General features: G+C 44.6%; 3 protein-coding genes across 4 annotated transcripts; 1 reads left to right on the top strand and 2 right to left on the bottom strand.

The window, feature by feature from the left end:
- Positions 1 to 23,959: 23,959 nt before the first annotated feature.
- On the bottom strand, positions 23,960 to 35,332 carry LOC129714324 (peroxiredoxin-1-like). The gene is made up of 6 exons (XM_055663862.1): positions 35,175 to 35,332; positions 32,542 to 32,659; positions 29,119 to 29,272; positions 26,918 to 27,040; positions 25,894 to 26,024; positions 23,960 to 24,198 (listed from the first exon to the last, which is right to left on the bottom strand). The coding sequence occupies exons 2-6, from the start codon at positions 32,645 to 32,647 to the stop codon at positions 24,113 to 24,115; spliced, it is 600 nt and encodes a 199-aa protein (XP_055519837.1). The 5' UTR covers positions 32,648 to 32,659; positions 35,175 to 35,332; the 3' UTR covers positions 23,960 to 24,112.
- A 14,397-nt stretch (positions 35,333 to 49,729) lies between these two features.
- rnaseh2a (ribonuclease H2, subunit A) lies at positions 49,730 to 79,412 on the top strand. Of its 2 annotated transcripts, XR_008726335.1 has the most exons (10): positions 49,730 to 50,286; positions 55,278 to 55,349; positions 56,418 to 56,544; positions 58,531 to 58,618; positions 61,986 to 62,123; positions 64,953 to 65,040; positions 69,059 to 69,128; positions 69,216 to 69,269; positions 77,310 to 78,907; positions 79,047 to 79,412. XR_008726335.1 is itself a non-coding variant. In XM_055663869.1 (9 exons), the coding sequence occupies exons 1-9, from the start codon at positions 50,160 to 50,162 to the stop codon at positions 77,452 to 77,454; spliced, it is 909 nt and encodes a 302-aa protein (XP_055519844.1). In that variant the 5' UTR covers positions 49,730 to 50,159; the 3' UTR covers positions 77,455 to 79,412. The 2 variants fall into 2 exon arrangements, 1 of the variants encoding a protein (XP_055519844.1); XM_055663869.1 differs by having other exon boundaries at positions 77,310 to 79,412.
- A 2,680-nt stretch (positions 79,413 to 82,092) lies between these two features.
- On the bottom strand, positions 82,093 to 119,467 carry LOC129714330 (riboflavin-binding protein-like). The gene is made up of 6 exons (XM_055663871.1): positions 119,246 to 119,467; positions 110,797 to 110,948; positions 99,537 to 99,624; positions 96,547 to 96,675; positions 94,321 to 94,432; positions 82,093 to 86,451 (listed from the first exon to the last, which is right to left on the bottom strand). The coding sequence occupies exons 2-6, from the start codon at positions 110,927 to 110,929 to the stop codon at positions 86,182 to 86,184; spliced, it is 732 nt and encodes a 243-aa protein (XP_055519846.1). The 5' UTR covers positions 110,930 to 110,948; positions 119,246 to 119,467; the 3' UTR covers positions 82,093 to 86,181.
- Between the last annotated feature and the right edge of the window lie 24,712 nt (positions 119,468 to 144,179).

The following is a 144,179-nucleotide window of genomic DNA, read 5'->3' as shown; positions in this document are numbered from 1 at the left end:
TCAGTTACGGGTTGCTAATCTGCTGTGGTACAAGGGAGCCTGCCCACTGCAGTACCTCTCAGAAGACACAAAGCCTAAACACTTCAGCTGTGAGAAAGCCGATGAAAGGACTCAACAGCACAAAAAGGCTTCATGTGACAGGAAGCTTCAGCAGACAGAGAGAGTGAATGTCTCAGCTGACTATAACAGAAAAAAAACAGTGCAAATGTGTAAAGCATAACAAAAAAGTGAAAGTGAGGGAAGATTATCTGAGAAGGTCTCCGATATGGTAAATGTTAGGTATGATTATTGGAAATAGACAATGGACAATAGACAACAGGTGCAGTAGTAGGCCATTCGGCCCTTTGAGCCAGCACCACCATTCAATATGATCATGGTTGATCATGGAATGTTACAGAGAGTGGTGAATCTCTGGAACTCTCTGCCACAGAGGGTAGTTGAGGCCACAGTTCATTGGCTATATTTAAGAGGGAGTTAGATGTGGCCCTTGTGGCTAAGGGGATCAGGGGGTATGGAGAGAAGGCAGGTACGAGATACTGAGTTGGATGATCAGCCATGATCATATTGAATGGCGGTGCTGGCTCGAAGGGCCGAATGGCCTACTCCTGCACCTAATTTCTATGTTTCTATGTTTCTATGTTAGGAAATATTACATGGATAGGACAGGTTTGGAGGGATATGAGCCAAACACAGGCAGGTGGGATTAATGTAGCTGGGACATGTTGGCTGGCAAGTTGGGCTGAAGGGCCTGTTTCCAAGCTGTATCACTCTATGACTCTACGAACGTATGGATGCATTGAAAGTCCTAACTCAAAACATTTGTCCATTTCCCTCCGCGGACGCTGTCTAATCTTCTGAGTTCCTCCAGCAGTTTTTTTCCCACTCTTGTGCGCCTCAAAGATTAAATGGCAAAAGGACTGTGGATATAGGGTCAGGGTTCAGTAATAGAAGAACCTATAAACAAAAGCCTGTCCTGGGAAGGTGCATATGGATACAACCAAATTGTGTTCAACATATATATTAACAGAACAGTACAAGAACACGGCCTTCGATCCACAATGTCTGCTTAACATGATGCCAAGATAAACTTATCTGTCTGCACATGATGCATACCCCTCCCTTCCCTGCATGTGTCTATCTAAAAACCTCTTAAACACCACTATCATATCTGCCTCCACCACCGCTCCAGGTCCCCACCACCCTCTGTTAAAAACCTTGCCCCACACACATCAAGTATATTCTGCTGAAACCTATAAGCATAAATTCCTAATAATGTTGAGGTACTGCCTGCCAATACTGACAACGGTAATAGATACAGCATAGCAATTCTTGCCAAGCTAAACATTCTTGACCTTCACAATGAAAAGATTCGTTTTTTCACTGTGCCGCCACTTAACACAATGTAAAACAACACACACAAAACTAAAATAAATACACGTCAATCTTTTCCTTCAGATGATCTGTTTAACATTGACATGTTACATTTCGGTTTAATGTAACAGGGAACAATCTGAAGAAGGGTTTCGACCCGAAACGTTGCCTATTTCCTTCACTCCATAGATGCTGCCTTACCCGCTGAGTTTCTCCAGCACTTTTGTCTACCAGGGAACTGCAGATGCTGGTTATTATCAAAGACATAAAATGCTGGAGTAACCCAGTGGTCCAGACAGCATCTCTGGAGAGAAGGAATGGGTGGAGACCCTTCTTCACACTGATGATCCAGACCGTAAGTTATTAGAACAATTCAATGAAAGGTATGCAAAAAGCACTCAGCGGGTCAGGCAGCATATCTAGAGAAAATGGACTCTACCCTTCTTCGAATTTTATTTTAATTGACATTCATTCATACGTATCTGAATTTTCAATGTGCAGATGCTGGTTTGAACTGAAGATAGGCACAACATGCTGGAGTAACTCAGCAGTTCAGACAGCATCTCTAGAGAGAAGGAATGGGTGACGTTTCGGGGTCAAGACCCTTCTTCAGACTCAATAACAATTGAATTTTCAATTATTTATTTCGGATTTTTTTTTACACATATTTCCTTACAAATGGAAATTAATGCTGACATGTGCTTCTGGTCTGATGTGGTAAAGTGTGATGACCGTGTGAAGGCTGGTTGACATTCGTTTCCTGCCCTACCTTGAGATTGTGTAAAAGCTGTAGACTTGTTTGGTAGTTACAGGGTGTGCCAATGCTTACGTCAAGCGGGTGACCGGGGCTTTCCGCGTCGTCTTGCGGAAACCAAGTCCATATATGGGCATGTCGGAATGATTGTGACGTCGGAGCGGCTGGTTTTCCGGGAACCCCCGCCTACGTGTTGATCCAGAGCAGCTGGAATTTCCAAACTGGCGTTCAAAGCGCGTAGAGAAGGAATTAAAAAAAACTCCAATTTGCAAATAGATCTATTTTTATAAAGCGACGCTTTCAAGAAAAGACGAAATTAGGCCCTAAAATAACATTTTGTTTAAAGGTCTGACTGCAAAAACATCCATCTTCCCAGCAGGACCTGGTGAACGTTTCACAGGCCAACACAGATAAATGGTTACCGCTCCCTTTGCCCTATGACTAACTCGTCACAGTTCTAACAGCTTGATGAACCTAGGGTTGCAATGCAAATCCACGTTTAAAATATTGAATAGGGTATTAAACTTCGTGGACACAGCCACGTTCAGGATAGGACAACTGTCATCTTACAGGAATAAGGAATAAGGAACAAAAATAATGCAAGACTTCATTGTCCTTGTGAAATAGGAGACAGATACAGTGAAAAGCTTTTGTTGCATGCTATCCAGTCAGCAGAACGACTATATATGATTACAATCGAACCATTACAATGTATAGATTCATGATAGGGCAATAATATTTAGTTTTTTTCAATTTCAAAATAGACTTTATTCAGGAAATAAATCTGAAGGGTGTGTTTTATACTTGTATACCTTTTGCCTTGGCAGTGAAATAGACACAGGAAGTACATAGAATTACACAGCTTGACATCAGTGAAATTTTGGATGAAGCTTCAATGTGTATTTCCAGTTTTGACTGTATTTGATTTGACTATTTCAGTGTTGTTGCAGCTTTAAGAGACATGACATAATTTCTGTTATGATGATGTCAGAGGTCATGAGATGAGATGAGCTAATTTGGATCATTTTATTGCGTGTTTGTACACATGTATAATAAGTCCAAAATTTTCTTCTGTAAAGGCAATGCCTTTACCAGTTACCAGTTCTGTGAATTGAAATGGAGTTTGTACTTTATGTAGTTCTTCATGACTATGACACTGATCAGTGTGTATATATCCTGTATCCATGCTTAGACATAGGATCTGAGGAAGGGTTTCGGCCCAAAACGTTGCCTATTTCCTTCGCTCCATAGATGCTGCCGCACCCACTGAGTTTCTCCAGCATTTTTGTCTACCGTAGACACAGTGGGGCAGCTGGTAGAGCTAACCTCAGGAATTGTCTCTGTGGAGTTTGCACGTTCTCCCTGTGACCGTGTGGGTTTCCTCCGGGTGCTCTGGTTTCCTCTCACAACCCAAAGGCTTATGGGTTAATTGACCTCTGTAAAATTGGCCATAGTGTGTTCGGGATGGATGAGAAAGTGGGGTAACATAGAAATAGTGTGCAGGGGTGATCTATGTTTGGTGTGGGCCAAAGGGCCCGTTTCCATTGAAGATAGACACAAAATGCTTGAGTAACTCAGCGGTTCAGGCAGCATCTCTAGAGAAAAGGAATAGGTGATATTTCAGACATCACCTTCTTCAGACATCACCTATTCCTTTTCTCCAGTGATGCTGCCTGACCCGCTGAGTTACTCCAGCATTTTGTGTCTATCTTCAGTGTAAACAACCTGCAGTTTCTTCCTACATGGGCCTGTTTCCATGCTGTATATCTAAAACAAACGCTAACACTTTATACGCCCCATGTCTATTGTCAGACACCAATCTTTTCAATAAAGGGAAAGGTGTTTCCAAAGCTCTCTGCCTTTAGGCAGTTTCCATGAGGAGTAGCTGGTATGTCGGCATATCCCTACAACTCTCACAAACATCTACAGGTGCACTGTAGAAAGCATTTTATCAGGATACATCACAGCTTGGCTTGGGAACAGCTCTATCCAAGACCGCAAGAAATTGCAGCGAATTGTAGACGCAGCCCCAGACCATCACACAAACCAATCTATTGACTCCATTTATACCTCACGCAGCCTCGGCAAGGCCAGCAGCAAGGCTGCTGAGTATTTCCAGCATTTTGTGTCTGGCATTCTTGTAAAGTCTGAAGAAGGGTCTAGACACGAAACATCACCTATTTTTTTTTCTCCAGAAATGCTGTCTGACCCGCTGAGTTACTCCAGCTTTTGTGTGAGCATTCCTATAAAGCATCTTTATGGGCGAAAGAAAATGGGCACCGCAAATTGCCCCTTAAGTGTGGATGAGTTTTTTTTGGAATCATATGGTGCAATACAATTGTAAAAAATAACTGTTTCAGGACTGGACGAGGGTTGGTCAAGACTATAAATAAGGATCTCCTTTTCTTCTCACTATTTTCTCTCTCAACTTTCTTCATTTACTCGTTTTCTTTCTTCACACACTATATATTTCACATCTTTCTATCCTTTACTATCTAACTTCTTTTTCTTATTCTCATCTTTTTTCAATGTAACAAAAAAAAAATGAAGTTGTACATAAAATGTATTATGAAAATATATATTAGGCACTTTGGTGCCATATGACTGTGCTTACTTCTAATAAAATAAAATAAATTTAAAAAAAAAATAAAATTAAATTAAAAAAAAGTGTGGATGAGTGGTAGAAACTGGGGGAGTGATGGGATAGTGAAGGAGAGTTGGTTTAAAGCAATGTTGATGGTCAGCACAGACTAGATGGGCTGAAGGGCCTATTACAATGCTGTATACATCTGTGGCTCTATACAAAGACTGGCTTGAGCCGTGACTAAAATCTGAGGAAAGATATAGGCAAGTTTATTGCCAAAATGTTTCAACAGCAGGGTTCTGTAGAGGACCTGAAAAAAGGTCCTGACCCGAAACGTCACCTACTCATGTTCTCCAAGGATGCTGCCTCCAGCCTTTTGTGTCATTTCTTGGTAAACCAGCATCTGCATTTCCTCGTTTCTACAAATGTTGTTGGGCTTAGTGTTTATACAATGCTATTTTCACACTGAAGAGAACTGGCGAGGTTTACCGAAAACAGATTGCATCTCTGATATGCAACATCTATCCTTGCAGTAATAATGACCCAAATCCAGAAACTAACCCAAGTTCTGGTAAATTTAGAAGCTGGTTATGCAGCTGTGAATCTCAAATACAACTCCAGTCCATTAGTTGGGTAAAACACCACCCGACTCCACCATCAACCATCCCCAAACAAAATGTTTAATTTATTATGTGTAGGAAAGAACTGCAGGTGCTGGTTTAAATCGAAGGTAGACACAAAAAGCTGGAGTAACTCAGCGGGACAGGCAGCATCTTTGGAGAGAAGGAATGGGCGACGTTTTGGGCCAGGACCCTTCTTCAGACAGATTTTTAATGTATTTATGCTTAAAAGATGTATTTAAATAAAGATATTGGACAACTGTACCAAAAAATGTAGCGTAACTCATAAATCCATGAAATATAACAACTCATAAAAACATTCATTTCTCTTACCAGTCCTCCTACAGTTTTTAGATGATTCTGACCACAAATATCACCATAATTTCTGACTGCATCTCTTAAATAGAGTTTAATAAAGGGCCTGTCCCACTTTCACAACTTAATTCAAAATCTCTGCCGGGTTTAAAGGACCTAAAAAAAAAACCCAAGATTGTGGTAATCTACGAACTCCTACAACCTTCCACGACCATGTTCACCAACTCCTACAAGTATGTCCACGAATTTCCACAACTAATTTGATGCCCTCCTTAAGCCCCTGTCCCACTGTACGGGGTAATTCACGAGTTCTCCCGAGTTTTCCCCTGACTCGAACGCGGAGAATGTCCGTAGCGGGCCCGTAAGATGTTTCGTAGCGGCTCGTAATGCTAACGGTAGGTACTCGGGAAATCCGGTAAACTCGTGACGTTTTTTCATCCTTGTAAAAAATCTCCACGGGTAAAAAAATACTTGTGATGAAAAAAAATTGTTACTTTTTACTCGTAGTTGACCATTATGAGCAGCCACGAGATGTCCACGAACTCCCACGGCCTGCTAGGGACATGATCCGAGTTTGAATCAAGGGGAACTAGGGAGAACTCATGAATTACCTTGTACAGTGGGACGGGGGCTTTACGAGTAAAAAGTTGCAATTTCTTTCATCCCGACCATTTTGTTACTTGTGGACATTTTATATCGGGCTGGAAAAAACGTCCCGACTTACCTGATGCCCCGAGTACCTATAGCCGGCATAACGAGCCGCTACGATATATCTACGAACTTCTACGGACTCGTTACGAACATTCTGCGAGTTTGAACCAAGGGGAAAACTCGGGAGAATTCGTGAATTACCTTGTGAAAGCGGGACAGGCCCTTTACAAAGCTGAGCGCATGCAGACCTCCTTTGTATATTCTTCACAGATCCACAAGGAAATGGCAGCTTTTCAAACGATTCTGGCTTCTGAATGTATTCATTTATTTTGATCAAGATAGATCGACAATGCCTACTTCGGCCCTTGATGGTTAGCACTTCATATTTTGAAGCAGACTTATAAAGCATTAACAAGGTGGTAAATCTTAACTGGTTCAATGGATTGCGTAGATAGACACCAGAAGGTGGAGTAACTCAGCGGGACAGGCAGCATCTCTGGAAAGGCAGAATGGGTGATATTTCACGTCGAGACCCTTCTTCAGACTATCTTTGGTTTAAACCAGCATCTGCAGTTCCTTCCTACACAGTTACAAAGTCCAAAGCCCTCAACGAGGTAGAGGTGAATCGGACAGTACCCTAGCTTATGGAGGGATCGTTCAGAAGTCTGATAAGTGGGGAAGAAGCTGGTCCTGAGTCTGGTGATGCACACTTTCAAAAGAGTTAAGGTGATTGAAATTCTTGCAGGCATTGGTGACGGTCCCGTCTCTGTCAGAATACTGTGGGGTTGATATTGCTCCAGACTAAACCCTTCATCAGACTTGGACTGATTGATATTAGTCACGCTCTTGTGATATATGGAAATTAATAATAATAATAATAATATATTTTATTGTCATAGCACATCAGTGCAACGAGATTTGGTATGCAGCTTCCAACCGATGTCACAAAAAGAAACTGTGCGACGTGACCATCTGAGGGAGACAGTCCAGGTGGGATGGGGGGCACTCAGCAGGGCCGGTTCAGAGCCGCTATATCGGCTATTAATAGTCCATATAAAATGTATAAAAAGAATAATTGGTAATATAAAAAATGGCGATATAAAATATAAAATGTACACAAATTTAAAAAATGGTAGGGATGAAAGAAATTGCAACTTTTTACTCGTAATAGCGCCAATTATATATTGGTCCTTAATTCCATCTATGGTTGATGATTTGGCTTGTTATTCTGAGTCCGTGATGCTGTTCCAAGCAGCATTTTAATTGTATAGGAAGGAACTGCAGATGCTGGTTTACCTGTACCTCACCCTAGTTGTGCATTTGATAATAAACTCAATTTGACTTGACTTCGAGTCATAGAGTGATACAGCGTGGAAACAGGCCCTTCGGCCCAACTTGCCCACACCGGCCAACATGTCCCGGCTACACTAGTCACACCTGCCCGCGTTTGGTCCATATCACTCCAAACCTGTCCTATCCATGTACCTGTCTGACTGTTTCTTAAACGTTGGGATAGTCCCAGCCTCAACTACCTCCTCTGGCAGCTTGTTCCATACACCCACCGCCCATTGTATGAAAAAGTTACCCCTCAAATTCCTATTAAATCTTTTCCCCTTCACCATGAACCTATGTCCTCTGGTCCTCGATTCGCCTACTCTGGGCAAGAGACCCGATCTATTCCTCTCATGATTCTATACACCTCAATAAGATCACCTTTACAAGTCTATATAAGATGACTTGGGTAGAGGGGATTAAAAAAATCCTGATTAGTCATTTCATTGCATTTGAATAAAAGATCGAGAGAAAGTTAGCAACAAGCAACAAAAGCTTTCACGCTAATCCAAGACTTGCATGCCAGACACCAGATCGTTTTGAATGATAGATATATCTTACTGAAGATGTGCTACCTTACAGTAAAGTATCATCGGGTATCAGGGATGATCTACCAATCTGTAAAGGGGTGTTGAACTTGTGGAATAAACTGTTGCGAAAATGTTGATGTCTGATAGTTTCGGCTTCCTTTCCTGGTAATTTTGTTTGTAAGCTAAACACTGACAATGTACTTTATCTGCAAAAAAATGTGTGGTTATAAAAATCCCGGCTCTTTTACCTAGTGAGAGATTTATTTCTGTGTGCTGGTTGTGTGTTGGTTCATTAAATGCTGCTTGCTTGCTTTGCAAATTCATTAGCACTATCTTTGTCAGCAGGGATTTTAAAGCAACCGAATTCTGCATCCAGGAATTAACCTTAATGAGTGTACATAAAGTTCACGTTATTGGAGTAGAATTAGGCCATTCGGCCCATCGGGTCTACTCCGCCATTCAATCATGGCTGATCTCTGCCTCCTAATCCCATTTTCCTGATAATCCCCATAACCCTTGACACCCGAACATCTCTGCCTTAAAAATATCCACTGACTTGGCCTCCACAGCCCTCTGTGGCAATGAGTTCCATAGATTAACTACCCTCTGACTGAAGAAGTTCCTCCTCACTTCCTTTCTAAAAGAGCGCCCTGTAATTCTGAGGCTGTGACCTCTGGTCTTTGATTCTCCCACCAGTGGAAACATCTTTTCCACATCCACACTATGCCTTTCATTATTCTATGTTTCAATGAGGTCTGCCCTCATCCTACCTAAGAATAAGGGGAAGGCCATTTTGGACTGAGATGAGGAAAAACGTTTTCAGCCAGAGAGTTGTGAATCTGTGGAATTCTCTGCCACAGAAGGCAGTGGAGGCCAATTCACTGGATGTATTCAAGAGAGAGTTAGGTGTATCTCTTAGGGCTAATGGTTATGTTTCTATATTTCTACCTGAAAATGCAAGGAACTACAGATGCTGGAATCATGAATGAACACAAAGTGCTGGAGTAACCAAGATAGGGGGTGTTGTGGATAATGAAGAGGATTTCCAAAGTCTACAGAGTGATTTAGGCCATTTGGAAAAATGGGCTGAAAGATGGCAGATGGAGTTTAATGCTGATAAATGTGAGGTGCTACACCTTGGCAGGACAAATCAAAATAGGACGTACATGGTAAATGGTAGGGAATTGAAGAATACAGTTGAACAGAGGGATCTGGGTATAACCGTGCATAGTTCCTTGAAGGTGGAATCTCATATAGATAGGGTGGTAAAGAAAGCTTTTGGTATGCTAGCCTTTATAAATCAGAGCATTGAGTATAGAAGCTGGGATGTAATGTTAAAATTGTACAAGGCATTGGTGAGACCAAATCTGGAGTATGGTGTACAATTTTGGTCGCCCAATTATAGAAGGATGTCAACAAAATAGAGAGAGTGCAGAGGAGATTTATTAGAATGTTGCCTGGGTTTCAAAAACTAAGTTACAGAGATGGGTTGAATAAGTTAGGTCTTTATTCTCTGGAGCGCAGAAGGTTAAGGGGGGACTTGATAGAGGTCTTTAAAATGATGAGAGGGATGGACAGAGTTGATGTGGACAAGCTTTTCCCTTTGAGAATAGGGAAGATTCAAACAAGAGGACATGACTTCAGAATTAAGGGACAGAAGTTTAGGGGTAATATGAGGGGGAACTTCTTTACGCAGAGAGTGGTAGCAGTGTGGAATGAGCTCCCAGTGGAAGTGGTGGAGGCAGGTTCATTGGTATCATTTAAAAATAAATTGGATAGGCATATGGATGAGAAGGGAATGGAGGCTTATGGTATGAGTGCAGGCAGGTGGGACTAAGGGGAAAAAAATTTGTTCGGCACGGACTTGTAGGGCCGAGATGGCCTGTTTCCGTGCTGTAATTGTTATATGGTTATATGGTTAACTCAGCGGGTCAGGCAGCATCACTGGAGAACATGGATTGGCGACATTTAGAGTGATGTTCATGTCATACTTAGGAAGGATACTACATGGGTCGCTAACTGTGATTAGCAATAGTAGAAATTATTTCCAGACCTGCTGAGTTCGTCCAGCACTGTGTGTTTTGCTCAAGATTACAGTATTTGCTATTCCTTGTGTCTGTAATACGTTATTTGAAAAGAGTTGAAAAAAATTGGCTAATCACATTTAGATGCAGTATCCAAGACCACTATGATTAACGGAAGAATTAAAACATCACCCATTCTTTGTCTTCAGTGATGCTGCCTGGCCCACTAAGTTCCTCCAACGTCTGAAGAAGGGTTTCGGCCCGAAACGTTGCCTATCTCTTTCACTCCATAGATGCTGTTGCACCCGCTGAGTTCCTCCAGCATTTTTGTGTACCTTCGATTTTCCAGCATCTGCAGTTCCTTCTTAAACAAGTTACTCCAGCATTTTGTTTCGGTCTATGATTTACCAATATATTGATTGATTGATTGAAAGATACAACATGGAAACAGGCCCTTCGGCCCATCAAGTCCATGCCGACTGTCATTCACCCATTCACATTAGTTCTATGTTATCCCACTCACACATCCACTCCCTACACATTAGGGGCAATTACTCCACAAGCCCGCATGTCTTTGGGTTGTGGGAGGAAACCGGAGCACCCGGGAGGAAACCCACACGTCACAGGGAGAACGTGCAAACTACACGCAGACAGCGCCCGAGGTCAGGATCGAACCTGGGTCTCTGGCGCTGTGAGGCAGCAACTCTACCAGCTGCACCACTGTGCCATCCTAATGAATCAATGCCATTGTAGTGTAATCGATAATGATTTGAGGAGTCATAGAGTGTGATACAGTGTGGAAACAGGCCCTGCAGTCCAACTTGCCCACACCGGCAAACATGTCCCAGCTACACTAGTCCCACCTACATTAGTCCCACCAGCCAGCATTTAGTCCATAGCCCTCCAATGAATCAATGCCATTGTAGTGTAATCGATAATGATTTGAGGAGTCATAGAGTGTGATACAGTGTGGAAACAGGCCCTTCAGCCCAACTTGCCCACATCAGCCAACATGTCCCAGCTACACTAGTCCCACCTACATTAGTCCCACCAGCCAGCATTTAGTCCATAGCCCTCCAATGAATCAATGCCATTGTAGTGTAATCGATAATGATTTGAGGAGTCATAGAGTGTGATACAGTGTGGAAACAGGCCCTTCAGCCCAACTTGCCCACACTGGCCAACTAGTCCCACCTACATTAGTCCCACCAGCCAGCATTTAGTCCCTAGCCCTCCAGATGGCGGGCTGTCCTATCCATGTAATTTAGAGAGGATTTTTAAATGATGGGAGAATTGATTAATTAATTAATTAATTAAATGATAAATGAATGATGGGAGAATTAAATAAATTAAATAAATAAATAAAATATAGTCTGAAGAAGGGTCTCGACCGGAAACGTCATCTATTAGTCCTAATCTCCAGAGATGTTGTGTACATTTGGAGAATATGAAGATTTGGTGCTGTAGTGAGGTTGTAGCACCGAGCCTCTCTCCCACACCCCCGCCAGCCCACCATCCGAAGGCTTGGTGCGTTATTGCAAGGAAGGAGCATAGGTCACATTGATCACAGGTACTTGCGCGGCATGATGACAGGCAGCCTGTGTGTACATCCCCCTCCCCTCCAGCAGCCTTTCCACCCACTGCGCCTTTAACCCAGGTTGGCGTTTGCAGTGACGTCCGAGCCCGCTGCCAGCGCGTCTGAAGTGAAGGTTGCAGTGTTCTTCCTTGCGTGCGTCAAAGTGACTGTGGGGGAGGTGTTTCACTGATTTAATCGATTCCATCTCACCTCCCCTCCCCTCCCCTCCCCTCCCCCGACAGAAGGACTTGTGACATCAACGCAAACACACAGTCGATTAACATCACTTTCTTAATCAGTCCAATACATTCACCATCGTGCAATATTAATACCCATCCCTGTGTCTAACTAACTCCCTTTGACCATGTTAACCAGTCTCTCTGCAAAGTCTCTGCCGCATCTAATTCACCCCCCTCCCCCCCGTCAATGTTAAACCCCTTTCAGATTTTCCTCAAGGTGATAACATTATATTAATGATAACATTCCTTGGATATCACAACCAAATCCTATTAAGCCCTCTAGGATTATTTAATAACCTATTGAATTCAGGAACAGCTTTTACCCTACAGCCATTGGGCTATTAAACACTACAGCCTTCAATAAGCCCTGAACTACAAAGACTTGGGGGGGCAATGGTTTTGTGTTTCTGCACTATTATTGTTTGTTTATTTATGTGTGTGTATTGGATGTTGTGTGTGTGTATGTGTTATGTGTGTGTATGTGTTATGTTGTGTGTATATGTTGTGTGTGTGTGTGTATGTGTTATGTGTGTGTATGTGTTATGTTGTGTGTATATGTTGTGTGTGTGTGTATGTGTTGTGTGTGCGTATGTGTTGTGTGTGTGTATGTGCTGTGTGTGTGTATGTGTTGTGTGTGTGTATGTGTTATGTGTGTATATGTTGTGTGTGTGTGTGTATGTGTGTGTGTGTGTGTATGTGTTGTGTGTGTGTATGTGTTATGTGTGTGTATGTGTTATGTTGTGTGTATGTGTGTGTGTGTGTATGTGTTGTGTGTGTGTATGTGTTGTGTGTGTGTATGTGTTATGTGTGTGTGTGTGTTGTGTGTGTGTGTGTGTGTGTGTGTGTGTGTGTTGTGTGTGTGTGTGTGTGTGTGTGTGTATGTGTTGTGTGTGTGTGTATGTGTGTTGTGTGTGTGTGTATGTGCTGTGTGTATATATAAGATAGACACTAAATGCTGGAGTAACTCAGCGGGACAGGCAGCATCTCTGGAGAGAAGGAATGGGCGACATTTCTGGTCGAGACCCTTCTTCAGACTCTAAGTATATATGTATAAATACATCCTTGTTTTCCCCCATCACCTTCCACCTATATCCCTCTTGCTGGCTTTACATTCTACACATCTTCTCTCCTTATCTGCCACCCTTCCATCTCCTGTCCACCTCTATCCTCTCACTTACTCCACAAATCTGCCAATCCATTTTCCCTCCCCATACCTGTACCCACCTATCACTTGCTGGGTCTTGCCCCCCCCCCCCCCCCCCCCCCCCCCCCCCCCCCCCCCCCCTTTTTTTTCAGCTTCCCCCACCTTACAATGCTTCTAAGTATTTGTTTTGCAATATTTATAGAAGGCTTCTACAGGTGCACATTAAATCACAATCTTGATTTTCTTAATTGGGGATAGTAATCATTAGTTATTGATTTACATGGGTCTTGCAATTACACACCCGTCTTGTAGACAATGACTCCTTCATTGTGGACCTGCATTCCTGCCCTTATCATATCTTGCTTATCCTGTGAATGACCCTATATTGTAATTGCCACACATAACTACCAGTGTTCAAATTAAGACGTGGGCAGAAGAAACTGGGCACAGTGGCACAGCGATAGAGCTGCTGCCTTAAGGGCCTGTCCCAAGTGGCTGCATTTGCACGTCACGCAGATGGCAAGCGAAGATTTTGTACATCACAAAACCCTGCGACACCGCGCGCGGCCATGCGTCACTGCCTATGTCATCATGCACCATGCGCGCGTAATGCACACCGTGTCACGACACGTAAATGATGTCGCGTAAATTACGTGCAAATGACAGCCAAGTGGGACAGGCCCTTTACATTGCTTGAGACCTGGGCTCGTTCCAGACGACTGGTGCTGTCCGTATTGAGTTTGTACGTTCTCCTTGTGACCACACGGGTTTTCTCCGGGTGCTCCGGTTTCATCCCACACTCCAAAGACATACGTGTTTGTAGGTTAATTGGCTTGGGTAAAATTGTAAATTGTCCCCAGTGTGTAGGATAGTGCTGGTATATGGGGTGATCGCTGGTCGATGTGGACCCGGTGGGCTGAAGTCCCTGCTTCCATTCTGTCTCTCTAAAGTAAAGTCTAAACTGCACATGTCGGAATCTGGAGCACAAACATAAAATGCTGGAGGAACTCAGCGGGACAGGGAGCATCGGTGGAGGGAATGGAAGGACATTCTGACGAAGGGTCCCGATTCAAAACGTCATCTGTTGATTTTTCCACAGATGTTGTCTGACCCCTTGTGGTCCTCCAGCACTTTTGCAGTCCAGGGACTTTGCAGCCCATTCTAATTACTGCACAAATCATTTTCTAGTGATGTTTTCATTATCTTCTCTAAGTTAACTTAATTTCCCATCATCCTTTTCCAATAAGGCATTTAGATCGATCATATGACAAACTTGCACCATTTTGTCATTTAGTTTAGTTCAGAGATACAGCGCGGTGGAAACAGGCCCTTCGGCCCACCGAGTCCGTTCCAACCAGCGACCCCCACACACTTACACGATCCTACACACACTAGGGACAATTTACACATCCACCAAGCCAATTAACCTACAGACCTGTACATCTTTGGAGTGTTGGGGGAAACTGGAGATCCCAGGGAAATCCCACACGGTCTCTGGCGCTGTAAAGCAGCAACTCTACCGCTGCGCCACCGTGTCGCCCATTATGATTTCTGGAGATTTCTTCTTCAAATGCCTGCTTCCTAATGTTAAAAAAAATGCATGGCAGGAATGTTGCAGAATTACAGTTCCATCATAAATCATATTTTAATGCACCCTTGATGCAGCAATTATATGGCTGTAACTTAATATATAGCACCCTCGTCTGTGAGCAAAAGATTTGCAGATTCACAATTCCCCCTCTACCCACCTAGAATTAGAACACACATCTCTGCTAATCGCTGCAGTATCAGTGATTAAGGATTGCTGCATCATCATTAGTGAACTTTGTTACTGAGATAGTGATCGTGGACTAATGATCCCAGGGCACGATCAGATCCTGCTATGGCCGTCGTAGAGTCATAGAGTGATACAGTGTGGAAACAGGCCCTACAGCCCAACTTGCCCACACTGGCCAACATGCCCCACCTACACTAGTCCCACCTGCCTGCATTTGGCCCATATCCCTTTAAACCTGTCCTATCCATGTTCCTGTTTCTTAAACGTTGTGATTGTACCTGCCTCAAATATTTCCTCCAGCATCATTCCATACACTTACCGCCCCTTGGTGTGAAAAAGTTACCCCACATCTTCCTATTAAATCTTCCCCCCCCCCCCCCCTTCACCTTAGACCTATATTCGCTGGTTCTCAATTCCTCAACTCTGGGCAAGAGACTCTTGTATAGGGTCTTGGTGAGACCACACCTGGAGTATTGCGTGCAGTTTTGGTCTCCAAATCTGAGGAAGGACATTATTGCCATAGAGGGAGTGCAGAGACGGTTCACCAGACTGATTCCTGGGATGTCAGGACTGTCTTATGAAGAAAGACTGGATAGACTTGGTTTATACTCTCTAGAGTTTAGGAGATTGAGAGGGGATCTTATAGAAACTTACAAAATTCTTAAGGGGTTGGACAGGCTAGATGCAGGAAGATTGTTCCCGATGTTGGGGAAGTCCAGGACAAGGGGTCACAGCTTAAGGATAAGGGGGAAATCCTTTAAAACCGAGATGAGGAGAACTTTTTTCACGCAGAGAGTGGTGAATCTCTGGAACTCTCTGCCACAGAGGGTAGTTGAGGCCAGTTCATTGGCTATATTTAAGAGGGAGTTAGATGTGGCCCTTGTGGCTAAGGGGATCAGGGGGTATGGAGAGAAGGCAGGTACGGGATACTGAGTTGGATGATCAGCCATGATCATATTAAATGGCGGTGCAGGCTCGAAGGGCCGAATGGCCTACTCCTGCACCTAATTTCTATGTTTCTATGTTTTCTATGAGCATCTGTCCGATCAATATGTATACCTCTATAACAGGGGTTCCCAACCTTTACCATCCCGTTTACCCCCTGGCTACTTTAATAGCACATAACAATATTATTCCACTTATTTATGACCAACTAATGATGAACAGATACCGGTATACCAGAACAAAACACAGTCAGTCAATGAGAACAAATATGTACACATCCAGAATCGACACATGTACCCTTTTGGTAGGTGTGATTTACCCCCTGGTGTTAACCCTTGCTCTATATTTTACCCTTTATTTTAGTTTAAAGCTGCAGCATGGAAACAGTGCCTTCCACCCAACGAGTCCACAACAACCATCGATCACCTGTTGATATCAGTTCTAGGTTATCCCACTCTCATTTCCACTCCTTACACAATTTACAGAAGTCAATTAACCTACAAACCTGCCAGGTTGAGTGTGCAAACTCCGCACAGACAGCACCCGAAGTCAGGATCGAACCTGTGTCTTTGGCGCTTTGAGGCAGCAACTCTACCAGCTGTGTTAACATCCTGCCCTTTAACTTTGGTTGAACAAAAACCATGAATCTGAAATTAACAATAAGGTTAAAATACTTCCTTGTTGGAAAAATCCTAACTGGTCATTAATATCCTTCTGATAGCTGCATAATGGATTATTGGAGTTTTGCTGTGATTCCACTACAACATGTTTCCCCGCCCATTCCCACACTGGGCTTTCTGTCCTGGGCCTCCTCCATTGTCAGAGTGAGGCCCAATGCAAATTGGAGGAACAGCTCCTCATATTTCACTTGGCCAGCTTACACCCTAGTGGTATGAACATTGACTTCTCTAACTTCAAGTAACCCTGCTTACCCACTCTCTCCATCGCAGTTCCCCGACCAGTCTGACTGTCTCCGAGTACATTTTATCTCTGTTTGCTTTGCTGTGACCTTCTCCCAGCTAACTATGATCTATCCTACATTTTCCTTGATCCCCACCCATCCCCTTTGTCCTGTTTTCACACCTTACACTTCCTTATCTATGTATCTCCCTTTCCCCTGACGAAGAAGTCTCTGAAGAAGAGTCTCGACCCAAAATGTTGCCCATTCCTTCTCTCCAGAGATGCTGACTGGCCCGCTGAGTTACTCCAGCATTTTGTGTCTATCTTCGGTTTAAACCAGCATCTGCAATTCCTTCCAACACAACATATTTAACGTTGCTTCACTGCCCTCTGGTGGGAAGGGGGAATAGTTTTGTGGACTAATAACTTCTGAGCAATTGCACCACCTGCTGATCAAAGTATAGAATGATAAGCAACACACAAAGTGCTGGAAGAATCAGCTGGTCAGGCAGCATCTGTGGAGAGAATGGATAGACGACGTTTCAGGCAGAGACCCTGCATCGGATTTTGATATTCACATTTTATTATAACCCGATATCTAGAATGGTGAAAATTGGCCTCTTATAGATCCCTTCGATGGTGGGGAGGTCAGTACCTGTGATGGATGGAGCAGTGGTCAACTAGTGGTTCCGGTGGGCGGCGCGACTCTGGTCAGCAGCGGCCTCTGCAGTCTGTCCGCGTTTTATTATTTTTCTGTCTGTGTTTTTATGTAGTTTTTGTTATTTTTTTTTGTTGGGGTGTGTGTGTGGGGGGGTGGGAGGGGGGGGGAAAACTTTTAAATCTCTCCCTGCACGGGAGACCCGACCTTTTCTCGTCGGGTTTCCGTTGTCGTTGGGGCCGCAACGAGGAGCGGCCTACAACAGGAAGAGACCGGGGACTCTGGTGCTACGACTCACCGTCGCCGTCGCGGGGCTGGCCGAGTCCGGAGCGGGTGGAGCGGTGGAGGAGCGCTGCTGCTGCTGCTGCTGCTGCTGCTGCTACCGGAGAGTCGGAGGCTCCAACGGCAGGTCTGTGGACGGCGGCACCAGGAGCCCGCGGGTTCCTGGAGGGAGACCGCTTTTCAGGGCTCTCGCAACAGCGACTTCCCCCGCCCGAGTTGCGGGGTCGAAGAGCTCCTGGAGCGGGGCCTACATCACTGCCCCGCGCGGCTTGGAATGGCCGCGGGACTCTGCGAGCGCACGCCGGGGGCTCTAACACCAAGACCCAGTGTGCGACCTTGCACCACCCGGCGTGGCTTTAATGGCCGCGGGACAATCGCCATCGCCAGCCGGGGGCTTTGACTTTGACTCTGACATGGGGGGGGAGGGGAGAGTGCAGTGGAGAGATAAGTTTATTTGGCCTTCCATCACAGCGATGTGATGGATGTTTATGTAAAATATGTTGTGTCTTGGGTCTATGTGTTTGTAATGTATGGTTGCAGAAACGGCATTTCGTTTGGACCTCAAGGGGTCCAAAGGACAATTAAATGTATCTTGTATCTTGTATTTTAATGAAATATGAAAGAGGCACATTGTGGGATATCGTCTAAACAGATCATTGACCATTGTACCTTGCACCAACCACCTTCCGTGAGGATAATTTTCAGTCACTAATTGATGGCGAGCTAATGAGAGGTTAAGTATATCGTTGGCCCAGTTAATCAATTTTAATTGGCATAGATTCCAGGAAATATGACAGCTTATCTCAGCATTTGTAAAGGGAAAAGTGGATTAAGGTTGTCTCATGAGCCCTCTGCCATTACCAACAAGGCAGCTTCTTGTGTAAGAAATTCAGTTGCTCAATTTCCTGTAAATGATGATCCAAAGATGGAGCAATCTAGATTGTGAATAATAAATTGAAGGAAGGAACTACAATGCTGCTTTACACTGAAGATAGTCACAAAAAGTTGGAGTAACTCAGCGAGGCAGGCACCGTCTCCGGAGAGAAGGAATGGGTGATGTTTTGGGACAAAGGGTCTCGACCCAAAACGTTACCCATTCCTTCTCTCCGGAGATTCTCCTAGTGTGTGTAGGATAGAGTTAATATGCGGGGATCATTGACTGGCACCGACTCGGTGGGCTATCTCTAAACAAATAAAAAATAAAATAAACTGTATTATCATAGATGGCGTGTGAAAAAATATTAGATATTTCCCTCACCCTGGCCACAAACTCTTTGAATCACTTCCCTCTGGAAGGCGACTCCGGACTGTCAAAGCTGCCACAGCCAGACATAAAAACAGTTTTTATCCACGAGTAGTTGCTCTACTCAACAGCCAAAAATCTGTAGCCTCCCTTTGCTCTGGTATTTTGTTGGTTCACATGCTTGATCAATGGTGTTTTATCATTAATGTTTTATTATTATTAATGTTTAGTGTTTTCTGAGTCATTAGTAACTGTCACTGTATGTCATGTTGTTACTTGTGGGCGGAGCACCAAGGCAAATTCCTTGTATGTGAATATTTGGCCAATAAACTTACTTACTTACTTGCGTATTTTCTAAGCAGATCTCTGAAGATTCCATGCACTGCAGATGCTGGAATCTTGAGCAAAATATCAAGTGCTGGAGGAACTCAGTGGATCAGGCAGCATCAGTAGAATGAATGGACCGATGACCGATGACATTGCTTGATCTAAAGAAGGATCTCAACCCAAAACAATGTTTGTCCTTGCCCTCCACAGATGCTGACTGACCCGTTGAGTTCCGTCAGTACTCGGTTTTGTTAAAATGCAAATCTCCATCAGACCTCTCAACTCTTGGCTGGCCTTGTAATGTGCAGAGAATTATTTGAAGGTTCATTGTGTTTGAATTGGTTGTCAGCCAGCAATATTCCTGCAATCACCTAAAAAAATATTTAGTACGGAGTTTACAAACCTGTTTTGCTTCTGCTGCTGCCAGCAAGAATTTTATTGCTCTGTTTCAAGACATATAACAATAAAACACTTCTCTCTCTCTCTTCACTCTTGAAATATATTTCCCTTCATAATGCACAGCAGTGAACCCCGAGGCATAATTTCTAGTTCAGTTTCAGTTTGGTTTATTGTCACGTGTACCGAGGCTCAGATAAAAGATTTTGTTGCATGCTAACCAGTCAGCGGAAAGACAAAACATGGTTACAATCGAGCCATTTGCAGTGTATAGATCATGATAAGGGAATAACGTTTAGTGCAAGGTAAAGCCAGCAAAGTCCGATCAAGGATAGTCCGAGGGTCACCAATGAGGTAGATGGTAGTTCAGCACTGCTCTCTGGTTGTGGGAGGATGATTCAGTTGCCTCATAACAGCTGGGAAGAAACTGTCCCTGAATCTGGAGGTGTGTGCGTTTTCACACTTCTGTACCTTTTGCCTGATGGGAGAGGGGAGAAGAGGGAGTGGTCGGGGTTTGGCTCCCTCTTGATTATGCTGCTGGCCTTGCCGAGGCAGCGTGAGGTGTAGATGGAGTCAATGGAAGGGAGGTTGGTTGGTGTGATGGTCAGGGCTGTGTCCACAATTTACAGCAATTTCTTGCGGCCTTGGCTAGAGCCGTTCCCGAACCAAGCTGCGATACATGTGTGACTATGTGATATCATTATCATTATACTATTAGGTTGACACAAAAGGTCAATGTGGCCTCTCAGGGGAGAAATACATCAGCCTCATTCCCCCCCTCTCTTTATTTCCTATAATCTAGAGATACATCATGGAAGAGGCCCTTCTGGCCACCGAGCCTATGCTAACCATCAATTCACACTAGTTCTATGTTATTCCACTTTACATACTTGGGGCACTTTACAGAGGCCAGTGACATCAATCCTAGCATCTGTCGATAGCCCTTGAAGTCCATCAGGCCCAGTAGGTGTTCATTCCTTCAGTTGCTGTTTCCGTAACATATTTGTTTTACGAGACAGGATTGTTAGCCCTGTGTTCAACCTCCAACCTAGAGGACCAGTGGATCGCTCTTCATCTTGCCTCTACCCTTTGACCTGTCCAGCATGGGAGACCCCAACAGGAGACAAATCTCCCGCTGGCATAGCTCTAGGGGTCACTGAGACACACAAGCTCCCCGACCACGACAAGGTTGCAATCCAACGGGGAGGGAGATACTGACTACCAATGTAAAGAGGAGTGACATTCACTATGATCTTGGTGTTTGTGCACGCATCATAAGTTAGAAGGCATGTCAAGAAGTAATTCAGGTAACGAACATATATGCACTTCATACAATGAGGTTGGATCTCACCAACAGGGAGTTCTTGTTAGCACTGTGCAATGTTCCAGATGTTGGCAAGTTGGAATATTGCACCCAGATTTGCTCCCTTTATCCAAGAGGTTTCAAGGACAAGGCCAGCTTATTGTCATGTGTAATAGTTAAGGTACAGCAATATTCAGATGACCATATTTGGGGAGAACGTACAAACTCCGTACAGACAGCACCCGTAGTCGGGATCGAACCCAGGTCTCTGGTGCCGCAAAGCTGCAATTCTACCACTGCGCCATGTTCACAATTCAGGAGTAAGATGGGTCGTGTATAAAATAATGTTTGACCTTGTGGATCAACTTTACTATACTGGAGTTTCAAAACTTGAAAACATAACCTACTCCACCCAAAATCCCACAAGCATGGGGAACCATGATGAAATATCCTTCGCCACAGCAAAGTGTTGCAGCAATCTGCCACGAATAGCAAGACCAATGCTGCTGCTGAAATTCAACAACTGCCTTGAATTACTGTGCTCAGACTCGACTTGCATTTCTCAGGCAACTTTCATTTGAAACAAGCAACTACATTGTGTAGGAAGGGACTACAGATGCTGGTTTACACCAAAGATAGATACAAAATTCTGGAATACCTCTGCGGGACAGGCAGCATCACTGGAGAGAAGGAATGGATGACGTTTCAATAGACAATAGGTGCACGAGTAGGCCATTCGGCCCTTTGAGCCAGCACCACCATTCAATGTGGTCGTGGCTGATCACAGAAATCGTGCCTGAGTTCGGGACAAGACCCAGTCTGAAGAAAGGTTTCAACCCAAAGCAACACGGGCCAAAACGTTGCCTATTTCCTTTCCACCATAGATGCTGCTGCACCCGCTGAGTTGCTCCTGCACTTTTGCCTACCTTCGATTTTCCAGCATCTGCAGTTCCTTCTTAAGCACTCTTTCTCAATGCTCTTTACTGCGTGGACTCCAGATTTGGACAGAGCAATGGGAGATGATCAATATCGGGTCTGAAGAAGGGTCTCGACCCAAAACATCATCTATTCCTTTACTCTGTTGATGCTGCCTGACCTGCTGAGTTACTCTAGCATTTTGTGTCCATCTTCAGTAATATCAAGATTTTCTTCAGCTAATGCCTCAGACCAAGCACATTTGCATGGAGAATATTATCTTTAGCTCTAGTAAGCCCTTATTGATGAAGAGGGAAAGTAGGTTTGACCCAAAGGGAGCAGAGGGGAAGCTGCACCCAGTTAACCATGAGGAATTAAAATTGGGAGACCACAGAACAAAACAGCAAAAAAAAAAAAAGCTTTGTCACGTTGGAGGAAGAATTACTGCTCTTCCCCAATTAACTTAGATATTAGCAGTGGGAGAGTCTAGGACTAGAAGGCACTGCCACAGAATAAAGGACACACCTTTTGAAAGACGAGGAGGAATTTTAGAGGGTGGTGAATCTGTGGAATTCATTGCCACCGATGGCTGTGGAGGCCACGACATTCTGCATTTTTAAAGCAGGGATGGACAGATTCTTGATGAGAACAGGTCCCGGGGGTTATGGGGAGAGGGCAGGAGAATGGGGTTGAGAGGGAAGTATAGATCAGCCAGGATTAAATGGCAGAAAAGGCTTGATGAGTCGAAGGCCTGTTTCTGCTCCTATGACTTGAATTTATGAGCTTACCGAAACTAGGAACATCAATTCAGGAAGATAGTTATTGCAAAAAAAAGTTGCGTGCAATGTTGATAAACCTTGACAAATGGTTGCAGCATGGGACAATGTTTCACAAGTGAACCATCAACATTCATTATGGGGAACTGGTGTACATTTGTACAACTCTCAAACTTAATGTTACAGTGTAAGAGTGCCTATAAAACCCATCATCTGGTCACTACCAAGTGCTTAGGAAGGAACTGAACTTACATCAAAGTTAAGACACAAAAAGTTGGAGAAACTCAGCAGGACAGGCAGCATCTCTGGATCGAAGGAACGGGCGACATTTCGGGTAGAGACCCTTCTTCGTCCCCAAGCTCGGACTGGACGATTGTTTTGCTAAACACCTCTGCTCAGTCAGTCTAAACCTACCTGATCTCCTTGTTGCTAAACACTTTAACTCGCCCTCCCATTTCCACACTGACCGTTCTGCTCCTAACTTCAAGTAACCATGGCTGTCCCCCTCTTCATCCCCACCCTCTCTAGTTTTCCCAACCAGTCTGGCTGGCCCCATTATTACATTTTATCTCTGCATGCTTCATTGTCACCTTCTCCTAGCTAACAACGTTCTAATCTACATTTTATTTGATCTCATTTGACATCCCTTTGATGTCTCATTTTCACACCTAACACTTCCTTATCTTTGTCTCCCTCTCCCCTGGCCGTCTGAAGAGGGATCTCGGCCTGAAACATCACCGATTTCTTCCATTCAAAGATGCTGCCTGTCCCGCTGAGTTACTACCAAGTGCTGTTGGAAACTCTGCCCTTTCAGGATCAGTCTCAGGAAAAAAAACAGAACGATAGTCAGCCAATCTTGTACACAGCTTGATTGCAATCATGTACTAGTTGTTTTGGTGACAGGATAGCATACAAAAGAGGTTTTCACTGTACCTCTGTACACATGACAAACACACACACACATCTCTGGAGCGTGGGAGGAAACCGAAGCACTCTGAGAAAACCCACATACATGACGGGGAGAATGTACAAACTCCATACAGATGCCACCTGTAATCAGGGTCTCTGGCACTGTAAGGCAGCAACTCTATCACTGTGCCACTCTATATTCTCATAAATCTCTTCTGCACATTTTGTGATCATACTTCATGGCAATGCAAGATAGTGCAAGTTAATGGGATTGCCCTTCAATGGAGACAAAATTAATCTCACAAGGCAATTCCACCCTCTGGGCAGTGAATTCCAGTCCATGCCAATAACTCATGTCTTGAAAGTAACACCGCACGCAGACATATCATCTCTTTCAATTGCGTTTTATTCTGGTGCAGTACAAAACATTTACAAGTGTTCCTGGACAAACACCAAATTGATCCTGGGAGATATTTTTTCCTTTTTCACATTAACAAAAATACAACATTCAGTGCTCAGATCTGGTCCCAAGTGACGAAGACTAGTTCTGTTTCTCAAAGAATTTCTTGCTGTCGTGCACATCAGGCTTGATGGTGTCACTGCCGGGTTTCCAGCCTGCCGGGCAAACTGGGAGAGAATGTGGACGTTAGTTTAATAACACTAGAATATATGCACACAATGAACTGCTCAGGTGAAGGGCAAGATTCAAGACAGTGGCAGTCCCCAATTAACCAAAGGTTGAGATTTCATCACCTTAACATCTCCGACCTGTGTCTAACCACCCACACACAAAAAAAACCTCACCTGTATCCACCCATCACTTGCCAGCCTTTGTCCATCCCCCTTCCAGATTTCTCCCTCTTCCTCTCCCACCAACTGGGTGAAGAATCCCGACCCAAATTATCACCCATCCATGTTCTCCAGAGATGCTGCCTGATCTGCTGAGCTTCTCCAGCACTTTGCATCACTCCTCCCACCACCCACTCTCCACAATAGCACATTGTCTTAAGGGGTTGGACAGGCTAGATGCAGGAAGATTGTTTCCGATGTTGGGGAAGTCCAGGACAAGGGGTCACAGCTTAAGGATAAGGGGGAAATCCTTTAAAACCGAGATGAGGAGAACTTTTTTCACACAGAGAGTGGTGAATCTCTGGAACTCTCTGCCACAGCGGGTAGTTGAGGCCAGTTCATTGACTATATTTAAGAGGGAGTTAGATGTGGCCCTTATGGCCAAGGGGATCAGAGGGTATGGAGAAAAGGCAGGTACGGGATACTGAGTTGGATGATCAGCCATGATCATATTAAATGGCGGTGCAGGCTCGAAGGGCCGAATGGCCTACTCCTGCACCTAATTTCTATGTTTCTATGTCCTTTGGTTACAAGGTCTTGAGGAATAAGAGGCCATTCAGCCCTTCAAGTCTACTCCGCCATTCAATCATGGCTGATCTATCTCTCCCTCCTAACCCCATTCTCCTGCCTTCTCCCCATAACATCTGACATCAGCACGTTGGTGGTCATCTAGATCCAAGGAACTGTCGAGTCTTGGGGATCGCTATCTTGGAATAATATGTATTTATATGAACTTGGAGGCACAAGAGCAATCTAATCAAAGTGCCCAAATAGGCTGAAGTGGGGTCAAGGTACAATGCTGGCTGAGAAACGAGCTTGTGAACAGCATGTACTAGAGAGGAAGGGTTGGCACTGAAGCGTACTTACAAGTCAGACCAAATCTGAAGCAAATATTAGCAAATAAGGGCAGTTCCCAGGTTACATAGGCCACTGTTCTTGATAACTACAAGCAGATATTTCTGCAATTCAGATGAGAATTATCTGTGGTACCCATACTATTGTTCTACAATTCTTTGATTAAACAATCCCCCTAATTTTTAGTTTAGATATACAGTGCAGCCCAGAGTCTGCACCGACCAGCGATTCCCACACATTAACACCATCCTACACACACACTAGGGACAATTTACATTTACACCAAGCCAATTAACCTACAAACCTGTACATCTTTGGAGTGTGGGAGGAAACTGAAGATCTCGGAGGAAATTCCTTGGTTATGAGGAGAATGTACAAACTCGGTATAGATAGCACCCGTAGTCAGGATCGAACCTGGGTCTCTGGTGCTGGGAGGCTGCAACTCTACTGCTATGCCACTGGCAACTAATATTACCCATAAGTTAATGGAATATAAACTGCATCCGGCCATGAAAACCACAACATTTTACCAGCTTGATAAATGCATGGGCAAATTTTTGCAATGTCTGGTTGCCACAGGTCAGGACATTAATTAATCGCACCACTGCCTCTCGTTACCTTCTCCGTGTTTGTCCGTGAATTGGAAGGCTTGCACCAGCCTTATGGTCTCGTCCACAGATCGACCCACTGGAAGGTCATTGATGGTGATCTGCCGCAGGATTCCTTTCTCATCAATAATGAAGAGACCTCTTCAATGCAAAAGAATCAAGAGTTAATAGTCCACTGGATTCAGGGGATCAAAATACATTGTGGAATGAAAACAAGTCGACACATCTGGCTGAAGAAGGATCTCGACCCAAAACATCACCCATTCCTCCTCTCCAGAGATGCTGCCTGGCACGCTGAGTTACTCCAGATTTTTGTGTCTATCTTTGGTGTAACCCAGCATTTCTTGATAGACTTAAAATGCTGGAGTAACTCAGTGGGACAGGCAGCAACTGTGGATAGAAGGAATGGGCGATGTTTCGGGTCGAGACCCCTCTTCAATTTAAAACAGCATCTGCATTTCTTCCTTACACATCTGCAGTTCCTTCCTCCACATAATGCAAGTGGATGCTTGGCTGGTACAGGCTGTTCCCTCCCACATGCCAAACACAAAGGCTGACTGAATTTACCAGGTTGTATGCAATGCATGGATAGAGCGGATGTGGAGAGGATGTTTCCACTGGTGGGAGAGTGTAGCACCAGAGGTCATAGCATCAGAATTAAAGGGTGTTCTTTTACGAAGGAGATGAGGATGAATTTCTTTCATCAGAGGGTGGTGAATCCGTGGAATTCTTTGCCACAGAAGGCTATGGAGGCCAAGTCAATAGATATTTTTTTAACTTCAGAGATAGATAGATTCTTGATTAATACAGGTGTTGGTGTTATGGGGAGAAGGCAGGAGAATGGGGTTAAGAGGGAGAGATAGATCAGCTATGATTGAATGGCAGAGTAGACTTGATGGGCTGAATGGCCTAATTCTGCTCCTATCGCATATGAATGCAAAGCTTTTCACTGTACGTTGGTAAATGTGGCAATAAAGTATCACAGAAGCATTGGGAAGGACCGGGACCCGACCCAAGATTCGCTTTACACTGACCTGTATGAAATGCCTTCATCTTCTTTTAGAATGCCATAGTCTTTGGAGATGGAATGTGTCAGGTCGGCCACCAGTGGAATCTTCATGTGGCCAATGCCACCCTGTTTTCGAGGTGTGTTGATCCTGAAAACACATGGAGACAAGAACTTTGAAAAAGCACGAATATCCAGGCTAGAGATGTGCAAAAGCCACGAGGACTTGCCCAGAATAGGGGAATCAAGAAACAGAAGACATGGGTTTATGGCGAGGGTGGGGTTGGGAGATTTATAAGGAACAAGTTTACACAAAGGGTGGTGGTAGGTATGTTACAAAACCTACCTGAATCGTGGCTGAAGGCAGCCCGAGGTAGGGACTATCTGGCGCTGTTTTTAGAGGGGGCGGGTTTAGACAGGTACATTTTTACTACAGGCTGTAGGCTAATCGAAAATGTTCAGCCTAGTAAATCGAAACGGACAATTGGTGGTCAGTGTGGGCAAGTCCCCGTCGCAAAGGTAATATTAGTTTTAAGGCCGACTGCATTTTTTTAGTAGTTTAAAAACCCCTCTCTAAACTTCGCAACCTCTCGCAGACCCCAGGGTTTTATAAAGCTCACATTAAGGTATATACCTTATTTTTACATTAAATGGGGCTTGTATATTACAGACATAAGGGCCACTATAGCCTGAGTAGTTCAGCACAGTGGGGGCTCATTATATCCCGCAGTATTTCCTGATGGGCACAGGGCACAAATCCAGCGCAATGTGAACTTTAGTTTTAGATCTAGTAATTGAAGTTTGAAATTAGCTGCAATTGGGTAACTAACTAATTATATGCTTTAATTTCAGGTCATCCAAGTAAGATTATTTTATATTTGTTTAGAACGGTTCAATCTATGATAACTGAAAATTTCATTCAGTTCTCTTAATTTTTAAGAAGGTTATGGGCTTTTGACTGTCCACGATCACAGCTTTTTGTTATGTCCATAGAAAATCAATAGGGAACAAGATGCTAATTTCCGAGTATGAAAATGGCCATAACTTTTTTATTACTTGAGATATGAAAGTGAATTAGGTGTCAAATTAAACTTATTGTTATGCTTTATCTGATGGGATAAATTGCAGACTTGATTTTTTACATCTCAAAATTTTGTAACATTGCTAGTGGTGGGTGTATCGAAACGCGCTGCCAGAGAAGGCAGTCGAGGTAGGGACTATCGCAATGTTTAAGAAACATTTAGACAGGTACATGGAGAGGACAGGTTTAGGCTAAACGTAGGCAGGCAGGACTAATGTAGAAGGGACATGTTGACCAGTGTGGGCAAGTCGGGCCGAAGGGCCCTTTTACACGCTGAAAGACCGACTGCATTTTTTTTGCCCAGCAAGCTTCCTAGAATGAAAAGACTATTTGCTCACATTAAGAATAATTTTCATTTTGCATGGTATATGTTACAGGTTACAGACATGAAGGGCCACAACCTGAAGAAGGAGCAGCCTGCACCTATTTTCTATGTTTCTATGTTATACAGATCATAGCATGGAAACAGGCCCTTTGACCCACCGAGTCTGTGCCGACCAACAATCCCACACACTAGCACCATCCTACACATCAGTGACAATTTGCAGTTTTTAAACTGGAGCCAAATTAACCTACACACCCACACATGTCTTTGCAGGGTGGGACAAAACCAGAGAAACCCCATGGTCACAGGGAGGACGTACAAACTCCGCACAGACAGCACCCCTAGTCAAGATCAAACCTGGGTCCCTGGCACTGCAAGGCAGCAACTTTACCACTGCACCACCTTGCCCCCCCTCCCTTCCCTTTCAGGTCGTGACCCTTCTTCAGCATGTTGCATAGGGTCCACTCTGACCTTTGAGTCCCCATTCTTGCACGATCCTATCCCAACTCGGTTTATCGCCTCCATATTCCCATCAATTGCCGGAAAACTGCTGATTTTGCATCTCAATGCAACTGGGGACAAATTAAGGATCCATTAATCTACCAACCAGGGCAGAAACAGTCACAGGAAGAATGTGCAAACTCCACTGACAGCAGAGGTCAGCGCGGTGTCTCTAATCTGAACAAATAAACAAGTAGTGAATTGGTTTACCGATTTCCAGCCTTTCACCCAAACCATTGCGTTCAGTGTTTAACGAGTCAAAAGGCTAGCCCCAAGTTCAAGCTTATACTCGAACACAGCATCAAAGCAGACCAAGACTCACCAGGCTAAGTGACTGAAGTGAGAGTCTGTTGAGGCACCAATAACTTCGCAGTTAATCTTGCGGAACTCATCCGCCCGGTCACTAAATGCAATGATCTCCGTCGGGCAGACGAAGGTGAAATCCAGTGGATAGAAGAAAATCACAACATACTTTCCTGGATTGCAGAAGAGAGAAAGAGAGAGTTAACATTACACACCATTTCTCAATCTGGCTTTGGTTATTGATTAGTGTGCAGGCAAATCCGCAAGTTAAGGGCAATGCTGGAGAAACTCAGCGGGTGAGGCAGCATCTATGGAGCGGAGGAATAGGCAACGTTTCGGGTCGAGACCCTTCTTCAGACTATCCCAACCTCTGGTGACTTCAGAATGGAGTTCGCACAAACCACCACCCACATCTGCACAAGTAACCGAATCTGGGGGTGTGGGGAGGGGGAGGGTACCAGGGACACAAGGAACTGCAGATGCTGGAGCTTAGTTTAGAGATAGTGTGGAAATAAGCCCTTCGGCCCACCAAGTCCATGATCACCCAATACACTAGTTCTATCCTAGCCATTAGGGACAATTTACAGAAGCCAATTAACCTACAAACCTGCACATCTTTGGAATGCGGGAGAAAACCGAAGCACTCAGAGAAAACCCATGAGGCCACGTGGGTGGGGGGGCGTACAAACTCCGCACGGATAGTACCCATAGTCAGAATCGAACCTGGTTCTCTTGCAGTGTAAGGCAGCAACTCTACTGCTGTGCCATTGTGCTATCCATTCTTGAGTGGGGGAAAGGAATGGGTGCAACTCAGCAGACGAGATTCGCATGGTTGTCTCTAATGGGTTGTCACTGAAGTCCAAGAAAAAACATGTCATTGGACTTAAGATACACTGATACTTTCTATGGAAAAACCAAAGATCTCCACTGTACCTAGTGAGGACAATAAATAGCATCATCGTCACAACCAGGCAGAATTGGAGGATAGATAGTCAATGCTTCAGGTCAAGACCCTTTTTCTGAAATGCATCGCCCTCACTCCAAGGAAAGTGGTCCCAGCTTACAGTCTCCTTGTAACTCGAGCCCTCTGGTCTCAGTAACATACTGTGAATCTTTTCCATGCCTCCTCTAATCACATCTGACTAGGACAGTGTGCAATATTCCAGACAACGTCATTGTCTGTCCATTCCCCACTATGATGTTGGCGACCTGCCGAGCACCTCCAGCACTTTGTGAAGAGTAGAGGGGAGCATGCAGAGAATGAATGAAGGTAGTGCAACTGTGTGCATGGCAGGCAGGCTGGGTGTGCCAGCAAGCCTTCTTTGAATGGCACGCGTGTCTACAAATAGGCCGACATCCTGCCACAGCTTCCTTTAAAATGAAGGCTTCACTTCTCTTAAAGATACAAGCAAAACTAGTCATAGTTGACTCACTGTCCTGCACGTTTCTCAATAGGCTGCTTAAACAAAGTCAGCATGACTGTGCAGGGCAAAGCAAGGCACATGCATCGATTTGAGTTTTTGAAGAGGATTGACAAAGCAGTAGATGATATCTCCCTAGAGGCTTTTAACACAGTCTCGCCACGGAGGCACAAAAGTGCTTGGTTTTGGTGGACAGAGTATGGTAGTGGAGGTTTGTTTTTTCAGATCAGCAGCCTGTGGCCAGAGGGATCAGCATTGGGGCCACTGTTATTCCTACGTCATGTGGATGAGAATTTCGATGGGATGAAGAGCAAGTGTGCAGTTGACCAAAGTGGCGGTGTGATAGAGGCAGTGAAGAAGGTTGTCCAAGGATTCAAGTCAACAGGGAAATTGGGTCAAGAAAGGCAAAGGAAAAAAACATTGTCAAGTGTGAGTGATGAGTTTTGTAAACTTAATATCAGGGTGGGGCATTTGCGAATAGCCCAGACAAGTGTTGCAGAATAAAGCTGTATGGTCTTGTGCATTGAGGGGATCCCTGAAAATGTGAACAAGGCAATGAAGGCGTGGAGATGCTTGCCACCAAAGGGACAAGGCATGGAGTACAAGAGATGGGACATCGCTGTAATGCTGTGCAAGACATTGGTATGGTCGCACCTGGAATATTGTGTAGAGTTCTAGCCACAAGACATGGAAAAGTTTCACAGGGATATTGATGAGAGTGGAGAGCTGTAGTTACAAGGAGACAATATAGACTGGGACCATTTTCCCTGGAGCAGAGGATGGTCAACAGTGGTGGACTGGCCAGGGTGTCAGCTTGCCCCATGGTAAGTGGGCCCCTGATGAAGTGATAGCATTGTAGTTGTGGGCGAGCCCCCTTTGTCTCCTGGCAACCAATATATTTAGACCCAGTTCGCCACTGATGGTCAAGGTTGAACTTATAGAAAGTGTAATTATACTCCTTCGGATTTATGCAAAATGGATCGCCGATCTGTTTTGCAGGGTCAGGGGCCAAAATAGGGGACATGGTTAAGGTCATAAGGGATAGGAGTAGAATTAGGCCATTCGGCCCAACAAGTTTACTCTGCTATTCAATCATGGCTGATCTATCTCTCCCTCCTGACCCCATTCTCCTGCCTTCTCCCCATAATCCCGGACACCCATACTAATCAAGAATCTGTAATGGTGAAAGTAGAAAGATTTGAAGGGGATGCAAGGAGCAGGTCTTCCCCCCTCCCTCCCATCAGATAGTGGAGGGTATATGGACCACACAGCAAATGGTAGAGTGGGTACAATTACAATGCATAGAGATATTTGGACAGGTACATGGATAGATATGAATGGTTTGGAGGGATATAGGTCAAACATGGGCAAATGGGACTAGCTCAGGGCGTTAGCTACATTGGGCAGCACAGATGAATTGGGCTAAGTGCCCCACGTCCATGCTACAAAACCTGTACCTGTTCCACCAGAACACATTGCATCCCTTTGGGAGGGGGGAGGGGGGAGAACAGCACAGTACAGGACCAGGCACCATGGCCAGCAATGCCCATTATAAACAAGATGCTATGGTAATCTAATCTCCGATTGCACGCAATTCAAATCCCTCTATTCCTTGTATTTCCATGCACCTATCCCAAAGCCTCTTAAATGCCACTACCACATCTGTCTCCAGCACCTTTGGTACTGGGTTACAGTCATTACTTCACCCTCCAAAAAGAAACACCCCACATATCTTCATTAAATGTTGCCCCTCTCACCTTAAAGTCATGCCCTCTAGTTTTTGAGATATCCATACTGAGGGGGGGGGGGGGGGGAGGGGAAAAGGTTCTGACTGTTTACCGCATCTATTCCTCCATTTACGACACCCACACCACACCTCCCCACAGCCTCCAGTTTTCCAGATAGCATCAGGCAGCTTATTGAATTAAAGTTCTGTTAATAGCTATGGCTGGATTAAAGTCTGTGCTCACAGCACAGCAGACTAGCAAGCTGCAAGGGGGAAGATTATTTAACTACCTTACCTTTGTAGCTGGACAGAGTGAAGTCCACAAATTCTCCATTTGGCATCACCGCCTTGGCTGTGAAGTCAGGTGCAGGGTGGCCAATTTTTGCATTTCCAGATGCCATCTTGAAGAGTTGCTGTGCAAGGAGAGGGAGGGTCAACATTAAAACCATCCTGTTGAACTGCACCCACAAGGGACTGCAGATGCTGGTTTAACCAGTGAAGGTCACAAAGTACTGCAGTAACACAGCGGGTTAGGCAGCATCTCCGGGGAGGTGACGTTTCAGGGTGAAAGCCTTCTTCACACATCTGAAGAAATGCCTCGTCCCGATACATTGCTTATCCACATTCTCCAGAGATGCAGCCTGACCCGCTGAGATACTCCAGCATTTGTATCCTTTTGTTGAATTACACAACATCCCTAGATATTAATACCAATTTCAGATCATTGACTAATGTTGATGCTACTGGCATAGATGTTTACTTTAAAACAAGTTGCTCTTTTGTGAGCAAGGACCACTGATCTACTTTGTAAAAGGGCTAACCTTAGAGGCCTTAAGACACAACTTTCTTCTGGACCGATTTAATAGTGTTCATTTGCCAAAGATAACACACAAAAAGCTGTAGTAACTCAGCGAGATGGGCAGCATCTCTGGAGAGAAGGAATGGGTGACGTTTCGAGTCGAGACCCTTCTTCAGTCACCTGTTCCTTCTCGCCAGAGATGCTGCCCGTCCTGCCGAGTTACTCCAGGCTTTTTGTGTCTACCTTCAGTTTAAACCAACATCGGCAGTTCCTTCCTACACATTCTTGCACTGTTGTATTGCAGTTGGATCAACTATAGAATTTGGGTTCGAACTCTGGGTTTGAGATCAATGCAGTCAAAATACTAGTAGATGCATGAAACTGCAGACACTGCATTATTTTTCTCCACTGCTGCATTTTGGCCCATCAAATACTGGTTTTGCAAGTGTGCACACCCAAACATAACTGGTGCATTTGCCCATGGGACATGCAGAATGCTACCAGCATCACTTGCAATGATCACAACAAACAGATATGCAGCAACACAAATGTGTTTAGCATATGTAGTCTTTAAATGACAATCAGGGTTTGCAGAGACACTCCCTGCCCGTCAGTTGTAACTGCTGAAGAATCAGTCCAGCATGCACACTAAGAGGTTAATGGCTATTTACAGTCTTAAAGGCATTGGATTGATTGGTTTTGCATTGTTGATTTACATATTTATAGAGCCGGGAACACTAGATTGTGACCCGTTACCATACTTGGCTTGGAGATTCGGAAAATCAGTTACCAGGTTTAATTTAATGTAGCAAAAAAATGCTGGAGAAACTCAGCAGGTGAGGCAGCATCTATGGAGCGAAGGAATAGGTGACGTTTCAGTTCGAGACCCTTCTTCAGACCAGGTTTAATTTAATGATCTCCATTTTATATGTAGGAAGGAACTTTAGATGCTGGTTTACACCAAAGATAGACACAGAATGCTGGAATCATTCAGCAAGACAGGCAGCATTTCTGGAGAGAAGGGCGACGTTTTGAGTTCAGACATCGACCCAAAACGTCACCTATTCCTTCTCTCCAGAGATGCTGCCTGTCCCGCTGAGTTACTCGAGCACTGTGTCCTTGTATACAGCATTAGCCAATATCCGCAGTTCTGTGTCTGAAGAAGGGTCTCGACCAGAAACGTTACCTATTCCTTCTCTCCAGAGATGGTGTCTGACTTGTCGAGTTACTCCAACGTTTTGTGTCTATCTTGTGTTTCTATATGCCTAGAACTCCGATTAGTGTTAATGTTACGAGAATGCAGCTCCACTGTAACAGTTTGTCAACAATAGCACAAAAAAAGTTATTTCCTTTCTCCACTCAACCAATTTGAAACGAGTCCAAAACTATTAGGAGCTACAAATTAACTGGGGGAGACCCAAATTTCTTACATGCATTAACTGAACTCGTATTTCGACAGCACAGCACACATTGAATAAGTGTTAAAACTTCGTAGAACAAATCTCAACATAATACACGCGATGGGAGGAACCGAAGATAGCCACAAAAAGCTGGAGTAACTCAGCGAGTCAGGCAGCATCTCTGTATTAATGGAATGCATGATGTTTCGGCTCGACATGATACACTGTAGCTCATGGGGTTATAAACCAAGGGGAAAACGCGTGCCCAAAACTGCTTTCATCTCATTTTTAAGGTATACAATGGTGATACAATTTAGCAACATGTAGTTAAATGTTGCAAGATGAATGGGGAGTTGAGACCTCACCGAGCCAGGACGGTTTCATTTGATTAAGTTACATAGAACGATTAGTTGTTGCAAAAATCTGTGGCCGGGAGAGCAGTGGGTGAATTCTCGAAGTCGAGTGGTTTATGGTGTAAGCAGACGCTCCACATTTGACCGGATTACCAGCAAACAAATCTGCACCACACGTGATACCCTTTGTCCCGGCCCCACTTGAACGAGAATGCAATGCAGCAAAACAGCCAGGGGGTTCAAGAACATTTAAAAACATGCATTACATACTTTGCAGATGTTAAATGAAACACATAGCTATGCAAATTGACTTTTTTTTTTAACTGTATGCAAAAAAACCCAACCCAAACCGGCTGGGCAGATCGAGGACACAAACCTTGCGGTGTAGGTCTTGCAGGGAGGCGAACACACGACAAATCCTCCCTCTGCAACGCTCCAGCAGCCAATGCCCGCTGCCTCGCCGTCTCCTCCTTCTTATAGTCAGAGCAAAGATCGCGAGAGACGCCTGGGTCCACAATGACTCTGCAGAAAACAAACTCCCTGCTCTTAAAGGTGCAGGTGGAGTGTCGATCTCAGCATGACTGTCAGCGCTCACACTCCCCACGTCCCAAAACCACACTAACCTTGGCTAGTTTCGGGGAGGAGAGAACGCAAAGGGTGTGGGTGGTGGAGGAAAAGTTGGGAATGAGCCAGGGAGAGATGGGTGGAGAGGAGGAGGAGAGTATGTGTAGGAAATAACTGCAGATGCTGGTTGAAATCGAAGGTAGACACAAAATGCTGGAGTAACTCAGCGGGACAGGCAGCATCGCTAGAGAGAAGTCTGAAGAGGTGTCTCGACCCGAAATGTCACCCATTCCTTCTCTCCAGGAAAGGAGGGCGGTTGGTGAAGAGTAGAACAAGTAGAAACATAGAAAATAGGTGCAGGATTAGGCCATTTGGCCCTTCGAGCCTGCACCGCCATTCAATATGATCATGGCTGATCATCCAACTCAGTATCCCATCCCTGCCTTCTCTCCATACTCCCTGATACATTTAGCCACAAGGGCACATCTAACTCCCTCTTAAATATAGCCAATGAACTGGCCTCAACTACCTTCTGTGGCAGAGAATTCCACAGATTCACCACTCTCTGTGTGAAAAATGTTTTTCTCATCTCGGTCCTAAAAGATTTCCCCCTTAGCCTTAAACTGTGACCCCTTGGGGAAACAAGGAACTGCAGATGCTGGACTCGAAACGTCACGTATCTATATTCTCTAGAGATGCTGCCTGACTCGCTGAGTTACTCCAGCACCTTGTGTCCTCCATTGTGTCCTCTCCTAACTACCCGCTGCATCTTGTACGTTGGCCTTTAGGTTTGATCCTGACTACAGGTGCTGTCTCTGCAGAGTTTGCACATTTTCTCCGTGACTTTGTGGGTTTTATCCGAGTGTTCCAGTTTCTTCCCACACTCCAAAGACGTTCAGGTTTGTAGGTTCATTAGATTCGGTAAAAGTTGTAAATTTCCCCCTGTGTATAGGATGGTGCTTGTGTAAGGAGTGATTGCTGTTTGATGCGGACTCGGTGGGCCAAAAAGCATGCTGTATCTCTAAAGTTTAAAACCTAAAGGCACTATTATACGTGCTTGTTTGTTTTAACAGCATTTTTTATCTGTGGTATTTTCAGTGAAGATATTAACTAACATGCTGGGTGTGTCCAGTATATCTGTTTTCTCATTTTCATCAGTAAATAGCTTCCCAGCCTCATGGTTTGCATATAATCAAACATGACAACAAATTGTTTATAACAAAGAGAAAAATCAAAGGCTTTTTTAAATGTTATTTCAACACCAAGATAACTATGAGCTTAAATTAGTTCAACGGTGCTGAACTAACACATATTCATCAGAGTGTTGGTGCAGGAAATACACTTAGTTCTGATGGGTAAGAGATATTGTATATTCTGTCTGCAGTGGCAGGTGTGGTTAGCATGTGTTATGTAAAGATATGTCCACATATGGTGGAGAGTTGCATTTTTTCCATCGTGATCATTTTGCAAGCTAACATGCCCTAAGATTCATACAACACAATGAAACCAAGTCTTGTTTAAGCAAAGATAGACACAAAATGCTGGAGTAACTCGGCGGATCAGACAGCATCTCTGGAGAAAATGGATAGGCGATGTTTCGGGCCGGGAACCTTCCCCACATTCCACCAAGTCTGCGCCGACTGGCAGTCACCCTGCACACTAACACTATCCTACACACTAGGCACATAGAAACATAGAAAATAGGTGCAGTAGGCATTCGGCCCTTCGAGCCTGCACCGCCATTCAATATGATCATGGCTGATCATCCAACTCAGTATCCTGTACCTGCCTTCTCTCCATACCCCCTGATCCCTTTAGCCACAAGGCCACATCTAACTCCCTCTTAAATATAGCCAATGAACTGGCCTCAACTACCTTCTGTGGCAGAGAATTCCAGAGATTCACCACTCTCTGTGTGAAAAAATGTTTTCTCATCTCGGTCCTAAAAGATTTCCCCCCCTTATCCTTAATTTACAATTTTACCAAAGCCAATTAAACTATGAACCTGCGCATCTTTGGAGTGGGAGAGGAAACCGGAGCACCCGGAGAAAACCCCCTGACCCGTTAAGTTCCTGAAACAGTTTTGTATTTTTGCACAAGATTCCAGCATTTGCAATCTCTTGTGCCTCTAATTTCCTACAGTTCTTCTACATGGTGTTCTATGTTGCAGAGAAATTGTGTGAAGTTGTTATTCCAGTTGAACCAAACTTTCAGTATCTCACAATGAAGAATATTAGTGCATTCTTTGTTTGTTGTGATAAGCAGCTGCCATGTGTTATGAACCATTACAAGATAATCCCCTTGGGTGTGTTTGTGATGTTAGTTCTTTCGTATCGCACAAGGAATGCTTCTTTGGAAAGCGCTTGAAAGGTGCAAAAGTGTTCCGGGAAAAGGTATTAAAAAAGGATTTAGACATTGGGATGTTGGTACATGATGGTACAAAGTGTTGCTGTCATTCACCTTGGCTTGCAGCCCATGACACTGTGGATATATATATATATATGACAGCAACAGAGGTAGCAATATGAATACATTTGCCCTGCCTCTTGTACATTGAATGGCGGTGGGTGATATTACTTTAGCCTCCTGTTTTATCCCTGTTAAAGCCAAATCAAATATTAGACTAAATATGTGTGTGTGTGTGTGTGTATATAAATATATATATATGTATGTATATTTGTGTGTGTGTATATATATATATGTGTGTGTGTATATATATATATATGTGTGTGTGTGTGTGTATATATATATATGTGTGTGTGTGTGTATGTGTGTGTGTGTGTGTGTATATATATATTTATTTGTGTATATATATATATATATATTTGGATATATATATATATATGGATATATATATATATTTGGATATATATATACACACACACACAGATATATATACACACACACACACAAATATACACATATTTATATATACACACACACACACACACACACACACACACATATTTGGTCTAATATTTGATTTGACAAGAGGCAGGGCAAATGTATTCATACTGCTACCTCTGTTGCTGTCCAGTGAGTAATAATACCAGCCTATTATGGTTTAGATTAACCTTGAGTTTGAAGTTTATTGTCTTCCATCACAGTGAGGAATATGGGGAATCTGCTGCCGTGGATGTAAATGTTAGCTTTTATGTAGTTGTGTGTCTTGTTGTTATTTCCTGTTACAACTGTATGGTAAATCGAATTTCACCGTAACTTAGTTAGTGCACATGAATAAACATGGATTGTTTTCTCTGGAACGTCAAAGGTTGAGGGAAGACGATAGAAAAGTATAAAATTAGGAGAGCATAGATTGGGTAGACAGTCAAAATCTTATTCCCAGGGTGGAAATGTTGAAGACCAGAGGGCGTAGCCATGAGATGAAGGGGGAGAGTTTAACGGAGATGTACGGGGCAAGTTCTTTACAGAGAGAGTGGTGGGGCCTAGAACGCGCTGACGTGGGTGGTGGTTGAGGCAGATACTATAGTGACATTTCAAAGGTTTCAGGAAGGCACAGGGAACTGCAAGGAATAGATGATATGGACTATATGATAGTCTTTTATGATACTGCCTGTAAGGGAAATTCATTTCGTTGTCTCTAACTGAGACAATGACAATAAATTTAATACAATACAATACAATACTATGTCTGGGCAGAGGAGGTCAGATCAGCTTGGCATCATGTTCGGCACAGACATTGTGACGGACTGGCCTATTCCTCTGCTTACAGTTCTGTGTCCTTTTTGATGGGGTAGGTTTATTTAAAAAATGATTAGCAATAATCAAATAAGCTCCGTTTAACATAAGAAGAGGCATCACCTGAATAGTCCTTGAAATAAACTGTTTAATTATGCGCCCGATGTTTTAATTAATTCAGGTTCATAATATACATGACATTAAAATTCAATATTTTTTGTGAAGATTCAAAAGATTTTCAGTCTGTTTAGTTCCATTTTGTTTTGTTGCCTGGCAACCAAAAGAGGATGAGAACACTCAACAGCGGCTTGCATTTCCATAGCCAGTTTAATATCATAGAAACATAGAAATTAGATGCAGGAGTAGGCCATTCGGCCCTTCGAGCCTGCACCGCCATTCAATATGATCATGGCTGATCATCCAACTCAGTATCCCGTACCTGCCTTCTCTCCATACCCCCTGATCCCCTTAGCCACAAGGGCCACATCTAACTCCCTCGGTTTTAAAGGGTTTTAAAGGATTTCCCCATTATCCTTAAGCTGTGACCCCTATCAATGAACATGGCAGAATGTTTCACAAAGGTAGAATAACAAAATATGAATTCCAAGCTAATTAACACAAAAGAGTAAAATGGTGCATTTTATGGAGTTGGAAAATGAACCAGGGCAGAAATCTGGACTATACAGAGAAGATCACTAGACTATCTAGACTATACAATAGATCTGTGGATGGCACAGTCAACCTAGGCCTGTACTTCATCCTCCAACACCTAGACCGCAAGGGGACCTATGCAAGGATTTTGTTTGTGGATTTTAACTCTGCATTCAACACAATTGTGCCAGAGCTACTACACTCCAAACTCTCCAAGTTGTCTGTGCCTGAACCCCTCTGTCAGTGGATCACCAACTTCCTGACAGACAGGATGGAAGCAACATGTAAGGCTGGGAAAGCACATCTCAGGCCCGCTGACCCTCAGCATAGGAGCATCGCAAGGCTGCATACTCTCCCCTCTCCTTTACTCTTTCTACACCAACGCCTGCACCACCACAGACAACACTGTAAAGCTTCTCAGGTTTGCGGATGACACAGCCCTGATTGGACTGATCCAGGATGGGGAGGAATCAGCTTACAGCCAGGAAGTGGCACAGCTGGTGTCCTGATGCCATCGCACTGAATTACTCCAGCACTTTGTGTCTATCTTCGGTATAAACTAGCATCTGCAGTTCCTTTCTGCACATGCTACCTGATCTGCTGCCAGTACCCCAGTAAAACAGTACATGGTTCATTTTTGGTAGAACGTTAGAGAGGAAACTAAAAGGAACGAGTGGTGAATCTGTGGAATTCTCTGCCGCAGAAGGTAGTTGAGGCCACAGTTCATTGGCTGTATTTAAGAGGGAGTTAGATGTGGCCCTTGTGGCTAAAGGGATCAGGGGGTATGGAGAGAAGGCAGGAACAGGATACTAAGTTGGATGATCAGCCATGATCATATTGAATGGCGGTGCAGGCTCGAAGGGCCGAATGGCCTACTCCTGCACCTATTTTCTATGTTTCTATGTTTCTATAAAATGTAGAAGTCACTATGAGTTAATAGTTAATAATGTTGGATGGAAGTGGGTTTGGTAAATGTCCACAAGGTGTGGCTCTTGAAATGATCAGAAGTCAATGGTAATTGTGGTTCATGGTTCCAAAGTCGACTCTTGAAATGATCAGAAAATCAAACATGGTATCATTCATGGTATATATTTCATTCATTTGGTTCCCAAAGTTACCCTTACTCATCAGAGAAACATAGAAATTAGGTGCAGGAAAGGCCATTCGTAGCCTGCACCGAATAATATTTCATGTTATATAAATGTACATTGAACATGCAAGTTCCTTCCATCATCATCATTACTTTTTGTATATATTTCATTCATTTGTTCTATATCATTGTTCATATCTCTCGTTACCCTTACTCATGACTCTCAGTCTGAAGAAGGGTCTTCTTGAGCTGAAACATCACCTATTCCTTCTCTCCAGAGATGCTGCCTGTCCGACTGAATTACTCCAGGTGTTTGTGTCGATCTTCGGTAGAAAAAACAAGTTGGCCCAACTTGTTCATGCCAGCATATATACATTTCAACTAATTTCCATCCTTTTTCCATTCATTCCTATCAACACGATCCTACAACTTACTGTGTTTCTAGATGTGTCAATTGAAAAAAAAAATAAAGGCCACATCTACTCTGGGTAAGGCTAAAAGATCCCATTCAATCTGATGAACGATCTCAACCCAAAACATCATCTGCCTTTTCCTTCCACAGATCCTGCCTGACCAGCTGAGTTCTTCCAGCGTTTTTGTGTTTTGTTAAAGATCCCATGGCACTACAATCTATATTTATCTGTATTAATCTGTATTTAACAGATTAATATGAACCACTGTTGTATAACGTTAGTACCTCCAACAATGTAAAGCACTTTGGCCAACGAGAGTTGTTTTTTAAATGTGCTATAGAAATATAAGTGACTTGGCTTAACTTGACAATGAAGAATAGGGTGAGTTGTCTGTTTTTTTGGTTTCCATCATCTTCTCTCCGCTGATCTTTGGTTTTAGGTTGGGTTGTTGTTGGGAAGGTGAGAGCTGGTTAATTTATCATGCTGGTGATGATTTTTTGGAGGAGGTAGCACGGGATTACATGGTAACCCGTGACGGAGGGAACTCCACCCGACCTGACCTGATACCCTACTTTACAGGTTGTCAATTGACACTTGCAAGTGCTTGCATGAAAACAAGCATCCTCCTGTCTCAAAATGGGAGGAAAGGAGGCTTAGCGTGAAAATGCCGACACATTCGAAAGGTTAGACCAATGGTCCGAATGTCAATGAGAAGGATAGAATAGGTCAGGTTTAGGGGGGATATGGACCAAACGCAGGCAGTTGGGACCAGTGCAGCTGGGACATGTTGGCCGGTATGGGCAAGTTGGGCCGAAGGGCCTATTTCCACACTGTACCACTCCATGACTCTGAGGAAGTTTTCCAACCAAGATTCTCTTGAGTTTTAAAGACATGAAAGCAGATTTGAAAATACAAGTTGGGAAAATAGACTGGGCTTTACAGCACATTGAAAACCACTTGGTATAGGTAACACAGACAGCTGAGTCTGACAGTCACAGATTGCAAATGCCATTATTTGCAGGCACAAGAGTGGCAGCTTAAATCTGTACTCTTGAGAAATTGGCTTCACAACCAGCTGAGATCAAGTGGTTGATGCCCAGCAAAGTTTGAATTCAAATGTCAAGTTGTCTTCGAAGATTGACACAAAAAGCTGGAGTAACTCAGTGGGACTGGCAGCATCTCTGGAGAGAAGGAATGGGTGATGTTTCGGGTTGAAGACCCTTCTTCAGACTGGTCAAGCTCATTATTTGGAACATTGAGATTTCTTGGCGGGTTTAGACTTTAGAGTATAGTTTAGAGATACAGCGGGGAAACAGGCCCATTCGGCCCACCGACCAGCGACCCCCGCACACTAAACTATCCTACACACACTTGTCAAGTCAAGTCAAGTTTATACGAGATGTGCAGTGAAATGAAAAGTGGCAATGCTCGCGGACTTTGTGCAAACAACCAAACAACCAAACAAACTACAAACACTAGGGACATTTTACAATTTTACCGAAGCCAATTAACATACACACCTGTGCATCTTTGGAGTGTGGGAGGAACTTGGACACCCGATAAAACCCCACGTTTTCACTGGGAGTTAGACAGAATCAACAATCAGTCTTTACTTGAGAACGTCAGATGCGATCAATTTAAGACACAGAAAGATCAAAGATTGAAAGTGCAAAAAGCTTCTTGTTGCAAAGAGACTTGTTGGCAAGTTTGCAATCTGACAGAGAGACATATGGTGTTGTTTTGGCGACAACAACATGTTTAAAGAAACTGACACAAAGTGCTGGAGTAACTGAGTGAGATAAAACGAGAAACAAGCGAGATAAAGTAAGAAAAACAAGAAGAAATAAGAAACTGAGCTGAAAAGGTGTGGGGGAAGGAGGAAGTGAGAGAGAGAGAGAGAGAAAGAGAGAGAGAGTATCATTGAACAAGCAGGAAACATGTAACAGATAATATGTTCACCATAGTCACCCTTAATGAGGCCTTTGGTTTATGACCAGAAAATGGTAATGTACATTGAACAATAATTATTGGAAAGGAGATGAAGGAGAATTCTCTGCCCCTTCGTTTAGATTAGATTAGATTAGATTAGATTAGACTTTATTCATCACATACAATTCTTTTATTTCTTCTATCAATTCAATTCAATTCAATTTAAAAACTTTATTGGTATGATAAAAAAACATTGTTATATTGCCAAAATATAAAACATGACATACATATTTGAAATGCATAAGTATAAATACAAGTATACCGTGCATGGATAGATATGTCCCTGTACATAAGCTTGCAATAGGCCTATAGCCCTTTATTGATTGCTACACGTTCTTGCAGCTGCAAGCAGTACAACACAATAGCAAGTTTAGCAATTCAATATTAATTTCTTAGTGTTAGTTAATGTTGATTAGTGTGTGCGTACATATGTGCATGTTGGTCATTCACCATCTCTCAGGTTATGGCATGCTGTTACGTATTGTGCACCTAGATGTGCCGTATTTCCTTCGCCAAGGAATTATCATTATCTCTGAGATATTAGAGGATAGCTGATAGTGTAATAAACAGGGATACTGATATACAAAGGGATATATTGTGCAAAGCACAATATTATTCATGCCTTCTATATTCTGTTGTGCTGAAGCAAAGCAAGAATTTCATTGTACTATCTGGGACACATGACAATAAATTCCCTTCAATCTTGAATCTTGAAGCAGAATCTCTTTGAAACACAGGGAGCTTTTCTCCTGAAGTAACAAGAGATTATTTCTGGAACATACAACGTGTCAACGACATACGCTCCAGCAGTTGGTCATGTGCTTGAATTCGTAAAGTAATACCAGCCAGTATTACATATGTTACAATTTACTAATTGGGGTTGGGTTAACGAAAAGCCTCTAAAATCATCACTTCTTTCACTGAGAGCATGTTGCGTATATGGAACGAGCTCCCAGAGGTGGTAGTTGAGGCAGGTACTATAACAGCATTTAGGGGCTGTGTGGCGGTAGAGTCGCTGCCTTACAGAGCTTGCAGCGCCGGAGACCCGGGTTCGATCCCGACTACGGGTGCTGTCTGTACGGAGTTTGTACGTTCTCCCCGTGACCGCGTGGGTTTTCTCCGAGATCTTAGGTTTCCTCCCACACTCCAACAACTTGCAGGTTTGGAGGTTAATTGGCTTGGTGTAGGTGGGAATTGTCCCAAGTGTGTGTAGGATAGTGCTGGAGTAACTCAGGGGGTCAGGCAGCATCTCTGGAGAACATGGTTTCAGCCCGAAACGCTGCCTATTGAGTCTGAAGAAGGGTTTTGGCCCAAAACGTTGCCTATCGCCTTCGATCCATTGATCCTGCTGCACCCGCTGAGTTTCTCCAGCTCTTTTGTGTACCTATGGAAAGGTGATGATTCAGTTCTGAACACATTTGAAGAATCAGTCTGAAGAAGGATCCCAACCCGAAATGCCACTATCTATCTCTGTTCCCCAGAGATGCTGCCTGATCTACTGCCAGTCTTTGATAAACCAGCATCTGCATTTCCTTGTTCAATTTCCCCAACAGATGGTTTCAATTTATTTTAGTGTTGAGCCTCTCCTTGTACTTTGTGTCCTTTTTAACAATATTTGAGCTGAATTTGGAAAGGATGCAGGCCGCATGTTAGATATACAGAGATAGAAGATGGGACATCATCTACAGAGTTTGTAGGGGTAACGTTTGGATTGGAAACATAAAATATATGATGGCCATTAATCAATGTCAGTTTTTGATGATCACAGTTAAAGAATAACCATTGGATCAAATTGCTGCTCTTCGATGAATATTGTCACAAGGCTTATCTCTGGAAGAAACAGACGTGTTTTTTCCATGGCAACCTGCGAGGCGACTGATTTCATTGTCAAGATAAAAGGAAACCAAATGCTGAACATCTGAAAGAGAAGCGGAAGAACAGAGCAAGCAATTAGCATTTGAAAGGGAAAGCTGGGCCAATATATCAGGGAGAATAATTCAAAAGGAAAAGGAGCTCATTGGAAAGGTGATTACTTGCAGGGACCTTACAGAACCACAGAATGGTTACAACATTTTAAAAATGCCATTCGGCCCCTTGAGTCCATACTAGCTCTATGGCAAGATCGATCAAATCAGCTTATATTCTCTGCCCCGAGGTGTTATATTTTAAAGATACATTGTAGAAACAGGCCCTTGAGTCCATGCTGACCAGCGATCACCCTGTACACTAACACTATCCTACACGCTAGGTACAATTTACAATTTTACCAAAGTCAATGAACCTATAGACCTGTGCGACTTTGGAGTGTGGGAGGAGCCTGGAGCACCTGGAGAAAACCCACGCAGGTCATGGGGAGAACGAGCCAATTAACCTACAAACCTGTACGTCTTTGGAGTGTGGGAGGAAATCGAAGATCTTGGAGAAAACCCACACAACTTCTGTCGTGTGTCTTTTAGACCTGCAGCTCCGTTGAGGCGAGCCAGGCCAATGTGTTATCATCCAGGTTAATCAGACCTCGTTCACCATTCAGTGGCCGGTGTTTGGGGTGACTGGGTCACGGGGAGATCGTACAAACTCCGTACAGACAGCACCCATAGTCAGGATCAAACCCCGGTCTCTGAAGCTGTGAGGCCCTATTGTTGAAAATCTGGGATTTAAAGGAAAATAACAGATCCTGGCAATGATGCATGCAAAACTACTGGCTTGTCATTAAAATCCCATTTCATTCACTAATATCCAGGAGATTATGAAATGACTGCACTGTCCTTAGTTGGTCTGTTAATATGTGATCAAATCCATAACCATCTGTTTGTTCTTGGGCTCGGCCCAGCAAGGCCTACTGCCAATTAATAACTCCCCTTCCATTCCCACACTGCTGTTTCTGTCCTGGGCCTCCACCATTGCATGAGTGAGGCCACATGCAAACTGGGGGAACAGCACCTCATATTCCACTTGCATAGCTTACAACAATGAGTTATGAACAATGAGTTCTCCAATTTTAGGTAACCTCTAACAACCACTCCCCTCCTCTTTCTCCCCCAAACCCCCTCCCTTTCTCCATCCCTCCCCTAACCTGTACCCCACCGGGACTCCCACCCATTTCTCTGCTCCCCTATCCCCAATCTTCCCTCCTCCAGCTTCACAATTGGTAACTCTTCAAACCTGCCTCACACCTTCTGCTTTCATCTCTGGATTTTGTTCCAACCATCTATCTATCAAACCCACCCACTCCTCATCTGTGTGCACCTATTATCCACCACACTTCCCGTCTTTCTTCCCCATCCTGCAATCAGTCAGAAGATGGGTCCCCAACCGAAACGTCACCTATTCATGTTCTCCAAAGATGCTGCCTGACCCGCTGAGTTGCTCCAGTGCTTTGAGCAACTTGTGTCCATTTACCCTTAATTGTCCCCTTTAAAGGGTTGAGGAAGCCCCTCTATTCAGAGGCAATTAGATATGGGTTAGAGGAGGGGGTGGACAATGGAGAAACTGGCGTAGGGGGACTACTGTAAGGGAGGGGGAGAGGGGAGAACAAAGTAGGGACCTGGCATAAACACACTGTGACATTGTCAGTGCCCTTTATGAGCGACTATTTGCATACCTTGTTCAAGAAGGAACTGCAGATGCTGGAAAATCGATGGTAGACAAAAATGCTGGAGAAACTCAGCGGGTGAGGCAGCATCTATGGAGTGAAGGAAGTAGGCAACGTTTCGGGTCGAGACCCTTCTTCAGACTCTTGGTATGCAAAGCAAAGAATTTCACTGTGACTTGTCACGTGACAACGAAGTATTAATACATTCATTCATTCATGGGTGATAAATGCTAGTTTGCAAGTGATGCCTGAAAAATATGAATGATTTTTTTTTTTTAATCCCCCCTCCTTAGAATAATTTTGGTAAATCTCTTCCACACCCTTTCTGAAGCTTTAATATATTTTCTAGTGTGACACACAAAACTAGATACAATACTGTAGTTGTAGTCAGATCAGTGCCCTTGTATTCATGCCTGTATTGATTGTGCTCAGGATATGAATACATCTTTATACTTCCACTTCATAAATCCACCCTACCATTATTAACAAACAACACACACACCCTCTGTTATCTTCTGCAGTTGTACAGAGCCCTTGTGAGACCACATCTGGAGCATTGTGTGCATTGTGTGCAGTTTTGGTCCCCTAATTTGAGGAAGGACATTCTTGCTATTGAGGGAGTGCAGCGTAGGTTTACAAGGTTAATTCCCGGGATGGCCGGACTGTCATATGCTGAGAGAATGGAGCAGCTGGGCTTGTACACTCTGGAGTTTAGAAGGATGAGAGGATATCTCATTGAAACATATAAGATTATTAAGGGCTTGGACACGCTAGAGGCAGGAAACATGTTCCCGATGTTGGGTGTGTCCAGAACCAGGGGCCACAGTTTAAGAATAAGGAGTAAGCCATTTGGAACGGAGATGAGGAAACACTTTTTCTCGCAGAGTGGTGAGTCTGTGGAATTCTCTGGAGGGCGGTGGTGGCTGGTTCTCTGGATGCTTTCAAGAGAGAGCTTGATAGGGCTCTTAAAAATAGCGGAATCAGGGGATATGGGGAGAAGGCAGGAACGGGGCACTGATTGGGGATGATCAGCCATGATCACATTGAATGGCGGTGCTGGCTCAAAGAGACGAATGGCCTACTCCTGCACCTATTGTCTATTGTCTCTATTTCCCACAGATGCTGCCTCACCCGCTGATCTTCTCCAGCATTTTGTCTACCTTGTTTGCCTTTAACAAATCCTACATTTCTCTAATCAGTGACTGTTAATTCTGCCCTGATTACTGTTTCCAGAACTTTCCCCCCTCTTAGTCTCAGTCCTAAATGGCCTACCCCTTATTCTTAAACTGTGACCCCTGGTTCTGGACTCCACAAACATTGGGAACATTTTTCCTGCATCTAACCTGTCCAATCCCTCAAGAATTTTATATGTTTCTATAAGATATCCTCTTATCCTTTTAAATCCCAGTGAATATAAGCCCAGTCGATCCATTCTTTCATCATATGTCAGTCCTGCCATCCCGGGAATTAACCTCAAGTTCAAGTTTAAGTGAGTTTATTGTCATGTGTCCCTGATAAGACATTGAAATTCTTGCTTTGATTCAGCACAACAGAACATAGTAGGCATTGACTGTAAAACAGATCAGTGTGTCCATATACCATTATATAGATATATACTGCACTCGTTCAAATATTTGAAAAGGTCCCGACCCAAAACATTGCCTATGTTTTCTAGAGATGTTGCCTGACCTATAAGTATTGATTTTTCTACCTTCAAGTAACCTTTGCATCCCCTCTCTCTCCCCGTCCTTCCCCCACCCTAGTCGATGCACTAGTTTCACTGTCATCTTGTTAAGTTTCACTGTCTATATAACTCGTTACCTCCTCGCCCACAGCCAACAATGGACAGTTTCCATGATCATTGTTATTTTTTTTGCATATCTTTCATTCATTTGTTCCATATTTCTCTATTCTACCGTCCCTATCTCTCGTTTCCTTTCCCCCAGACTCTCAGTGTGAAGAAGGGCATCGACCAGGTATGTCCCCTATTGCTTATCTCCAGAGATGCTGCCTGTCCCACTGAGTTAAGCCCCTGTCCCATTAGACCTAAAAAACAAAAACAGCAACCTCTGGTAACCTTGCCCGCCACCCAAGGTTTCCATGAGGTCACCGGAGGTTTTGGTCACTCTCCCTAATGGTCAAAAGTGGTTTCATAGAAACATAGAAAATAGGTGCAGGAGGAGGCCATTCGGCCCTTCGAGCCAGCACCGCCATGAGTTGTGATCATGGCTGATCATCCCCTATCAATAACCCGTGCCTGCCTTCTCCCCATATCCCTTGACTCCACTAGCCCCTAGAGCTCTATCTAACTCTCTCTTATATCCATCCAATGATTTGGCCTCCACTGCCCTCTGCGGCAGGGAATTCCACAAATTCACAACTCTCTAGGTGAAAAAGTTTTTTCTCACCTCAGTCTTAAATGACCTCCCCTTTATTCTAAGACCGTGGCCCCTGCTTCTGGACTCACCCAACATTGGGAACATTTTTCCGTGTGTGATCGAGGCTTCATCTAGGTTGCTGCTATTTTTTCATCATGTTTAAAACCGGCCTCGACTAAAAATAGGTTGCCGTTTTAAAAATTGATAATTTTTTTGTCGCAGGTCTAGTTGAAGCCGGTTTTCTTCCTAGTGGTGGAAGGTTTTCAACATATGCATGGGAGGTGGTAGGAGGTTGCAGGTCACCTCGACCTTGATTTTTTTTTTGGGTGGCGGGCAAGGTCACCAGAGGTTGCTGTTTAGGTCTCCTAAGTGGGACAGGGGCATTACTCCAGCATTTTGTGCCTATCTTCGGTTTAAACCAGCACCTGCATTTCCTTCTCTGCAGCGCCTGGTGGCTAAAACTACATCTCCCAGGCGGCAGTGTGAATGAAGCAAAGCACATGAGCAAAGATCCTTTGCTATAGGATCTTTGCACATGAGGGCGGTGTGAAGCAAAGGCGCCATAGGCGGAAGCACTCGCTTGTTCGTGATCATAACTCACTCGTATCAATCGCTAATTAAACTGCAACGTGCTGTGAAATGTCTCTTTTGCATTTTAACTCCTGCATTTGGGAACATTCCCAATTTGGAATTTGGTTGTGGTTTCCAAAGTAGAGGGGAGTCAAGGGTCAGAGGTGGAAGCCGAGTGCGGGAAAGTTTGGAGAGAGTCTGCAAACTCCTGCACCTTTCGCCCGGACTCAGCCCGCACCCCTTGCTCGCCTGCTTAACCTTGCCCTTATACAGCCCACACACCTCCCTGCCTGTCTGTCTGTCTGTCTGTAGTCTGCACCAAAGATTATATCCTCCAGTATCTTTGGTCTGCACTCTGCACTTCTGCAGCCCACAAACCCCCTGCACCCCAGCCCGGCTGCAGCTTCCCAGCCGTATGGAGCTGAGCGAGTGGCTCCGCGACCCGGGCAGTAGCTGCCGTCTGAGCTCGGCCGTGGCCGCTGCCTGCCGCGGGGAACCCTGCACACTCGGGGTGGATGAGGCGGGGAGAGGTCCCGTGCTGGGTGAGTGGGGGGAGAGGAGGGAGGAATGAGGGTTGGTGTGTGTGTGAGAGGCTGGGGGGGGTGGTGAGAGGTGTTGGGTGTAAGAGAGGTGGTGGGGAGGGGAAGGGAAGGGTGGGAGGTAAGGAGAGGGTGGGGGTGAGGGAGGGACAGGGTGAGGTGCGCAGGAATGGATAATAATAATAATAATAATTTTATTTATAGAGCATTTTAAAAACAAACATAGCTGCAACAAAGTGCTGTACATCACTAATCATTGACAAAAAAGTTAATACACACCAAAAATAACAATCAGAAGAAATAGTAGGAAAAGACATGTAAAATAAAGAAACATCAAAAACACCACAAACAGAAGCAAAGCCTCAGGCATGGTCAAAAGCCAGGGAGTACAAATGTGTTTATGGGAATGGGAATAGTATATGTCTAAATGTTTGGTAAACATTGTGTTAGTACCTGCCTCAACTACCTCCTCATGCAGGGTGGGGTGAGGATGAGAGGAGGGTGAGATGAGGGGGTGTGAGATGAGGGGGTGTGAGATGAGGGTGAGGGGAGGTGAGAGGAGGCAGGAATGAGGATTAGAGTGTGTGAGTGGCTGGGGGGTGAAAGTGGGGTTGGGTGTAAGAGGGGAAGAGTGGTGAGGAGGGGAAGGGTGGGAGGTAAGGAGAGGGTGGGGTGAGGGAGGGACAGGGTGAGGTGAGCAGGGATGGATGGGAATAGTATCTGTCCAAATGATTCTTAAACATTGTGTTCATACCTGCCTCAACTACCTCCATGCAGCTCGTTCTATATATCCATCACCCTCTGTGTGTAAAAAACAAGTTGCTCCACAGATTCCTATTAAATCTTTCCCCTCGTACCTCAAACCTATGTTCTCTGGTTCTCGATTCCCATACACTGGGTAAAAGACTGTGAATTTACCCTGTCAAGTCAAGTCAAGTCAAGTTTATTTGTCACATACACATACGAGATGTGCAGTGAAATGAAAGTGGCAATGCTCGCGGAACAACAAAACAATCAAACAAATTATAAACACAATCATAACACACATATTATTTTACATAATAAATAATAGAAGGAAAAACGTTCTGTACAGTTAGTCCCTGGTGAGAAAGGCGTTTACAGTCCGAATTGCCTCTGGGAAGAAACTCCTTCTCAACCTCTCCGTTCTCACTGCATGGCAACGGAGGCGTTTGCCTGACCGTAGCGGCTGGAACAGTCCGTTGCAGGGGTGGAAGAGGTCTCTCATGATTTTGTTTGCTCTGTAGTTGCACCTCCTGTTGTATAGTTCCTGCAGGGGGGTGAGTGGAGTTCCCATAGTGCGTTCGGCCTATTCCTTTATAATTTTCTTATATTCCTTTTATAATTTTATACACAGACACAGGTACGCAGACACATACATAATCTGATTGTAAAAATACCTCTTCAATGTTTTTATTATTTGTTCTATTTTATTTTATTAGAAGTACAGTCATATGGCACCAAAGTGCCTAATATATATTTTCATAATACATTTTATGTACAACTTCTTTTTTTTTGTTACATTGAAAAAAGATTAGAATAAGAAAAAGAAGTTAGATAGTAAAGGATAGAAAGATGTGAAATATATAGTGTGTTAAGAAAGAAAACGAGTAAATGAAGAAAGTTGAGAGAGAAAATAGAGAAAAGAAAATAAAATAAAAAAGAGAAGGAGATCATTATTTATAATCTTGACCAACCCTCGTCCAGTCCTCTTCAATGTTTAAACATCACTCTTCCATTGCATGTAGTGTTGCCTTGCGGTGATCTTGGTCCACACCGCTCTGTGTGGTGAGGAAGGGGCTCCTTAAAACATGAGCCGGCACCCTGGCAGTGATGTCAATGGGGGGGAAAGCCCTTTTGTGGTTATTTAGATTAGATTAGATTCAACCTTATTGTCATTGCACAAATACAAGTACAGGCACAATGAAATGCAGTTTAGCATCTAATCAGAGAGCAAAGTAGTAAAATGCTGATTAAAACAATATGTAAAATTAGGATATATTGATCTATGTATATAGGCAAATGTGTAGAAGGGAACTGTAGGTGCTGGTTTATACCAAAGACAGGCACAATGTAACTCAGCGAAGGAAATAGGCAACGTTTCGAACCAAAACCCTTCTTCAGTCTGCACTCTTCAGACCAACCCGCAACATTGCCTAACCCTTTGCTCTAGAGATGCTGCCTAGCCCGCTGAGTTACTCCAGCATTTTGTGCTGTTCTTGGTTATAGCGGGCAATCAGCAACATAATTCTGGTCTGTTCTAGCAGGATTACTGTACAATGAAAATCCTACCTATAGCAGCACCACTTGCACTTGGACTCATACAATTTGGATTTTTGTATTTGTCTATAAACATAAATTCTGCAAGATAGTAAAAAGCCAGGATCTGTGTAGTTCCGTGTTATTACAGTAAACTCATGGTTTGCTTTTGAGGCCACCATTTTACAGAGGTGGAAAAATGAATGTTGCTACAGAGGTTGCTTTAAATTGCCACTGGCACTAACCTCTTGATCATACCACTGGGAAGTACCCCATGGTCTGTTTTTGGTACGGTTTTAATAGACAATAGGTGCAGGAGTAGGCCATTCGTCCATTTGAGCCAGCACTGCCATTCAATGTGATCATGGCTGATCATCCCCAATCAGTACCCCGTTCCTGCCTTCTCCCCATATCCCTTGACTCCGCTATCTTTAAGAGCTCTATCTAACTCTCTCTTGAAAGCATCCAGAGAACTGGCCTCCACCGCCCTCTGAGGCAGAGAATTCCACAGACTCACAACTCTCTGTGAAAAGCAATGCCCACATTTACCCACTAATATTAAATGTGAACTTGGCTTAGTATTCACTCTAGTCAGGGGGATCGAAATTGAAGTTAGGTGGCAAAAAAGCCTTTAATTTTGTTTTATCACGTCTTCCAAGGTACGTGCGATACAGTCGAAGAAAAGACTATAATGAACAAATGAATGAATACGTTTATTGGCCAAGTATTCACATACAAGGAATTTGCCTTGGTGCTCCACCCGCAAGAGACAACATGACATACAGTGACAGTTAGGAATGACACATCAAACATTAAATAGAAATGATCACAATCAAGCTGTCCACAGTGTACAGATAACTATGAGTTGAAGTGAACAGGTTTATGCTGTTTGGTGCGAAATAGATTAAAAGGGCAGTGGGAGAAGGCTGAGCAATAACTTGCAAAAAGGAATTGGATAAATGTGATTTGTTGGGAAAAGAAGCTCTACACCAACTCATTGCATCAACTTTCAAAAAGCCAACACAAAGATAATCAAATTTTCTGCACTCTCTGATATATGCAGGGTGGGAAGAATGACATTGCTAGTGAGTTGTTGCTTAATGAGCAGTTACTTTCCATGCTTCACCCCAAAGATTTGGCCACAGGTGGCATATCGCACTCTGTAATGCTCATTAATGCTTTGGGATAGCTAATTATAGAGGTAGAAGGGACTTGTATATGTTGACATTGGCCACTGAGAAAAATTTCACTGAATGAGACTTACAAACCCATTGTCGCTTTCATTATATTATAGGCAACATGGGGGAAATAGTCTTGTTGAAACTTGACGTGGTATCAAATATCTCCCATTACATGCTGCATGGTCTCTAACACATTAGAAATACAATGTGTACAGATACCTGCATTTTGAGGTTTACAAGTCCGCCCTAGACTCGACCTGAGACGTCACCTATTCCTTTTCTCCAGAGATGCTGCCTGACCTGCTGAATTACTCCAGCATTTTGTGTCTGTCATCGGTTTAAACCAGCATCTACAGTTCCTTCCCACACACTTCTGTAGGTAATAACAAGTTCTGATCCTGTGACCTGTTTCTACACCGATCAGTTTGTGTTGGCAATGAGAGACACACTATTTTTTTCCTGCCAGCTGCTTTCCTAAGTAATCGTGTACAAAGCAGTTTAAGAGTTTTAAAGAGTTTTACTTGGCACTGAATTTATGTTCATAAGTGATTGGAGTAGAATTAGGCCATTCGGCCCATCAAGTCTACTCCGCCATTCAATCATGGCTGATCTATCTCTCCCCTCCTAACCCCATTCACCTGCCTTCTCCCCATAACCTCTGACACCGGTCAGGATACGGCTTTTTTTTAAAATATTTTATTTTATTAGAAGTAAGTACAGTCATATGGCACCAAAGTGCCTAATATATATTTTCATAATACATTTTATGTACAACTTCTATTTTTTTTTTGTTACATTGAAAAAAGATTAGAATAAGAAAAAGAAGTTAGATAGTAAAAGATAGAATGATGTGAAATATATAGTGTGTGAAGAAAGAAAACGAGTAAATGAAGAAAGTTGAGAGAGAAAATAGAGAAAATAAAATAAAATAAAAAAGAGAAGGAGATCATTATTTATAATCTTGACCAACCCTCGTCCAGTCCTGAAACAGTTCTTTTACAATTGTGTTGCACCATATGATTCCAAAAAAACGACGAATGGAGACCAACTCGTTATGAATTGGTCTGATTTATCCATTAGGAGTAATCGCATTTCCTCAAGATGAGCGGTGTCCAGGATACGGCTTTTGAAACAATAATTTTGTATTTTTCCTCAAGTTTCTGAAATCTTAAATTTTGCACCTTGGTTTCGTGGGAAGCAGCTTTCAAAGTTTAGAAACTATTGGACAGCCAACATGCTCCAGAGTAATGGAGAGAAGGAATGGGTAACGTTTCGAGTCAATACCCTTCTTCAGACTGGAGATGTCTTCTTGAATCTGAAGAAGGGTCTCAACCTGAAACGTCACCCATTCCTTCTCTCCAGTGCCTGTCCCGCTGAGTTACTCCAGCTTTTTGTGTCTATCTTCGGTTTAAACCAGCATCTGCAGTTCCTTCCTGCACTGCTCCGAAGGTTGTCCGGAATGTACTTCGGACTTCTCCACCTGTGTTGTGTGTCAGTGACTGTGTCCCTTATCCCTGCTGTTTCCCTATCTTTCAGGGCCAATGGTTTATGGAATCTGCTTTTGCCCAATCTCCAAGCAGCAACAGCTTCAAGATCTCAAGGTTGCAGGTATGGGAGTCTAAACATCAAACATGACTGAATGCAGTCAAACCAGAACCGTGCCGAAATCCAAACAAAGAAACAATTAGTCACATGAACAGTACATGTTGCATTTCTCCCGCTAGCTTGTATATCTGTACTCTGTTTTATGGATTTGATCATATAAACTTGGGTCTTTGCAGGATTTACAGTGAAAGAATTCTACTATCCTTATGTATTTCGTTGTCTCAAATGCATTTCGTTGTCTCTAATGCATTTCGTTGTCTCTGTACTGTACACTGACAATGACAATTAAAATTGAATCTGAATCTGAATCTGGTATTATGTTCTTTTAGTTTAGTTTAGAGATACAGTACGGAAACCGGCCGTTTGGCCCACCAAGTCTGCACCGGCCAGCGATCCCCGCACGCTGACACTATCCTACGCACACGCAGAGAATTCCACAGACTCACCACTCTCTGTGAGAAAAAGTGTTTCCTCGTCTCCATTCTAAATGGCTTACTCCTTATTCCTAAACTGTGACCCCTGGTTCTGGACTCCTCCAACATCGGGAACATGTTTCCTGCCTCGAGCGTGTCCAAACCCTTAACAATCTTATATGTTTCAATGAGATACCCTCTCATCCTTCTCAGTTCCAGAGTGTACAAGCCCAGCTGCTTCATTCTCTCAGCATATGACAGTCTCGCCATCCCGGGAATTAACCTTGTTTTCTCAGAGATTTTCAGACACCTCCCACACTCCAAAGACGTACAGGCTTGTAGGTTAATTAGCTTGGTATGAGTGTAAAATTGTTCCTAGTGTGTGTAGGATGGTGTTAATGTGGGTGGGGATCGCTGGTCGGTGCAGACTTGGTGAGAAGAAGGTCCTGTTTCCGCATTGTATCTGTGAACTAAACTAAAGTTGATGTCAGTGATGTATGTATTTATGTATGTACTTAATCTATGAACCACTGTTGTATAACGTTAGTACCTCAACCAATGTCAAGCACTTTGGTCAACGAGAGTTGTTTTGTAAATGTGCTATAGAAATAAAAGTGACTTGACTTGACATTTCCGTTTTCTAACTTGCTTAATGCAGACTCCAAAACATTAACAGAGAAAGAGAGAGAGCGACTGTTTGCCAAACTAGATGAAGCAAAGGATTTTATTGGCTGGGCTCTGGAGATCATCTCACCCAATGTCATTTCGACAAGTATGCAACAAAGGTACGTCTCAACTTATCGACTTAACAGGAGGGATCCATTAATGAACAAGTCTAGCAATAGCTGGAATAAATCTAATCTGGTCATTGACAGTGAAACCATGAATCAACTGCATGCGTATGATAAGACACTTTTTTTTAAATGTACAACCGCCCAGACGTTTCTGGCTGTGTGCTCGGTGGGTGTGACTGTGTCCTTTTATAGGCTTGGGTAGAGTGGATGTGGAGAGGATGTTTCCACTAGTGGGAGAGTCTAGGACCAAGAGTCTTAGCCTCAGAATTAAAGGGCGTTCCTTTAGGAAGGAGATGAAGTGGAATTTCTTTAGTCAGAGGGCGGTGAATCTGTGGAATTCATTGCCACAGAAGACTGTGGAGGCCACGTCAATGGATATTTTTAAGGCAGAGATAGATAGATAGATTCTTGATTAGTATGGGTGGGTGTCAGGGATTATGGGGAGAAGCAGGAGAATGGGGTTAGAAGGGAGAGATAGATCAGCCATGATTGAATGGCGGAGTAGATTTGATGGGCCGAATGGCCTAATTCTGCTCCTGTCACTTGATGCAATGCATTTGAGCACTCTCATTTGTGTTTTCTCTTTTTTATTTCCATTAACCTACACTAAATCCATAGATCATTTGGCTCATTAAGTCTAGGCAGGCTCACAAACCACTTCCCTTCCCCGTAACCTAATGTGGCTCCAGTGCCCATCAACATCATTCCTCTCTTGGGCACACTAGAGGCAGGAAACATGTTCCCGATGTTGGGGGAGTCCAGAACCAGGGGCCACAGTTTAAGAATAAGGAGTACGCCATTTAGAACGGAGACGAGGAAACGCGTTTTCTCACAGAGAGTGGTGAGTCTGTGGAATTCTCTGCCTTTAGGTGGAGGGCGGTGGAGGCCGGTTCTCTGGATGCTTTCACGAGAGAGATAGATAGGGCTCTTAAAGATAGCGGAGTCAGGGGATATGGGGAGAAGGCAGGAACGGGATACTGATTGGGGATGATCAGCCATGATCACATTGAATGGCGGTGCTGGCTCGAAGGGCCAAATGACCTACTCCTGCATCTATTGTCTATTGTCCCTTGGTTCTCCTGCCACTCACCCACCCTCGGGGTAATTTAGAACAACCTGTTAACCTACCAGCCAGCATGTTTTTGAGATATTGGAGGAAATCAGAGTACCTACAGGAAACCCACACTGCCACGGAGAGAGAACGCAAACTCGATAAGTAACGGATCTCAGAAGCCAGCAGTGCTCTGGGCTGCCCTATTTCCACCCGTCTAGCTATTATCAGGACAGTAGACATCTGTGTTCCACCCTTGTCAATAGAAAAATATATGGATAAGACAGAAGATACACAAATATGCTGGAGAAATTCAGCGGGTGCAGCAGCATCTATGGAGCGAAGGAAATAGGCGACGTTTCGGGCCGAAACCCTTCTTCAGACTGATGGGGGGTGAGGGGGAGAAGGAAGGAAAAAGGGAGGAGGAGGAGCCCGAGGGCGGGGGGATGGGAGGAGACAGCTCGAGGGTTAAGGAAGGGGAGGAGACAGCAAGGGCTAGCAAAATTGGAAAAATTCAACATTCATGGATAGGACAGGTTTGGAGGGATACGGACCAAGCACAGGCAGGTGGGACTAGTGTAGCTGGAACATGTTGGCCGGTGTGTGGGCAAGTTGGGCTGAAGGGCCTGTTTCCACGCTGTATCACCCTATGACTATGACTCTGCTGCTTTGATATAAACGAAGGCTTATAATGTTTTGGGATAAAGTACAGTACATCCGTGCTGGACCAAACCACAGAGGGGATGGGGAGGGAGGTGGGGGGGGGGGGGGGGGGGGGGGAATTAGTGTCCATTATTGCCCACTGTCTGCTATAACTGCACGAGGGGGATAAATACTCAAATTTATGCCACACGATTTCAGACTTCAGGAGACTCGAAGGGGGTGGACCAGTTGCTGACCAAACTTAATTCTTGTTTCCAAAACAGATCCAAGTGTAACCTGAACACTTTGTCTCACGATTCTGCCATCGGACTCGTCCAGTACGCGTTAGACAGTGGTGTCCAAGTGAGCGAGGTGAGTGGGGAAAAATGTACGGCAGAAATATAATTCTGTGTAAAAGTCAATGGAAATCTGCAATCAAATGATGGAAATCCCCTTTCTGTTGCTTAAGATCTGCGGAAAGAATGAATAGTGAAATCTATTGAACTTCTCCCCGTGACCAGGGTGGGCCAGAGGGGACATGTCCCCCCCCCATGTTTTGAGAGGTGGGGGACATCCCCGCCAGGTTAACCTGCCTGGGCTTGCGGGAAATGTGGCCAGCGCGGAGAAGCAGCGCTGGTATCCCGTCAGTCCAGACAGGGCTGTTAGTTAACCCGGTGAGACAGGCACAGTTGAGCTGCATTTTGCGCTGGATTGAGACTCCGAAGCCTCGCGCGCGCGTGCGTGTGAGTGTGCGCATGCGCGCGGCCGCCAAAAAATTGTGTCCCCCGTCCCCTCCATGTTTTGATGTTGAGTTCCGCCCTTGCCCGTGACCATATGGGTTTTCTCCAGGTGCTCCGGTTTCTTCACACATTCCAAAAATCGTCCAAGTTTGTGGGTTAATTGGCTTCAGTAAATTGTCCCCAGTGTATACAACAGTGCTAGTGTACGGGGTCATTGCTGGTCTATGTGGACTCGGCTGGCCTAAGGGCCTGTTTCCGCGCTTACCTCTAAATTAAACTAAACCAGTTGTGACTATTGTACTTTAGACTTAAGATGTTGGGGAAGTCCAGAACAAAGGGTCACAGTTTAAGGATAAGAGGGAAATCTTTTAGGACCGAGATGAGAAAAACATTTTTCACACCGAGAGTGGTGAATCTGTGGAAGGTAGTTGAGGCCACAGTTCATTGGCTATATTTAAGAGGGAGTTAGATGTGGCCCTTGTGGCTAAATGTATCAGGGGGTATGGAGAGAAGGCAGGTATGGGATACTGAGTTGGATGATCAGCCATGATCATATTGAATGGCGGTGCAGGCTCGAAGGGCCGAATGGCCTATTCCTGCACCTGTTTTCTATGTTTCTATATACTGCATGGAAACAGGCCCTTCGGCCCACAGAGTCCGTGCCATCCAGCGATCACCCCGTATGCTAGCACTATCCAACACACTAGGGACAATTTATAATTTACAGAAGCCAATTAACCAACAGACCTGTACATCTTTGGAGTGTGGGAGGAAACCGGAGTACTCGGATTAAAGCCGTGCAGGTCAAGGGGAGAACGTACAAACTCCGTTCGAGACCTTCGGTTTCCTCCCACACTTCAAAGACATACAGGTTTGTAGGTACATTGGCTTGGTATAAATGTAAATTGTCCCAAATAGGCCATAGACAATAGGCACAGGAGTAGGCCATTTGGCCCTTCGAGCCAGCACTGCCATTCAATATGATCATAGCTGATCATCCCCAATCAGTACCCCGTTCCTGCCTTCTCCCTATATCTCCTGACTCCGCTATTTTTAAGAGCCCTATCTAGCTCTTCTTGAAAGCATCCAGAGCACCTGCCTCCACCGCCCCCTGAGGTAGAGAATTCCACAGACTCACCACTCTCTGTGAGAAAAAGTGTTTCATCATCTCCGTTCTAAATGGCTTACTCCTTATTCTTAAACTATGGCCCCTGGTTCTGGACTCCCCCAACATCGGGAACATGTTTCCTGCCTCTAGCGTGTCCAAGCCCTTAACAATCTTATATGTTTCAATGAGATAACCTCTCATCCTTCTAAACTCCAGAGCGTACAAGCCCAGCTGCTCCATTCTCTCAGCATATGACAGTCCAGCCATCCCGGGAATTAACCTTGTAAACCTACGCTGCACTCCCTCCATAGCAAGAATGTCCTTCCTCAAATTAGGGGACCAAAACTGCACACAATGGTCCAGGTGTGGTCTCACTAGGGCTCTGTGTGTGGGCTAATATGTGTAGGATAGTGTTAATATGCGGGGATTGCTGGTCGGTGTGGACTCGTTGGGCCGAAGGGCCTGTTTTTGCGCTGTTTGTCTAGACGAAACTAAAGTAAATAACCAAGCTGACCTCCCGGTGGCTCAGCACTTCAACTCCCCCTCCCACCGTCTCCGACCTCTCTGTCCTGGGTCTCCTCCATGGCCACAGCGAGCAGCACCGGAAATTGGAGGAACAGCACCTCATATTCCGTTTGGGGAGTCTGCATCCTGGGGGCATGAACATCGAATTCTCCCAATTTTGTTAGTCTTTGCTGTCTCCTCCCCTTCCTCAGTCCCCCTGCTGTCTCCTCCCACCCCCCAGCCTTCGGGCTCCTCCTCCTTTTTCCTTTCTTGTCCCCAACCACCCCCCGCCCCCGATCAGTCTGAAGAAGGGTTTCGCCCCGAAACGTTGCCTATTTCCTTCGCTCCATAGATGCTGCTGCACCCGCTGAGTTTCTCCAGCTTTTTTGTGTACCTTCGATTCTCCAGCATCTGCAGTTCCTTCTTAAACACTAAAGTAAATAGTGTAAGGGTTTAAAGAAACTGAGAAAACTGTACATCATGCACAACTTGGACTGCAGTCACAAGGGGAATCTCCAACAAGGGAAATCATGCTTGCATGCAGTAATTAGCTGTAGTTAATGTCAAAGACGGGGATGGCTTGGCACCATGGTCTTTGTTATTACTGTCAACATGGATCACAAGCCGCCTGTTTAGTATTGCCACATACTTATTTCATCCAATATCCTGCCACGCTTGTCTTTGCAAATTCATGTTATTATGATTCAGCAAGTTTAATTTCCTTTTATCTCTCGTTATTGTCGAGCTATGTTTGCAGTGTCTAGACAGGATTATATCTCCAAAAACAGTTGGAATAATTGGTCTTCTCTGCAGAAATGTGGCAACATTACTATGGCAACAGTAAAAGCAGAGAAACTGAGGAGTTATTGTCACTTAGACTTAGACTTAGATCCTTTATTTGTCATTTCAGACCTTTCGGTCTGAACGAAATGTCGTTGCCTGCAGCCATACATGTAATAATAAACAACAAAATACACAATAATATATTTAAGATTCCTTTTTCCCACCGCCAGTGTTATCTTGTGCACTCCTCATGAATTACAACCACTGGCCCGAATGGTTGATTTGCGAGTGTAATTTGGCCAGCTGAGTGTCTATGAGCAGGATAAATGATTAGCTTTTGGTCTTATAAAGTTTGGGCAAGCTTTTGCTTTTGTGCAACAAAGTTCTCTTGGTTGTGAATCAATGTGAACTGTTGGCCTGGAGGACTTTCATTAATAACTGACTGAAATTAGAGCACCACTTTTAATGTTTAATAATAAAATAATGTTTTTACCAGACACGCGTAATGTAATATTAATTTCTATTGCAAAGCAAGGTGGAAGTGCTACTTGTGAGAGAATGTTTCTACCCAACTGTGTTCTGATGTGCCTTTCTCTATCTGTAGGTATATGTAGACACAGTTGGACCTGCTGAAAAATACGAGGCAAAGCTGAAGCAGCGTTTTCCAGAGCTTGAGATTACAGTCAGACCCAAGGCTGATTCCCTATTCCCAATTGTCAGTGCAGCCAGTATTTGTGCTAAGGTGAGTGTTGAGTGATCGGTAATACTTTGTCTTCCAATTCTGGCAACAGAATGTTATGGCTTATTGGAGCACAGGAGGATGAGGGGTGATCATATAGAGGTGTATAAAATCATGAGAGGAGTAGATCGGGGAGACGCACAGAGTCTCCAGCCCAGTGGACCAAGGACCAGAGGATGTCGTTTTAAGGTGAAGGGGAAAAGATTTAATAGGAATCTGAGGGGTAACATTTTCACACAAAGGGTGGTGGGTGTATGGAGCGAACTGCCAGAGGAGGTAGTTGAGGCAGGGTCTATTTAAGTCAGGTCAAGTCACGTCACATTTATTTATGTAGCACATTTAAAAAACAACTCTTGTTGGCCAAAGTGCTTTGCATTTGTTATAAGAATAGTATAAACAAACAAACTACATACATATATACATATAGCCCTCGCTCAATGGACGTCAGGAAAGGCTTGGGGAGTATAGATAAGTTAAGAAACAGTTAGACAGGTACATGGATTGGACAGGTTTGGAGGGATATGGACCAAATGCGGGCAGGTGGGACTAGTGTAGCTGGGACATATTGGCCGGTGTGGGCAAGCCGAAGGGCCTGTTTCCACACTCTATGACTCGGGTTTTACCACCATCTTTTCCAAGGCAGATAGGGACAACCAATTTCTCCCTCTCAGGTCTCCACTCCCTGAGAAGCAATAAGAACATTTGAAACTACCATCGCAGATGAAACCGTGAGGCTCAACTCCTGCAGGGTAAAGTGTGTGCCAACCATTTAGCATATTAATATTACAGCATTTTCATTTACTGGGTACCTCCATTCTTTAATCATCATTGATTATTGGTTGGGTGCATGCGGACTTAACATCACTATTGCATTCATAGATGTTATAATTTTAGAAAATTGACTGCAGTTTGAATTTCTACTTTGGATCAGTATGACACAATTTGGCGCTAAAATGGTTTAGCTTATATTTAGTTTAGTTTAGATATACAGCGCGGAAACTGACCCTTCGGCCCACCGAGTCCGCACCGACCAGTGATCCCCGCACACCAACACTACCCTACACACACTAGGGGCAATTTTTTAATTTATACCAAGCCAATGAACCTACAAACTTGCATTTCTTTGGACTGAATGTTCAAGAAGGAACTGCAGATGCTGGAAAATCGAAGGTAAACAAAAATGCTGGAGAATCTCAGCGGGTGAGGCAGCATCTATGGAGCGAAGGAAATAGGTGATGTTTCAGGTCTGAAGGAGGGTTTTGACCCGAAATGTTGCCTATTTCCTTCGCTCCATAGATGCTACCTCACCCGCTGAGTTTCTCCAGCATTTTTGTCCGTCTTTGGACTGAACAGTATTGAGACATTTGCAAATATGTTTCCTTACCAGACTGCAGTATGAACTGAAATGTTACCAACATGTTTAGTGTTTCATTCAGTGCGTTGTGGAAATGTTTTTTTCTCTCTTTAGCAACAAATCCCCAGCATATTGTGTTTCAATGTGAAGCACTGCAAGTTTTCTATTGCATGGCAAAGTATGTCCAGTGGATGGCAATGTTGTGTTGTCCTCTTCAAATTAAAAACAAAATCAAATTTACAGTTTGATCTGTTAGGTTTTAGGGAATATTATGACATTCCTAGTGTGTATTTCGTAGCAAGAATTTTTGTTTTTTTTAAATTGAAAGGCTATTTTGTAAGACTTCAATGTAAGATGACTGGATAGGTACATGGATATACAGGGAATGGAGCGGTGTGGGTTATGGGCAAACAGATATGAGTTTGTCTTGGCATCAATGTCCGCATGGATATTGTGGGCTGAACGCCCTGTACTGTTCAATACGATACGATACGGTAGAAATGTATTTATCTCGGGAGGGAAATTGGTCTGCCAACAGTTGCATAAGAAATATAAAAAATGCAATTCAAAGTGGGATTCAGAAATGTGTATGCTGGTTTAGTTTAGAGATCTTTTATTGTCACAGGCACCAATTATTGCAAATTACCATGCAGCCAACAAGACACACAACTACATACAAGTTAACATAAACATCCACCACAGCTGATTCCCCACATTCCTCACTGTGATGGAAGGCAAAAAAGTCCATTCTTTTCCTCTTTATTCTCCCGTGGTCGGGGCAGTCGAACCATCCTTCGGGGCGATCGAAACTCCCGTGTTGGGGCGATCGAAACTCCCGCGTTGGGGCAATCGAAACTTCCGCGTTGGGGCGATCGAAACTCCCACGTTGGGGCAATCGAAACTCCCACGGCTTGGAGTTCCCGAAGTCGGTCTCTGACCAGAGACTACGGGCTCCGTGATGTTAAGTCCGCAAGCACTCACGGTTGGAGCTCCAAGGTCGACCCCTGACAGCTCCCCGTCGATCTCCACCAACTCCTCGATGTTAGGCCGTAGTGCAGACGGAGAAATGATACGGATCTCCGTCGAGGTAAGAGATGGGAAAAAGTTTCCCCCGACCCCACCCCCCGCATAAAACAAGCTGAAGGACACTAAAAACATACATTTAACACCTCCAATTAAAACACAAAGGAAAGGACAAACAGACTGTTGGCGAGGCAGCCATTGGTGGCGCCACCTGGTGGATACGGTGGCCCTTCGGCCCAACGAGTCCACACCGACCCGCGATCCCTGCATATTAACACTACCCAACACACACTAGGGATAATTTTACATTTATACCAAACCAATTAACTCATGAAAAGATTGTATGGATTGCTATTAATGATCCTAAGTTATATATTTTGAACGTAATACTGGAAATTAACTGAAAACCGTAGAGCTATTGACTGACTGACCTTTGACTTGCATCTCCTGTTTAGGTCGCAAGAGACCATGTCGTTCAGTCATGGAAGTTTATTGAAGATCTGGGAGACATAAACTTGGATTATGGTTCAGGATATCCCAACGGTGAGATTCGGCAATAGGTGGTCTTGTGATGGTCTCAGTGGGGTGGGAAGTGCTTTGCTTATTACTGTTTTGGTTTAATTTAGTTTAGAGATACATCGCAGAAACAGGCCAACTGAGTCCACACCGACCAGTGATCCCTGCACATTCACACCACCCTGCACATACTAGGAACAATTTACATTTATACCAAGTCAATTTATTCTAAGCTGTAGAAAATGCAATTTCGTTCTAACCAAGCTGTTTGAATGACAATAAAAGGCATTCCATTCTATTCTAAATTAACCTACAAACCTGTACGTCTTTGGAGTGTGGGAGGAAACTAAAGATCTCGGAGAAAACCACGTGGTTACGGGGAGAACGTGCAAACTCCGTACAGACAGCACCCGTAGTTAGGCTCCAATCCAGGTCTCTGGCGCTGTAAGGCAGCAACTCTACCACTGCACCATCTCACTACTGGGATAATTTGGAAAGTTTAGGCTAGATTTTCCAAAGGATGAAAAAGAATTGAACCTGTCAAAAATTACTTAAAACTTTCTCATTGTCAGTCTGAACTGTTTTTGTTTCTAGTTTTTTGTTGATACCTGCAATGGTTCTTATTTTCTCAGAAGTATTTGACATAGAATGATAAAACTATCATCGGAAAAATAGGATCAATAATTAATAGAAATGCAGACATCAACAAAAACTAGAAACAAAAGTTTCTAGTTTTTAGCATAGGCTAGTTTTATGTGGAGAGGATGTTCCCACTAGTGGGAGAATCTAGGACTAGAGGTCACAGCCTCAGAATTAAAGGATGTTCTTTTAGGAAGGTGATGAGGAGCATTTCGTCAGTCAGAGGGTGGTGAATCTGTGGAATTCTTTGCCGCAGAAGGTTGTGGAGGCAAAGTCTGGATATTTTTAAGGCAGAGGTAGATAGATTCTTGATTAGTCCGGGTATCAGAGGTTATGGGGAGAAGGCAGGAGAATGGGGTCAGGAGGGAGAGATAGAACAGCCATGATTAAATGGCGGAATAGACTTGATGGGCCGAATGGCCTAATTCTGCTCCTATCACAAGACCTAGCGTAGACATTGCATTATTTTGGATATTATTGAGGCAGCAAGCTAGAGGGGGAATTGAGGATATTTTGAACTGAGCCCTTTTCCCTCATGAAGTACATTACTCTCCTATTGGCCCTGTTCATGTTTCTACCTGATATACATTTTCTTTGAGACATCACACGAACATTGAGTTACTGGGGACAGCTGAATCAAGGTTGCTGTTCGACATTTACAGCCAACATGTTGAAACAATCGCAAATATTATTCCTGTGGAAATTGAAACTCTTGTAAAAGACGGCAGCATGAATTGTTTAATTCTGACCAGATTGTTTTGTTTATTTTCACGTGCACTGAGATACAGTCAAAAGCTTTTTTGTTGCATACTATCCAGTCAGCTGATAGACTATCCATGATTGCAACCAAGCTGTCCACACTGTACAGGTACAGGATAAAAGGAATGACATTTAATGCAAGGTAAAGTCCGATTAAAGATAGTCCAAGGGTTTCAAATGAGGAGATGGTAGTTCAGGATTGCTCTCTAGTGGTGACAGGATGGTTCGGTTGCCTGATAACAGCAGGGAAGAAACATCCCTGAATCTGGAGGTGTGAGTTTTCCACACCTTCCAAATTCTGTACCTCTTGCGTGATGGGAGAGGGGAGAAGAGGGAGTGTCTGGGGTGAAATTTTTTTTTTTTTTTTTTTTTTTTTTTTTTTTTAATTTTATTAGAAGTTAATACAGCACAAAACAGTACAGTGGCACCTAATTTTAGGTGCCAACTATGTAATACCGTAATCCATTCTATGTACAACCTCTAGTTTTATGTTATAAGAAAGAAGTAAGCAGAACAAGAAAAAGAAAGCAATAGAAAGGGGAAAAAGTGGAAAAATAGATGGTAGAGAGTAGAAAAACGTGAAGTGTGTATATAAAAAATAAAAAAAGGAAGAGAGAAAGAGGAAAGTAGAAATAGAAGAGAAGGCCCCTTAAAAGAGAATTTTTCAAATCTGTATTCGGAGATGTAGATCTATCCGCGTCATGAACTGAAATCAGCAATCCTTACGGCACCGCTGCATCACATGATTCCAAAAAGTCGATGAAAGGAGACCAACTCTTTAAGAATTGGTCATATTTATCTATTAGTCTGGGGTGAAATTTAAAAGTAACTAATTCTATTATTGTCTTCTCACTAAAGGCTCACATTATAACGAAAAATAAACGTATATCAACAGCACTTTCCCTTTTAAAAAATGTATCTGCAATATTTGTTGTTTGGTTTTTAAGCTAACGATGGATTAAAATGGTTTCGTTGCGATTGCACAAAGCAACAGATGGGCTTAATTTAATTGACGGTGATTTCTTGTGTACGTCATCTGGGGAGTTTTGACTTGTGCAATTGTTTTTGATAAATGCCTTTGGTGATTTTGTCTATTCCCTTTCCAGTCGCAACCAGGGCTTGTTACTGCCCATGTAATTCAGAGGCACATCTGACAGGTTTAAACTCGGGGCAAATGGTCTTAGATTAGTGGCACCAACCAATACATCACACTTAGCACATTGGATTTATGTTGGAAACTGCTAGGGAGGGGTTTCCTAGCTATCAGGTCTGGGGCTAAGAAACTGGGGTTCCCCTCTTCCATTATAGATGAGGCTCTCACTAGGGTCTCCTCGATATCCCACAGCTCTGCACTTGCTGCCCCTCCCACCATTCTTTAGAAGGACAGAGTCCCCCTTGCCCTCACCTTCCACCCCATCAGCCGTTACATACAGCATATGTTTAGGAAGGAACTGCAGATGCTGGAAAAATCTAAAGTTGACAAAAAATGCTGGAGAAACTCTACGGATGAGGAAGCATCTATGGAGAAAAGGAGTAGGTGACGTTTTGGGTCGAGACCCTTCTTCAGAGTCACATACAGCATATAATCCTCCAACATTTTCGCCACGTCCAACAAATCCCACTGCTGGCCATATCTTCTCATCCCCACCCCTTCCTGCTTTCCGCAGAGACCGTTCTCTCCGCAACTCCCTGGCCAACTCGTCCCTTCCCACCCAAACCACCCCCTCCCCAGGCACTTTCCCTTGCAACCACAGGAGATGTAACACCTGTCTCTTTACCTCCTCCCTGGACTCCGTCCAAGAACCCCGACAGTCTTTCCAGGTGAGGCAGAGGTTCACTTGCACCTCTTCCAACCTCATCTACTGTATCCGCTGCTCCAGGTGCAAACTCCTGTACATCGGCGAAACCAAGCGCAGGCTCGGCGATCGTTTCGCTGAACACCTCCGCTCAGTCCTCCTGAACCTACCTGATCTCCCGGTGGCTCAGCACTTCAACTCCCCCTCCCATTCCCAATCTGACCTTTCTGTCCTGGGCCTCCTCCATCCTCAGAGAGAGGCCCAGCGCAAATTGGAGGAACAGCACCTCATATTTTGCTTGGGTAGTTTACACCCCAGCGGTATGAACATTGACTTCTCTAACTTCAAATAGCCCTTGCTTTCCCTCTCTCTCCATCCCCTCCCCCTTCCCCAGTTCTCCCACCAGTCTTACTGTCTCCGACTACATTCTGTCTCCTGCCCGCTCCCTTTACATCAGTCTGAAGAAGGGTCTCGACCCGAAACATCACCCATTCCTTCGCTCCAGAGATGCTGCATGTCCCGCTGAGTTACTCCAGCATTTTGAGTCTACCTTTGATTTAAACCAGCATCTGCAGTTCCTTCCTATACACCTATATATTTGTTACAGTGTTTCATTGTGAGGGGGGTGGGGTGGGAAGGTCCAGGTGTGGGGGGACTGCCATGAGGGGAGGGAGGGGGAGAACAAGCGTGGCCTGGTGCGGGATACTTCATTACTTTGTCTGTGCTCTTTATGTAGTGACTATTTGCATACCTGGGTATACAAGCAAAGAATTTCACTGTGACTTGTCACATGTGACAATAAAGTATACATTCAATTCAATTGATGATCTGATTGTCTTTGTTTCCAACAGACCCTAAAACAAAGGCATGGATGGAGAGCCATGTGGACCCTATTTTCGGTTATCCACAGTTCGTACGTTTTAGTTGGAGCACAGCCCAGACTAAAACAAAGGCATGGATGGAGAGCCATGTGGACCCTATTTTCGGTTATCCACAGTTTGTACGTTTCAGTTGGAGCACAGCCCAGACTATATTGGATAACCGAGCAGTACCTGTTCACTGGTATGTAATGTAATGAATGACTTGCCTAGTTAAACCACGGTTGAAGCGTTCTGTTTAAGGAGCAAACCTTAAGTCTGAGGAAAAGTCCCGACTCAGAACGTCACCTTTCCATGTTCTCCAGTGCTGCTGTTGCCCGACCTGCTGAGTTAGTCCAGCACTTTTCTGGAATAGATATATTCTTTTTATTATTGTTCCATTTTTAAACCCCTTGCCCCACGGTACGAGTTCATTCCAAGAGTTCTCCCGGGTTTGCCCTGATTCAAACTCGGAGATTTACGGTAATGGCAACTCTGGGCTCTCGTGGACATTTTTCATCATGTTGAAAAATCTTCACGAGTCTTCCCGTGCTTACCTGCCGTTAGCGAGTCTTCCCGGGTACCTACCGTTAGCGCTGAGAGACGTCCCTGAGCTCCGACGCACCCACTACATTCATTCTCCGTGCTTACCATGAGTTTTTAAACTCGGGAGAGCTCTTGGAATGAACTCATCCCGTGGGACAGGGCTATAAGCTCTGCAATGATTACAACACTCCAGCAGGTGGCTCCATTTCCACAGGTAAACACTCAGGAACGCACTCAAGTATATTGGAACATGGTGCTCATTTTGATATGAAGGCAACGCAATGTTGCAGATAAATCCTCGTAGAAGAGAGGAAGGGATTTACAATGTCTTATTTTTATCACTGATAAAAGAAAAATGCCCTCATTGTGCACCTCGAGTGTTTTATGCAAAGAATTATTTTTGCAATGAGTCTGTCTTGTGTTGACAAGAATATATGGTTACATAAAATAAGATGCTATCAAGCACAAGGCAATGCGCAGGCATCTTTTTTTATGGTTGAATACATTTGCAAAAGTAGCAGTAGTGCAAACTCAGTGCATGTGGGTACAAGAATTAGGATGAATTCTTCCAATTCCTGCTTGACTAGATGGATAGGACCTGGGTGGCACAGTGGTGCAGCAGTAGAGTTGCTGCCTTCCAGCGCCAGAGACCTGGGTTCGATCCTGACTATGGGTGCTGTCTCTACGGAGTTTGTACGTTCTCCCCGTGACCTGCTTAGGTTTTTTCCGGGAAGCTCCAGTTTCCTCCCACACTCCAAAGACGTATAGATTTGTAGGCTAATTGGCTTGGTATAAATGCAATATGTCCCTAGTGTGTGTCGGATAGTGTTAGTGTACAGGGATCAATAGACAATAGGTGCAGGCGTAGGCCATTCGGCCCTTCGAGCCAGCACCGCCATACAATATGATCATGGCTGATCATCCACAATCAGTACCCCGTTCCTGCCTTCTCCCCATATCCCCTGACTCCACTATCTTTAAGAGCTAAATCTAACTCTCTCTTGAAAGCATCCAAAGAATTTGCCTCTACTGCCGTCTGAGGCAGAGAATTTCACAGATTCACAACTCTTGGGGTGAAAAAGTTTTTCCTCATCTCCGTTGTAAATGGCCTACCCCTTATTCTTAAACTGTGGCCCCTGGTTCTGGATTCCCCCAACATCGGGAACATGTTTCCTGCCTCTAGCGTGTCCAATCCCTTAATAATCTTATATGTTTCAATCCATCTGCAGATCGCTGGTGTGCATGCACTCTGTGGGCCGAAGGGCCTGTTTCCACTCTGTAACTCTAAACTAAAACTCAATTGATCTTGCCTGAAGGAGGGCAAGATAGTTAACACATCGTTTTTCATTACTGCCTGAGGATGCTGGCTTTGACTTCACAAATCTAATCGCGCTTCTGAAGTGAATTGACAAGCAAATTAAAACAGTTGTCCCCACTTCCGTAGTTTGGTTCTACATTCCCAGGTAGATCAAGGCTTCAGTTGCCTTTTATTGGTGTGCTTATCTAATGCATTCTGTGAAGAGTGCCAATAGTGCCAAATAAACATACTAATTTTTGGATCTTGGTATTCTGTAAATAGTAGTCGACATAATGTTGATTGGTACAGCGCACATCAGATGAAGGAAAAATCGGTTAAGTTAAGTTTAGCGATACAGCATGGAAACAGCTGAGTCGACCAGCGATCCCCTGTACACTAGTTCTATCTTACACACTGGGGACAATTTGCAGAAGCCAATTAACCTTCAAACCTGTACGCCTTTAGAATGTGGTAAGAAACCGGAGCACCCTGAGAAAACCCACGTGGTCACGGGGTGATCGTGCAAACTCCGTACAGACAGCACCCGTGGTCAGGATTGTACCCGGGTCTCGGGCGCTGTAAGGCAGCAACTCTACCGCTGTGCCACCGTGCCTCTGGTTCAGGCATGGAGGAATGTTAGAGGCGGGAGTCATCGGAGGGTGAGAAAATGTTGTGGGTATTATGCTGAAATTAAACTTGTTCATTAATACGCCCTATCTCCCTTGAATTGTGCAAGTTTGTAAAATCAGTGATCTGATAGATGTCTTCCAATCACCAGCACAGTGGGTTGATAAATGATCTGTTTCTCTGTTTTCACCTTGTCTGGTTTGCCTGAAACCCTCGAGCTGATGGGCTTACTAAGTAATTTGGATTGATTTTATTTATTTTTGGAGTCCACTTTCCCAGCTTTTAACAGGCAGTTTGTTTCAATGTGACAGAGTATAAACGACTCCTGTCACCTTTGCTTTTAACCTTTTTGTTTTCGACTTTCACAGCAGTGGCTTGTGTTGCTGCCTTGCAATGAGAAAAGATTTTGAAGCCTTGTTTAATACAAACCATGCAATAGCACATCTGTGTGGCAAAATGTATTCCCAGTAATGTTCAAGAAGGAACTGCAGATGCTGGAAAATCGAAGGTAGACAACATTGCTGGGGAAACTCAGCAGGTGCGGCAGCATCTATGGAGCGAAGGAAATAGGCAACGTTTTGGGCCAAAACCCTTCTTCAGACACTTCCCAGTGATTTTCATCACTGTCCCACCCCCACCCGCTCCCCAAATTAACAGGCAGTTTCTTCTTGAATAATTCCAGATAGATCCTCTTTTCGCCTACCAAAGACCTAATTACTGTCCTGAATCATTCTGGTCATCATGTGTACTCACACAGAATAGTGAAAGGCTTGGATAGAGTGGATGTGAAAAGGATGTCTCTGCTAGTAAGAGAGTCTAGAGGTCACAGCCTCAGTATTAAAGGACGTTCTTTCAGGAAGGAGATTAGGAGAAATTTCTTTAGTCAGAGGGTGGTGAATCTGTGGAATGCTTTGCCTCGGAAGGCTGTAGGTGCCAAGTCAGTGGATATGTTTAAGGCAGAGATAGATAGATTTTTGATTAGTATGTGTGTCAGAGGTTATAGGGAGAAGGCAGGAGAATGGGGTTAGGAGGGAGAGATAGCTCAGCCATGATTGAATGGTGGAGTGGACTGGATGGGCCGAATGGCCTAATTCTGCTCCATTCACATGACCTTATTCCTTGTTCTTGTGAAAGCAGCAAACGTTTCCTTGGTTTAATAGAATAGAATAGTTTTTATTTGTCATTCAGACCGAAGTCTGAACGAAATTTAAGCAGTCATACATACAATAAAAAACAACAATAAACACATATTAACATCCACCACAGTGAGGCCACCAACATCTCTTCACTGTGATGGAGGCAAAAGTCTTAGGTCTGCAGTCTCTTCCCTCCTCTTCTCCCTCTTCTCCCTCTGCGCTGATAAACTCACCTGTTCTGAAATGGCCCTTTAGCTTTCAACAAATGCATTTCTTTTCTAGGTCTATTAGTTTACCTTCAATATGCACTTAAGAGTTTTAGTTTAGTTTAGAGATACAGGGCAGAAACAGGCCCTTCGACCCATCGAGTCCACACCAACCAGCGATCCCTGCACACTAACACTATCCTACACACACTAGGGACAATTTTGCATTTATACCAAAGCCAATTAACCTACAAAACTGTGTGCCTTTGGAGTGTGGGAGGAAATCGAAGATCTCAGGGTGAAAACCACCCACTGTCGGGATCGAACCCGGGTCTCTGCCGCTGCAAGCTCTGTAAGGCGGAACTCTACCGCTGTGCCGTGCTAATAGCACGGCTATCGAAAGAGTCGGCAAAGACAGAGTGCTCGAGTAACTCAGCGGGTCAGGCAGCATCTCTGGAGAATATTGGATAGAAAGGACACATCCACATTCTCCAAAAATGTTGCCTGAGATGCTGAGTTATACCGCACTTTGTCATCTCTTAATTATGAGCTGCTTGTATTCTAATAACCAAGGTTATTAAATACTACTGGAGATCCATCTACATGTAGGTTCATCTATACTTGTTTAGAGTTATACAGCAAGGAAATGGGCCCTTCGGCCCAACTAATTCATGCCGACCAAGATGCCCTATTGGAGCTGGTCCCGTTAACCCATGTTTGATCCATATCCCTCTAACCTTATGCGAGCCACTTCTCATAATCTCATCGCTGTAGTGTATACGTTTTAATTGTGCAAGTTCGGCGTTGGAGCATTTAAAACCTTTTTGAGGTTTTTTGCACCTAAGATCGGCAAGGCAGAGGAATCGGGATTACAGCTCGTCAGTAAAACCAAACAATGATGGTATTCATGAGGCCTTGGCTGTGGTAGCACTTTGCACATTTCAAATCGGATGGGTTCAATGGTCTTTTTGTGAGAGTTGAGCGTGTAATCGTGTTGTTCTTTAGCGCCGAGCCAACGTCTTTTTAGCAAGATATTCAATTGAGCTGCTAGCTGAAGCGGATGCCAAAAGTCCAGTGTTTCTCTTGGTCCTGTTCCTCCACTTTCTGCACTTGTCAATCTTACTGTATCCTCTTGAACAGATTACCATTCATTAGTTTTGTGGCTGCCAAAACTGTTTATGGTACTTTGCGGTGCACAATTTAGTTGCCATATTTCCCAGTGTAACGGTAGTAATCTTGCTTCCAAAATAACTTTTGATTGAAATTCTCTGGGATGTTTTGAACTCACAGAAAGTGCTACGTGAAGGCATCTATTTCTACACATCAAATACTGACGCTTCTCTTTAAAGCAATAGGAATTGAGTTAATTGGCTTAAAAGTAAGAGGTTGTAAGAAATAATATTAAACTTGCGCCCTTGAAACTTGGGTTATTTGATTTCTGATTTTCTACAGTGTGACATACGCGGCAATTTTAAGATTAATTAATAAGTTTATAGGCCAAGTATTCACATACAAGGAATTTGCCTTGTTGCTCCGCCCGCAAGTGACAACATGGCATACAGTGACAGTTACGAATGACACATTAAACATTAATAATAAAACATTATTGATTAAACATGTGAATGAAATAAAATACCAGAGCAACAGGAGGCTACAGATATTTGGTTATTGAGTGGAGCTAATACTCGTGGAAAAAAAGCTGTTTTTATGGCTGGCTGTGGCAGCTTTGACAGTCCGGAGTCGCCTTACAGAGGGAAGTGATTCAAAGAGTTTGTGGCCGGGGTCAGAGATTATCTTACCAGCTCGCTTCCTGGCCCTTGCAGTGTAGTGTCTGCCACACACAATTATATGCAAAATAGCACCCGACCCAGGAGACGATTTGCGTGCTAAGCACAGAAGTAGATCTACAATCGCATATTACACTCACTCCACGCTTTTAAATCTCTACTCCTACAGCGACATTTCTGACTTTAACTATGCTTGCACTGAACGTTATTGCCTTATAATGTATCTATACGGAAATGGCTTGATTGGAATCATGTGTTGTCTTTCTGCTGGCTGGATAGCAGGCAACAAAAGCTCTTCACTGTACCTCGGTTCATGTGACAATAATCAAAAAGGAACTACTCATTATTGGGGCAGATCATTAAAATATGAAGTTCAAAGGTGGTTCAAATGCAATTTGAAACATTGGAAATGAATCAAATGCCTTTATTTGTCATTGTAAGCACTGCATACAACAAAATTGTTGTTGCCACTCCATTGGTGCATAATATACAAACATAAAAACACAGGACACAATTTAAAAACAATGTTTAAAACTAGGTATTAAAATAAGTAAGTAATCATTACTGTACGTGGTGATAGTACAGTTCAAGGTGGGTAGCAGCATGGAAGAGTGCAGCACGAAAAATACTCAGTGTTTTTTCATATTGAGTGTGCAGATTTTTTTAGGGAAGAAACTGTCTCTGAGTCTGCACAGTGAATGAATAAATGATACTTTATCGTCAAATATACCTAGGTACAATATTACCAAAACAAATGATTGGGAATTGAGAAGAGTTACATTATTGTGTGTGGTGCACATTCTCTTCCGTTCTACCTCCTACTACAAAATGGAGTTCCCATTTTGCCCAGCGGGTGTTGTAGGAGTTTGCTCATTCTTATTTCAATCACAAAACGTGGGTCTCTTTGCCAACTCTTTCTTTAGCAGGTAGAGTTGCTGCCTTACAGAGCTTGCAGCGGCGGAGACCCGGGTTCGATCCCGACTACTGGTGCCGTCTGTACGTTCTCCCCGTGACCGCGTGGGGTTTTCTCCGAGACCTTCGGTTTCCCTCTCACACTCTAAAGACGTACAGGTTTGTAGGTTAATTGGTTTGGTATAGATGTAAAAATTGTCCTTAATGTAGGATAGTGTTAATGTGCAGGGATTGCTGGTGTGGTGCACACTCAGTGGGGCCGAAGGGCCTGTTTCCACGCTGTATCTCTAAAAAAAATAAATGATTCTCCTTCCTGCTTCATCCACTTGATGGATTCTACAATGTCCAATTTGACCGTGTATGTCGGCAGTTTTTATCTTCTCTTGAGTCGGGGGGTTTTGAGCTGCTTGATGTTATAAGTAATTGCATGGGACATGCCACCACTGGCCATTGCTGCATGACTTCAACAGTTGACTTGTCGACAAATTCAGTGTAAAATACATGGGGTTATTCTGCCTGAGGTTTTAGTGTCAGGCAGCACAGAAATAAGTTCAGCAGCCCGACTCGCCCATGCTGATGTAGATGACTGATCTAATCTAGTCCCATTTGCCCCAAATCAATCTAAACTTTTCCTATCCATGTACCTGTCCAAGTGCCTTTTAACTATTGATATTCTACCTGCCTCAACTACCTCCTCTGGCAGCTCATTCAATATATCCACCACCTTCTGAGTGAAAAAGTTGCCTCTCAGTTTCCTATTAATTCTTAGATAAACACAAAATAACTCATCGGGACTGACAGCATCTCTGGAGAGAAGGAATGGGTGGCGTTTTGGGTCGAGACCCTTCTTCGGATTAATGGTTCTTCATATTAATTATTTCTACTCTCACCTCAAACCAATGTCCTCTGGGTCTTGATTTGTTTTCACTGGGTAAAGGACTCTGTGCATTTAACCGATCTATTTGCCTTACACTTTTATATACCTCTATATAAAATCATCCCTTCGCCTCCTGTGCTCCAAGGAATAAAGTCTTAGCTTTCCCAATCTCTCGATTTAGCTGAGGGCCTCGAGTCCTGGCAACTTCCTAGTAAATCTGCCTTTGATTCTTGGTTTTGTGGCTTTGTTCTTCGATTGGATACCACAGTGTATATGGTTGATAGCATCTTATTCATGCAGTTTTGCACTGTGGTCAACCATTAAGGAATTGAATGGATGACATTTGAGTGGGCTGTTTTATCTGTGATGACAAGACTGAGACCACCAGGGAAAGGGAATGAATTCCATGAAAGTCGAGGGAATTCAAGAAGACCTGGAATTGAATTCATTGCCATGGATGGCTGTACGGGCCACGTCAATGGATATTTTTAAGGCGGAGATTGACAAATTCTTGATGAGTACGGGTGTCGGGGGCTATGGGGAGAAGGCAGGAGAATGGGGTGGTGAGGGGAAGATAGATCAGCCGTGATTGAATGGCGGAGTAGGCATGATGGGCCGAATGGCCTAATTCTGTTCCGAAAACTTATTTCTTCATTGATTTTTGTTCCATTTGTCAGCTTGCGTCTGGTTTGGAGATACAAGCAGTCGATGCCGCCTATTCCCATCCTTCAATACGCCTCACTCTCGTCCCTCGTCCTTGATTGAAACTTCCCACTGTTGGGATGTGAGGCAGAAACTCCACAAGTTTTAATCCTGCTCTGGGACCCACGATTCTGATGCTTGTTTTAATTTTACAGGGATGATGATGATGATGAGGAGGATGCCAGCAAGAAGGATACACCCTCGGTTCTGTCTTACTTCCAGCGCAAGTCCGAAGACCCAAAAGTTCAGCCTCATCGCTTCTTCACGGAGAGGAAGCTGGTCTCTCTTGCCAATCTATGAACGCGGCAACCATTTTGTTTCTCTGTAGCAGGGGCAGATGCAAAACACATTCTAAAATCGCTCTGCAGGGGAACAAAGTAACTGCCGGGGAGTTGAGCCTTTCCAAAACGTAGTGCATTGGTTCAACAGCGAGCAGTGATAGAATATAGACGGATAGAAGGCTATATTAACCTCAGCCTGATGCTTCATGCAAATATTGATCTATCCGATCTATAGATATCTGAAGGTTGACGTAAATACTTTGTGATGTTCATCTAAATCAAACTGAGCAACTGTGTGCTATCCACCCCATGGTGCAGAGTTCTCCAATTTCAAGTAACCCTTGCATTCTCTCTCTCTCCCATCCCCTCCCCCATCTTGGTCATCAAACTAGTTTCACTGCGGTCCTGCTTAGGCTTACTGTTGGCATCCACTCGTTATCACCTTCTCCACAGCCAACAATGGACCATTGTGGGCTCCACCTTTCTTTAATCATCGTCGCTGGCTTTGACGTGTCCTTTTGCATATCTTTCATTCATTTGTTCTTTCTACCTGTTCATATCTCTCGTTTCCCCTCTCCCTTGACTCTCGGTCTGAATATGGATCTCGACCCGAAAACGTCACCTCTTCCTTTACTCCAGATATTCTGCCTGACCCGCTGAGTTACTCCAGCATTTTGTGCCTATCTTCGGCATATTGCAGTATCATCACAAGTTCACAAGGTTTAGGAGTAAAATTCGGCCATCAAGTCTACTCCGCCATTCAATCATGGCTGATCTCTGCATCCTAATCCCATTTTCCTGCCTTCTCCCCATAACATTGACACCCATTATAATCAAGAATTTGTCCATCTCTGCCTTAAAAATACCCACTGACTTGACCTCCACAGCCCTCAGCAATGAGTTCCACAGATTAACTACCCTCTGACTAAAGAGGTTACACCTCACCTCCTTTCTAAAAGAGCGCCCTTTAATTCTGAGGCTGTGAACTCTGGTCCTAGACTCTCCCACCAGTGGAAACATCCTTTCCACATCCATTCTATCCATGCCTTTCATTATTGCATCTAGTTGAATACTTTTGCTGTATCACAGGCCTCCTCAATTAAGATACAGCCTCTCTCCTAATTACCTTGTTGTGATTCTCTCAAGATAGCTGACTGAAGACTTGCTCCTCAGCTTTGACCAGTAAGTCGGTGAGTGGGAGGCAGGTGTTGTTCTTGTCAAGCTTCATCACTCCCAGGTGGGAGATGTCAGTCTGCCTTCATTTAATAAGGAGCCTTTTTAAGGAATAGTGAACTTGTCTCTGAACTCGATGTTGCAGTGCTCTGGAACGCTAGATTGGAGCGGCCCTTATTGATATGCAGAGCCGACTTGCCGAAGATGAGATCATTTGCAACTGACTCTGTGCGAGAATTTCGAAATGAGACCAATAAAATATTGCTGAACTCCCGATATCTTGAATATTGTTACATGGAGTACGCACAGTGAATTAGACTCGAAGGTAGACACAAAATGCTGGAGTAACTCAGCGGGACAGGCAGTACCTCTGGAGAGAAGGAATGGGTGATGTTTGTGGGTTGAGACCCTTCTTCACACGCTGCCTGTCCCGCTGAGTTACTCCAGCATTTTGCTTCTACCTTCGATTTAAACCAGCATCTGCAGTTCTTTCAGACACAATTAGACTCCATAGGATTTCAGTTAATTAACAGCTGTCCTGTCATAGCGCTGACAGGTTTATCACGGGAAGGGGAGCATTTACAAGTGACAATTTATAGTTCCACCTAAAGTGCATGACAAGCGAAGTGTGAGTCTTGAACGTTGCTATAGCAATCCCTTGTCACTTAATAAATTGCTCGGTGTACACCCAAATAATATTTCATCTCACTCAGCTATTCCCTTGCTTCGCTATCACTGCTCCTGTTCCATCTTTCGTATGTGTTTAATATCCGTATATATGTGAATAAATAGCTTTTGCTATCACGCATGGTCCATGATTCATTATTCAATCTCTGTACAAATGGGCTTCACAACTTGGTATGGGTTGATTCTAAGATGGTGTGGCACCAGTGTTATAGCCTGAGTGTGATGGATGCTGGCTTTTATCTGGTTGATAAAAGGAGTGGGGGACTCAGTTAATTCTTTCACTGCTGCATAGAAAAGTGAGACTGCACGTTACTGATTTGTTTAAAGGCATCAGTAGGGTTGAGTTTAGTTTAGTTTCGAGGTACAGTGCAGTTTCAGGCACTTCAACCCACCGAGTCCACACCAACCAGCAGGCACCGCATATTAACACTATCCTACACACACTAAGGACAATTTTCACTTATACCAAGCCAATTAACCTACAAACCTGCATGTCTTTGGAGGGTGGAAGGAGAAACCCCACGGGGAGAATGTACAAACTCCGTACAGACAGCACCTGTAGTCAGGATCAAACCTGGGTCACTAAGGCAGAAACTGTACCACTGCGCCACCGTGCGATTGAGAGTATTTTAATTTTCAGTGAAACAGAGTTCCAACCACATCTGCTCCAGAGGTGAGACCTTTGCACCAAACTAGTGCAGTGTTGCATGTTCGGTTGCTGGGATGCAATGGGGGAAATGCAGTTTTCTTTCATGTAATGGTGGCCTCTGACAATTGCTTTAAAACCCACCCCTCACCACTTTCAATTGGAGTAAGCAAGCATGGAAACAGGCCCTTCAGCCCAATGTGCGGGGATCGCTGGTCGGCTCGGGCCGAAGGGCCTGTTTCCACGCTGTATCTCTAAACTAAAGGTAAAAAGGACAAAAGCTCGTATCTAATGTTACAGGAAGTACACACTGTTTAGAAACCTTATAATTTACATAAAATTAATTTGTAATCTAAGAATGCAGTTAATGTGAGTTTCCATTAAAAAAAAAAAATCAGTCATATGAGACTCAAATCTAGCCATTGCATCCTGTACCATCAGTGTCATTCTTAACTGCTTGGTGAGTGCACTGTTTTCGCGTTGGGCTGGCAGTGTAATGGTATGGCCCCCAGGGGCTTTGGGACATTTTGTTCCCCTTGTTAATAATTACAGGGAATGGATGGCACTGTTGGTGAACAGATGGTTCTATGATCAGTGTCTGAAACTTCGGACAGGTACACTGAACCAAATGCAACCATGGGTGACAACACTGTCATAACATTGCAAACTGATTTTTGTTACAGCAGAAGCTATCTTCTGTTATCTGACTCCTGATCCCATCACCTCATTCAAGCCTTTTTTCCCCAGAGGTGCCTCCACGTACTCTTACCTCCACCTCATTCAGTTATTCTATTTTTGTACTTTAATATTTAGTTTAGTTTAGAGATACAGTGCGGAAACAGGCCCTTCGGCCCACCGAGTCCGCACCGACCAGCGATCCCCGCACACTAATGCCACCCTACCCACACTGGGGACAATTTACACTTATACCAAGTCAATTAACCTACAAACCAGTCTATGCTGTTCAAGAAAGAACTGCAGATGCTGGAAAATCGTAGGTACACAAAAATGCTGGAGAAACTCAGCGGGTGCAGCAGCATCTATGGAGCGAAGGAAATAGGCAACGTTTTGGGTTTCGGCCCGAAATGTTGCCTATTTCCTTCGCTCCATAGATGCTGCTGCTCCCGCTGAGTTTCTCCAGCTATTTTGTGTACCAACCAGTCTATACTGTTGTGCTGTTGATCCACTTCTAAAGGCAGTGGATTAAACCAACCTAAACTCATTTATTTTGTTTTCAACTGTGTTAAGTCGATGATTTGAGGAATCGCTTTGTGTGTTCAGTACTTTTTACCATTTTCAATCCGAAAAGAATGTGGATACTCAGTCATTAATTACTGCCTGGTGCATCTGGATAAGAGTTGATTCTCTTGCAATTCAAGATGACAATCCACAATGTGATACAGAGTAGAAACAGAGATTTAAGAGAATAAAATGTGTGCAGCGTACTTTATAAAATATTATTTGATTTCCCCCTCTGCATTCTCAATGGTACCTTATAGATTAGCATTAAAATATATTAAGTTTAGCTGAAACAATATCTTAAGCAAATCTTTTAAAATATATACTATTTCAGTTCAGTTTAGTTTATTGTCACATGTGCCAAGATACTGTGAAATTTTGTTGCATGCCATCCAGTCAGTCCCAGGTGACGATACACTAAACTAAAACCTATGTAAGGTACACAAAAATGCTGGAGAAACACAGCGGGTGCAGCAGCATCTATGGAGCGAAGGAAATAGGCAACGTTTCGGCTCGAAACGTTGCCTATTTCCTTCGCTCCATAGATGCTGCTGCACCCGCTGAGTTTCTCCAGCATTTTTGTGTACCTTCGATTTTCCAGCATCTGCAGTTCCTTCTTGAAAACTATGTAATTCAGGAGGCTTCTGAACTCATAAACATATCATATATGTTGATTATTTTATTTATTATTGTCTAATGTCACTTTTATCTTATTTTGTTTTAATCTTATTTTCATCCTCGTAATATCTTATTTTTATCTTATTTTCATCCTTGTAATATCATTGCTGAGGTGACTTGTTGTCTTGTCAAACTCATTTCCGTTGTACCGTTGACCCTGTGTTAACCTACATATGACAAATAGAACTGAACTAAACTGAGGAAGATTTGAGGAGTTTCACGTTCTTTCGCATTAATAAAACGTCACGACATTGACATTTTTATCACCACGTTTCCCATTTTTATTAGTAAATCTTATAGTTCTTTGGAATTGCACAACATCAGTAGTACAGAGACAGATAACTGGTTAATAAAAAGACAGAAGCAGAAACAAAAAAAGTGCACTATCCATTTATACAAAGACAACTATATCTTAATGTTCCTGTCCAAAACACAATCTGCACAGGGCCAGAATCCACAGCAATGGACTTTATACCAACAAGCACCAGACACCACAGCAGGAACTTTATCTAAAATACATAATAAAAGGCTGTAGGAATGTTTTTATTTATAATTTTGAAAGCACTAGATCAGGGCATGTTGCTAGCGTGTTGTGTGAATGGGGGGGTTACTGGTAATCTAGACCAAAGCAGACTGCAACACAAGAACCTCCTTCACCTAATGGCAGGAGATACAATTGACGTTGTCTGAAGTTGAAGGGGATTAGACTGTTGCAGGAACAATGGTGATTTATACATTAATTCTATGGAATAGGGATAGAGTGATACATAGAGTGGTACCGTGTGGAAATGGGCCCTTTAGCCCAACTTGCCCACAACCGGCCAACATGTCCAAGCTAACACTAGTTCCAACTTGCCCGTACCTGCCAGCATTTGGACCAGATCCCTCCAAACCTTTCCTATCCATGATGGTCTGAGGAAACATTTTTATTGTGTGCAGCCAAGCTTGGATAAGTTATCAACACATTCTACCACCACATTCCCCATTTCTAATTAGGACTTTCTATAAAAATAACCCCAAAAAAATGTAGGTTTGCTCCACAATAGTTTACGCAAACACTAAATCGAGCTGAAAACGTAACTCCATTAAACTGTTTCAGCCAAGATATTTAGAGTTCAAATTCTATCAGTTTATACGAATGTACATTAGCGGAGAGTTACTGTATAAGCTGTATACGTCATTACGTTTCTGATGGTTTTTATTTATCATTTACATTCCAAGAAAATATATAGTTGACTAACAAAAGCAAGGACAATACTCCCCATCGTTCAGAGTTTGGGTTAGCAACTTGCAGTATAAAAGACACCCTCTGTAATTTTAATTCATCTCTGCAAGGACAATACTCTATCTGTGTATTAACTTGTTCCTGGTCAGTTTTCATTGTTTTATTCAATGTCTGAAAGAACTTTTTAACAAAACAAAACATGTTCTGTTCAGTACTTTGATAGAATACGATAGACACATAATGCTGGAGTAACTCAGCGGGACAGGCAGAGAGAAGGAATGGGTGACGTTTCGGGTCGAGAGCCTGCTTCAGACTGAGAGTCAGGGGAGAGGGAAATGAGAGAAATAGACAATAGGTGCAGGAGTAGGCCATTCGGCCCTTCGAGCCAGCACCGCCATTCAATGTGATCATGGCTGATCATCCCCAATCAGTGGAAATGGAAGGGTTAAAAAGGTGTGATGCAAAATGCTGGAGCAACTCATTTAATGGTGTGTTGTCTCCCTGGAAAATGTGGCATTTGCAAAGCAAAATAGCTCTGGGCCTAAGTTGAGGGTTGAATCATGAGCATGTACAACTCGAGATAGCTGGCCAGTGGAGAGGAGTTGTTGTCAGGGTGCTGGATAGTTGTTTGAACTACAGCAGTGAAAGTGCCGAGAATTAAGTGGAAAGCAAGAGTTTAAATTTGTGGGCATCATAAAGCAAAAGGGCACATGACACACAAACCTATGAATCAAGTGTTTAATTTAAATGTATTCTATCCAAGATGCCATCCGTCCAACCCAGGCAAGTCTTTGTGTACTAGTCACAGAAGTGGATCTGCAATCACGCACTACAATGACTCATCTTGCACACTTTACCCTTATGTAATTAAACACCGAGGTGACAATGGCGACATTTAAATCTATTTGTTGCAGCGTTCTTTGACAGCTTGTAATATCATGCTAACTGGTTATTTGTCGTTGACCCAACTGTTCTGAAATTGTAATGGAATGCTACAGTTTAGAGTGCAGTTTATATCAGTGCCGTTAACGTACAGAGTGGCACATCGTTGCAATGTGGGAGAGAGCCAGAGTTCCTGGAGGTACCGTCAGTGGGAGAACAGTCAAACTCTACACAGATAACACTTGAGATCAGGATCAAACCCGGGTCTCTGGCACCGGGAGGCAGCAGCACTACCATTGTGCCACCGTGCTGCCCTTGGGATGCGACTTAGAATCTTCTTTCCATTCCACAATTGGTATTGGATTATTATTGTCCTGGGTACTAAGATACAGTGAAAATAGGCGCAATAGAATGGGAAATGTGACCCTTACAAAATATCTACAACTCAAGTCTTATTTTGTTAGATGTCCAATGTAAATGCTCATGCTTTGCTCTAAGCAGGTGATAGAAGAAGGGCAAAGAACTTTTGGGCAAAACAAATGACAATTTTCAGGCATCTAATAATTTGTTGCTATAATACTGGAGGGTTTGTAGAATTGCCCCAAGGACCGAGGCTTTAAGATGAGCACCCAACGTTCAATAGAGAAACTAAATGATGTTCGAAGAGATTATAGTTTTGCCAACTGGACACTCTCATGCTGCTCGCAAAATGTTTGATTTAAATATTTATACTTGCTATCAGCTTTGGGAGGGGGTGGGAGATTGCAACCTTCACGTGGTCCGCCCTGTTTCGACGAATGCAATCAACCTGGCGTGCACAATCAAATAGAACAAGTTGTCGGACAACTTTAGGCCGTACGCAAGAAGAAGCTTTGTGAGGAAGATATGCACAGGGTATTTTACCCAGGGAAGGGGAATCAAAAAGAAGACATATGTTTAGGACAAGACTTGGTACAAAGCTGAGGGGTGACTTTTTCACTCAGAGGATAGTGGGTGTATAAAGCAAGTTGCAAAGGGAGGTAGTTGAGGCAGGTACAATAATGGTATTTAAATGATGCTTGGACAGGTACATGGACAGGAAAGGCTTTAGAGGGTATGGGCCAAAAGGGAGCAGGTGGGACTTGCTTAGATGGGGTATCTTGGACATGTTGGGCCAAACGCCCTGTTTCCCTGTTGCATGGATCTTTGTAATTTAGACTTAAAATGTGGTGAATCTGGATGTGAGTTAGCTGTTGATCGATTTGATTGAGCAAGGAACGAGAGAACAGGAGAACAACATTAATAGTCTTGATGAGCCACTGGAACTGAAACGTTCACCACCCAACAGAAAAGAAAGGAGTCTTTCTGGGACGGGTTGCTTCTGGCTAAGTTTGTTTCTTGCGGGATTGAAAGTTAAGATTGGGGCGAGCTGTTAAAATGCACTGCTAGATATAACAGCCCTGGATCAGACACCATATATGAAAGCAGGGCAGCACGATACAAGACCATAAGTGTCTTGCAATTGTACTTCAAAGTTTATGGAGAAGTTTGAACGCTTGATGCTTTTATCCACAGCAAGTTGCTATGTGGATTAAGCTGTGTGCTTGTTTAAGAAAATTGCATAGGATGCGTGGAAGGAAAATACTTAGTGGACTGTAAGCAGAAGAGGGTAATTGTTTTGGGATTGGTAAAAGCACATTTGATCCATCCAACTTTTTTTCCTAGAACGGTCCCATTATTCAGCTTGTTACATTGTATTAACAATTCGATCCCTTCTATTTGCTGCCTTGTCAATGAAGGTTAGTGCAGCTATAGTTAGATGGAGGTGAGAAGATGAAACAGCATTTGAACATCTGGTGACGTGAACATGTACTGCACCCCTCAGCTTTTCTACGTTCCAATGTTTCAACTGGTTTGTGTCTTAAGTGATATGGGAAAATTGTGAGAGGGAATGCACCCAGGAGAGATATGGTGGGACTGAGATCACAAATACCTTCTCCGAACTCTTTTATCTGTGGCTCTTTGTTTAATAGTGGGCTTGAAAGAGAAGGATGTGTGATGATGGTCGTAGAGATAGGACTAGGTTCGTGCTGGAGTGGCGATGGTTGTGTTTCGGGTATGGGTGAAGCAGTCAGCGATACTCTGGAGCTTTTAATCAGCACAAACACAGCAAGGGGGAGATTGTGTTAATAAGAGCAGCAACTATTGCAAACGAGAGGGGTTAGATACGGAATTAACTATTCGGTTGATGGGAACCCGCTTCCACTGCCGTCGATGTCCTCAACAAAGAGGGAGCGCTTGTGCATGGAGCGCCGCAGCTTAGTGATGATGCTGCGCTTCTCCCTGCACGGGAGCTTGCCGTCAGCGCCCACCTTGGTGCTGTCCTTCTGCACCAGAGCTGCCACCACTCGCCCATCGCCCTTGTCCAGGCTCAAGCAGTTGCACGATCGCACCGTGAACGTGTCGCCAACCGAGCTCTCACACAGGTCCTTGCCGTTCTTGTACATCTAGTTACACAGGCGAGAAAGAGAGGCGTTAACCTGTGTGTGTGTGTGCGTGTGAGAGAGAGCCAGTGTGCGGGCCAGCGCGTGTGTGAGAGCACGTGTGTGAATGCCTGTGTGAGCGAGTGCGAGTGTGAGAGTGCGTGAGTGTGAGAGAGAGAGAGAGAGCGTGAGAGCGAGTGTGAAAGTGTGCGAGAGCGAGTGTGAGCGTGAGTGTGAGAGCGAGCGCGAGTGTGAGAGCGAGCGTGAGTGTGAGAGCTAGAGTGAGTGAGAGTGAGTGTGAGACCTAGCGCTAGTGTGAGAGCGAGTGTGAGAGTGAGTGTAAGAGAGAGTGTGAGAGCTAGCGCGAGTGTGAGAGCGAGTGTGAGAGCGAGTGTGAGCGTGAGAGCTAGCGCGAGTGTGAGAGCGAGTGTGAGAGCGAGCGTGAGCGTGAGAGCGAGTGTGAGAGCGAGTGTGAGAGCGAGTGTGAGAGCTAGCGCGAGTGTGAGAGCGAGTGTGAGAGTGAGAGCGAGTGTGAGCGAGTGTGAGCGAGTGTGAGAGCGAGTGTGAGAGCTAGCGCGAGTGTGAGAGCGAGTGTGAGAGTGAGAGCGAGTGTGAGCGAGTGTGAGCGAGTGTGAGAGCGAGTGTGAGAGTCAGAGCGAGTGTGAGAGCGAGTGTGAGAGCTAGCGCGAGTGTGAGAGCGAGTGTGAGAGAGAGAGCGAGTGTGAGCGAGTGTGAGCGAGTGTGAGAGCGAGTGTGAGAGACAGAGCGAGTGTGAGAGCGAGTGTGAGAGCTAGCGCGAGTGTGAGAGCGAGTGTGAGAGCGAGTGTGAGAGCGAGCGTGAGAACAAGTGTGAGAGCAAATGTGAGCGTGCGTGAGAGCGAGCATGAGAGTGAGTGCATGAGCTAGTGAGTGTCATCGGGTTGTGCAGCACAGACACACACCCTCCAGACCAACATCACCACACCGACCAAGTTATTCATCCAAGTTAATCCCATTGTCTTCCAAATATCCCTCTGAGACTTTCTTTTTCTTATATAAAATTACACAACGTAAGTGGAGCATAAAGTCTTGGTGGAATGTGAACAGAAGCTAGTAACTCTTTTGGGATTTTTGATTTGAATTGAATATTTTTGTAGTCAGCTTTGTGAGGAAGATGTGAGTTTGGATGTGAGCTGGCTGTTTCATTTTGACTGAACAAGGGATCTGGAGAACAGAAGCACAACATCACTAGAGGAACAGGGAACTTCAGATGCTGGCTTACAGAAAAATATACACAAAGTATTGGAGTGATTTGTTTAAGAAGGAACTGCAGATGCTGGAAAAATTGAAGGTAGACAAAAATGCTGGAGTAACTGAGCGGGTGAGGCAGCATCTATGGAGTGAAGGCCAGAGTGAAGGCACATGCAAACTGGACGAACAGCACCTCATATTTTGTTTGGCTAGCTTCCAACTGAATGGTACGAACATTGAAGTCTCCAATTTTAGATAACGTCTAACAAACACACCGCCTACTGCCACCCTCCTCCTTCCTCTTTCTCCCCCACATCTACCTATTTCTCCCCTCCCTCTCCACCTATTACTTCCACTGGAGAGAAGGAATGGGTGACATTTCGGGTCGAGACCCTTCTTCAATCTGAAGAAAGGTCTTGACCCGAAACGTCGCCCATTCCTTCTCTCCAGAGATGCTGCCTGTCCCGCTGAGTTACTCCAGCATTTTGTGTCATTCTTCGAGTCACTTTGTGCACCATTTTTAGGTTGCGAATCTTCTCCAGACTGATAGCAAATTTCTGTCTTAGCATTCACATCGAGTAGTTGGGGCTTTATTGCTTTTTGGTATTTTGTGGAGCAAACGATTAGCAAATATGTTGGGGCGGAGGAAGGAAAAGTGATGATCTTTTTGATTTTATAAGCAAGACAGCCTGTCCAACAGATCTTGGTATGGAGTTGATCCTTCTCGACAACCTCTCCAACCTCTCCACACTCGCAGCCATGTTGCCATTGCATTTCCAGCTGGCAGGAGAATTCCCCTCGAGGCCCAGCTTCCTCAAAGAAGCAGAGCTCATCGATGCGACATTGCTCACAGACATCTGTGACTGTCTGTCATATGTGCCACAGTCTTTCAGCTGAATGAGGACTCAGTCCTCATTCATCCAGAATGGGGACTGAATAAATCTACGATACAGTGGAGGACTTGAGTATCGTTATAGAGAGACAACAGTGGGAATCTTGAGCAAAACACACAGTGCTGGATGAAGAGCAGAATTAGGCCATTTGGCCCATCAAGTCTACTCCGCCATTCAAACATGCCCGATCTATCTCTCCCTCTCAACCCCATTCTCCTGCCTTCTCCCCATAACCTCTGACGCCCATACTAATCAAGAGTCAGGCAGCATCTCTGGAAGGAATGGGTGGACGTTTCAAATTGGGACCCTTCACACTTTCGCCAGGCCTGGTGAGTTACTCCAGCCGCTTGCAAGAGCGTTGTTCGAGATGATTGGTAAAATTGGAAGTTGACCCACTACTGCCACAAATCAACCTCGGGCAACATAGTGCCGGCGAGGTAGAATTTCTGCCCTACAGCAACAGAGACCCAGTTTCGATCTTGTCTACGGTACTGTCTGTGTGGAGTTTGTACGTTCTCCCTGTGAACTGCGTGGGTTTTCTGCGGGTGCTCTGGTTTCCTCACACGTTTCGATGGCACACAGATTTGTTGGTTAATTGGCTTCTGTAAATTGTACAAATTCTGTAAAAATTGTACAAATTCTGTAAAATTCGAGACTGTATGATACAACTAGTATTGTTGGTCGGCGTGGACTCGGTGAGCAGAAGGGAAGTTTCCACACTGTATCACCAAACTAATGGAGTTTGATCAGCCGTGATCGTATCGAATGGTGGTGCTGGCTCGAAGGGCCCTGCACCTATTGTCTATTGTCTGAACTAAACGACACTGTGAATGTGGAACGTTCAGGCTCGGAAGTCCCGATGCTTGTTCAATGCTGATCATTTGTCGGAAGCCTGCTTCCTGAGAGTGTAATTTTCCTCTTGTAGTCCAATTGTAAACCAAACCAAACCTTTCTCTGATCCCAGCATTGCTGGCAGTAAATCAACTATTTGAAAGAAACTTGGATGACCTTGAAGTGGCCCAATGTCCTTCAGAGCAAATGAATGATTTTGCAGCATTGTCAATGAGCAAGTATGGCAGCCAATTTGTGTTCAACAGGGAAGAGAGATGAATGGTAAATTAAAAAAAAATCTGCAGCGCGCAGTGAAGGGGAAAATGTTTTGCCCGGACAATGGGAGAATATCGTTGTGCTTCTGTGAATCATTCCATGGGAACATTTATGGCCCCTGAATAGATAGACCAACCTCTAAATATTTTGTCTCTAGTAATGACAACACTTCCTAAGTTTAGTTTAGTTTAGTTTAGAGATACCCAGTTGAAACAGGCCCTTCGGCCCACCGAGTCTGTGATGGCACACTAACACTATCCTACACACACTCGGGACAATTTACAATTTCACCAAAGCCAAACAGCCTACAGACCTGCACATCTTTGCGATGTGGGAGGAAACAGGAGTTCCTGGAGAAAACCCACGCAGGTCACGGGGAGAATGTACAAACTCCGTACACACATAGACTATCACTATCTGAAAGTTTCAATCACTAATTATCAGCGTTCTATTGTAGATTGCTTAAAGTACCAAGAACAAAATCAATATGATTTGCAATAATAGAATCATACAATCGCAATGGCATGAAAGAGGCCATTCAGCCCACTGGCTCTATGCTAGCTCCTGACAGAAAAGTCTGTCCCATCCCTTTACCTGCCATTCTTTCCCCAAAACTTTGCAAATTATTTTTTCTCAAGTGCCTCTGAAAAGTTCTGATTATGCTCTGCCAAGCTTACTCTCCATGCCATCAAACACCTTTCTTTTTCTTCCAGATTGTCCTTTTGACTTTAGACTCCAGCGACATAGATACAGCATGGCAACAGGCCCACGGCCCATTGGGCGTGTGTGCCGACCAGCAATCACCCCTGTACACTAACACTATCCCACCCACTAGGGACAATTTACAATTTCACTAAAGCCAATTAACCTACAAACCTGTACGTCTTTGGAGTGTGGGAGGAAACTGGAGAAAACCCACGCGGTCACAGGGAGAACGTACAAACTCCGTACAGACAGCACCCGTAGTCAGGATCGAACCCGGGTCTCTGGCGCCGTGAGGCAGCAACTCTACTGTGCCGACCTCCAGACCGTTTACCTTGACTTTTCCAGCTGTGATCAGAAGTGATCGCGACTGATTCCTAGGATGGCAGGACTTTCATATGAAGAAAGACTGGATAGACTCAGCTTGTACTCGCTAGATGCATTTCGTTGCATTTCGTTGTCTCTGTACTGTACACTGACAATGACAATTAAATTGAATCTGAATCTGAATCTGAATCTGAAAATTTAGAAGATTGAGGGGGCATCTTATAGAAACTTACAACATTCTTAAGGGGTTGGACAGGCTAGATGCAGGAAGATTGTTCCCGATGTTGGGGAAGTCCAGAACAAGGGGTCACAGTTTAAGGATAAGGGGAAAATCTTTTAGGACCGAGATGAGAAAAACATTTTTCACACAGAGAGTGGTGAATCTGTGGAATTCTCTGCCACAGAAGGTAGTTGAAGCCACAGTTCATTGGCTATATTTAAGAGGGAGTTAGATGTGGCTAAAGGGATCAGGGGGTATGGAGAGAAGGCAGGTACAGGATACTGAGTTGGATGATCAGCCATGATCATATTGAATGGCGGTGCAGGCTCGAAGGGCCAAATGGCCTACTCCTGCACTTATTTTCTATGTTTCTATGTGGTCAACCTGACCCTTCTGCACGGAAGCTGCCTTACTTGCCGAGTATTTCAGATAGACAACACCAGCAGCATTTCTGTTCTAAAATGGCATGGTACCATGATGATGCATCCATGAATATGTATAGGGCGTAAGCCAACGGGCACATTTCAAGTCATATTCTCTCGATAGATAATGTGAGCTGACAGATCTTCACAGATGAATGAATTTTCAAAGTCATGTACTGAGGCTGAAGGGCATGTGACAGATCAGTGAAGATATATTTTTCATTTCTCCCTGCACGTTAAGTCTCTCCATACCCTGTATTCCACTTGCAAGTAAAGGGCAGATTGTTTGTGGCCTTCCAGCATCTAAACGAACTTAATGGCAGGCTGAGCATTCACCATTTCCCCACTGGTTAATCTTTTTTTTATTTATTCACTTTTATCTCTTCACCAGCATGTCACTGATAAGTCATGGAGCCGCTGATTGTTTTCTAAGGAGCGTCGGAGGATGAGGGGAAGCCTGATAGATGTATATAAAACTATAAGATAGAGTAGGCATTCAAAATCTTTTCCCCAGTCTGAAATTATCAAATACTAGACGGCATGGTTCATAAGCTCATGTTCATAGGTGATAGGAGCAAATTAGGCCATTCGGCCCATCAAGTCTACTCCACCATTCAATCATGGCTGGTCTATCTCTCCATCCTAACCACATTCTCCTCAGGGCCTATCAGAGGGGGCATGGGCCTCAAGCCTCTCTGCTTCAAAGGGACTGTGGTAATTCATGGGTTATTGATTGGGGACGATCAGCTATGATCGCAATGAATGGCGGTGCTGGTTCGAAGGGCAGAATGGCCTCCTCTTGCACCTATTTTCTATGCTTCTGTGTCCATGTTTCTATGGATGTTGATTTGGGGGCCTCTAAAATTGAGGGGCCTGTATTTCATCTTGGTTTGGAGGCCTCTAAAATTGAAATTGGCCTAGGCCTCAGTTCATCTATGAGAGGGCCTGATTCTTCAAACATAGCTTTAAGCTGAGAGGGGCAAAGTATAAAGGAGATGTGTGGGGCGGGTTTTTTTTGACACAGAAAATGGCGGGTGCCTGGAATGCACTGCCAGGGGTGGTGGTGGAGGCAGGTATGATAGTGGCGGTTAAGACGTTTTAGGATAGGCACATGTGTTTGCAGGGAATGGAGGGAAGTGGATCATGTGCTTGCAGAGAAGATTAGTTCAACGTGGCATCATGTTCAGACACTGTGGGCTTAGGGGACTGGTTCTGTGCTGGACTGATCTATGTTCTAAGTGAGATCTTACGATAAGCACGTCCTCGATTTATCTATCTGTCTAGATTCAGATTCAATTTTAATTGTCATTGTCAGTGTACAGTACAGAGACAACGAAATGCATTTACGTCTACATTAATCCATTGTGTCTGCAACAGTACTGCATCCTTCTTCTGTACATTGCCGACTACTACTAGCCAGGCTTTGTCTCACCCCCATCTCTCTACCAGCTTTCTCCATTCTACCACAGTCTGAAGAAGGACCCCGACCCAAAACGTTGCCTATTCATGTTCTCCACAGATGCCGCCTGACCCGCTGAGTTACTGGAGAACTTTGTGTATTTCTTCCCTCTGAAGTAATCGTCTGGTAACATAACCACGATATCACCCTTACACCAAATGCAAGCTCAACTGTGAAGGAAACTATGGTCATTCACTCTTGCTGTGACCAGGCGAGAACTAAATTCCGTCTTGGCAACCTATTCCCAGCCCAGAAAGTAATGAGAAGAAAAACTCATGCATAATGTTTTGAGTGCAATGAACTGCAGAGATTGTGTGTACCATTATGGAGGTCATCTAGTGCATAGTCACACCATGTAGCACAATATAGAATCTTTGATTTACATTCAACATAGAACTGTCCAGCACACCAACGGCCCTCTGGCCACAATGTCAATGCTGAACATGATGCCAAGGTAACGTCATAGCATCTGCCTAACCAGGATCCATATCCCTCCATTCCTTGCGTATCCAAGTGGTTATCTAAAAGCATCTTATCATAGAAACATAGAAAATAGGTGCAGGAGTAGAGGCCATTCGGCCCTTTGCGCCTGCACTGCCATTCAATATGATCATGGCTGATCATCCAACTCAGTATCCTGTACCTGCCTTCTCTCCATACCCCCTGATCCCTTTAGCCACATCTAACTCCCTCTTAAATATAGCCAATGAACTGTGGCCTCAACTACCTTCTGTGGCAGAGAATTCCACAGATTCACCACTCTCTGTGTGAAAAAAGTTTTTCTCATCTCGGTCCTAAAAGACTTCCACCTGATCCTTAAACTGTGACCCCTTTATCTGGACTTCCCCAACATCGGGAACAATCTTCCTGCATCTAGCCTGTCCAACCCCTTAAGAATTAAACACCACTATTGTATCTGCCTCCAGCACTACCCTAGGCAGCATGTTCCAAGCACCATCCACACTTTTTAAATAAGCTGCTATCATATCTGCCTTCCACTAACACCACCGTTGGCAGCGCAGCCCACCACTCTCTCTGTATATAATTTGACGCATACATCTCCTTTAGATTTTGCCCCTCTCACCCTAAAGCTATGCCTCGTGGTCTTTGTCAGTTCCAAACTGCGTGCAAGGTTCATCAAGTCTACCCCACCATTCAATCATGGCTGATCTATCGTTCCCTCCTAACCCCATTCTCCGAGCTTTGCCCCTCTCAGCTTAAAGCTAAACTGGGAGAAGGTTCTGACTGTCCTTCCTCTCATAAATTTATATACTTCTATCAAGTTGGCCCTCAGCCTCCGATGTTCTGGTGAAACCAATCCAGGTTTGCTTGTTGCCTTTGAGGATGGGATGCTGGATGGAGCATCGGGTGAGCTGCCTACTTTGACAATGTAGTTTTATACTGGATGACTAGATGGGTGGGGCTCAATCTCCTGCCTCTCTGGTTCGGCCATCCCACCAACTCAACCAAGCTGACAAAGGGCATTGATTTGGATGATAATTGGTGTGGTTCCAAGAATTGCATCATTCCTACCTTACTGTAAGGAATACACTCCGAGCTACAGTTGGTCTGAGAGGCATTAGAAGGCTTCAAACCAGAATTCCACTTTTTGGTGCAGGTCAGATCATTCTTGCAAGCTTTGTACCTGGAGAGGAAGAAGGCAGATAGATGTCAATAGCCAATACCAGGGTGGCACAAAGCTGGTCCAGCAGTAGAGTTGCTGCCTTACAGCACCAGCGACCCGGGTTTGATCCTGTCTGAATGGAGATAGTATGTTCTCCATGCGACCGGGTGGGGTTTCTCCGGGCGCTCCGGTTTCCTCCCACACTCCAAAGAGGGGCAGGTTTGTAGGTTAATTGGCTTCTGTAACTTGTCCCTTGTGTGTAGAATAGTGCTAGTAAAGCCAACAGTTTTAAACCTGGGTTTTATGATGGACGGTGATTTTAAATTAGATAAACAAATAGGCGCAGTGGTTAAGTCCAGCTTCTTTCACCTAAGGAAGCTGGCAAAGGTGAAGCCCATTCTCGAGCGGCAGCATTTTGAAACAGTAATTCACGCCTTTATTTCATCTCGGCTGAATTACTGTAACGCGCTCTACTCTGGAGTCTCACGAGCTTCGTTGGCTCGTCTCCAGTTGGTCCAAAATGCTGCCGCTCGCCTTTTAACCGGAACTCGAAAGAGGGAGCACATTACGCCAATTTTGGCCTCCCTTCACTGGCTCCCAGTGCACTTTCGAGTTCATTTTAAAATTATTTTATTTGTTTTTAAATCTTTGAATGGCCTCGCCCCGCCTTACCTCTCTGAGCTGCTCCACCTATATGCTCCTACCCGGTGCCTCAGGTCAGCGGATCAGCTGCTCCTTGAGGTACCAAGGTCTAAGCGGAAGCTCAGAGGGGATAGAGCCTTTTCTGTTGCTGCCCCGGCACTCTGGAACACCTTGCCGGTGCAGATCAGACAGGCCCCTTCACTGTCCATCTTTAAATCCTCCCTAAAAACTCACTTTTATTCACTGGCTTTCGACACTGGCTGAGACATTGTTCCTGTTTTAGTGCTTTTAATGTCTTTTAATTTTTACTGTTTTTATAGTCCTGTCGTCTTAATGGTTTTAGTAGTTTGTAATAACTTTTTGTTGACTTCCCATGTACAGCACTTTGTGGTAACTGATGTTGTCTAAAAGCGCTTTATAAATAAAGTTATTATTATTATTATTATAGTGTATGCTGTGATTGTTGGTCGCCGTGGACCCGGTGGACTGAAGGACCCGTTTTCAAAGTCTAAACCAGTGGTTCTCAACCTTTTTTAGCTCATGGCCCCCCTTGGGTTTTTTTAATTTTTCTGTGCCCCCCCCCCCCCCCCCCCCCCACTGACATTATTAGCGGAAAAAAAGTACTTCAATATTATAATACCTTCCATAAAAATATCAGTGTCTATTAATTGTCTTTTATTCTATTCCACAAACATCAAAAATATTTCAACTACATAGATTTAAATTTATTAGAATTGAAATTTAGGAGGCAACAGGGTGGTAGCTCTGTGGCCCCCTTCATTGAACCTGTGGCCCCCTAAATCCCAAAATTGTTCTGTGGCCCCCCTGAGATTTGCCACGGCTCCTTTGGGGCCATATGGCCCCAGGTTGGGAATCACTGGTCTAAAGTATAGAGCCATCAGCAGCATCCTTGTTCAAGAGTCAAGAGTGTTTTATTGTCATATGTCCAGAAATGTAACAATGAAATTCCTACTTCCAGCAGCATGGTCAAGTTCGAACCTGGGTCTCTATAAAGCAGCTACTCTACCGTTGCACCACTGATTGGTTCTCATAACCACAATATTTATGTTCCATTGTATTTCTGGATAGAGGATGCTGATGAGAGGCTCATCGATTGAACTCGCCAGTCTCTCGAGACATTTACTAGTCTTAAACTACCTAAGGGCCTGTCCCACCTACGCGATTTTTTCAGCGACTTTCCGGCACCCGTCGTAGTCGCAGCAGGTTGCGGAAAATGTTCAAAATGTCGAAAATCCAGCGGCTACCAGAAAAAGGCACAATTCTTTGAGTGGCTACTCACGACCATACAGGCTTCACATGTCGCATAAGTTGAACAGGCCCTTTGTTGTGTAGGAAAGAACTGCAGATGCTGGTTTAAATCGAAGGTAGACACAAAATGCTGGAGTAACTCAGCGGGACAGGCTGCATCTCTGGAGAGAAGGAGTGGGTGAAGTTTCGGGTCGAGACCCTTCTTCAGACTGTGATCTACTTACCATTGGTCACAGAAGCTGTGGCAAAGTGGTACATTCACAAGGTGATTGGGAAGATCTGGACTCGCCCAGATTTTGGTGTCTGGGGAGCAGTGGTAGAAGCACGAGAGCTGTTTGAAAAATTGCTCACATCTAGAGGGAGAAAGAAAATTCAGTTACTGTACATAATGCAGCAACTCACTGACCCTTCATCATAACACCAGTTTACCATGAGTCCCCTTGGTTTATTCAACCAAGGAGTGTGCATTTACTGGAGATATCAATGCTTTTGCAGTTGCTGCACCTAGACTGTGGAACTCTTCTCATCAGAACTGCCCCCTCCATCAACTCCTTTAAGTCTAGACTTAAAACCTATTTCTACTATTTCTAAGGAAAACCTATTTCTAAGGGGTTGGACAGGCTAGATGCAGGAAGATTGTTCCCGATGTTGGGGAAGTCCAGGACAAGGGGTCACAGCTTAAGGATCGAGGGGAAATCCTTTAGAACTGAGATGAGAAAAAAATTTTCATGCAGAGAGTGGTGAATCTCTGGAACTCTCTGCCACAGAATGTAGTTGAGGCCAGTTCATTGGCTATATTTAAGAGGGAGTTAGATGTGGCCCTTGTGGCTAAAGGGATCAGGGGATATTGAGAGAGGACAGGTACGGGATACTGAGTTGGATGATCAGCCATGATCATATTGAATGGTGGTGCAGGCTCGAAGAGCCGAATAGCCTACACCTGCACCTATTTTCTATGTTTCTATGTTTACTCACATGCGTTTCTTGAGGTCCTCTGAGGGAGCGCTGTATGTATGTATTTATGTATGTATTGTTGATCTATGTACCACTGTATGTGGCACGTTAGTGCCTGCACTGATGTAAAGCACTTTGGTCAACGAGAGCTGTTTTTAAATGTGCTATAGAAATAAAATTGACTTGACTTTACTTGACTTGAGTCAAATCAAGGCAATGCTCCAGTCACAAATTCCACCCTGACTAAGCTGAGATAGATTTATCCAGATAGAAATATCCAACCTGAAGCTTTCTCACTGGCTCAGTAGAATAAGGATGTTAGTTCTGGGCCAGCAATCTAGAGTCCTCGTTAAATGGTTGAGAAAAATTGATTAACCAGATTGCGAACTTAAATTCAGTTAACTAAATTCTGGAAGTGTGAATAAATGGGACATTATTTCCTCGCTATTTACTCTATTAGATGTTATAACCTACATAGACATTCCAATTAAATAATTTCTTATGTTCAAGGGAATTCCCTCTCCAAGACAGACGTGAAGCTCAAATTCAATTCATATCAAATGGATGCGAGTTCTCAGTCAAACTAGCGATAAGATTTTGACTCTGACTTTGGGGCATTTTGAGTTTGGATCTGAATGTAGTTACAGAAATATGACCCTTTTTTTTGCAACAGGGTCCACTAATTCACAGTCTTGTGTGGAAAGATAAAAAACGGTTAAATAAAGGTCACACAGAGTATGGCCGTTGTTGATTTGTGAGCCTACAGATCTAGGAGTGCAGGAACGGGTGGTTCCTTGAGAACCTGGCATCACAGGTAGATAGGGTGGTCAAAAAGGCCTTTAGCACATTGGCCTTCATCAGTGAGAGTATCGAGTTGAGAAGTTGGGAAGTTATGTTACTGTCGTACGAGACATTCTGGTCACCGTGTTATAGGAGAGATATTGTCAAGCTGGAAAGGGTGCGGAGAAGATTCACGAGGATGTGACCAGGACTGAGCTATAGGGAGAGGTTGAGCAGGCTTGGACTTTATTCCTTGGCGTGCGTGTAGGAAGATGAAGGGTGACTTTATAGACATGGGGACTCCCAATAAAATCATGGGAGACCCCTTCCACCCTGCAACAGACTGTTCCAGCTGCTACGGTCAGGCAAACGCCTCCGTTGCCATGCTGTGAGAACAGAGAGGTTGAGAAGGAGTTTCTTCCCAGAGGCCATTCGGACTGTAAACTCCTATCTCACCAGGGACTAACTTTACTGAACCCTTTTCCTTCCGCCCACAATATTCAATATGTAAAAGAATTGTTTGGTTGTTTGTTTGTTTGTCTTTTTGCACAAAGTCCGCGAGCATCGCCACTTTTCATTTCACTGCACATCTCGTATGTGTATGTGACAAATAAACTTGACTTGACTTGATGTACAAAATCATGAGAGGAATAGATAGGTAGATGCACAAATGTCTCTTGCCTATAGTGGGAGAATTGAGAACCAGAGGACATAGCTTTAAGGTGTGAGGGGGGAAAGATTTAATAGGAACACGAGAGGTAATATTTGTTTTACACAAAGGGTGGTGGGTGTATGGAACAATCTGTCAGAGAAGGTAGTTGAGGCAGGGGCTATTGCTACCTTTAAGAAGCATTTCAACAGGTGCATGGATAGAAACATAGAAACATAGAAATTAGGTGCAGGAGTAGGCCATTCGGCCCTTCGAGCCTGCACCGCCATTCAATATGATCATGGCTGATCATCCAACTCAGTATCCCGTACCTGCCTTCTCTCCATACCCCCTGATCCCCTTAGCCACAAGGGCCACATCTAACTCCCTCTTAAATATAGCCAATGAACTGGCCTCAACTACCCTCTGTGGCAGAGAGTTCCAGAGATTCACCACTCTCTGCGTGAAAAAAGTTATTCTCATCTCGGTTTTAAAGGATTTCCCCTTTATCCTTAATGGATAGGATAGGGTTAAAGGTATATGGGCCAAAAGCAGATAGGTGGGACTTGTGTAGATCAGGGCAAGGTGGGCCGAGCACCCTAATTCCATGCTGTACGAGTATGTGATTCTGAGATGAAAATGCTCTAAACCTAATCCCACTGAGGTAGATTTGGTTATACTTCATACTGACAAGCAATGTGCATTAGAATGGATTTATTCCCAGTACAGATTCTTCTCTACAATCAACACAAAGAAAAAATCATTACATCCACCTCAATCCATTCATAAGTTCCCATTAAAGCTTTTTTTTCCCCTTTTATGTGCACTCACTTTGTACTTAAGATTCCACATCTGTTCCAGGGCGCAACGTCTGGCAAAGTGCTCATCTTGTCATCTGTATCCGCTGAGCAGCAAGCATCTATAATTCAAACAAACAGCCCACTTTGAATTCAGTAGCTTAAAATTCATGAAGTAGCTATCTGATGACAGAGTATCCAGGCTGGATCTTTAGACTTTAGAGATACAGCGCTGAATCAGGCCCTCGGTCCACCAAGCCCACTCCGACTGGCGATCCACTGCCCCGTTCACTAATGCTATCCTACACACTAGGGGCAATTTACAATTTTACCGAAGCCAATTAACCTACAAGCCTGTACATGTTTGGAGTGTGGGGGGAATCCAGAGCGCCCGGAGAAAACCCACACGGTCACAGGGAGAGCGTACAAACTCCGCACCCGTTGTCAGGATTGAACCCGGGTCCCTGGCGTGGTAAGCCATCAACTCTACCCGCTCCGCCACTGTAGTGTATCTATCGGCTACATTAGTAAATGAAGTCACACAGTTGGTGGAGGACAATAGACAATAGACAATAGGTGCAGGAGTAGGCCATTTGGCCCTTCAAACCAGCACCGCCATTCAATATGATCATGGCTAATCATACCCAATCAGTATCCCGTTCCTGCCTTCTCCCCATATCCCCTGACTCTGCTATTTTTAAGAGCCCTATCTAGCTCTCTCTTGAAAACATCCAGAGAACCTGCTTCCACTGCCCTCTGAGCCAAAGAATTCCACACTCACAACTCTCTGTGAGAAAAAGTGTTTCCTCGTCTCCGTTCTAAATGGCTTACCCCTTATTCTCAAACTGTGGCCCCTGGTTCCGTTTGTGGCCACGTGTACCGAAGTACAGTGAAAAGCTTTTGCTGCGTGCTAACCAGTCAGCGGAAAGACAATACATGATCACAATCATAGATAGTCCATGTCTACAGATACATGATTAAGGGAATAACGTTTAGTACAAGATAAAGGCAGTAAAGTCCGATCAAATATAGTCCGAGGGTCTCCAGTGAGGTAGATAGTAGTTCAGCACTGCTCTCTGGTTGTGCTAGGATGATTCAGTTGCCTGATAACAGCTGGGAAGAAACTGTTCCTGAATCTGGAGGTGTGCGTTTTCACACTTCTGTACCTTTTGTCTGATGGGAGAGGGGAGAAGAGGGAATGGCCAGGGTGCGACTGGTCCTTGATGATGATGCTGGCCTTGCCGAGGCAGCGTGAGGTGTAGATGGAGTCCGTGGAAGGGAGGTTGGTTTGTGTCCACAATTTCTTGTGATCTCTCGCAGTCCCTGGACATTACTTCCAGCAATGATCCACTCAGATTCCCCCAGTGCCTAATCTTTGCTGTGAACTATCCTGCTTCAGTAGTTTCATGTGCAGTGTCTTCTCTCATTATATTTAATTACACTAATCATTGGTTACAAATAACAAAACATCAGCATTATCTCCTGCGAATCTGTCTTGCTGTTGTTGCCAGCTGTATTTTCTGCTTGGCGCTGCTCAGATGAATTAAAAATATGTTTTTTTAATGTCACGGAATCTTTGAAAGTAGCGTGTTAAAAATAATCCCGTACAAATGTTTGCTTTGTGCTGGGCTTTGACCTGAATATTTTCAGCTTCTTCCTCCCACGCCTATTGTCAAAGGTTCACAGCCCAAATTATCCCCAATTAGAGTGAAAAGCAACTTCTGCCGCTCTTTAGACCAAGTCAATGGCAGGGCAACAAGGCTACCAATACTCGAACAAAGCACGGATGACACAGGAAAGGTGTCAATGTGTAGGAAGGAACTGCAGATGCTGGTTTACAGCGAAGAGAGGCACAATATGCTGGAGTAACTCAGCGGGTCAGGCAGCACCTCTGGAGGAAAGGTACAGGTGTCGTTTCGGGTCAAGGCCCTTCTTCAGACTGAGGAAAACTAGAGGTGTGAAAGAGTTGAAACAAATCACGGATGACCCAGGAAAAGTGGAGCCCACAATGGTCCATTGTTGGCAGTGGAAGAGGTGATAATGCAGGGACATATGGATGCGAACAGTGGAACTAGCTGGATGACTGGAGTAAGTCAGGGGCAGAGAGAGAGGGAATGCAAGGGTTACTTGAAGTGAGAGAAATCAATATTCATACTGTGTAACATCAACAGTGGAAGCTCTTTCAGGGCAATTGACATCAAGAACCCTTTTAATCACTTGATTACATAAAATGCATACACTTGTAGCATTAGAGTCACACACAAATACTGCACGGAAACAGGCCCTTTGGCCCACTGAATCTGTACCAACTATCAAACCTACCTAAACCTATGTTATTCCACCTCATCAAGGATTCTACCACATCTCCATACTATTAGTAACAATGTACCATGGCCAATTACACTGCCTTGTGTTATGGGAAACTGGAGGCTAAGTATAGAAACAAAGAACTGCAGATGCTGGTTAATAGACAAAAAGGAGCAAAAATGCCGGAGTAGGTTAACAGGTCGGGCAGCATCTCTGGAAAACAGTCTGGAGAAGAGTCTTGATCCAAAACGTCACCTATTCCTTTTCTTCGGAGTTGCTGCCTGTCCCGCTGAGTTACTCCAGCTTTTTGTGTCTATCCTCGGTTTAAACCAGCATCTGCAGTTCCTTCCTGCATGCTTTACTCAAATGCCGCAAGCCTGCAGATTAAATCTTCTGTGACAGGCAGAGAAAGTCTGACAAGAGCCTAGGAGGATATCAGCAGCCTGTGTCCCCTTGCCCAGTGACCGCACCATGTTGACCTGCCCACGGTTTTTACATCTGTAACTCGCTGAATCCCTGCAGCCAACCTGCCCGCTCCCATACTGCTGGGGTTCAGATAACTCTTCGAAGCAACGAATGCTTGGACTCAGAGAGAGAGAGATACAGCACAGAAGCCCACCCTGCAGCCCACCTAGTCTGCACCCACCATCAGCAGCCCATTTGCACTAATCCTCCACCAACCTTTAAGTTACGGGGAGAGTTTGGATAGACTGGAAATAGAACTTTCACGTATAGAAAATAGGTACAGGTGTAGGCCATTCGGCCCTTCGAGCCAGCACCACCATTCAGTATGATCATGGCTGATCATCCAAAATCAGTACCCCGTTCCTGCTTTCTCCCCATATCCCTTATTTCCGCCAGCCCTAAGAGCTAAACCTAACTCACTCTTCAAAACAAATTGGGTGGTGATTTTGGGCAGTGTTCATCCAAAATCAGTACCCCGTTCCTGCTTTCTCCCCATATCCCTTATTTCTGCCAGCCCTAAGAGCTAAACCTAACTCACTCTTGAAAACAAATTGGGTGGTGATTTTGGGCAGTGTTCCCAATCTTCAGCTCTGGGGTGGTAGCTGAGTGTGACAGTGAGTAAGCTTTGGCAGACTGAGATTCAGGTCAGGTTAGAGTCCTGGGACATTTCATTAGGAATCGGGCCTGTTGTCCGACGCTCCTTGCTGTTACAGTGAATGCAGTCAGTGTGATTCTGGCATCCATTGGGCAGCAACAGCAGCCGAAGCTCCCTTGGGAACGAATCTCTGTGCTCTGCCTCGCCAGCTCCAACTCTCAAGGCCTTCATTCCGTTGGCCAGCAGCTCAGTGGAGGTCAATGGGAGTACAGGGCTGATGGACACGATTTGGGTTGATGCCTGTGATTCTTGGCACGGGCTCGCTTGCTACCAGGACCCTTCAACAGCAGAGACACCACAGGACAGACACATAAAACTGGCTGTTCATACGTGTCAGAACAGCTACATTGTCCCCCTGTCCAAAGATGGGGAGCAGCGGACTCCACTGCCAACTTGGGTATGAAGTTATGGCGAAGATGCTTAGAGATATGTACAAGTTTTTAGAGACACACCATGACTTCCTTTAACACGACTTCCAGATGCCCCGGAAATCCCTGCATCAATGGGTGGAGCAACTGGTAGAGCTACTGCCTCACAGCGCCAGAGACCCAGGTTCGATTCTGACCTCGGGTGCTGTCTGTCTGTATGTGTGTGTGTGTGTGTGGAATTTGGACTTTCTCCCTTTGACTGTGTGGGTCTCCTCCAGGTGCTCTAGTTTCATCCCACATGGATAGGTGATGTTTCGGGTCGAGACCCTTCTTCAGATTGATTGTCAGGGAGGGGGGGGAGAGAAGAGAGAAGAAATGTGGGAAAGGGGAGATGCAGGAATAGGTTAGCACAGGCGTGGGAGGGGGTTTTTAATAGGCAGCCATGTGGTTGTGATTTTCCATCGTGCTAGCTTCTCCATCACCATTAAGATGCTACAAACCTTCTCTCATTTCCTATTTGAATATCACTAGCCTTTTAGAGAAACTAGTGCAAAGCCCACACACTAGGGGCAGGTGTATAGAGGCTGATTGACCTACAAGCCCACATGTGCTTTGTGCCTAAACCCTGAAGAAGGGTCTCGACCCAAAACGTCACCTATTCAAAATGTTCTCCAGGGATGATGCCCGCCTGACCTGCTGCGTTACTCCAACGCCTTGCGCGCTTTTCTGTATGAACCAGCATCTGCAGTTCCTTGTTTAGTTCTGTAATAGAGTCATACCGTACGGAAACAGGCCCTTCGGCCCAACTTGCCCATGCCGATCCAGATATCCCATCTACACTAGTCCTATCTACCCCACGGAGTTTGGGGGATAAGGGGACTTTAGATAGTTATTACTAATTTTTAAATAATCTTAATATAGTTTAAAGGAAACTAAATATAATTTAGGATGGATACTAATACATAATAATTAATGAAAATGGGTATAAGAATATTAAAACATGTGGGAAGGAGGGAGGGGCTAAATATTTGGAGAAGTTCCTGAGGTTTGGGCGGGAAGACGGTTGTACTTAAGATAAATAAATTTCACCATCAATGATAGATGGACAACATTGAACTACTTATTACGGAGCTGTATAGGAAGGAACTGCAGATGCTGGTTTACACCGAAGATAGACACAAAATGTCTCAGGTTGGCCCACTGAGTTACTCCGGCATTTTGCATCTATTTTATGAAACTACCAGTCGCTGGTTATTAACCTTGTGAACAGCTTTTCATTTGCAGTTTTCCCCCCTCATCTGGCCTATGGATTTTTATGCCGTTGACGGCTCTAATCACACGCTTAAATATTTTGCCTGCTAATCCCTATTTAAACGGATTGAAGCACTTCTCCTCAGAACAACAAATCCTTGTTTACGCAGCCACAGGATAAAAAAAAAAGTCTCCTGAGGCTAGTGGGTTTAATATTGACTGCATTTTTGCATTCCTCTTGGTTTACTGCATTGGAATCAGTATACCTACTCTTTCAAGTATCTGACTGGTCCCATCAGCCTGCTTTCAAGTCAAGTCAAGTTTATTTGTCACATACACACACGAGATGTGCAGTGGAATGAAAAGTGGCAATGCTCGCGGACTTTGTGCAAAAAGACAAACAAACAAACTACAAACCACACCTGAGACCACACCTGGAGTATTGTGCACAGTTTTGGTCTCCAAATCTGAGGAAGGACATTATTGCCATAGAGGGAGTGCAGAGAAGGTTCACCAGACTGATTCCTGGGATGTCAGGACTGTCTTATGAAGAAAGACTGGATAGACTTGGTTTATACTCTCTAGAATTTAGAAGATTGAGAGGGGATCTTATAGAAACTTACAAAATTCTTAAGGGGTTGGACAGGCTAGATGCAGGAAGATTGTTCCCGATGTTGGGGAAGTCCAGGACAAGGGGTCACAGCTTAAGGATAAGGGGGAAATCCTTTAGAACCGAGATGAGAAGAACTTTTTTCACACAGAGAGTGGTGAATCTCTGGAACTCTCTGCCACAGAGGGTAGTTGAGGCCAGTTCATTGGCTATATTTAAGAGGGAGTTAGATGTGGCCCTTGTGGCTAAGGGGATCATGGGGTATGGAGAGAAGGCAGGTACGGGATACTGAGTTGAATGATCAGCCATGATCATATTGAATGGTGGTGCAGGCTCGAAGGGCCGAATGGCCTACTCCTGCACCTAATTTCTATGTTTCCATGTTTCTAAACAAACTACAAACAGAATGGAACAGAATCACATATTAAATATTGTGGGCGGAAGGGCTTTATTCATATCTCCATAATTACTGTATATAAATGCCAATGTGGCTGCTTCTTGATGCTCCCTAGAACTGAGAACATCATTAAGTGTAATCCACGGACATCTGGAGTTACATACAGTCTACATCAGCAAGTTGACTTGGGCAAGTTGGACCATAGAGCCTATTTCTGTGCTGTTTGACTCCATTCCAGCACTAACAATGGGAAAGGAATGGGATCGGAGAGGTTTAAAGAGATATGGGCCACACGCGGGGTTGGTAGGGCTAGCGTAGATGGGATATCTGGATCGGCATAGGCAAGTTGGGCCGAAGGGCCTTTTCCCGTACAGTATGGCTCTATTACAGATGGGAAAGGAAAAGGACAAGAAAGGTTTAAATGATATGGGCCAAATGAAGGCTAGTCGGTCTATGGTAAATGGGCATCATGGTCGGCATGGGCTAGTTGGGCCAAAGGGCCTGTTTACGTCATGTATTTACTAGATAGTAAAGGAGTCACTCCATTGTTGGCAGTCATGGACATTCATGCGATCCTCCTGTGTCGGAAGGAACTGCAGATGCTGGTTTACGCCGAAGATAATCACGAGATGCCAGAGTGACTCAACGGGACAGGCAGCATCTCTGGAGAGAAGGAATGGGAGACCCCTCCACAGACTGAATGGGATCCACCCGCACCATTGCAACCTACGCGGCCAGAGGGAGAACGTGCAAACTCCACACAGACAGCACCCGAGGTCAGGATCGAACCCAGTTCGCTGGAGCTGTGAGGCAGCAGCTCTACCAGCCCTGCCACTGTGCCGTCCTTGAAATCACTAAAGGTGTGATCATAATTGCAGATCTCTTTAGGGTGGCACGGTGGCGCAGCGGTAGAGTTGCTGCCTCACAGCACCAGTGACCTAGGTTTGATCCTGACTACGGGTGCTGTTCGTACGTTCTCTCTGGGACCAGGTGGGTTTTCTCCAGGTGCCCTGGTTTCCATCCACACTCCAAAGACATACAGGGGTGTAGATTGATTAGCTTTGGTAAACTGTAACTTATCTCTAGTGTGTGGATAGTGCTAGTGTACAAGGTGATCGCTAGTTGGCATAGTGCCGAAGGTGCCTATTTCCGCGCTGTATCACTAAACTAAACACAGAACGTGTGTGAATGGGTGATCGATGGTCAGCATGGACTCGGTGGGCCGAAGGGCCTATATCTACTCTGCATCTCATGATATGCCAGCCTTCCTCGAGATTGAGACAGACCTACTGAATATTTATTTGCTGCATGCTCACCAGATCGTGCTGCAATTGAAATGACCTCAAATTCAAATGTACTGCAACGCAAATGTTCTACTCACCTGTTTCCCAGCCCTGCTCTCTCCTTCCCTTTCCCAGCTCTACTCTTGCGAGCGTTAGGGGACAATCATAGATGCAGATTCCTCATTTGCAAAGAATCCATATCTGGCCAATGAATCACAGATCGCAGGATCATTGAGGTCATTAACTAATGGAATTGCTCAGGCAGTTCATGTCCATCAGCGGGAAATGGCCATTGATTTTACAGCATTAAACGCTTTCTCGGCTACTTGTAATTCATTGCGTTCTACCATCCACAGGCTTAGAACAAAATATTTCTTGTCGCCTGTCAGGTTGTGCAATTGTGGAGAGTATTTAAAAGGGTAAATACGATTAGCGGTCCAAAGGCATGCAGAAAGGGTGGGTGTGGAAGATGGCTACAACTCCAATGCAAGGGCAACAGGCATTTAGGGCCAAGTTAAGACTAACATTTCAAAAAAACTTTGGACTCGAACAGTACAAGATGATGCCTGCAACATGGAGACTCTTAAGGGCCTGTCCCACTTTCACGACCTAATTCACAACCTTTTTTACTCGTGGATATTTTTCATCAGGCTAGAAAAAACGCCCCGACCTACTTGATGCCACGAGTATCTACGACTAGCATCACGACCTGCTACGACCTACCTACGACCTTGTGACGACCATGCTGAGAGTATGAGTCAAGGACAAATTTGGCAGAGGTCGTGAATTAGGTCTTGAAAGTTTGACAGGCCCTTTAATTTAGTTTAGAGAGATAGAATAGAATAGAATAGAATAGAATACCTTTATTGTCATTCAGACCTTATGGTCTAAACGAACAGCGTGGAAACAGGCCCTTCAGCCCATCAAGTCCACCTAGACCCATACACTACTATCCTGCACACTAGGGACAATTTACAGAGGCCAATTGACCTACAAACCCACGTCTTTGGAATGTGGGAGGAAACCAGAACACCCAGAAGAAACCCACGCGACCACGGGGAGAGCGTGCAAACTCCGTACAGACAGCACCCGTAGTCAGGATCAAACCCGGGGCTCTGGCGCTGTAAGGTAGCAACTCTACCGCTGCGCCCATACACTGACTCAATGTGGTCTACTATATTGCACTCTTGGACTTGGACTTGGTATGATAATGTATGGTACAACTGTCACTGAACTGCTTGCGAGAAAGGAATTCCACGGTACTTTGGTACACGTGGCCATGAAGTACCATTGAACCTGACAGAAATAGATATGATTATCAGAGGCATAGATAGGGTAGACAGTCAGAACCTTTCCCCCCAGGACGGAAGTATGAAATGCCAGAGAGCAGAGGTTTAAGGTAAGAGGGGGAAAGCTAAAAGGAGATGTGCGGGGCAACTTTTGTTTAAACACAGGGCAGCGAGTGCCTGGAACGTGGTTTATACTCTCTAGAATTTAGAAGATTGAGAGGGGATCTTATAGAAACTTACAAAATTCTTAAGGGGTTGGACAGGCTAGATGCAGGAAGATTGTTCCCGATGTTAGGCAAGTCCAGGACAAGGGGTCACAGCTTAAGGATAAAGGGGAAATCCTTTAAAACCGAGATGAGAAGAACTTTTTTCACACAGAGAGTGGTGAATCTGTGGAACTCTCTGCCACAGAGGGTAGTTGAGGCCAGTTCATTGGCTATATTTAAGAGGGAGTTAGATGTGGCCCTTGTGGCTAAGGGGATCAGGGGGTATGGAGAGAAGGCAGGTACGGGATACTGAGTTGGATGATCAGCCATGATCATATTGAATGGCGGTGCAGGCTCGAAGGGCCGAATGACCTACTCCTGCACCTAATTTCTATGTTTCTATGTTTCTATGTAACGTGCTGCCAGGTTTGGTGTTCGTGGCAGGTAGGATAGAGGCTTTTAAAGATAGGCACATGGATATGCAGGGAATGGAGGGATATGTATTACAGGCAGATAGATACGAGATGGTTCTGACATCATATTTGGCACAGAGATTGTGGGCCGAAGGGCCTGTTCTTGTGCTGTGCTGTTCTGTATTCTATGTCCTAAACTGTAAAGGCCACACACTGCAGACTCTGGAGATGTTAAATGGAAGTAGTCAACACTACAACACATTTTCCTTCTATTTGTGCTCTGTATTTGTCAGATGACTCGGAGAGGAGAAGAAAGCAGCTTATGCATGTTAATGAGCTTAAACCTTGCAACAGGACATTAGATTCTTCCAGGAGAAGACAAGGTCAACAGGAAGCAAAGATTTAAATATAAATAGTCCCTTAATTCCAGTTATTTAACACCACGTCTGCCAGGTAATTCTGTGTATAAGCTTGTCTTTCTTCTGTGTTATTGTAGCTTTCTAAATGTTATTGCTATTTGTATGAGTAGTAGTTTAAGAAGGAACTGCAGATGCTGCTGTACACTTAATCCCGTTTCCCCATAACCCTTGACACCCGTTCAAATCAAGAATTTTGTCCATCTCTCCCTTAAAAATATCCACTGACTTGGCCTCCATCGAGTCTACTCCGCCATTCAATCTTGGCTATTCTCTGCCTCCTAATCCCATTTCCCTGCCTTCTCCCCATAACCCTTGACACCCATTCCAATCAAGAATTTGTCCATCTCTGCCTTAAAAATATCCACGGACTTGGCCTCCACAGCCCTCTGTGGCAACGAATTCCACAGATTAACTACCCTCTGACTAAAGAAGCTCCTCCTCATCTTCTTTCTAAAATTGATCCTGAGGCTATGACCTCTGGTCTTAGACTCTCCCACCAGTGAAAACATCCTCTCCACATCCATTCTATCTATGCTTTTCATTATTCTGTAAATTTCAATGAGGTCCCCCCTCAACCTTCTGAACTCCAGCGAGACCAGCACCTTGCCTATCGCCTATCTTTTATTAAGAAAGCCAATATTATTGCAGTGTCTTTTGCTGTCGTAAACCTAATGTAAAGCACTTTGGCCAACGAGAGTTGGTTTTTAAATGTGCTATATAAATAAAAATGACGACTTGACTTGGCTAATGGACAAAGCTATTAGATTCTCCCTGTGACCAGGTGGGTCTCCTCCGAATTCTGCAGTTTCCACCCACATCACAAAGACATGCGGGTTTGTAGGTTAATGAGTCTCTATACATTACCCCTAGTGTGTGGGAAGTGGATGAGAAAGTAAGATATCACGGGACTAGTATGAACGGATAATCGCTGGTTGGCATGCAATCGGTGGGCCGAAGGGCCTGTTTTCACGCTGCATATCGAAACCAAACTAAATGAGTTTAATTTGGCAACACGCTGGGTATGGAGATTGTGGTCCAAAGTGCCTGTTCCTGCACTGTACTGTTTTATAATTCTATCCCAAGCAATCCATGTAAAAATGATAAACATGCTACGCTCTGATTTATATGTGATAACATATGTTATAACAATGCTGCATTGCCAGGTCATGTGTTGCCTCAACTGGCCCTGCTGTACTTTCGATGGCAGGGCTGACATTTAGTCCCAGTACATCACTAGGTAAGATTTTAATTCCCCTGAATGAAGGTGTCCTTTGAAGGTGGCGCAACGGTAGAGCTGCTGCCTCACAGCGCCAGGGTCTCTGGTTCGATCCTGACTACGGGTGCTGTCTGTACACTGTCTGTAGGCAGTTTGTATGTTCTCCCCATGACCGTGTGGGTTTTCACCAATTTCCTCCCACACTCCAAAGGCGTGCAGGTTTGTAGGCTAATAGGCTTGGTATAATTGTACATTGTCCCCAGTGTGTGTTGGATAGTGGTGGTCGGTGCGTACTCAGTGAGCCGAAGGGCCTGTTTCCGCACTGTATCTCTAAAGAATAAGAAACACAGGCATGGAACATTTTGGATGCATAGTCTCTCCCTCTCCCTGCTATGTACCATCTATAAACACTTACTCTTGGAGTATAGTGGGCAGTTGTGGAGATCTGGTTCAGGACTTGGAGAAGCTTTGTGGCTCCCTGCTGCCTGGCAATTTGCATCCAGTTGTTCAACGGCCCCACATAACAACACAACAGCAATCCACAGCATTTTGGCACTCCTGTTGGATCTGGAGGAGAAAGGAGGAGAAAGGAGGAGAGTTAAGAACGTTGAAAGAAAGAACTGCGTCTTCTTCTGGCGCAGCGGTAGAGTTACTACCTCACAATGCCAGAGACCCGGGTTCGATCCTGACTACGGGTGCTGTCGGTATGGAGTTTGCATGTTCTCCTTGTGACCGCATGGGTTTTCTCCAGGTGCCCATGTCATCCTGGGAGTCACTAGCTGTAGAAGGACTCCGCACAGAGTGATCATAGCGGGAGTCTGGCTTTGGGCTGATGTAATGATGTTAGGGTTTTTGGACCCTGCTCAGAGCCTTAATGCTGGGGCCATTGGCTCAAGAGCGGTTCACCAATCCTGCTAGAGGACTAATCTAGGAGGTCCAGTGGACATAACATCTCCTTTGATCCACCTACTGCAGATTGTCCCCATTTCTCACTTTAGTTTAGTTTAGAGATACAGATTCCAGAGAAAATCTGTCTGAAGAAGGGGCCTGCCCTGAAACGTCACCCATCCATGTTCTCCAGAGATGCTGCCTGACCCACTGAGTTTTTTTAGTTTAGAGATACAGCGTGGAAATAGGCCCTTCGGCCCACCGAGTCCGCGCCGCCCAGCGATCCCTGCACACTAACACTATCCTACACACTAGGGACAATTTACAATTATTCCAAGCCAATTAACCTTGGAAACCTGTACGTCTTTGGAGTGTGGGAGGAAACCGGAGATCCCGGGGAAAACCCACGCAGGTCACGGGGAGAACGTACAAACACTGTACAGACAGCACCCGTAGTCGGGATCGAACCCGGGTCTCCGGCGCTGTAAGGCAGCAACTCTACCGCTGCGCCACCGTGCCATACCTACTCCAGCACTTTGTATCGATAATAGTTCCATCTGCTGTTATGACCATCTGAGCTTTCAGTCTACGATTCAGTTGGAAAGCGTTACCTAGTTATAGGTTTCCTTCCTTGTTTTCGGTTCCTAAATTAAGCGTGGAATCGCCAGACACACTCTTTCAATATTGGTCCGTTCGTAAGCGACACCACCACCTCCACCACCCCTCCTCCCTACAAGTAGAAAACGACTCAGGATTGTGGCTTAAAGCTCTGTCTTTCTGATGAGACGATACACTTCGGTCCCTTCTGTACATCCAGAAAACTCAGAGACTTGGCATTATTCCAAGAGAAGCAGGAACCCTCCCTGTGACCACAACTAACTCATGTCAGTGCAAGAGAAACAGTAGCCGACCAGATCATTTATCACGACCAGGGTTGTGCATTGCTCCTGTATCCATCTACAGAACAACAACATAAAGCCTGCACGCATTTCTCTTGTGACAGGTGCTATATTTTATAGCATTTACTTTCATTCTTCCTGCTGCTCAGTATCGTAGCAATAAAACTGTTATTTGTACATTGCTACATAATGACTTCATCACATCGGGGTTAAAAACTGGTAAATGTGAACTATTTAGAGCCACCTGACTGATCCACATGTAACAAACTCTGCCTGGGATCATAGGCTGGTAAATGTTTTAAGTCAAATTTTTTCTTACGGATATGTTCCTGACTGCAATGCAACACAGCAAGCTGATAAAATGGCGAAGAAAAGACTTAAAGTGCTGGAGTAACTCAGCAGATCAGGCAGCGTCTGTGGAGGACATGGATCAGTGATATTTCGGGTCAGAACCCTCCCACAGTCTAAGGAAACGTCCCGACCCAAAACATCACCTATCCATGTTCCCCAAGATGCTGCCCGATCTGCCGAGTTACTGCAGCACTTTGTGACTTTTTTTGTGTTTAAACCAGCATCTGTAGTTCCTTGTTTCTACAACAGATAAAATGTGAAGGCTATATACTCAAACCAGTAAATTGAGTGCTTTGTACAAGACTGGGAGGCATTAAGCTAGCAATAATCTATAGAGCTTCTCAACCTGAGGATTTACCAGGCTGATTTATGATCACTGCTCAGTGGTGTAGAAGACCAGGCAGCTAAGTTGCAGAGTGTAAGGCCCCAATGTGAAAATGGTCAGATGATCTTGGTCAGAATAGTGCTGTGGGATATTATATATAACCCATAGATGGACCATTTACATAGAAAATAGGTGCAGGAGGAGGCCATTCGGCCCTTCGAGCCAGCACCTGCAAGGGGACAAGAGGCAACAGACAAGACAAGTCAAAAGTAGGCACAAGTAACTGCAGGTGATGGTTTACCAAAAAAAAAAGACACAAAGTGCTGGAGTAATTGTGAACTATAAACTGTGTTGGTTGCATTAAGGCCCAGGGTTGCTGCACTAATGTTGCACTAATCCTCCCACATTCCAAAGACATGCAGGTTTGTAGCTCAATTGACTTTGGTAAAAATTGTGTTTGGAATGTGGGAGGAAACCGGAGCACCCGGAGGAAACCCACGTGGTCACGAGAGGGAACGTACAAACTCCACACAGACAGCACCCGTAGTCAGGATCGAACCCGGGTCTCTGGCACTGTAAGGAGGCAACTCTACCGCTGTGCCACCTTGCTGCTGAAACTGTGCCAGCCATCCAGGCTCTGAAAAGTAAGTCCATACAGAAATGGACCTCTGCTTACTTTCAGAAGCCACGGCAACATGCTGGTATTCAACAGGCCCCATGCAAAAAATATTTTACCTGCATTTACTGGCATGAACGACTCACTTAGTATCTCTAAAGCCTGTAATCTCCACACCATCAAGGACAAAGGGTTCTGGCACAAAGGAGAAACCAACAGTCTAAAGAAGGGTCCTGACCAAAAACACCACCAACCTTTTATTCTCCAGAGATGCTGCCTGGCCCACTAAGGAAGGGTCTCGACCCGAAATGTCACCTATTCCTTTTCTCCAGAGATGCTGTGTGACCCGCTGAGTTACTCCGGAATTTTGTGTCTCTCTTTTCAGATTGAACCATCTGCAGTTCTTTCCTACACCACTGAGTTACTCTACAGTTTGTGTCTATCTTTGAGAACCACCATTTGCAGGTCCCCCCTCCAAGCCTCACACACTCCTGATTTAGGAATGTACCATCGTTCCTTCATCACTGCTGGATCTGAATGCTGGAACTCCAAACCCAACAGCCCTGGAAAGATCAGTCTGAAGAAGGGTTTCGGCCCGAAACGTTGCCTATTTCCTTCGCTCCATAGATGCTGCTGCACCCGCACAGTTTCTCCAGCACTTTTGTCTACCTTCAATTTTCCAGCATCTGCAGTTCCTTCTTAAACCCTTGAAAGATACAGCATGGAAACAGGCCCTTCAGCCCTCCGAGTACATGCTGACCATCTATCACCCGTTCACACTAGTTCTATGTTATCCCACTTTAGCATCCACCCTCTACACACAAGGAGCAATTTACCAAGGTCAATTAATCTACAAATCCGCGTGTCTTGGGGATAAGGGAAAAACCAGAGCACATGGGGGAAACCTATAGGATCACGAGGAAAACATGCAAACTCCACACAGACTGTACCCAAGGTTAGCAGTGAACTGAATAAAGCCTGGAGGACCTGTTCCTGTGTTGTAATATTCAATGTCCTCTGTTGCAATTCCCTCTGCACTAAAGGGCACGAAATGCTGAAATAACTCAGCGGGTCAGGCAGCATCTCGGGAGACCATGGATAGGTGATGTTTCGGGGTGAGACCCTTCTTTGGACTCTCTCTACATTGGCCATTTCACACTGGGGAATGATCAGAATACTTGCCTGGGCGGAGGGAACAGTTCTGACTTTACACTCCATCTAAAACGCCAGGCAGGCAGCACATTGGAGCTGCACTCCCCACTGGCATGCAAATACGCCCACTGGCATGCAAAGATGGTAAACGGCAGGAGATGCTGAACGCAAAGATTTAAATCTAGATTTTGCAACATTACCATCCATGCACATTAACACTGGCAAGAAATTCCTCCATCTGCCATTATCACATTAAACAAGCAGGATAATGTCTCTGTTAAAGACAGGGGAGCAACCTATTTCATACCAGCAGCGTGAGGTTACAATTAAATGCAGAATTATCTCATGGTTAGGAAGCAGATTGGATACAAAACTGGGGGGGGGGGGGGGGGGGGGGGGGGGGGGGGGGGGGGGGGGGGTGGGGGGGGGTGGGGGGGTGGGGATATATTTTCAGGTTGGGAACCTGAAATGAAAGTGAACCTGAAATTAATGCGATGAAGCACAAAGCTAATCTGTACCAGTAGTGGAACGACAATCAGTTTTATTTAACTGTAACCTCTTCCTCTTTCATGTGCTCCGCAGATGCCCGGTTGTAACATGTGTGCAGAAATTACACAACCATCCCCTCCCCTCTCCTCTACCCTCCCCTGCCCCCTCTCCTCTTCTCCCTGCTTTCCTCTCTCTCTCCACCCATCCTCTCCCCCTCCCCTCTCCTCTCCCCTGTCCCCTGTCCCCCTCTTTCCCTCTCCTCCCCTCCCTCCCCTCTCTCTCTCCCCTCCCCTGTCCCCCTCTTCTCCCTCTCCTCCCTCTCCCCCCCTCTCCTCTCCCTTCCTCTCCTGCCCCCCTCTCCTCTCGTCTTTCTACCTTCCTCTCCTCTCCGCTCTCCTCTCCTCTCCTCTCCCCTGCCCCCCTCTCTCCTCCCTACCTTCCTCTCCTCTCCACCCATCCTCCTCTCCCTCCCCGCTCCTCTCCTCCTTTTCCCTCCCTTGCCCCCTCTCCTCTTCTCCCTACCTTCCTCTCCTCTCCACCCATCCCCTCCCCTCCTCGTTTCTCCTCCTCTCCCCCTCTCTCCCTCTCCTCCTCTCCCCACCTTTTGAGGACCAGTTTAAGAAAAGCACCTTTCTTGGGCTTAAAATAATTTAGCCTTCCTCTTTTAAGACATTGATCTATAATAAGAAAAACAATGCTTTGTAGCACAATTTCTTCCATTGATAATGCACTGTTATGTTATACGATTTCCTTGGAGTGAGTGACGTTAAAAAAATATGAATATACCAAGAAATAATGATTTGAAAAGTAAATATTACATTCAACAATTCTGTCCCCTGCTATTTATAATTGTCACCTAAATAGATTCCACATCAATAGCAATCGCTGTTTATATCACTATTCAGCATCAGATCAATAACTGCCTTAATCTACAAAGCTGCCAAAACCTCCTCTATCTCATTGTCTATCCTTTTTTAATCTTGGAATATTGAATTTTGTGTCCTAGTTATCCTGGATCAACATATAACATAACAGCAGAGGAAGAGGCCCTTCAGCCCACTGAGCACGATGCTGTTAATCTAATCTATGCTAACTCTTTGATATCCATCTTTCCATTCCCTCTGCCTATCTAAAAATCATTTAAAATTGTACATAACTTACAATAAAACATAGGAACAGAGAAAAATAGGTGTGGGTGTAGGCCATTGGGCCCTTCAAGCCAGCACCACCATTCAATATGATCATTCCTGCTTTATTCCCTCGATTCCATTAGCCCTAAGAGCTAAATCTAACTATCTCTTGTGCTTATACCACCACCCGTGGCAGTACCTTCCAGACAGCCACCATTAAATTTCAACTTTCCCCCTCTGACCATAACCTGTGCTCTCTAGTTTATTTTTTTAGTTTAGTTTGGTTTAGGGATACAACGCAGAAACAGACTCTTCAGCCCACCGAGTCCGTGATGGACCAGCAATCCCTGCACACTGACACTATCCCACACTTACTTCACAATTGTACCAAGCCAATCTACCTGCAACCTGTACGTCTCTGTAGTGTGGGAGGAAACTCGTGCAGGTCACGGGGACAAGGTAGAAACTCCATACATGCAAGCACCCATAGTCAAGATCAAACCTGGCTCTCTAAGGCAGCAACTCTACCGCTGTGCCACCGTCTTTGATATTTCTACCCTGGCAAAAAGATTCTGACTGCCAATCCTATTAATGTCTCTTATAATTGTACATACTTCCACCAGGTCTTTCTCAGCCTCTGACATCCCAGAGAAAACAATCCAAGTTTGTCCCACCTCTCCTTAAAGGTTGAACAAGTTAGGGCTTTATTCTTTGGAGCGCAGAAGGTTAAAAGGGGGGACTTGATAGAGGTTTTTAAAATGATGAGAGGGATAGACAGAGTTGACGTGGAAAAGCTTTTCCCACTGAGAGTAGGGAAGATTCAAACAAGGGGACATGACTTGAGAATTAAGGGACAGAAGTTTAGGGGTAATATGAGGGGGAACGTCTTTACTCAGAGAGTGTTAGCTGTGTGGAATGAGCTTCCAGTGAAGGTGGTGGAGGCAGGTTCGTTTTTATCATTTAAAAATAAATTGGATAGTTATATGGATGGGAAGGGAATGGAGGGTTATGGTCTGAGCGCAGGTATATGGGACTAGGGGAGATTATGTGTTCGGCACGGACTAGAAGGGTCGAGATGGCCTGTTTCCGTGCTGTAATTGTTATATGGTTATATGGTTATATGGTTATAGCCAATAACCTCAAATTCAAGTGGCATCCTGCAAAACCTCTTCTGCACCTTCTACAAAACCATCACATCCTCATTCTGCTGCTGCAGAAAAGGGTCTCCGGTTGTCTTGGACTCCATGCCACTGGATCCTGACCCAAATCTGTCAAGGACCGTGGGGTGGCTGCCTGTGCACCAGTCTCCCCACGTTAAACAAAGTCACGCACAGGCGTCCTCCATGAGAGGACAGTCATACTCGTTTCGAGTGACCGCTGATGATGATGATAACATCCTCCCTGTCTGAAGAAGGGTTTCGGCCCGAAACGTTGCCTATTTCCTTCGCTCTATAGATGCTGCTGCACCCGCTGAGTTTCTCCAGCAATTTTGTCTACCTTCGATTCTCCAGCATCTGCAATCCCTTCTTGAACATCCACCCTGTGTCTCTTTAATACCATGTTTCTGCCACAGCTAGATAGTGTAGAAGGCAGACTCTCACACACCTGTCTGAAGAAGGGTCTCGACCCGAAACGTCACCTCCTCCTTTTCTCCAGAGATGCTGCCTGACCCGCTGAATTACTCCAGCTATTTGTGTCTGTCTGCCAATCCTCAGACTATCAATTCATTACAGCTCTCATCTCAATACCATCATTTAATTCTTCCCTGTACCGTCCAAAAATCCCTCTCCTAAGAAAAATAAATCTAGAAAGTTGACATACACCATTTTTTTACACTTGTGCGGAATTTGATATCTGGCTGGGTAAATCATATTATCAAATGTTTGTGTCGGCAGTCACATGGATAGCTGGAGGTTAGATTAGTCAGTCGTGTACAAGCAGAGGAGATGAGTTCGTGACAAACATTACGGGACCTGTTCCTGTTTTATATTCTAAATAAAAGGTACCACAGTTTTTTAACTTGGGGTAAAAAACGATCTAATTTTTCAAGTGAGATTTCCAGCCTATATTTTACGGTTTAAAGAAAAACAAATGGCTGGGGGAACTCGGTGGGTCAGACGGCATCTGTGTGTAAGGGGCAGATGGAGTTGGGACTGTTATTTCCTAGTTATTATGCGGTTTTTATTTCGCCCCCACTGCATTATATTAGAAGCAATCTTGTTTCCCAAATCAGGTTGACTGGTTAACACAAGATTAGCAACCGCCGAGTAGCAACCCTACACTCTAAACCTCACCCAAAAACAGATCCCGTCTATGTCGTTGTTTAAAAGAGGATGCACTCATTCTTGGAACATGTCTCCACAGTGCACTTTCACTTCTACTCTGAATAACATCAATTTCAAGAAATTAATCCCGCCGCCCCAAAAATAACTTCCCCGGTTAGGGAGAGAGAGGAAAATAATACACAGATCGATCAATAAATAAAAACACAGACACATAAATATATAAATAAATAAATACACAAATCGACGCGGGGTGGGATTTTATCTGCCGGCTGGTGTTGTGACAATTAGTCGGTTGCAAGATCGAGGACTTTTTTCTTCACCCATAATAATTCAATCGGTCACATTGCAAACACTAAGAGAGAGGGAGGGGTATTACACAAATCTTGGACTTACCAAAGTTTTTCTCAACGCAAGCTACAGGCATTGTATATATAAATTACTAAATAAATGGAGGATAACAAATGGATATTTAAAGGCGGTAAATATTAAATGCTGTATAGATTAAACATAACATGGTTCGTGGTGTCAAGATGAAACATTACGCGTCTTATGCTGTGAAGATTAAAACATAACACGATTTCAATACAAGCGATGAGATTTAACCTACAAGCGTCCCACGCGAATCTTTTCCAAAAACATGCATGCATTATTTGTGAAATGTTGCATTTAGCAGTCCTGTTAAACTTGGCCCCCCTTCTCTTCCCCCGTTATAACAGGTTGCAAGAGTACCTGTTATAATGCTGTTTCTGTGGCTCAGGTTCCGTTCCTCAGGTTTACGTTGAAGAGAGGGATAGAGAGAGTGTGTGTGAGCTTCTTCGCTCTTGGCTGTTTGGCAGATGTCTGTGTTGCCTTGTTCTGCTCGGGCGGTAGAGCCGGTCTCTATGCTTCACTCTCTCGCCAGCATCTCCTGCCCACCTGTCCCGCCTCTGTCTCACAGATAGGCACAAGGCAAAGGGTCGGAGCTGAGGGAGGAGCGCGGTTCTTACGGTGGAGGCGAGGAGGTGGGCGGAAACTCAGAAACCCACCCCCCTGAATTGAGTTTCCCAAAAACAAGTTGGCACGGCGACAGACCGAGATAGGAGACATCCAGTGAATCCACCAAACACATTTGGGAACTGAAGGTAGACAAAAAATGCTGGAGAAACTCAGCGGGTGAGGCAGCATCTTGATGCTGCCTCACCCGCTGAGTTTCTCCAGCATTTTTTGTCTACCTTCGATTTTCCAGCATCTGCAGTTCCTTCTTAAACATTTCTGAACATAACCAATTTTACTGAACTCAACTGAACAAATATGAATAAGTCTAAAGATCTATACACCAATGCATATTAAACTTTCCTGTGAGATGACCCTGGAGAGAGATGTCCTGATCTCTCTACATCATCGTTCATATCTCTCATTTCACTTATCCCTAACTAGTCTGAAGAAGGGTCTCGACCCGAAACGTCACCCATTCCTTCTCTCCAGAGATGCTGCCTGTCCCTCTGAGTTACTCCAGCTTTTTGTGTCTGTCTTTGGTTTAAACCAGCACCTGCAGTTCCATTCTCCAGAACAAGGGGTCACAGTTTAAGGATAAGGGGGAAATCTTTTAGGACCAAGATGAAAAAAACATTTTTCTCGCAGAGAGTGGTGAATCTGTGGAATTCTCTGCCACAGAAGGTAGTTGAGGCCAGTTCATTGGCTATATTTAAGAGGGAGTTAGATGTGGCCCTTGTGGCTAAATGTATCAGGGGGTATGGAGAGAAGGCAGGTACAGGGTACTGAGTTGGATGATCAGCCATGATCATATTGAATGGCGGTGCAGGCTCGAAGGGCCGAATGACCTACTCCTGCACCTATTTTCTATGTTTCTATGTTTCTACACACACTGCCATCTATCTCATTGGAGACCCTCAGACCATCTTTAATAGGACTGTAGTGGACTTTATCTTGCATTAAACGTTACTTCCTTTATCCTGTATCTGTACACAGTGGACGGCTCGATTGTAATCATGTATAGTCTTTCCGCTGACTGGATAGCAACCAACAAAAATGCTTTCCACTGCACCTCGGTACATGTGACATAGAAACATAGAAAATAGGTGCAGGAGTAGGCCATTCGGCCCTTCGAGCTTGCACCGCCATTCGATATGATCATGGCTGATCATCCAACTCAGTATCCTGTACCTGCCTTCTCTCCATACCCCCTGATCCCTTTAGCCACAAGGGCCACATCTAACTCCCTCTTCACTATAGCCAATGAACTGGCCTCAACTACCTTCTGTGGCAGAGATCATAAACTAAAGAGATGATAGACAATAAACTAATCCGATCTAAACTATATATCAGAATCTTTTATCCAGGGAGAAAATGTCAAGGAGATTAGTTTAACTTGGCACCATGTTCAGCACGGGCATTGCGGGCCGAAGGGCCTCTTCGTGTGCTGTACAATTGTGTGGTCTATGTATCTAAAATTATGAGAGGCATAGATAGGGTACAGATCCTTTTCCCCCAGGGTGTAAATGTCAAAGACTAAAGGGAAAAACCCTCCCAAGTTTCCCTTTGACTCATTCATCCAAAGTAAAACCCTGTCCGCATTTGTTGATAGGCAATAGACAATGGACAATACCACATACATCAAGAAATTTCCACCCTGAGCCATTTTAAAACATTTCATCAGTTTGAAGAAGGGTTTCGGCCCAAAACGTTGCCTATTTCCTTCGTTCCACAGATGCTGCTGCACCCGCTGAGTTTCTCCAGCACTTTTGTCTACCTTCATCAGTTTCAAACCCATTTGTCTTTTAACCTAAGAAGGCAGGTACAGGATACTGAGTTGGATGATCAGCTCGAATGGCCAAATGGCCTACTCCTGCACCTATTCACCACTTGCTTTTATATATATATATATTTTCTGATTAGTGTGCATTTAGCTTTAGGGTGGCAAGGTGGTACAGTGGTAGAGTGTCTGCCTTTAATATGGGTGATGTTTCCTGTCGAGACCCTTCTTCAGACTAGTTACAAATAAGGGAAACGAGAGATCTAGACGATGATATCGAGAGGACAGGACTGTTCTCTAGGGTCACCTCACAGTAGATTTTAATATGCACTTTTAGTGGTCTGAGAACCAGCTACTGGAGTTTTCAACACATCTTTATTCACAAGTGCGGTTGCCAGTATGCAGGTTCTACAGACACGTTTGCCCACAACGGTGGTCAGCGCTGAACTAAGGCGCGCAAGTGAAAAACCGCGCAAAACAAGCAGCCCCTCTCGAGTCACATGACCACGGCTTCCGAACGCCGGGTTCGATTGCTGCGTACGCCAACAGGCACCGCTACATACTGGTGTATAGATTTCTAGACTTATTCATATGTGTTCAGTTCAGTTCAGTAAAATGGGTTCAGTTTTATTAGGGGTGGCACGGTGGTGCAGCGGTAGAGTTGCTGCCTTACAGCGCCAGAGACCCGGGTTCCATCCTGACTACGGGTGCTGTTTTGTCATAACATCGAAAAATGATCAGACCCCTCCATAATGTGGAGAGAATGTGGACTCCAGTCTCTCCGTTCACATTGTTCGATTATTGTTTGATTATTCTGTATTTTTATTTTTATTTCTATATTGCACTATACTATGGACTGACGCTAAACTGCATTTCGTTGTACCGATACTCGTATTTGTGCAATAACATTAAAGTTGAATTGAATTGAATTGAATATAGGTTTTAAACATCTTGGAGCTGAATAAGATCAAATAGAACAAGTTGTCCGACAACTTTAGGCTGTGAATGCCATACTCAAGAAGAAGAAGAAGATCTTAGAGCACGTTCAATACAGATAAACAATTTAATTTTAGCTCCAATGATTGATATATCATCTTTATCCTCAATGACTTCTGACCAGGAACACTATCTGTAGTTTGACACTAGTGATCAATTTTAATTGACACAGTTTTTTCAGCAGAACGTTCTTCCTGAGACTTTAACTAAAGAGGCCAGTGCTATACAGCAACAACGGACTGGAATTGCTACCACTTCTGCATGTCTAACATGCCTGACAACCATTAACAATTGTCCTTAGCTACTGGCATCCTCTTGCATCCTTTTACAAAGATTAACAAATATCACAATCAAAACCTTGTAGTCAGATATATGTCATCAGACAATAATTTTGCAAACAGGAATATAAGGGATAGTATTGATTGTGTGGATGCAACTGGCAAGAACGTATGCCAAGAAAGGCAAAGAAGTGAATGTTGGAAGCAGACTCTAGGATCATAGAGTCATGCAGTACAAACCTGCACATCTCTGGGATGTGGGGGGCAGCCGGAACACCCGGAGTAAACCCACGAGATTAGAGGGAGAACATGCAAACTTCACACAGACAGCACCTGTGGTCAGAATTGAACCCAGGTCTCTGAAGCTGTAAGGGAGCAGCACCACCAGCTATGCTACTGTGAATCAAAAATAGACACAGAATGCTGGAGTAACTCAGCGGGACAGGCAGCAGCTCTGGAGAGAAGGAGTGGGTGACCTTTCGGGTCGAGACCCTTTTTCAGACACAAAACGTCACCCATTCCTTCCCTCCAGAGATGCTGCCTGTCCTGCTGAGTTAGTCCAGCATTCTTCAATGTAAACCAGCATCTGCAGTTACTGTTGAATCAAAACTGTTGCCCTTCTACAACCTGTGGCCAGAAACATCCAACATGAATTCATCTCTCTATTGAGACTCAACTAAGTCTCTGATCTGACTTTAAAATTCTGCATTAAAAAGTAGTAATTGGCTAATGAAAGTCTGAGCAGTGATGTGAGAAATAGTGGGTCAGATCGGGTTGCAGGATTCGTCTGACATTTTCATTATACGCATGTTCCCAGATGGGGAGTTGTCTCTGTTAAAGTAAAATGAACAGAAGGTGCTAATGAACAAACCTGCCAAGCATCCCGTCATAACATTTGAAGCTTGCAATTCCTGCTCGTTAACAAGGCAGATGACCAGCCCTGGCTCCCAGCAGACAGATTTAATGACAGGGAATGCAAGCACGCACATCCACTTTCCTGGAAGTTTAAAGAGATTCAACATCTAGATAGAGTGGACAGTCAAACCCTTTTCACTTCTTCTTTGGTGTGGCGTGCACAGCCTAAAGTTGTTGGACAACTTGTACTATTTGATGTTCCGTTTGTGCACGTCGAGTTGATTGCATTAGTCGAAACAGGGCGGACCACGTGAAGGTTGCAATCTCCCACCCCAACCCTTTTCACCAGGGTGGACAAGTCAAGGACTAGAGGGCAGCATAGCTTGAAGGCCGTATTCGGAGTGTTGCATGCAGTTCTGGTTGCCCCATTGCGGGGAGAATGTGAACCCTTTAGAGAAGGTGGCAGAGGTTTACCAAGATACTGCCTGGATTAGAGCACATTAGCTCAGGGGCGGCACAGTGGTGGAGCGGTAGAGTTAGCTAGATTATGGTTGGCACAAACATGATGGGCCGAACGGCCTGTTTCTGTGCTGGTCTGTTCTTTGTAGACAAAGAGGTGCCAGTGTATATATAATGCTGTTGGCTGCTGTACACCAAATGGTGCAGCGATACATTACGTCACAACAGAAACCCCACTGGTTCTTTCTATTCAGTGTTTCCCAGAAGTAGTTTTTGTTCAGGTGGACTACTGGTTAATCCTTCATGCACCTGGCCAACAGGGGTGGGAGATTGCAACCTTCATGTGGTCCACCCTGCTTCAACTAATGCAATCACCCCGATGAGCACAAACAAACAGATCAAATAGGACAAGTTGACCTACAATTTTAGGCTGTACATTCTGTATTCATGCCTACTGTATTCTGTTGTGCTGAAGCAAAGCAGGAATTTCATTGTCCTATCTGGGACACATGACAATAAACTCCCTTGACTTGACCTGACTTGACATGCCATATGCAAGAAGAATAAGCTGATCAACAAATGACAAAGGTGGTATCCATAAGTTCATAAGTGATAGGAGCAGAATTAGGCCATAAAAAAAGACCCATTGACTTGGCCTCCACAGCCTTCTGTGGCAATGGATTCCACCACCCTCTGACTAACGAAATTCCTCCTCATCTCCTTCCTAAAGGAACGTCCTTTAATTCTGATCCTATGACCTCTAGTCCTAGACTCTCCCACTAGTGGAAACATCCTCTCCACATCCACTCTATCCAAGACTTTCGCTATTCGGTATGTTTCAATGAGTTCCCTCCTCATCCTTCTAAACTCTGGCGAGCACAAGCCCAGCATCTTCAAATGCTCCTCATATGTTAAGCCACTCATTCCTGGGATCATTCTCTTAAACCTCCTCTGGACCCTCTCCACAGCTAGCTCATCCTTCCTCAGATATGGGGCCCAAAATTGCTCACAATTGCAATCCTGCGTGATTGCAGCAGAATCTCTGCCAAATATGCTTAAGACTTGTTGAGTCTCATTCTCTGTAACTCGTTTTCACTTAGCCCACAGCTATCAATGACCCTGTTTCTGTGACTATCATTCCTTTACTGCATATCTTTCATTCATTTATTCTATATTTTTCCATTATCATCGTCTATATCTCCCGTTTTCCCTTTCCCCTGACTCTCAGTTTGGAACAGGGTCTTGACCCGAAGCTTCACCCATCCCTTCTCTCCAGAGATGCTACCTGTCCCTCTGAGTTACTCCAGCTTTTTTTGAAAAGAAATCAGATGCTTCGGTGGTTCGAACAGCAGTGGCCCTCTCTGATCCTGAGAAAACTCTTGTGTCATCAGAAAACTATAGATACACAGCACATTAAAGCTCTCATTGTTTTTCAAAGAATCGTTTTAACCTTGTAGATTAAATTGGAAACTTTTATTTGTTGAAACACCATGTACGACAGCTTTTTATTTTTCTCCAGCGGTTCCTTGAAGATACAATGTTGTGAAAATGATTAGATTATTTCTGCCGGCTTCATGCTGGTCGGCAGATTTGACCTTTAAAGTTCGCACAGTGTTATTTCGCTGTTCGCCCTCCCTCTCTCATCTTTGGTTTGCGATACTGCCTGTGCAAGGCCCTGTGTTATTTCACAGTGTCTCCCCGAACTCCATTATGCAAGAGGCAAGTCAGCTTGCAGAATCGTTTGAAGCAGTCAGAACATTTACTTACTGCCTCTGACGCAGTATCTGTTCCTGTCTCTCTCTCTCTGCTATTGTATCAAGTCAAAAAACAGAATGTTTGGGCAATCTCAAGATACAAATAATACATTGTGAAAGGGGAGAAAATAATTTGGTGTAACTTGTGTGTCATTTCTGGAAAAGGTGGGGGTCAGATTAATTTCCTCTCTTCCCCTCTGACCCGACCCGTACACACTTGGCTTGAATTTTCCACAACTATTTCCTAGTTTCACAGACTGTGGGATAAGAATGTAAAGAGGAGGCAGTTATAAATATATTTGCAATTCACTGGATGGAATTTATCGTGGAGAATGGTGAGACAGACCATAAATTTCCATCATGTGAAATGCAGCAAAATAAGTCTGGGAAACACTTAAGCTATTATTGCAGCTTGGAAGGAGGCCATTTGGCCCAATGGGCCCATGCCAGCCCTCGGCATAAACAACCCAGTTTGTTCAACTTTCCTTTTAATTCTTTCCCTAATTTCCATAAATCTCTGTCTCCTGGTTATTGACCTAATCCTGTCCACCACAGCGGTAATTCTTGTAATTTACACATAGAGTGCTGGAGTAACTCAGTGGGTCAGTCAGCATCTCTGGAGAAATATAATGGGTGATGTATTGGGACCTGATGTCTCCAGAAGGGTCCCTATCCGAATCAACACCCATCCTTTTTCTCCTAAGATGCTACCAGATACATTGATTAACCCTGCATTTTGTATCTATCTTTGCTATAAACCAGCAAATGCAGTCCCTTGTTTCTATTTCTTATAATTTAAACACATAAAGGGGGGTGGGTGTATGGAACGAGCTGCCAGAGGAGGTAGTTGAGGCAGGGACTATCCCAACGTTTAAGAAACCGTTAGACAGGTACATGGATAGAACAGATTTGGAGGGATATGGACCAAACGCGGGCAGGTAGGATTCTGAAGAAGGGTCTCGACCCGAAACGTCACCCATTCTTTCTCTCCAGAGATGCTGCCTGACTCGCTGAGTTACTCCAGCATTTTGTGTCTACCAGGTGGGCCTAGTGCAGCCGGGACATGTTAGCCGATGTGGGCAAGTTGGGCTGAAGGACATGTTTCCACGCTGTATCACTCTATGACTGTATAATGAAATCTTCCCTCAGCTTTGTATTGAAAGCTATCCCAGCCAAACCTTCCACTGTAACAGAAGAACTCCAACCCTGGCATTGTCCTTGTAAGTCACTTTTGGACGCTCTCAACTGCAAACGCTTCCTGTAACATTATGACCGGAATTGTACAAAGTACCTTAGTTGTGGTTCAAGTAGGGTTTTATATTGGTTCGAACATGACCTCCCCTTCCTCTTGTATTCTCTGCATCGATCAGTAGTGGCAAGCATCCCATTTAGGAGATGTAGAAACAAAGAACTGCAGACGCTGATTAACACATAAAAGGGCACAAAGTGCTGGAGTAACTCAGCAAGTCAGGCAGCATCTCTGAAGAATATGGATAGGTGACGTTTCAAGCTGAGCCCATCTTCAGACTAATTGTAGGGGGGGTCGGAAGAAGAAAGGACCATACCCCACACCCCTCTACAATCAGTCTGAAGAAAGATCTCACTCCAAATTGTCACCTATCCATGTCATCCACAGATGCTGCCTGAACTGCTGAGTGGCACCAAAATGGTGCCTCTAGTAAATGGACTATGTGTGTTGTTCTATGCAAACTGTACTGGCCGGGGCAATTGTACTTATGTGCGGGGAGTGTCTTGCTGGTCTGGCTGCAAAATATGTGTTTAACTGTCCCTGCAATAAAGAACCATTGAACCATTGACCTGATAGACGTTTATAACATTACGAGAGGCATTGGAAGCAAAGACAGTCAGAACCTTAACTCCCACGGTACAAATGTCAAATACTAAAGGGCATAGGTTTATGGTACGAGGGGCAATGTTTAAGGCAGGTGTGTGGGCACGTTTTTTTACATAGAGAGTGGTGGGTGCCTGGATGGTGATGGAGGGGTGGTGACGGAGGCAGATACCACAGGTCATAAGTGATAAGAGTAAAACTAGGCCATTCGGCCCATCATGTCCACTCCGCCATTCAATCATGGCTGATCAAGAGGCTTTTACATCGGCACGTGGATAAGCAGGGAATGGAGGGATGTGGATCGTGTGTCGACAGATGGGATTAGTTCAGTTTAACAGCCCCTCCCTTCCCCTCCGCACCCAGACCCACGCACCCTCTCAGCAAGGATGGAACAGCGGCAATTGACCCTTTCATGATATGGACGGGAGCCTTGCCCTTGACCGGGGAGATAAGCGGAGCAGTCTGTGTGAACCACTGCCCCAGTGAAAACATTGGCAAGAAAGTGGTCTCGTGTTATACTGAGTGATCCTTTGTATGATGACCTTCACCGGGCTCCTATAGACCATGGTCTACACTCTGTGTGGTGTCTGTGGAGCTGCGGGCTATATTTCATCAGGCATGAAACTTAGCACTAGCTGCAGTCAGTGCATTGAGTAGCGAAATTGGGAGATTGCCACAAAATGTTGGAGTAACTCAGTGGGACAGGCAGCATCTCTGGAGAGAAGGAATGGGTGACATTTCGCGTCGAGACCCTTCTTCAGATTTCAGACTCAGTCTGAAGAAGGGTCTTGACCCGAGGCGTCACCCATTCCTTCTCTCGAAAGATGCTGCCCGTCGCGCTGAGTTACTCCAGCATTTTGTGGCTATCTATCATTTAAACCAGCATCTGCAGTTCTTTCCTACACATAGACTGGGTGCAGAGAAGATTTACAAGAATGTTGACAGGATTTGAGGGCCTGAACTATAGGGAGATGTTGAGCAGGCTGGGACTATTCCCTAGAGCACAGGGGGATGAGGGGTGATCTTATAGTGTACAAAATCATGAGAGGAATAGATTGGGTAGACATAGATTGCCCAGAGTGGTGGAATCGAGAACAAGAGACCATAGATTTAAGGTGAGGGGAGAAATATTTAATAAGAACCTGAGGGGTAACTTTTTCATACAAAGAATGGTGGATGTATGGAACAAACTTGTGGAGGTGGTAGGTGAGGCAGATATAATTGCAATGTTTAAGAAACATTTGGACAGGTACCTGGATAGGACAGGATTAGAAGGATATGGGCCAAAAGTAGGCAGGTGGGACTAGTGTAGATGGGACATGTTGGTTGACGTGGGCAAGTTGGGCTGAACAGCCTGTTTCTATGCTATATGACTCTATGACATGTGGAGAGGATGTTTCCACTAGTGGGAGAGCCTAGAACTAGAGGTCATAGCCTCAGAATTAAAGGACGGTCTTTTAGGAAAGAGATGTGGAGAAATGTATTTAGTCAAAGGGTGGCGAATCTGTGGAATTCTTTGCCAAAGAAGGCTGTGGAGGCCACAAGTCAGCGGATATTTTTAAGGCAGAGATAGATAGATTCTTGATTAGTACAGGTGTCAGGGGTAATGGGGAGAAGGCAGGAGAATGGATTTAGGAGGGAGAAATAGATCAGCCATTATTGAATGGCGGAGTAGACTTTATAGGCCGAAAGGCCTAATTCTGCTCCTATTCCTGATGAGCTTATGACACTGAGATTTATGGCTAGTTATTTTGTTTCAAGGTGGAAGTTCACCTCCTGGTGTTAATCTGCTTCAGGCAAGTTGGCAGAGTCCCATAGGCAGAAGCCATAACAATCCAAAGACACAACATGGCTGAACTCAAGTGCGCCCAGCCTCAGTTTATCTTTCCATGGGATAATCAAGGTTGCACGATATGATCAGAGTGTTTACCATAATAGCGAGGTTGTCTCCATGTCCGTCTCAATGAACTCACAAGGATGTTTCCACTGGTGGCAGATTCTAGGACCAGAGGTCATAGCCTCAGAATTAAAGGGCGCTCTTTTAGAAAGGTGATGAGGAACCTCTTTATTCAGAGGGTAGTTAATCTGTGGAACTCATTGCTACAGAGGGCTTGTGGAGGCCAAGTCAGTGGATATTTTTAAGGCAGAGATAGACAAGTTCTTGATTAGAACGGGGTCAAGGGTTATGGGGAGAAGGCAGGAAAATGGGATTAGGAGGCAGAGATCAGCCACGATTCAATGGCAGAGTAGACTCAATGGGCCGAATGGCCTAATTCTACTCCAATAACTTGTGAGCTTTCTAAGTTGCCCGCGGCCTTCCTGACTCTTCAAGCATTCAAAATAAAATCCGACCTTTCTGCTTCTCGACAAGATTGTTTGCTTGCGGATGTGGCTCGGCATGACACAGTGCACTGGAGGAGACAAGCTGGCCGGCAAAACTATCGGCTATATTAATTAATCCTGAGAAATACAGATCAAATCTAACACCTATGTCATTCATCCTAATATTATCCAAGCGATGGTTAACTGTTATCTGTCGAGAATTTAATTTTGCAATAACAATGTTTGATGCAGGTTTTGCTGATGACTAAGACATTATCATTGCTTGGTTTTGACCTTGTGCCCCACTGCTTGTATTAAAATGGCGATTGGCTTTATTGAATGGCCTCCATCTGCATCATATCACGAACGCTGATTTTATAGTCACAGACCCTTTCGGCTGTTGTCTGAGAAACTCTGAGCGAGATATTCGAAGATGCTGTCGTTAGGATTTCCGCACAGTTTTTTTTTCACTTAGCACGATATTCCCGGGTTACCCTGTTGAAAGAGTGACCGTTACAATAAAAATGGATATATGTTAGAAAAAGACACAAAGTGCTGGAGTAACTCGGCACGGGTCAGGCAGCAACACTAGAACATGTGTTTAAGAAGGAACTGCAGATGCTGGAAAATCGAAGGTACACAAAAATGCTGGAGAAACTTAGCGGGTGCAGCAGCATCTATGGAGCGAAGGAAATGGGCAACGTTTCGGGCCGAAACCCTTCTTCAGACATGGAACATGGATAGGTGATGTTTCTGGTCGGGACCCTTCCCCAGACTGATGCATACAGACCCTTCAGCCCATCGAGGCCATGCTGAGCATTGATCGCCTGTTCACACTAGTTCAAAGTTACCCCACTTCCGCACCCACTGCCTACACACACTAGGCGCAAATTAACCTACAAACCCGCACATCTTTGGGATGTGGGAGCAACCCGGAGTACCCGGAAGAAACTCATGTGGTCACAGAAAGAACGTGCAAACTCCACATGGACAGCACCCAAGGGTCAGGTTCGAACCTGGGTCTCTGGCACTGTGAGGAAGCAGCTCTACCAGTGCGTTATCCACCTAAATGACCACAGCATGGTGGCATGGGCATGGTGCATGGGCATGGGCATGGTGGCATGGGCATGGGCATGGTGGTGCATGGGCATGGTGGTATGGGCTTCACCTGTGGTGAGGTTGATGTCTGTGGAATTCTCTGCCTCAGAGGGTGGTGGAGGCAGGTTCTCGGGATATTTTCAAGAGAGAGCTAGATAGGGCTCTTAAAGATAGTGGAGTCAGGGGATATGGGGAGAAGGCAGGATTGGGGATGATCAGCCATGATCACATTGAATGGCGGTGCTGGCTCAAAGGGCCAAATGGCCTCCTCCTGCACCTATTGTCTATTGTCAATTGTCTATTGTTCCCCAAGTTACACTATCACACCCTCAGCCGAAGTGAAATGGACAAGTTTAGGTTCATTATTGCCACGGGTACTGAGGAACAGTGAAAGGCTTGGTTTTGCTTCTTATCCAAACAGGTCAAATAATACTATACATAAATATAATCAAATCAAACTCAAGCACAGTAGGTAGAGCAGAGAGGAAGATACAGAGTGCAGAATATAGTTCTCAGCATTGTAGCGCACCAGTTCCACAGACAAAGTCCAATGTCTGCAATGGGGTCGAGGTGAATCGGTCAGTAAGTAAATAAGTGAGTAAGTATTGGCCAAGTATTCACATACAAGGAATTTGTCTTGGTGCTCCGCCCACAAGTAACAACAACGCCAAGAAGGCTTTTGACCCGAAACGTTGCCTATTTCCTTCGCTCCATAGATGCTGCCTCACCCACTGAGATTCTCCAGCATTTTTGTCCACCTTCAATTTTCCAGCATCTGCAGTTCCTTCTTACAAATAAATTGGCCCTAGTGTGTGTAGGAGAGTGTTAATGTGCTGGGATCGCAGGTTGGCGGCAAATTCGGTGGGGAAAGGGACATGTATCTCTAAACTAAAACTATACAGAAAACAATAAAGCCTTTTGCGGCATTGTAATCTACGCGTAAGAATGACAAAGTAACTACTTCCTGCACTTTGCATTCTGTCAAGCTTTCTATTCAGTGAAAGAACATTAGCAGAAAATTCCCGGCCAGTCTGTCCCAATGATAAGTAAGAAACATTTTGTTTCAACCAGGTAATTTCCACCAATGCTCCCCTCTTATCTTCCCCACTGAATCACAGTCCTACAGTTTGAATGATTCTGACACTGAATGTTTGGTTTTAGATTAGTTTAGAGGTACAGCGCTGAAACATCAAACAGGCCCTTCAGAGGAGTAACTCAGCGGGTGAGGTAGCATCACTGGAGAGAAGGAATGGGTGATGTTTCTGAGGAAGGACATTATTGCCATAGAGGGAGTGCAGAGACGGTTCACCAGACTGATTCCTGGGATGTCAGGACTGTCTTATGAAGAAAGACTGGATAGACTTGGTTTATACTCTCTAGAATTTAGGAGATTGAGAGGGGATCTTATAGAAACTTACAAAATTCTTAAGGGGTTGGACAGGCTAGATGCAGGAAGATTGTTCCCGATGTTAGGGAAGTCCAGGACAAGGGGTCACAGCTTAAGGATAAGGGGGAAAATCCTTTAAAAACCGAGATGAGAAGAACATTTTTCACACAGAGAGTGGTGAATCTCTGGAACTCTCTGCCACAGAGGGTAGTTGAGGCCAGTTCATTGGCTATATTTAAGAGGGAGTTAGATGTGGAACTTGTGGCTAAGGGGATCAGGGGGTATGGAGAGAAGGCAGGTACGGGATACTGAGTTGGATGATCAGCCATGATCATATTGAATGGCGGCGCAGGCTCGAAGGGCCGAATGGCCTACTCCTGCACCTAATTTCTATGTTTCTATGTTTCAATCTGAAGAAGGGTCTCGACCCGAAACATCACCCATTCCTTCTCTCCATAGATGCTGCCTGCCCGCTGAGTTACTCCAACATTTTGTGTCTTTCTTCGATTATGTTCGACATGGTCATGTGCCGTTCTGTATACTACCTTCTATAGTCTTCTAATAGGGTCTCAGTTTGTTTGGTCTGCAATGAGCGAATGGTTAGTTTGCAATAAGCTTCCTTGGTGATGCATTTCAATCTTCAAGGTGCTGCTAATGTAGCACAACCTTGCTCTGACCAAGGGGAATCGGAATTTTCCTTTTCTTACCTCCAATTCCCTCCCCTTTACTTTCAGTCTAAAGGTTTCCAAGTGGAAATGTCACCTCTCCTTTTCCTCCACGATGTCGAGCTGCTGCCTCACAGTGCCAGAGACCCAGGCCAGGTTCAAACCTGACCTCGATCGCTGTCTGTGTGGAGTTTGCACGTTCTCCCTGTGACCACGTGGGTTTTCTCCGGGTGCTTCGGTTTCCTCCCACATCCTAAAGACTTGCATATTTGCCCAAAGTATGTGATGTGAAAGTGGGTCAACATAGAACTAGTGTGAACAGTGGGGTTGGCATGGACTCGATGGGCTGAAGGGTCGGTTGGGATCAATCTGAAGAAGGGTCCCAACCAGAAACATAATGATCCATGTTCCAGTGATGCTGCTTGACCAGCTGAGTTACTCCAGCTCTTTGTGTCTATCTTGAGTGGGAATTCAGGACCCATTCCTGCTACGACAGCAGAGGTGAGAGTATAGCGGTTCACTAATCAAAGTGCAGGATAAATCAAACTCTCTGAACCATTAAACTCCACCACGACTGCTGGAGGTTTTATCTAACTAAATAAACCTTCATTTTGTTTAACTAAAAGTTGTACTGACGATGAGACTACTGGATTGTTGATCATTTGTGGCCTTCAGCGAAGAAGATATGTTGTGCGAAGGAACTGCAGATGCTGGTTTACACTGATGGTAGACACAAAGTGCTGGAGTAATGGGCCTGTCCCACTGTACGAGCTAATTCAAGAGTTCTCCCGAGTTTCCCAGTTAGCTTTCATAGCAAAAGGATTTGAGTATAGGAGCAGGGAGGTTCTACTGCAGTTGTACATGGTCTTGGTGAGACCACACCTGGAGTATTGCGTACAGTTTTGGTCTCCAAATCTGAGGAAGGACATTATTGCCATAGAGGGAGTGCAGAGAAGGTTCACCAGACTGATTCCTGGGATGTCAGGACTGTCTTATGAAGAAAAAGACTGGATAGGCTTGGTTTATACTCTCTAGAATTTAGGAGATTGAGAGGGGATCTTATAGAAACTTACAAAATTCTTAAGGGGTTGGACAGGCTAGATGCAGGAAGATTGTTCCCGATGTTGGGGAAGTCCAGGACAAGGGGTCACAGCTTAAGGATAAGGGGGAAATCCTTTAAAACCGAGATGAGAAGAACTTTTTTTACACAGAGAGTGGCGAATCTCTGGAACTCTCTGCCGCAGAGGGTAGTCGAGGCCAGTTCATTGGCTATATTTAAGAGGGAGTTAGATGTGGCCCTTGTGGCTTAGGGGATCAGAGGGTATGGAGAGAAGGCAGGTACGGGATACTGAGTTGGATGATCAGCCATGATCATATTGAATGGCGGTGCAGGCTCGAATGGCCGAATGGCCTACTCCTGCACCTAATTTCTATGTTTCTATGTTTCCCCTGATTCGAACTTGGAGAATTACGGTAATGACCACTCGTCGGTACTCGGGGCTCTCGTGGACATTTTTCAACATGTTGAAAAATCTTCACGAGGTTTCCACGTTTCCCGAGTACCTGCCGTTAGCGTGACGAGCCTCTAAGAGACGTCCCGAGCTCCGATGTACCCACTACATTCTACGTGCTTACCACGAGTTTGATTTATCTTTAAACTCAGGAGAGCTCTTGAATTAGCTCGCACAATGGGACGGGCCCTTAACTCAACCGGTCAGGCAGCATCTTTGGAGAAAAGGAAACATAGAAACATAGAAACATAGAAATTAGGTGCAGGAGTAGGCCATTGGGCCCTTCGAGCCTGCACCGCCATTCAATATGATCATGGCTGATCATCCAAAAAGGAATGGGGGATGTTTTGGGTCTGGAGATAAGTTGTCCTTGCTTGATATAGCCCAGATGACTCCACTCTCACTGAAGAGTTAGACTCTAAGCCAATGGTTCCCAACCTTTTTTCACCATGCCCCACCTAATCACCTCTAAAATCCCCCCCCCCCCCCCCCCCCCATGTGGTGATATATAATTCTTATCATTTAAAAAGTGAACTTCTAAATCCAATTCAATAAATAAGGTTCTCCCATGACCTCGCGCGCTTCGTGCGACGTGCATGAAGAGCGATGGCGCGGTGATTATGTACTAACTACACAATAAAGACCTTTTTTACCCCCAAAAAATTATTTACTCAAAATAACATCTGAAACATAAACTACATATGTTTACCTGATGGAAAATCCAAAAAAATAAAAATTGAAAATTTGGACCCAGACCTCCTCAGTCGCGCTCAATTGCCCCCCTTAAAAATCAAATTGCCCCCCTGTGGGGCGTACGCCCCTCGTTGGGAACCACTGCTCTAAGCTCTCTCCTCACTTCAGGGTAATGAGGGAAGGACAATAAATGGCGGCATGTCTAACATGAGGCTACAGCATCATGGCATGAGACATTGAACCAAACCTCGGGCTGCCTTCCAAGGTGACTGTAAAAGATCACGTGGAGCTCTCCCTGCCCGGTCTGAAGAAGGGTCCCGACCCGAAACGTCACCCATTCCTTCTCTCCAGAGATGCTGCCTGTCCCGCTGAGTTACTCCAGCTTTCTGTATCTATCTCCCTACTCAGTGCTTGTTCCTCAAGTCACACCACCCAGATTTTTTTTTTAACTCGGGAGAGCTCTTAGAATGAACTCGTACTGTGGGACAGGGCCATAATTAAGTCTTCACAATAAGGCATTGGAAACGGTTGCATCTATTTTTTTTAAGCAGAGGGTGGTGGCAGGGACTGGGGATGGTGGTGGAGGCAGATGCGATAGTGGCGTTTTAAAGGCTTTTATATTGGCACATGGAAGTGCAGGGAATAGTGGGATATGGATAGTGTTCAGGTAGATGTGATCAGTTTAACTGGGTCTCATGTTTGGCACCAACAACATGGATCAAGGCCCGATCTTGTGCTGTACTGTTCTATGTTCTAAGTGCAATGATCTATGTTTTATGTTCAATGTTCTATTCACCCAAGAGTATAAACAAGGGCCTCAGTTTGACATCTCATCCAATGTGAACCCCTCTGACAACCCCACCTGCTCGGGACTGCACAAGAGATTTAGGGGACCAATATCTGGGAGAGAATTAACCCGACCCAAAACACCACCTCTCCATTCCCCCCACAGATGCTGCCTGACCCGCTGAGTTACTCCAGCACTCAGTGTTTTGCTCAAGATTCCAGCATCTGCAGTTCCTCCAGTCTCCAATACTTGGGCTGCGTGAGTTGGCATTGCCAAAATGGACAATAAACGGGTATGGGTTCAAGGCCAAAATGTGTCTTGGGATGAGATTGCTGAAGAACTCTCCACTGACGGAGATGACTTAGGAATCTATTTATCCATTCACTGTGTTCCCGAGGGGATATTTGGGCGAGGGCTGACAGAGACTTTTATCGTTTGTTACTCCGATGGGAAAGATCCGACGTCACCAGGCAAATCCCTTGTGTCCTCGTTGCAAATGTTAGCTTGTGACAGTTTTGCAGATCACAAGATCCCGAGTTCTACGCTGTGCTCAGCAATATGTGGGTGACACAGTGGGGCAGCTGGTAGACTTGCTGCCTGACAGCGACTGAGACCCAGGTTCGATCCTGACCAGGGGTGCTGTCTGTACAGAATTACACAGTCCCGCCTGGGGTGAGTTTTTCTTAGAGTGGCACAGTTGGTAGAGCTGGCCGGGCAGCACAGTGGCACAGCGGTAGAGTTGCTGCCTTACAATCCTGAACTCGGGTGCTGTCTGTGTGGTGTTTGCACATTCTCCTTGTGACTGCGTGTGTTTTATAGACAATAGACAATAGGTGCAGGAGTAGGCCATTCGGCCTTTCGAGCCAGCACCGCCATTCAATGTGATCATGGCTGATCATCCCCAATCAGTGCCCCGTTCCTGCCTTCTCCCCATATCCCCTGACTCCGTTATATTTATCTAGCTCTTTTAAACCTGAGCCCCCTGAGGCATCTAGCTCTCTCTGTGAGAAAAAGTAGCATCCAAAATGACCTGCCTCCAAACTGGCCCCTGGTTCCGGACTGCCCAAACATCGAGAATTCCTCAGCGTGTCCAAGCCCTTAACACAACTCTCTGCCCTTAACAAAACCTCAGTTGCTTTCCTCGTCTCTACGTTCTAACATGCACTGACTTACTCCTTATTGTATTAAACTGTGTAGCCCCGCAGGTTCACCTATTCCCCCCACCCCCCCCAACATCGGGAACATGTTTTTTCTGCCTCTTGTTTTTTTTTGTGCTAAATTGTGTCCAAGCCCTTAACAAATAAAATGGCCTTATATGTTTCAATTAGGTGCCCTCTCATCCTTCTAAACTCCAGAGTGTACAAGCCCAGCTGCTCCATTCTCTCAGCATATGACAGTCCCGCCATCCCAGGAATTAACCTTGTAAACCTACGCTGCACTCCCTCAATAGCAAGAATGTCTCCAGTTGCTGCGGTTTCCCTTTACATTGCACAGACGTGTATGTTTGTAAGTTGAGTGGCCTCTGTAAATAACCCCAAGCCACCTGTCCAATATTTCCTCAGATTCCCCAGTGCTCATATAACTTCGTATGATCCCAATACTCAATCACATCTTTCCGTAACGTGACCAGAATTGTACACAACCAAACTAATGTAGTAAAGAGTTCTGACTTGGTTGCACCTGCTCCTTGACTAATGAATATCATTCCATGTGCCTTCAAGCAGCATTTAAGAGTGGTGCAGCAGTCGAGTTGCTGCCTTACAGCACCAGAGACCCTGGTTCGATCTTGCCAAGGCCTAATAACGTTATCATTATAGCAAGGCTAAGACAAACACTGACTCATTGCGAGATTCTCGCGTCTCTGACTTAGAAGATTGTGAGCTTACGTCTCCATCCAAGGCCACAAGACTTAGACCATCACCCCCATGGCAAGATACACTGTTCATCATGTTAACTCTTGGGTGTGAAGTTAAATGGCACAGTGGCACAGCAGCAGAGTTGCTGCCTTACAGCCCCTAATACCACGGTTCGATCCTAACTACGGGTGCTGTCTGTGCGGAGTTTGCACGTGCGTGCGTTTTTCTCCGGATGCTTCAGTTTCCTCCCACAGTCCAAAGATGTGCAGGTTTGTAGGTTAATTGGCTTTTGTAAATTGTCCCTAGTGTGCAGGATGCAATTTTACCAAAGCAAATTAACCTACAAACCTGTACGCCTTTGGAGTGTGGGAGGAAACCGGAGCACCTGGAGAAAACCCACGCGGGTCACGGGGAGAACGTACAAACTTTGTGCAGACAGCACCCGTAGTGAGGATCGGACCCTGGTCTCTTGCGCTGTAAGGCAGCAACTCTACCGCTACCCCATGGAAAATACTGTGTGGTTTGGATGCATAGAAATGCCAATAGCTTTTGGTATTTGCTATTCCATGTCTAAAGTTGGTGTGGTGCTAAAAATCCTTGTATTATGCAAGAGAATCTCTTGTCTAAAGCCATAGAGGAGGTAGCGATGATTATGCTACTGTTGGTCTAGGGCTGAGAGACACACTGTATCCCACAGATTTGGTCGACCACAGTAAAAGGATTAGATTGCAAATCATTTTTGCTTGTCACATCCCGAGTATTCCTAGAGTGAGCTGAATGACTCCATCTCATCCGTGTCATACCATATGACATACTGGGACGGAGAGCTGCATCAAATAGGTGAAAGTTATCTTTTATTGATGAGCGGAGATGCGTGCAGGAAGATTTTCAATAAGGGTTCATTTTAGGCAGCTTTGCTCAGACAGGAGCAGTCAGTTTGATTATCAGGAAGAACTGAGGCACATTCAGATTCAGATTCAGATTCAGATTCAATTTTAATTTAATTCACAGCACCAGATCAATATTATACAGGGAAGATTGGTGGCGCAGTGGCAGAATTGCTGCCTCACAGCATCAGAGACCCAGGTTCGATCCTGACTACGGGTGCAGTCTGTACGGAATTTGTACGTTCTCCCCGTGACCTGCAGAAGCCAGATTTATATATTTAGATATATAAACAAACATTAAGATTGCCAAGACAAAAATAATGCCCCCAAGTTTATGTAGCTCGGAGTTTGTTTCAAGGTTGTCGTGTTTAATAGCCTGATAGTTGTAGGGGAGAAGCTGTTGCTGAACCTGGACGTTACCGTTTCAGGCTCCTTTGACCGCTGGTATGCAGCCTACACCATCTTGAAGCCGCGGTCTGCGGTAAGGAAGCACCGATTCAGGACTTAATGCCCCTGTCCCACTTAGGAAACCTGAACGGAAACCTCTGGAGACTTTGCGCCCCACCCAAGGTTTCCGTGCGGTTACCGGAGGTTTTTTTTGTCAGTTCTCCCTACCTGCTTCCACTACCTGCAACCTCTCCGGCAACCACCTGCAACCTCCGGGAACCGCACGGAAACCTTGGGTGGGGCGCAAAGTCTCCAGAGGTTTCCGTTCAGGTTTCCTAAGTGGGACAGGGGCATTTTACCTTGTCTGCACATCTGGACGCCCACAGCGGTGACTGTGGAGGGTTGTGGTCCCGACCACTGGGGAAAATGGAGGAGGACTGGCTCAACTTTGTGCCTTCCATCACAGTGATGAATGATGTGGTGGATGTCTGTGTCCATTTTTATTCGATATTATTTGTTCTTTTTGTTTATTGTACAACTGTTGGCAAGTTCATTTCACTGCATTATTGTGTATGTGATAAATAAATCTGACTTGACTTGACTGACTCTTCTTCCTGAAAGCAGGAGTGAAATGAGAGCATGGCCCAGGGAGATGTGGGTATCTGATGATGAACAACTTAAGAAGACCAGGACTTTATTTTTGTAAGGAGTTTATAAGCCCTGTAGTGCAATATCCAAACAATGCTCTGCTTTATTTGAACTCAGGCAAGGAAATGTCATCTTGTGCAGTGCAGACACAGAGAGGGGCCGAGATGTCTTTGGTCCAGAAGGTGATGATCTAGATTGGGATGCTGGTGGGGCTCACACCTGGTGGATCACTACTGCCCTCTGCTGTGCTAGTTATGATAATGCAATGTATTGGTTGCTGATACTCCTGGACTTAACCTAGAACTGAACCTAGAAAGACTCAGGGAAGGCGTTAAATAATCGGCCCTTCCTTCAAAACCTTCATCGCATAGTTATTCTTTATTGGTCCAAACAGAACTGGAAATGGGAAAAATAGAATTGAATTGCAATAAACCTTGCAGAATCTGGACATAACAGATTCGACCAGATTGGTCTCCTAATCTGAGGAAGGACATTCTTGCCATAGAGGGAGTACACAGAAGGTTCACCAGACTGATTCCTGGGATGTCAGGACTTTCATATGAAGAAAGACTGGATAGACTCGGCTTGTACTCGCTAGAATTTAGAAGATTGAGGGGGGATCTTATAGAAACTTACAAAATTCTTAAGGGGTTGGACAGACTAGGTGCAGGAAGATTGTTCCTGATGTTGGGGAAGTCCAGAACAAGCAGTCACAGTTTATGGATAAGGGGGAAATCTTTTAGGACCGAGATGAGGAAAACATTTTTCACACAGAGAGTGGTGAATTTGTGGAATTCTCTGCCACAGAAGGTAGTTGAGGCCAGTTCACTGGCTATATTTAAGAGGGAGTTGAATGTGGCCCTTGTGGCTAAAGGGATTAGGGGGTATGGAGAGAAGGCAGGTACAGGATACTGAGTTGGATGATCAGCCATGATCATATTGAATGGCGGTGCAGGCTCGAAGGGCCGAATGGCCTACTCCTGCACCTATTTTCTATGTTTCTATGTTTTAACAGCAGAAACATGTTGGATATGTTTCTACACAGATGCTGTGTGACCTTTTTGGCAATTTCTATGTGTATTATGGTGGGAAGAATGTAGGTCTGGTTGACATAAAGTTAGAGTCATGCAATCTCAAGACAACTCTTTCTGTCATTGAAGCAGAGAAAGACACAAAGCAAAAGAAGGCCGCTCAGCCCATCAAGCCCATGCTAGACGTAAGCAGACTTTAGGCTAACTCCATCTCTCAACACTTAGTCCTAAGGCTAGGGCTGTCTGAGTCATTTTAAACATGGGAAGTGTTTAAAATGTTGCCTCCATCAGCCTCTCGAGCAGTGAGTTCCAGATTCACAATGGAATGGCCTAATTCTACTTCTATAGCTTATGAACTTATGAACACTGATGCTTATGAACACTCACTCATCACTGGAAACATTTTTCCTTGACCATCTCCCCGAATCCTTCCACTAATTTCCTTAATTCTAAGGGTCCCCATTATTGTCAAGAATTAAGTATTTTGTTCGCCCTCTGTCCAGTAATTTCAGATAAACTCGTTAAATCGCTCCTCGGCCACCAGAGAAACAACCCCATCCTAACCGGTTTCTCCTAAAAGCTTACCTCTAATCTCTAACCCGAGGTCAGGATCGAACCTGGGTCTCTGTGGTAGTGAGACAGCAGCTCCACCTGCTGTACCACTGTGCCACTGCGTCATTCTATCACTCATTCGGGCTGCCTCACCGAGCCAAAGACCCCGCTTCCATTATGACCTTGGATTTTGTCTGCATGGTGTTTGCACGTTCTCCCTGTGACCACGTGCGTTTCCTCCGGGTGCTCTGGTTTCCTCTCACATCCCAAAGACATGCAGATCTTTGTAGATTCATTGGCCTCTGCAAGATGAGAAAGTGCGATTTCACAGAACAAGGTGGTACAGTGGCGCAGAGGTAGAGTCGCTGCCTTAAGCCCCTGTCCCACTTAGGAGACTTAAACAGCAACCTCTGGTGACCTTGCAACCTCCTACCACCTCCTACCACCTCCCACACATGTTGAAAACCTTCCTCGACTATGAAGAAAACCAGCTTCAACTAGACCTGTGACTAAATAATGATAACGGCAACCTATTTTTAGTCGAGGCCGGTTTTAATCATGATGAAAAAATAGCAGAAACCGAGATGAAGTCTCGACCATACGGAGACCAGTTTCGACCATTAGGGAGAGTGACCAAAACCTCCGGTGACCTCGTGAAAACCTTGGGTGGTGGGCAAGGTCACCAGAGGTTGCCGTTCAGGTCTCATAAGTTGGACAGGGGCTTAACAGCGCTTGCAGCATCGGAGACCCGGGTTCGATCCCGACTACGGGTGCTGTCTATACGGAGTTTGTACGTTCTCCCCGTGACCGCGTGGGTTTACTCCGAGATCTTTGGTTTCCTCCCACGCTCCAAAGGCGTACAGGTTTGTAGGTTAATTGGCTTGGTGCATGTGTAAAATTGTCCCTGGTGTGTGTAGGATAGTGTTAATGTGTGGGGATCGCTGGTCGATGCGGACCCGGTGGGCAGAAGGGCCTGTGTCTGTGCTGTATCTCTGAACCAAACTAAACAAGTTATGAATGGATGGAAATCCAATTCATACGCAGATGAAAGTATATCGGTGCTAAATCAGTAAACCAAACATAACTGACCTGTCATCCTCCTTTCTTTATTTACAGAGTATCTGCCCTCATGGCACATTTCACATCAATTGCTTCCTCTTCTACATCCTTTACGCATTAGATCAGTTGACTTAAGGATGCTCAGATTGATAGAGGAAGCATTCAATAAATTCCCCCAGTTCTCAGTGCCAACGTTATAATTCCATTGGCAGAGAGCAATAGCTCTGCCCTTTTGTGGTGGATTGGCACATGGGACAGTGTGATCAATACTCCAGAAATGCTGCCTGACCATCAGTGTTGCACCAGCACTTTTGTCCTTTTTTTTTGTAAACCAGCATCTGCAGTTCCGTGTCTTTCCTAAGTCGTTTAGTTTAGAGATACAGTGTGGAAGCACGCCCTTCGGCCAGCGATCCCCGCACTTTAATACTATCCTACACACACACACACACTCGAGACATTTTTACATTTACACCAATTAATCTACAAACCTGTACGGCTTTGGAGTGTGGGAGGAAACCGAAGATCTCGGGGAAAATCCACGGGATCACGGGGAGAACGTACAAACTCCGTACAGACAGCACCCTTAGTCAGGATCGAACCAGTGTCCCTGGCACTGTAAGCGCTGTAAGGCTGCAACTCTACCCATTGCGCCACCGTGCCGACCTATAGTGACCCCCTATGCAACAGATGAGAAGTAGTGGCTGGTGGAAGTAGTATTAGAAGTAGCAGAGACAGGGTAGACAGTCAGAACCTTTTCCTGCACATCTCCTTTAAACGTTGCCCCCTCAGGATGTAGAAAGATGCTCAACCCGTGAATTGGGCAGAGCAACGGCAGATGGAATTTAATTATGATAGGTACAAAAACACGATACATTTTGGAAGGTCAAATAAAGATAGGACCTGAGGAATATCGAGGAAGAGAAAAACCTTCAAGTAAATTCCAATAATTCATGAAGATATGTATAATTAAATAGGGTGGAAAAGAAAACATACAGGATGCTAACCTTCATTAGCCAAGGCATGGAATATAAGAACAGGGCAGTTATGTACAACATTGTGAAACATTGGCGAGGCCACATCTGGAACATTATGTTCAGGTTTAATTAGGTACAGGACGTGCAGAGTTTGGTTGCTCTGGAGTTAGTGGAGAGGAGACACATCCAGTTGTGGCTTGGGTGAACTGCCTCTATCATGAAGCAAAATGGGATCAACTGGGTTTCCTTTACTTAGAATGGGGGGAGCATTGACAATAGACAATAGACAATAGGTGTAGGCCATTCGGCCCTTCGAGCCAGCACCGCCATTCAATGTGATCATGGCTGATCATCCCCAATCAGTATGCCGTTCCTGCCTTCTCCCCATATCCCCTGTCTCCGCTATCTTTGAGAGCCCTATCTAACTCTCCCTTGAGTGAAAGGGTACAAAATTGATACCATAGACTAATCTCCACAGCAGGGCTGTGTATAACCAGACGCATGAGTTTAAGGTAAAGAGTAAAAAGGAGTAAGGAGCAGATCGATGAAACAAATTTGGAGTTTGGAATCAATGAAATGATGGCGAGATAGTTCTCACAACATTAAGAAGCAACTAATCGAGTGCGTGAATCACTGAGGCAGAGATGTCTACAGATAAGGCACTGGTAAATGGGATTAGTAAAGAAAGATGGGGTGAGCTGATGATTCTATGATTCTGAATGTATGTTTGTGGCGCAGCGGTAGAGTTGCTGCCTCACTGCGGCAGAGACCTGTGTTCAATCCTAACTACACGCGCTCTCTGTACGGAGTTTGTACATTTTCACTGTGACTGCGTGAGTTTTCTCCGGGTGCTCCGGTTT

The sequence above is a fragment of the Leucoraja erinacea genome, chromosome 39, assembly GCF_028641065.1.
Source record: "Leucoraja erinacea ecotype New England chromosome 39, Leri_hhj_1, whole genome shotgun sequence".
Taxonomy (NCBI): Eukaryota; Metazoa; Chordata; class Chondrichthyes; order Rajiformes; family Rajidae; genus Leucoraja; species Leucoraja erinaceus.
Note: the sequence above shows the minus strand (reverse complement) of the source record. Positions and strands in the feature narration are given on the sequence as shown.

What these genes read in the sequence shown, in the direction of transcription:
- LOC129714324 (XM_055663862.1), bottom strand. Translation starts at nt 32,647, where the DNA reads ATGGCATCTGGAAATGCAAAAATTGGCCACCCTGCACCTGACTTCACA. An exon ending in CACTTCAGTCACTTAGCCTG is followed by an intron (nt 27,041 to 29,118) that starts GTGAGTCTTGGT and finishes ATGTGTTTTCAG; the next exon opens with GATCAACACACCTCGAAAAC. An exon ending in GATGAAGGCATTTCATACAG is followed by an intron (nt 26,025 to 26,917) that starts GTCAGTGTAAAG and finishes TTTGCATTGAAG; the next exon opens with AGGTCTCTTCATTATTGATG.
- rnaseh2a (XM_055663869.1), top strand. Translation starts at nt 50,160, where the DNA reads ATGGAGCTGAGCGAGTGGCTCCGCGACCCGGGCAGTAGCTGCCGTCTG. An exon ending in CAGCCAGTATTTGTGCTAAG is followed by an intron (nt 62,124 to 64,952) that starts GTGAGTGTTGAG and finishes TCTCCTGTTTAG; the next exon opens with GTCGCAAGAGACCATGTCGT. An exon ending in TATCCACAGTTCGTACGTTT is followed by an intron (nt 69,129 to 69,215) that starts TAGTTGGAGCAC and finishes GTTTGTACGTTT; the next exon opens with CAGTTGGAGCACAGCCCAGA.
- LOC129714330 (XM_055663871.1), bottom strand. Translation starts at nt 110,929, where the DNA reads ATGCTGTGGATTGCTGTTGTGTTGTTATGTGGGGCCGTTGAACAACTG. An exon ending in CTGCCCACTATACTCCAAGA is followed by an intron (nt 99,625 to 110,796) that starts GTAAGTGTTTAT and finishes TTTGAATTATAG; the next exon opens with ATGCTTGCTGCTCAGCGGAT. An exon ending in TGTGGAATCTTAAGTACAAA is followed by an intron (nt 96,676 to 99,536) that starts GTGAGTGCACAT and finishes TTCTCCCTCTAG; the next exon opens with ATGTGAGCAATTTTTCAAAC.